We start from the raw sequence: 123,024 nt of genomic DNA, 5'->3' as shown, positions 1-123,024 counted from the left end.
GGGACTGACCCTATGCAGAGACACCCGTCCCCCAGCCAGGGAGAGGGACTGACCCTGTGCACAGAGACTGTCCCCCAGCTAAGGAGAGACTGACCCTGTGCACAGAGACAGAAGAGGGACTGACCCTATGCAGAGACACCCGTCCCCCAGCCAGGGAGAGGGACTGACCCTATGCACAGAGACTGCCCCCCAGTCAGGGAGAGGAGTGTCTGTTTTACCTTCAGACTCAGGTAGCTTTATTGACAGGACAATGTGTTAATAACAAGAACAATTCCCAGGTTCTGGTTCTTTTTGTACTGTCTGTGCTCAGGTCACATTTCTTGGCTAGTGGCAGGACACAATGTATGTTGCTGTTATAGCTGCTTTTTCTTTTCTTTCCACCCAAGGATTATACAAAGTGTTTCCTGCTCATTCTTTGATTTTCTGTCTTAGCTTTGGGAAATCTACCTCTTCTGTCTCTTTAAATGTTGCACATGACATGAGGAAATGGATTTCTGTTTCTATTTCCCCTGGGTTATAAAGAGTTTGTCCTCTTAATTCTTTGATTTTCTCTGGGTTGATATTTTCTCATGAGTTAAGTTGCAGGGGGAAAATTTAGGAGTAACATCAGGAAATACTTTTGCAATGAAACTGGGCGGTGGATGCCTGCAATGCCCACCCAAGGAAGTTGTGAAGACAGAATTCAAGAATGTGTGGGATAAACACAGAGGATGGAATCAAATTAAAACAAAACTTAAATGACCTCACAGCTGGAATGAGCTTTGACTGCAGCTCCAGAGGTTGGGAAGTAAGACCCATGCTGGGCAGACTTCTATGGTCTGGGTCTTGTAAATGACAGACAGATCAGGATAAAGGCTGCAGTGGACTTCCCACAGGATCAGTGCCAGGCAGACCACTATGGCCTGTCCAGAATTGTTAGGAATAGATAAAGCATGAGGAAGTGGAACCTAGGCAGAGTGCCAGATACAACTCTGGCTACCTTGTTGGGCTACTAGATAGACCGACCAGGTGTTTATCTGCTAGCATGTACTATGTTGCTTTTCCCAGTTTTACTCATTGGGCTCAGGATTTGCAGCAGTTCTCTTGTAAATCTTCTGAGGTAGGGGACTGAATGACCAGATCATTTGCTTACAACAAACATTGATTTCTGACTCAGTTTTGTTCCTGAGGCTCAGGATCTCTCCAGTATGGTGGGAGATCAATGAGATAGATATTGAAGAGGGTTGGGGCTCAGGCTACATCCCTGCCTCACCCCTATTTCTCTGTCTACGTCTTACAGCTGATGGATGAGGATAGGGTCATTTCTCTCAATGGAGGAGGGTAAACAGTGGAGTGCCACAGGGATCAGTACTGGGACCGGTGCTATTTAACATATTTATAAATGACATGGAAATCGGAATGACAAATGAACTGATTACATTTGCAGATGACACAAAACTATTCAAGGTTGTTAAAACACGTGCGAACTGTGAAATATTGCAAGAAGACCTTAGGAAATTGGAAGACTGGGCATCCAAATGGCAGATGATATTTAATGTGGACAAATGCAAGGTGATGCACATTGGAAAGAATAATCCGAATCATAGTTACCTGATACTAGGGTCCACCTTGGGGATCAGCACTCAAGAAAAAAGATCTAGGTGTCATTGTAGATAATATGCTGAAATCTTCTGCTCGGTGTGTGGCAGTGGCCAAAAAAAAAAAGCAAACAGGATGCTAGGAATTATTAGGAAAGAGATGGTGAATAAGAACGAAAATACTATAATATGCCTTTGTATCACTCCATGGTTCATCTGCACCTTGAGTATTGTGTTCAGTTCTGGTCGCCGTATTAGAAAAGGTTCAAAGTAGAGCGACCAAAATGATAAAGGGGATGCAACTCCTCTCATATGAGGAAAGGCCAGTGGCGTACCAAGGGGAGGGGGTGCCATGGCGCGCGCCTGTTGCCCTGTCTCCGAGTTCGCAATTCGCATGTGTTCACTGCTCCCTCTGAGTCTGCCCCAGAACAGGTTACTTCCTGTTCCGGGGCAGACTCAGAGGGAGCAGTGAACACATGCGAATTGCGAACTCGGAGACAGGGCAACAGGAGCGCTACGGCACCCCCCCACCCAGTGGCGTGCACCCGGGGGGGGGGGAAGAGGTGTCATTTCATCGGGGGGAGGTCACGCTGCACCCGGGAGGGGGGTGCATCGGCAATCCGCCCCGGGTGTCAGCCAGCGTCGGAACGCCACTGGGAAAGGCTAAAGAGGTTAGGGCTCTTCAGCTTGGAAAATAGACTGATGAGGGGAGATACGATTGAGGTCTACAAAATCCTGAGTGGTGTAGAACGAGTAGAAGCGAATCAATTTTGTACTCGTTCCAAAAGTACAAAGACTAGGAAACTCGAGGAAGTTACATGGAAATACTTTAAAAACAAATAGGAAATAGTTTTTCACTCAACAAATAGTTAAGCTCTGGAACTCTTTGCTGGAGGATGTGGTAACTGCGGTTAGCATATCTGGGTTTTTAAAAAGTTTGCACAAGATCCTGGAGGAAAAGTGCATAGTCTGCTCTTGAGACAGACATAGGGAAGCAACTGCTTGCCCTGGGATTTGTAGTATGGAGTGTTGCCACGATTTGGGTTTCTGCCAGGTACTTGTGACCTGGCTGGCCACTGTCGGAAACAGGATACTGGGCTAGATGGACCATTGGTCTGACCCAATATGGCTTCTCTTATGTTCCTATTGATTTAAATATATTATAGGTTTCCTCCTTCCCTCCCATTCCATTTTGCAGTAGTTTAAGGCCAGGGTACCACATAGAATCAAATGCTTTTGTAAATCTTGTCCCTAAGGGCATATATTTTATTTGTTTGCTGATCAGTGTCTGTCAGGTATAGATGTAGTTGGTGGTTTGGTACTTTGTAAGGAACCCAATATGGCTTGCTGTTCAGAAGTAACCTGAGGAAATACTTATTCACGGAAAGGGCGGTGAATTCGTGGAATGGCCTCCCAGTGGAAGTGGTGGAGATGAAAACAGTATCTGAATGGAAAAGAGCTCAGGACTAGGACTTTTAAGGGAGTGACAGGGAGAGCAGATGGCTTGGACGGGCAGTCTGGATAGGCCATATGGTCTTTATCTGCCCTTAAATTAGGAATTGTAAATATTAATTTGCTGAGTAAAGTACAGAAGTTTGCTAATGTTATCAATGACACATATCCTTCTGTAATTATTTGGGTTAGTGGTATCCTCTGTTTATAAACTGGTGTAAATTCAGATAACTTTATTTATATTTAGAGGTTAAAGTTAGAAACAGGAGGGACCCTGAGCCAGGAAGTCCTCCCCAGCCCAAAGATGCAGGATAACTTTACTGCAGGGGTTGCATAATAGAATGTTTTCAACATAGAATTTCCAAACTATTCCTAGTAGTGCTTAAAAGTTGTAACTGCATAAATGAATGTATTTTAGAAAGCAGCATGAATATCACTAGTGTGAACTGTCTCCCCTCCCCCCCCCCCCAAAAAAAATAAACAACAAACTACATCTCTGTGTAAAAAGCAAGGCTAATCTTGTGGTTTTTACACATGTACCTCATGGACAGTGTCATGAGCACTTATATAAGTACATAAGTGTTGCCATACTGAGACAGACCAAAGGTCCATCGAGCCCAGCATCCTGTTTCCATCAGTGGCCAATCCAGGTCACAAATACCTGGCAAGTTCCCAAAAATGTACAAAAACATTTTATACTGCTTATCCCAGAAATAGTGGATTTTCCTCAAGTTCATTTAATAACGGTCTATGGACTTTTCCTTTAGGAAGCCGCCCAAACCTTTTTTAAACTCCGCTAAGCTAACCGCCTTTACCACATTCTCTGGCAACAAATTCCAGAGTTTAATTACACGTTGAATGAAGAAAAATTTTCTCAGATTCGTTTTAAACTTACTACATTGTAGCTTAATGGCATGCCCCCTAGTCCTAGATTTTTGGAAAGTGTGAACAGACGCTTCACATCTACCCGTTCTACTCCTCATTATTTTATAGACCTCTATCATGTCTCCCCTCAGCCGCCTTTTCTCCAAGCTGAAGAGCCCTAGCCGCTTTAGCCTTTCCTCGTCCCATCCCCTTTATCATTTTCGTCGCCCTTCTCTGCACCTTTTCTAATGCCACTATATCTTTTTTGAGATGCAGGGACCAGAATTGAACCCAATATTTGAGATGCGGTTGCACCATGGAGCAATACAAAGGCATTTTAACATCCTCATTTTTGTTTTCCATTCCTTTCCTAATAATACCTAACATTCTATTTGCTTTCTTAGCCGCAGCAGCACACTGAGCAGAAAGTTTCAATGTATCATCAACGACAACACCTAGATCCCTTTCTTGGTCCGTGACTCCTAACATGGAACCTTGCATGACGTAGCTATAATTCGGGTTGCTCTTTCCCACATGCATCACTTTGCACTTGCTCTCATTAAATGTCATCTGTCATTTAGACGCCCAGTCTCCCAGTCTTGTAAGGTCCGCTTGTAATTTTTCACAATCCCCCCGCAATTTAACGACTTACTTTCTTTTTCTTAATTTGTATTTTGGAAATGTTACAAGAAAATATACAAGCTAATCGCTTGATTAGGAAAAGGAATCACAATTCTAAAAATATTAATAACAAAAAGCAAAATATTTAAACAGGAAAAAATATTTGCAGTGATTATCCCTGACATCACAATGTGAAGTGTTCCAAAAAGGAAAAAAAAAAGAAAAACAGGAGATAATAAAAAGGAAATTTCTGATGGAAAAGAGAAAGACTGCGTCACATCTTAAAAAGCAAGAAAGAAAATATGTAAAGGATAAAGCCAAAGGGATTGGAACAGTTCCAACATCTACAAACGTTTGCAGGTGTAATGGAATTAGAAAAGATACAGAGAAGGGGGACAAAAATGATAAAGAGGATGGGACGACTTCCCTATGAGGAAAGGCTGAAGCGTCTAGGGCTCTTCAGCTTGGAGAGAAGACTGCTGAGAGGAGATATGATAGAAGTCTATAAAATAATGATTGGAGTTGAACAGGTAGATGTGAAGCGTCTGTTTATGGTTTCCAAAAATACTAGGACTAGGGGGCATGCGATGAAGCTACAAAGTAGTACATTTAAAACAAATCAGAGGAAATACTTCTTCACTCTATGTGTAATTAAACTCTAGAATTTGTTGCCAGAGAACGTGGTAAAATCAGTTAGCTTAGCAGGGTTTAAAAAAAGGTTTAAGAAACATCCATAAACCATTATTAAGATGGAGTTGGGAAAATCCTGTGCTTATTGCTAGGATAAGCAGCATAAAGTCTGTTGTACTGTTCTGGGATCTTGCCAGGTACTTGTGACCTGGATTGGCCACTGTTGGAAACAGGATACTGGGCTAGATGGACCCTTAGTCTCATCAACTCTTATGTTTGAGCTGGGGGGGGGGGGGGGATAAATCATCGCTGCTCCGCACCATAAGCAAGATGTGAAAACAGAAGACATGGTAAATGGAGGAAAGACCTTTGCAGGGTTTTTTTTTCTTCTTCTTCCGTACACACCTTTCATCAAAGAGGTGAATGTCTGGGGCAGGACAGAGAAAGGTGTCAAAGCACTTTTCCTGTAGTCACAATCCAGGAAAAAATACTTAATGTATGATTTTTTTTTTTTTTTTTGTGAGGAAGAATCTCTCCTTCATCCTCCCTCTCTCCCCCAAGAACCAGAGGCGAGGAGGCTCACTGAGAGTTGGAAGTGTGCACTGGATACATGATCATATTGGTGTTTGGTAACAGATTCTATGTCTTGCATACAAACCAGCACCAGATTTGCATGTGCTGAACGTTTTGTGATTCTAATATGTCTGCTCAGTATTGCATTCTAGCACATGGGCATATCTGTCTGGGTGCCAGTACAGTTTTGTGCTTCGACCTGGGCATGCGCTTGGCTGTTTGTTCCAGCACACTTCCTGTAGTCCCTTTTTATTTTTTAGCCATGCCCTTTCCAGAAGCCAGATAAAAAAAAGGTTGTGAGTTTTATGTGCTTGCAATAAAGAGAAGTAATAAGCATGAAATCACCACTAACTCTGAGGCTGCCCATGAATACCGTGAGGTGTAGGTGCATGAGCCCTGCTAACTAATTAATAAATAGATTGATAGAAAAGGGATTGACCACAGGTTTATCTCATGCAGCACACGTGGCCTCACACTGAATTCAAATGAATGCATATCAGTTCATTAACTATGCTGCGGCAATATACACACACCAAACAATAAAAGAAAATTAAATAGTGGCCTCCGACAGCTGGTTACCACATTAATTTTTTCAGAGCACGTGTAACCCAGTGTGACATACCTGGTCAGTGGTACGCCTCCCCCTGTCCCCACCAGACCTGACTGACGTTCCCTACAGTGTAGGCCAAACCCCTCCACCTGACCCCCTCTCCACAACTTTTATTTTTTAATGGCATCCCTCTCACCCATTACACCTCTTGTGGCAGTCTTCCCTCCTAGGATGGGCCACTAGACACCAGGGAATTGAGAGGGAGAGGTAATGGGTTTGGTGTAGACACCAGGGCGGTTGTAAAGTCAGGAGAGGATGGTCCTGTCGGGGAGGGATGGGAAGGAGAGTGGGATCAGGCTGTTGCTGGTTATTGTTTTAGAATATATCAGCCTTTCTGTCTGTGCCTCAGGCATGGAAGGGGAAAAGTGATAGTTCAGAATAAGCTGCCATTACTGCTACGATTTTGCATGCTCGTTGCTTATATCCATAGTAGATGTTATGAGCTAATTTTGTGGTACAACTATGTCTGTATTGTGAAGGTTTCTGCAGAATAAAAAGCAAACCTTTGAGACCTGTGTTAAATCCCTGCTTGAGCTGAACCTTTTGATATTCTGCACAGGCAATGAATAGTTAAAAGCTTCATTAGCATGCATTTAAACGCTGGTGTCTTCCAAGCCCATGTGCAGAACTCATGGTTGACATTGTGCACCCAAGGGCAGGTGGCTTTCTGCATGTGCCCTTGGTGGGGGTAAAAGAAGAAATGGGGGCAGAAAGAGCCATTTGGGGCTATGATGAGGGTGGTGGAACAGTGGTGCAGAGCTCCGGGATCCCGCCAGCAGGGGGCGCCGCAGAGACAACGCGGCGGAGCAGCGGCAGAAGAAGCAGAGCGTCGCTGACCTTCCCAACATGGCGGCCCGGCTGCTGCCTTACGTCAGTTCCGGCGGCGCTGGCGTGCGCTATATACAGCCATCCGCTTCCGGTCTCTCTCCTTTTCAGCAGCTGCTGTGCGCATGTGAAGATGCCTGTGAGTGCGGGAGCGGGGGTGGGGGGCAGGAGGGGGGAGGGGAACTGGGGCTGTGCCTGGGGGGGGGGGGACGAGGGTCTTGGTTGTGTTTCACACTCTGAGCCACGGTCGGACCGGGGAGGAGAAGGTGCTGGAAGCAAGATGGCGCTGGGGGCCTCGGCCTGTGAGAGAGGGGCGGTGGGGGGTGGGGGAGAGACATTGTGGGGGTGGGGGGATCAGAGGGGGAATGTAATGGGGGGAATCACAGGGGGGGGGTTCAGACAGGGAAGGTAATGGGGGGAATCACAGGGGGGGGGGGGTTCAGACAGGGGAGGCGAGATGGGGGTGGGATGATCAATAAGGGGAGGAGAGATGGGGGGATCACACAGAGGAGGTAATACGGGGCAGGGGAGAGCTGGGAGCGGCTGCCCCACAGTGAGGGGGTAAGTTGGAGAGTCCAGATGGCCCCACCCTGACCCCCACCCCCTCTATATAACCTTTTTTTCCCCCCTCTCGTGCAGCTCGCTAAAGATCTCCTGCACCCCTCTCCTGAGGAGGAGAAGAGGAAGCACAAGAAGAAGCGGTTGGTCCAGAGCCCCAACTCCTACTTCATGGATGTGAAATGCCCAGGTGAGGAGATGATGGAGGGTGCAGAACCCCACACCCCATCTTAAATGACAGTACAGTATTCCCACGACCACCCACTACTCTCTCCCCATCACTTTGTACCTTTTGCCACTGCAGTGTGAATAATCACCGTACTTCCCACCCCCAATCTACGGTGCATAGTGTCTATCCTCAAGCCCCTGGACAGAGCTTTCTTCAACCCTACTCCTGGGCAGACCAGTCATTTCTTGTGCTTAGAGAAGTAGCCTGGCCCATTTACTCTAAGCGGAACAGATGTAGACAAGAAACAGTGAGTGTAGAGCCCAATTCTGTGAAGTGGTAAGAGGAAAGGTGCCAACTGCCCCCCTCCTGTTTAGCTACTTTTTACTGCTCACACATGACCCTGTAGGACATAATACCTTAGCCAAGCTATTTGACTTCCTCCACTGTATTTCACCCTTCTGCTTATCAGTGATCAGGGCTTGTCTCTACCAGCAAACATTTTCAAGTCATGGTTTTTGCTCTGTAATGAAAAATATCCCTGTGAAGGATACCAAAGTAAGAGGCCACTACCTTGACTGTGGCACCAGTTACACGACATCATTTAATTGAATTATGAGCCTCTAATCAAGCTTCCATTTTTAATGTCCACGTACATCCTGCTAATCAAACTTTCATAATACCGAGTGCTTAATGCTAAGCAACAAATTCTACTTTGGGATAAAATCCCACACCAAAGTGAAAACCGCCAATGTCCAGAGATTGCCGACTTTCTGGAAGTAAACTAAAATCTTTCACTGATGTGAATCATAGCAAAATAGTTATTATGCTTATAGTCACTTATCTCTAGCTGTAATCCAAAGGCTCAACACAGCTCCATTTCGGATGCCTCCTTCATCAGGAGAAAAAGCCACAGGCAAATCCTTTTGTTAAGCTATGATGGCAGCTCCAGAGGGGAAACACCGCTACGACCAGATAGACCCCTAGCAACAAACCTTATTGAGCTCTTCAAAAGAATTCCACTCAGTAAGTCCATTTAAACCATTAGGCCACCCATGAAGTTGTTAAACAAGGACTCTGCATTGCTTACACTACACCAAACAACGTAAGGGGACAGAATTGTTGACAGAACATGTGTGGCCATATGTTCCTCTTGGACTAAAATCCTACAATGTTGTTCCCACCTTTGTTGATGTGATAATATGCCCATGTGGAAAACCATATGTGCGTCAGACTTCATGGACCATCAGGACCCAGTTAATTGACCAATCCGCTCCTCCGTTTGCCCACAGCGTGGAAAAGCGTCATCTTTTCTTGGATTTTCATTGGTTCATGGCTGAACAAATTTCAGACAATGTCTTTGATAGCAAAACCCATTTCCAACTTAGAGAACAATTTTGAATCTAACTTTGTTCAACCTAATGGTTTAAATGAGCTTGAGTGAAAATAAAAATCTGTTGGTTAGCATTAAGCACTTGGTGTTATGAAAATTTGATTATCAGGATGCTCAAGGATGTATGTGGACATTAAAACCGAGAGTTTTATTAGAGACTCATAATTCATTTAAATGACCCCACGCAACTGGTACGCTAGGTAGATATAGAGAGAGATTTTGTGGTATCATTCACTCAAGTGTTTTTCTTGTTTTGTATTTTTTCTATTTTTTTTTTAATTAGTGATGGTCTCTTATATGGCAATTGCACCTGGTTCTGAGGTTCTTTTGTAGTGTTTTGCATTAAAATATTTCTAACTCTGGGGGAACTCAAGTTAGACCAATGTTTTTCCTAATTTCTTGGTTTGCTTTTCAGGATGCTATAAAATCACTACGGTATTTAGCCATGCCCAGACTGTGGTTCTTTGCGTGGGCTGCTCTACTGTGCTTTGTCAGCCCACTGGTGGGAAGGCGCGGCTTACAGAAGGTAGGGTCGTCCCCTTTCAACTCAGGAACTTGCATGTCTAAACTTTTCTGAAAGGACACGGTTGTTTGTGGAAGTCATATTATGAAGAGGATGAATTCTGCTTCTGGTGCCACCAGGTTCTAATATTCAAATCAAGTAAATGAAAAGGAGGCAGAATCCCTGATTGCTGTACCCTGCAACTGAGGAGAGGGTGCTTGGATCAAGCCTGAAAGCAGAACACGAGGTGGCGTATTTTCAAAGCACTTAACTTACTATGGAACTCTGTAAGTTTAAGTGCTTTGAAAATGAGCCTGTCCTATCAGAGTAAACCAGATTTTGCTTAACTCAGGGCTACACAGCCCCCAGTATCAGGTTGAAGATGGCTGGAAATGTTGGTTTCCTTAGTTGCAGTGACCAAGGTCTGTTTTTCTTTTGCAGGATGTTCCTTCAGACGGAAGCAGCATTGAGCTCAGCCTGTGTGTGTTGGATGGGTAGGACTACCTGTGCAGTTTGCCCCAGCCCGTGTGATGTGGGGATCAATGAAGTTTAATGTGTTCAGTGGCCCTGTTTGCTTTTTCACATACTGTTCCTGTAGTCTTACCTATCTAATAAATTTTGGATACAAAAGCTCACAAGCCTGTAGCATCATTTTTACCTGTAGCAGTGTTTTGGTAGACATGGTTTAGTATTTGTGTCACATGCTTAAGGTAAGACCACCCTCCTTGAACTCTGTAAGGGAGGGGGGCTGCAGCTTGTACAGCATTTGATGTAATTAAGGGGAAGGTTGTTTCTTGCAGAACTGGGCAGATGCACATATGAGCTTGAGTATTACCTTTCATTGTATAAGAATGAGCAGAGCTTTTATTGAAGCTTTTTCATGTCTCCTTTACCAGCAGTTTACCTGCTGCTCCAGAGCCAGTTCTGCAGCTGTCCACGCGAATTGAAGCTCACCGGAGTTGAATATGAGCTGTAACCTGAAAGCGCAGTGATTAGTGTGCTAAGAGTTCAGTTTCATAATCCAGATCACTTATTAAAATCAGCCTGCACCAGGATAGCTCACTTTCTCAATAAAATCTGTTTACAGATAACTTATTTAGCTTTAATTCATGTCTGTTTCAGTGCTAGTGCAAGGCAAGTTTTGTTTTCCTAGAGAACCAACACTCCTGCAAAGATTGCTTGATTTGACTTTGTGTTATACTAAGGTCGCTGGAGTATTGAACAAAATCAAGTTGAAATTTATTCTTCCTGTTTATTTCCTTTCCTTGATTCCTGCCCGATTAATCCAGATCTGAGTATTGTCTCCTTTCCACTTTTGGGAACACTTTTCCAGTGCTTTTTAGCACAAGTGGTGTATTTGTAAGTAGCTCAGTTTAAATCTATAAGCAGCGTCTGGTGGGATTCACCCCTAGTACACTACTCTTCCCCATCATTTCCAGACTTACAACCAATAGAAGGAATTGGGGGTGGGGGGAAGGCTCCCACCCTCTAATTTTAAATCTCTCCACTGACAGCAACAGTGGCTGTCTATTGTGGGTTCTCTTATCCTCTATGCCAGACCAGTTCAGACGATGGCTTCTACCAGCAGCTAGCAACAAAGCTGAGCCTGACCTAATTTTTCTTCTTGGGGGTTGGTGCTGCCGTCAGCTCCTTGCACCATCTACTACAGCTAGAGAAATAGCATGGCTGTGGTCTGGTGCAGAGTCTGGGAGGTAGGCTGGAGAACAGTCCTTGAGGGCTGTTTCCTCCCTCCCCCATCCCTCCATTATGCAGAAAGTTCATGCGGCTAATTGTCCTGCCAGACCAGTCCATAGATGTGGGGAGAAGTATGTACAAAACACACCGCTGCTACTCCCTAGGAGCACTGACATGGATTCTGCACAGGAAGATGTACTCTATTAATTTCTGCTTTGGTGCATCTCAGTCAAGACCTTGGAAGCTGCCTCTCCTTTATTCCACCCACAGAGGTAGAAGAACAGCAGCAGCATCGTCCACCCCATGAAGAGGGAGAACTAATGTTCAGGATGGTGAGAAAGGAGGAAAAAGAAGGTACTGTACCATACCTGCAACTTGGAAGTCTGTCTAGAGAAACAGTTACAAGGAGAAGTCTTCAGCATCTAGGCCTAGTAACACAAGGCTAAAGGCTTTGAAAAAAGCAGACGTTTGCTTCTGCACTCAAATTTTGTGTAGAACTACCTGTGTTTCATACCTGAAGCCACCAACCTACCCTGGATCTAACCTTTGACACTAGGGGGGAAGATGTCGAACTTCTTAACTTAATGCTTCAAATACTTGTCAGAGACATCTCTCGTCTGCTTTCAAGAGCAGCTACTGCAGCTGGTGAAATCTTCAAACACTGAGGCATAAGAGCAGTGCATCAAGTCTCCCTCAGAACAGGGCCCTGGGGTAAAAGCCTTCCATAAAATAACTAGAGATTGACATCTATACCTGTGCTATAGCCAGATTAATCAGAGAATGTGGAGTAATAAGGGCTCCAATACAGGAAACTCTGTCTACTCATGCTTACTCAAAGAAAGAACCCACAAGTCTGCTGGATCCAAGACAAAAGAGAGGATAATGTTGAGCCTAGATTCTTGGAAAAGCATCCAGAATGACGTTAGACGTTCTTGTGATTTCTTTAATCACTGCTTCAGGGCACAGACCAGTCATTTCAGACACTGCTATCAAAATGATATAAAGGGGGATATGCCATAGGAAGAGAAGAGCATTTTAGAGTTTGACTTCAGAGCAAGCACAGTCTGTGGCCACCACCAGCAGTTCCAGCTCTTGCCAGAGGAAGAGACTGGCATCACCACCACAAGTCCGATAAATCAAACTCTAATCAGTAGCAGGGAATGTGTGTGTATGCCAATAACTGATCAGTATTACATTTAGAATATTCTTTTTCTAATCTTACTCTGTGATTTTCTAAACGGTTGTAAATAAACTTGTGTCCTAATCATTTATTTACTATTCTTTTTGTAAATAAAATTCCTTCTTTTTACTAATAGATGCAAGTTTGTAGTTGAACAGTATAAACAGAACAGTTGAAGAGATGTGGCTTAAAATATGCAGAGTATTGTGTCTACATGTCTCTAGTGTACACTGTCCATCGGTGTGATTACTGTTTACTTCTACAGGTTCCCTTGCAACCATCCATGGCTGTCTGGGTTACCCTCTATCCACCTACTAAACCTTCCTCTTAAGGACCACAGCAGCTGTACCTCAACTGAGGTATCTACCCCGCTCAGTCCTGTCACAGGTTCTAGAGGCTTCTTTGTTTAGCTCCTGTATGCCTGGGTCCAAGCTACTCCTGTTGCAGAAGTCTACCTGAGTTCCACTGTCCGAGTTGCAGATGGGTCAGGATCAGTGTAAAGATATTAAGCTCCCTAGGCCAACTCTCAAGGATTCACTAAATAACCTACGTAGTCAGTATTACCCCAACACACTCTTCCCCAAATAACTGTAAAATACATAATTGACCATCAAAACTGAATACTAAAAGTATGCTTATATGTACATGAGTAACTTTCAAAAGTCATGTACCCTGGTTTCGTGTGTTAATGGAAAATTGCTCATACGCCCTCTGGATAAAAGTAATTGCTGCTGGTTCATTTGAGTTTGTGTGGCTGTCAGGGCTTATCCTTCTGTCTTGACAGCAGCGATTTTGCTGTTCTCTCTCCCCCCCCCTCTGTCATCCTATGTGACTGACCAGTTTGTCTAATGATTATGATGACCTAGGAAAATATGTCGAGTGTCATTTGGTTTGTTTCAACAGTATACGAAATAAAGTGGTTTACAATATAAACAATAAAGGAAAGCAATACAGACGACAATACAAACTACCACACCAGCTCTAAGATGGTAAGATTAAGTAGCCAAAATTTACATATAAGACCTAGATGCTGGGGGGGGGGGGGGGGGGGGAGACGACAAACTACCTCACACAAGAAGATGCTAAATTATGGTTGAGGAAACCCTTCTTTGTTTTGAGTCTTGAGTGCTGTCTTAAATTTCTGGAAAGATAATTCCATATGAATATCCACTGGCATTCCAAAGTGTAGGAATTAAAACACTAAAACAAGATTGCCTAGGCAATAGCTATTGGAAAAGTAATCCTCTGTCTCCATCTGCTGGTAGGAAAACAACTCACACATCTGAACTGGTCAGGCAGGATGATTAATTGTGAAGCGGCTATATGCAGGCTTGTACAGTATATCAAGTAGAATAAATAATATATTGCTTCTGAAAAGGCATGAGCTAAATACAAGAATGATTCTGAAACTGTTAGCAGTATCTAGCTGTCTTAAAGCACATTCAGCATCTCCATGCATGATCCTGTCACTCACCTGCTGGTGCTGTTGGAATATAAACCACAGGGACAGTGTGCAGCCGATTCAGAAAAGCAGTGTAAGCTGTGGAAAGAAGCAACATAAATCTCTTGTGTGTAAAATTCTGCCAAATGTGAGGTTTGTTTGTGCTTGAAAAGTTTGCACTTTAAAAAACGGGGGAGGCTAAGTGGATAATACAAGAGAGACTGGGGGAGAATCCCCAAGCTCCAGTGTTTCCATTATGTACTACGAATCATTTCTATACGTAGGTAGCACTGTACACATTATATGCAGATACCTTCTCTGTCTCTAGAGAGCTCATAAGTTTAAGGTTTTTTTTTTGTACTTGGGGCAATGGAGGATGTAGTGACTTGCCCAAGGAGCTGAAGTGAGAATTGAACCCAGGCCGCCAGGATCCAAGCCCACTGCACTAACCATTAGGCTACTCCTTCATGGAGCTGGGAGCTTGCACTTCTGATGAGTTTGCAAAACAAAACTGAAGCTTTCTTAGAAACCAGTGTCACACTCCATAAATGAGCTGGAAAGTTTCCATTGCAAATTGCTGAAGCTGTTGCCCAGCCCTTACCTAGAAAGATGACAGCGGTGGAAGCCAGCACAGCAAAGAGTGTGAAAAGCAGCACCTGATAGGAGCTCATCAGCTGTTGCATAATGCCTGGGTCCTCGCACTGATCTGAAAGAGAACAAAATTGCAAGCCTGCTCATTTCATATGCACACTTCACACCCAAGGATTCAGAAGCTTGTCATTTCCACTCTAGCAATGAACAATCTGTGTTTAGGACAAGACGATAACAGTACATTTCTAATGACTGGGTCTTGGTGAAAAATTACATTGTTAAATGGGAGATTTTACAGGATGATACCAGAAGCAGAGCTAATGTTTGTAATAGATTTACCAGAGAGAAACAACTAAAGTTCATCACCTACCTTCTTAAACCTCCATTATCCCAACTGCAGAGCCCTTAAATACAAATCTATACATACATCTAGCTTCTCATACATCTGCACACAACTATGGAATGAATTACCGACCATAAAAACTACACACGATTTGACAACCTTCCGGAAATTATTGAAGACCAACCTGTTCAAAAAGACGTATAATAAGGATCCTCCATAACGAACTGATTCCTATACTACACCAGATACAAGTACTTGGAACCCTTCTAATTTGTTCATTTTAATTACACCTTCATTACTGAATATTATATATTGGCCCGATCGCATTATGTTATGCTTTATCTCCATGATATTCTTATGCACCTTATTTGTAACAATATTCTGAAATTCATTCATGTGATTATCGTTATAACATATTGTAAGCCACATTGAGCCTGCAAATAGGTGGGAAAATGTGGGATACAAATGCAGCAAAATAAATAATAACCTACAGGTGAATCCCAAAGCTTAGAATATTATTCCTTGGCACTTGTGTTTTCTCACTTTGATTTTTCAGCATTTTGCAGATTGGCTATATCAAAATCTGAGCCTGGCACATTTCTTCCTATGTGTCTGTTCAAACTCCGTAACACGGATGGAAGATTGTGACTAATATTGCAGGGGGAAAGCTAACATTGTTTTCAAAGTCAACATCAAGGTGATGTAGAAAACGGAAACATTAAGACCATATGAACTATTAACATAAGATGGAGGGGAATGTACTGCACAATAATTTATCAATAAGACTGATCATGCAGAATGAATAAAAATACAGAGAACACCCGAAAAGGTTAGCTAAAAATGCAGAATCATTCTCACTGCTTTATTCTCAACATAAGCAAAAACTCAGCACTATAATTTGGCTCTTTCCGATATATGACATGTCTGCCTAAATAACCAGGTTTTCAAACCCGATAGGAAACTTTCTGTCGAAGTTTCAGAGAGTTCCATGAGGTCAGTGCAAGACAGCCAAACACTGGGTGGTGTGAGAAATATCAGATCATGTTCCTGTGACTGGTAAGGGAGGAGAAGAGATTAAGGATAACGAAGACTTTGCATTTTTTGGCAACTATGTTACATGGTCGTAAGGCTTAGTGTGACAAAGTAGTATTTTGAACCAGCTGCCAACGCTTTTTTGGGGGTATTGTGAGCAACCCACAAACAGGGAATTGCAATAGTCAAGTCTACTAATCAATAGCATATGTGTTAAGATTTTAGTCAGCTTCATATCTAAAAATCGCTTTAGGGAAGGGATTTTCCTAAGGTGAAAATGAACTTTTATCTTTGAAATATAAGGGGACAATGTTAATTGGGAATCCCAGTTCACACCGAGGAAGTTATTACATTCTTAAGAGCTGTAGAGCATTGTTGAATCTTAGGAGTAAAAAGGGGATAATCTGAATTTGTTCCCATACCTGGCAATACTGCTGCTCACCGAGAGTTTTTTCACTTACCAAGCTTGCCGTGGTCCTCTGTTACAGTTGTCACTACCACAGGCACCTTCTGGCCGGTCAGGGGGCAGGAGATGTTAACGAAGATCGGCCCTGCTTGCTGCAGGGAGCTCAAGTTCAGTACCCGCACAGGGTAGGTATACAGGCTTCGGGTGTTAAATGAATAATGAGGGTGGCCCACCAGAAGGGCAGGGCAATCTGAAACCACCTGAAGTACCAGACAAATCACAGCAAAAAATACATTACCTAAGCCTTAGCATGAAATCTGGGGTTATCCCCAACTACGATCCAGCTGAGGGTTACAAGCCCAGCAGGAGCTTTAGTTACATACTGAGCAGTGTGGCCTGGACCACGTGGTAGGTATATATTTGTCTCTAGCAGAAGAGGCAATACCTGTAATTCTGTCTCGGCATGTGGGAGGTAAGTTACTCATGGAAGGACTACATCCTTTACCTCTAATGCTTGTAGCACTTTCTCTCTGCCCTTCACTCGGATGTGGTCTGTCTCTTGTTTGTTGCTGAAGACCAGCTGTGTCTGGTTGACGAAGAATGCAGGAAGAAAGGGTATGATATGTCTTTGAGGCCCCCTTTTGTGTTGATCACCCAGTATGGTGGCACTCAGGATGACTGACGTTTCCGCAGTGCTGAGAGCCTGCAGTACAGCCTGGGACTGAGGTTGGGTTTTAATCACACACACATAGAGACCTGGAGCAAGAAGAAAAGAAGAAGCATTTAGGAAATTACTGCTCTTACCTAACTCCAAAAGCAGGAAAGAGCCAGGACATGATGGCAGCTGCAGTAAGAAGGAGAGGAAATGACTTGAGTTGCTTACCTGTAACAGGGGTTCTCTGTAGACAGCATGGGGTGCATCCACACAAACAGGTGAAGATGGCTGGCTGAACTACATTCTGCATTGCTCAAATTACAAACTAGTGTCTGTGCGTCTGCAATGGAAGACCAACACCATGCCAGGACACAGCTACAGTGGTTAGTGCAGTGGACTTTGATCCTGGAGAACTGAGTTCGGTTCCCACTGCAGCTCCTTCTGACTCTGGGGAAGTCACTTAACCCTCCATTGCCCCTGGTACAAAATAAGTACCTGAATATATGTAAACCGCTTTGAATGTAGTTGCAAAAACCTCAGAAAAGCGGTATATCAAGTCCCATTTCCCTTTATTTAGTTAAGAGGGGTTGGGGAAAAGAAAGTTGAATGCATTCCCCTGCTACGGAGAATTCCTGTTACAGGTAAGCAACTTCCCTTTCTCAGTGACATTGGGTGGGGGACCTGAATCAAAGTGGAACACAGATTTCCTTTGCTCTGTGTTGATGTTATATATATATAAATGTTTGTTAGTAGTAATATACCAATACAGACTGCCAGTCAAATGTGTTGTGCTTTAAAGCAGCTGAAAAGGGTGTTTGACAGGCAAACCAGAATCATTTGGGTTAAAAGATACAGATTATCAGGAAGCTTTTGACAAAGTCCTTCAAGAGAAACTCCTGAGAGAATTAAAGCGTCAATGGGATAGAAGGCAAGGTTCTGGTGTGGATTAGGAATTGGTTATTGGACAGAAGACAGAGGGTAGGGTTAAATGGCCATTTCTCTCAATGGAGTTGGGTGAATAGTGGAGTGCAGCAGGGATCTGTACTGGGACCAGTACTATTTAATATATTTATAAATGATCTGGAAATCAGAATAAGTCAAATTATTAAATTTGCAGATGACACAAATTATTCAGAGTTGTTAAAACAAATGTGGATTGCAAAATTGCAGAGAGACCTTAGGAAATTGGAAGACTGGGCAGCCGAGTGGCAGATGAAATGTAATGTGGCCAAAAGCAAAGTGAAGTAGCACAAAGCAGGCCCAAAAGTGGTCACAAAATTTATTGAAAAATTCACCCGACGTGGTCAACGTTTTGCCCACTCATGGGTTGCCTCAAGTTACTATAAAAATGCAATTATCATAATGTAAGAGTTTATTGACATCATGATAGTTGCCGCAGTCGGGCTTTCAAAAAGAACCTCCCCTACAGTCAATTTATAAGACCTAAAAGAATTTGTTTGGAGAATCATATATATGAGATGCATGCAATCGATCTTAATTAAGATTCAGGGAAAGAGGATGCCTGGAGGTCAGAAAAAAATTACTGAATGTCATGAAGAAACAAGACACAAACCAAATTGTTTTTTACTTTGGAATTTATTTGTTTGTTGCATTTGTATCCCACATTTTCCCACCTATTTGCAGGCTCAATGTGGCTTACATAGAGGGGCATAATCGAACGCGAACACCCATCTCCGAGGACGGGTCCGCGAAGGGGCGGGACAGACCGTATTTTCGAAAAAGATGGGCGTCCATCTTTTGTTTCGATAATACGGTTGGTGCCGGGCAAATGCATTGGATTGGTGCGGACTTGAGCTGGGCAGTAACGGGAATGTAATCATTTGAGGAATATTACAAAAATATAAATATTGGTATTTAATTCAAAATGTAGTAGAAACTTTCTCTAATAAAGAACTGCTGATAGCTCATAAAAGCAGCATGAATTAGAAAGACACATTAATGCACTCTTTTTCTCAAAGGACTGCTGCACAAGATAAAAATACACCACATGGACATTTTCCACGTGGTAGGTGTTTTGAATGTTCTGTCAATCCTGTTACTGGTAAGAAGTTTATTTGACAGAATTATTCAAACTGTACAGCTGAGAAAGTCATGTATATCTTGTGGGATAAACACAAAGGAATCCTGTTTAGAAGGAATGGATCTACGGAATCTTAGCGGAGATTGGGTGGCAAAGCCAGTGCTGGGCAGACCTCTACGGTCTACACCCTGAGAATGGCAAGGACAAATCAAGGGTGTACATATAAAGTAACACATACCATGAGTTTATCTTGTTGGGCAGACTGGATGGACCGTTCAGGTCTTTATCTGCCGTCATTTACCGTATTTTTCGGACTATAAGACGCACCGGACCATAAGACGCACCTAGGTTTTAGAGGAGGGAAATAGGAAAAAAAATATTTTGGACTATAAGACGCACCTTTTTCCTCCTCTACAAGCTAGGTGCTCCGGTGCATCTTGTCCGAATGTCTCCCGTTTCCAGGGTCCGTCCATCCGTCTCCCTCCCTCCTGAGTTCCGGGATCCCCAGCCCGCCCTCCCTCCGAGATAGCCCGCTCTCTCTCCGAGATCCCGTTCCCTCCCGCCCGCCCTCCCGAGTTCCGAGATCCCCTTCCCTCCTGCCCGCCCTCCCCTCTTCCCTGTTCTGTTTTTCTCAGCTCTGGTCCTGCCCTCAGTGAGCGGGACCAGAGCTGAGAAAAATAGAACAGGGAAGAGTGACGTGCCGTGCCAAGGCTGCATGGTTTTCGCTTCTGCTGCTGCCCCGACTAGGTAAAATTACTTAGAAATCAGAGGGAAGGAGGGAGGGGATCTCGGAGCTCGGGACGGTGGGCGGGAGGGAAGGGGATCTCGGAGGGAGGGCGGGCTGGGGATCCCAGAAGTCGAATTTCTCTATGTTCGGACTATAAGATGCACCCCCCATTTTCCTCCCAAATTTTGGGGGGAAAAAGTGCGTCTTATAGTCATAAATACATAAGTACATAAGTAGTGCCATACTGGGAAAGACCAAAGGTCCATCTAGCCCAGCATCCTGTCACCGACAGTGGCCAATCCAGGTCAAGGGCACCTGGCACGCTCCCCAAACGTAAAAACATTCCAGACAAGTTATACCTAAAAATGCGGAATTTTTCCAAGTCCATTTAATAGCGGTCTATGGACTTGTCCTTTAGGAATCTATCTAACCCCTTTTTAAACTCCGTCAAGCTAACCGCCCGTACCACGTTCTCCGGCAACGAATTCCAGAGTCTAATTACACGTTGGGTGAAGAAACATTTTCTCCGATTCGTTTTAAATTTACCACACTGTAGCTTCAACTCATGCCCTCTAGTCCTAGTATTTTTGGATAGCGTGAACAGTCGCTTCACATCCACCCGATCCATTCCACTCATTATTTTATACACTTCTATCATATCTCCCCTCAGCCGTCTCTTCTCCAAGCTGAAAAGCCCTAGCCTTCTCAGCCTCTCTTCATAGGAAAGTCGTCCCATCCCCACTATCATTTTCGTCGCCCTTCGCTGTACCTTTTCCAATTCTACTATATCTTTTTTTAGTCCGAAAAATACAGTACTATGTTACTATGGCTGTTATTACTGTTTTATATAAAGAACATTAAGTTCACCCTGACATCGTAATGCCATAAATAGGAAGGTTTTGGTGGAACATTCAGTGAAAATGAACCACAAATTTGAGGATTTAAGATTCTTTGTTTTGAGGAAGTTGATGGTCCCTTGAGAGGAGGAAATGTGGACAACCTATTCATCAGATTGGAACAACAGATGAACCCTTTGGTTTGAATAACGAATTAGACTTAAATATGATTGTGGTTCCATCAGTGAAGTAGGTGGGCAAATATTACCTATGCTGGAGCCGCCTTAGGCTTTGCTCTTCATATCTGGAATTAATTTCCTATTGTCTTTTCACAAGCAGGCTAAGGTTTATTTAATATCTCAAGCGCTTTGACCTACTAATCATATTTCAAGTATTCTGAGGATGGCATGAGTGCCTGGGACCAAGTATTATATTCTATGTATGTAATTTTACAGTGTCTGTTGGAAGATACCCAGAAGTTTTAGATGTATTGCTCATACATTTTTAAAATAGAGAATAACGGGTGAAGAGAGGCTGAAATGACCAATAAATGGACCCATACGGAGCTGGGTTTCATTCCAGAATTGGAAAACTGTGAACCGGACACTGCACTGGAATTTGGTGTTAGTTCTTGCAACCAATGTGCAAATCAAATCCATTTACACTGATCAAGATGTAACAGTTGATGACATCAAAGAAGCCAAAAGGATGTACCGGGTGTCTAGAGGAAGGAGGGAGCTGCAAAATGTAGTTGCCTGTTAGAAGCACACCCAGTGTGAATGATTTCAGATTGGGATGAAAGAAACTGGGTTGTGTTTCCAAAATGACTGCTTGGTCTGATGCCAGCGAAATCAACCAAGTTTGACATTGCCAACGAGACGATACTAGAATTACATTGTCTTTGTCCCAAATGATTTTCTGTATCACACTGATGTGAGCAGAAATGAAAGAAAAACAAAAACTCTCTGTAGACAAAACCACAGTATAAGGAGCTGGAGAAGGTTTTTTAGAGCAAAAAAAAAAGTCATTTCTTGTTGTCCTGAGATATGAACAGGTCTATTTTGGAGACACCCCATTTTTAACAAATTTGTTTGGCTGATTGAGTGGTCTAGGACCACTAGGGCTGATCCTGTCTGTGACTCTGGCTGGGTGGATAGCTAAACCCTGCCATGGAAGCAACAATGGTGAGAACGATATAGTCTGCTATTGAGACAGAGATGGGAAGCAACTGCTTGCCCTGGGATTGGTAGCATGGAATGTTGCTACTCTGAGATTCTGCATGGAATCTTATGACACTTTAGGATTCCAGAATCTTGGTATTCTTTGGGGTTCTACATGAAATGTTGCCACTCTTTCAGATTCTGCTTGGAATCTTGTCACTCCTTAGGATTTCAGAATCTTGCTATTCTTTGGGGTTCTACATGGAATGTTGCTACTCTTTCAGATTCTGCTTGGAATCTTGTCACTCTTTAGGATTCCAGAATCTTGCTGTTCTTTGGGGTTCTACATGGAATATTGCTACTCTTTGAGATTTTTTTTGTTTTGTTACATTTGTACCCCGCGCTTTCCCACTCATGGCAGGCTCAATGCGGCTTACATGGGGCAATGGAGGGTTAAGTGACTTGCCCAGAGTCACAAGGAGCTGCCTGTGCCTGAAGTGGGAATCGAACTCAGTTCCTCAGTTCCCCAGGACCAAAGTCCACCACCCTAACCACTAGGCCACTGCTTGGAATCTTGTCAGGATTCCAGAATCTTGCTATTCTTTGGGGTTCTACATAGAATGTTGCTACTCTTTCAGATTCTGCTTGGAATCTTGTCACTCTTTAGGATTCCAGAATCTTGCTGTTCTTTGGGGTTCTACATGGAATATTGCCACGATTTGAGATTCTGCCAGGTACTTGTGACCTGGCTTGGCCACTGTTTGGAAAACAGGCTACTGGGCTAGATGGACCATTGGTCTGACCCACTACGGCTACTCTTACGTTCTAAATGCAGCCCCAAATGTGTTCAACACTTCTAGATCCTCCATTTTTTCGTTGGCGAATGGAAGAACATGATAGTTGTGATCATAATTCAATGTATGACCCAATCTATGTTGACTTGTCTACTGCCACTCGAGGTAGATGAGGCTTACCCTTCTCAATACTGAACTGAGTCCGGAGGTGAAAGATTTTGCTGGCAGGGATTTCCAGAGCACTGTTAGTGAAGCGCACAGCACAGCTGACATGCACAGCTGGGGTCAGCACAGTCAAGATGGCGCTCACCTGGGCAGCACTGCAGGCTCCTGTGACGGGGAAAGAACAGGATTGCAGTTATTCAGTCACAGGCTTCCTGTCTCATGAGGGAGACCTAAGTGCCGGCAGATCCTGAAGTACAATGGCTTACCTTTCAGGCTTTGTTTTCTGTTTGTTGAAATGAGGAGATGTGATTCAGTGAAATTCGGGGTGTTGGTTAAATAACTTTTGGGGCCAAATTTGAGATGTAATGCAGAAGTGCCATGAACCACTACCTGAAAAATGGAAAGCACAGCGATTGGCTCTACTAGGAGTGTCCATGGCCAGAGACATCAGCTCAGAGCACAAAGTGGTGTTACCTCTCTGAACGTCTTCACTATTCCAGGGATGTCATGGAAGACTGTCACCGTCCCTTTATTCCTTACTACTGCCACCCCCGTCACCACATCTGTGTGAAGGACTTCAACAGAGGAGACCTGCCAGGTCCCCAGTTCACCTGCAGCAGAGTAAAGGCACAGGTGTGTTATTGCTGGTGTGTCTAAACCCTGATGCCCACATCTACCCTATGCTCAGCACACAGACCTTCTTGGTTGACCAGGTGAGTGCTGAAACAGATGACGTCCCCAACGGTCACTGGATCGGAGAGGTTTGGGGCAATGGCGTGCTCCACCACCACAGGGATATAATCTGCCATGCCTGGGTGCTTCTGATCTGAAATGCCCAGCAGTGTCACACCCCGATTCACAGCCTGGGCAACGTAGGTGTAGTTCTGGTGGCCCGGTCCAATTAACAGCAGGTCATCTCTGAAATAAAAAAAAAAGATTTTAAAATCAAAAGCCCTGTCCATCCTTCAACTGCCTTCTTCCACACACCAGAATAAAGGAAGTGGCCTCAGCAAACCTTAACCCCTGAAACACCAGCAACTAGAAAAGGGATCATTCAGAGACAGTGTTGGGGGGACTAAGAGAGCAGCTTGAAGAGAATGGATTCATAGAGGCTGTATGAGGGGGGGGGGGGGGGGGGGGGGGGGAGGGAATTGCTGGAGGTTCTATAAGGAGAGAAGGGCTTCTTGCAGGCTATGGGGAGGGGGGTAGGAAGAAAGGGGGAGCTGTAAGAGAAGGGGGAGGAGAGAGGGGATCCCAGAAGCAGTGTGAGGGGAGGAGGGTGAGAGGGGATCCCAGAAGCAGTGTAAGGGGAGGAGGGCGAGAGGGGATCCCAGAAGCAGTGTGAGGGGAGGAGGGCGAGAGGGGATCCCAGAAGCAGTGTGAGGGGGGGAAGGAGAGAGGGGATCCCAGAAGCAGTGTGAGGGGAGGAGGGCGAAAGGGGATTCCAGAAGCAGTGTGAGGGGAGGAGGGCGAAAGGGGATCCCAGAAGCAGTGTGAGGGGAGGAGGGCGAGAGGGGATCCCAGAAGCAGTGTGAGGGGAGGAGGGCGAGAGGGGATCCCAGAAGCAGTGTGAGGGGAGGAGGGCGAGAGGGGATCCCAGAAGCAGTGTGAGGGGGGGAAGGAGAGAGGGGATCCCAGAAGCAGTGTGAGGGGAGGAGGGCGAGAGGGGATCCCAGAAGCAGTGTGAGGGGGGGAAGGAGAGAGGGGATTCCAGAAGCAGTGTGAGGGGAGGAGGGCGAAAGGGGATTCCAGAAGCAGTGTGAGGGGAGGAGGGCGAAAGGGGATTCCAGAAGCAGTGTGAGGGGAGGAGGGCGAGAGGGGATCCCAGAAGCAGTGTGAGGGGAGGAGGGCGAGAGGGGATCCCAGAAGCAGTGTAAGGGGAGGAGGGCGAGAGGGGATCCCAGAAGCATTGTGAGGGGGGGAAGGAGAGAGGGGATCCCAGAAGCAGTGTGGGAGGAGGGCGAGAGGGGATCCCAGAAGCAGTGTGAGGGGAGGAGGGCGAGAGGGGATCCCAGAACATCCTGCTGACCTGTTCAGAGCAAGCAGAAGCTGTGTGTTTTGCGCATGGAATCTCTCTCCGATGCTGTCGTAGAAGTGAACAGTGAAGGTTAACGTGATTCCTAGCGGAAAGGACGATAGGATGGTCCCACGTGAAGCGTAGAGCCGAGGTGTGGTGCTAATTCTCAGGTACAGCACTGGGGCCACCTACCAGAGGCAAAACTTACAGAGAGTTAGGAAACGCAGTGAGAGCCCTGTAACTGTAGAACTGGTACAGAGCAGGGCTAAGCGAGAACCAGCAGATCATGGAAACATTTAGGACATACTTTAGATACACTGAATACAATGAACTTATTCTTCCATCATATGGTAATGAGACATTGATAGAGGGTGAATAGATGAGATGAGCTGGTTTGAAAAGTTGATGCTGCCAAGCTCAGTGCTGGCAGTGAACTAGCCAGGGCCTGGCCTTTTACTCCAGAACATCCATCCTAAATAACTTGCTCATGTCCCAGACTTCCTCTTGCACTTCCAATATGACCCTAACTGCATTTGTAGTGCAAAAGTTCCATGATTCCTTCTGGGTTGACCCACTCTGCGGTTAGAGCCCAGACTTACCCGGACTCCAGTTATGATGCTCTGATTGACTCCAATCGGTTCCAGGGAGGTCACTTCCAGCACAGCGGAACCGGTTATAGCTCCAGCAGTTAAGAGACCTTGGCCATCCTCTTCCACCACAGAGGAGTTGGGGGTACACTGGAGAATCTGATAGGTTACAGATGCAGCCCCTTCCCTGGAGACCCAAAACACAAGTCAGAACAAATCAAGCTTGGGTATACATATAAAGTATCGCATACCATGTAAAATGAGTTTATCTTGTTGGGCAGACTGGATGGACCGTTCAGGTCTTCATCTGCTGTCATGTACTATGTTACTATGAATCTGCAAACCAATAATCTCTACAGACAGTGACATTACAGCAATTAATGCTCTTTGTGAAGGAGCTGCTGGTTATGGTCTCTGTGGCATAAGTACATAAGTACATAAGTAGTGCCATACTGGGAAAGACCAAAGGTCCATCTAGCCCAGCATCCTGTCACCGACAGTGGCCAATCCAAGTCAAGGGCACCTGGCACGCTCCCCAAACGTAAAAACATTCCAGACAAGTTATACCTAAAAATGCGGAATTTTTCCAAGTCCATTTAATAGCGGTCTATGGACTTGTCCTTTAGGAATCTATCTAACCCCTTTTTAAACTCCGTCAAGCTAACCGCCCGTACCACGTTCTCCGGCAACGAATTCCAGAGTCTAATTACACGTTGGGTGAAGAAAAATTTTCTCCGATTCGTTTTAAATTTACCACACTGTAGCTTCAACTCATGCCCTCTAGTCCTAGTATTTTTGGATAGCGTGAACAGTCGCTTCACATCCACCCGATCCATTCCACTCATTATTTTATACACTTCTATCAAAAGCCCTAGCCTTCTCAGCCTCTCTTCATAGGAAAGTCGTCCCATCCCCACTATCATTTTCGTCGCCCTTCGCTGTACCTTTTCCAATTCTACTATATCTTTTTTGAGATACGGAGACCAGTACTGAACACAATACTCCAGGTGCGGTCGCACCATGGAGCGATACAACGGCATTATAACATCCGCACACCTGGACTCCATACCCTTCCTAATAACACCCAACATTCTATTCGCTTTCCTAGCCGCAGCAGCACACTGAGCAGAAGGTTTCAGCGTATCATCGACGACGACACCCAGATCCCTTTCTTGATCCGTAACTCCTAACGCGGAACCTTGCAAGACGTAGCTATAATTCGGGTTCCTCTTACCCACATGCATCACTTTGCACTTGTCAACATTGAACTTCATCTGCCACTTGCACGCCCAATCTCCCAGTCTCGCAAGGTCCTCCTGTAATCGTTCACATTCCTCCTGCGACTTGACGACCCTGAATAATTTTGTGTCATCGGCGAATTTAATTACCTCACTAGTTATTCCCATCTCTAGGTCATTTATAAATACATTAAAAAGCAACGGACCCAGCACAGACCCCTGCGGGACCCCACTAACTACCCTCCTCCACTGAGAATACTGGCCACGCAATCCTACTCTCTGCTTCCTATCTTTCAACCAGTTCTTAATCCATAATAATACCCTACCTCCGATTCCATGACTCTGCAATTTCTTCAGGAGTCTTTCGTGCGGCACTTTGTCAAACGCCTTCTGAAAATCCAGATATACAATATCAACCGGCTCCCCATTGTCCACATGTTTGCTTACCCCCTCAAAAAAATGCATTAGATTGGTGAGGCAAGACTTCCCTTCACTAAATCCGTGCTGACTTTGTCTCATCAGTCCATGTTTTTGTATATGCTCTGCAATTTTATTCTTAATAATAGCCTCCACCATCTTGCCTGGCACCGACGTCAGACTCACCGGTCTATAATTTCCCGGATCTCCTCTGGAACCCTTCTTAAAAATCGGAGTAACATTGGCTACCCTTGTAGTGATCTGTTCACGTGTAAGTAGAAGGTGAATCATGAGCCTTTCTTAGGCTCTTGTACATTCTTACATAATGGTTCAGACAGCATCAAGCTTTTTAAGTTATTAATTAGCACTGAGTTCCCTGAGTAGCATGTGGTGCAAAGATTGACCGGGAAGGATGCAGGGACACATTCCTCCCACAGCCCAGTCTGTGCACCAGCAGAAGCTACGGTCTGAAGGAATGAGAGAAACTTAGCATTGGTAATGGAGGTTGGAGAGACAGGACCTCTCTCTACCAGCCAGTGGCGTAGCCAAGGGTGGGCCTGGGTGGGCAGATTTTGGGCAGGCCTAGGCAAGAATTGGGTGGGCACCAAGTGTTCTCCCCCACCCCAAAAAACAATTATCTCAGCTGGTGGGGAAAATCTTTCTTTCCACCTTGGCAGCAGGAATGCACTGAAAACTGAGCATGCGCAGGTGCCGTTGTCATGGAGAGTAGCGTTTTCGTTACCATCAGGGGAAAATCTTCAGCTGGCGGAGCTTGGGATTCCCACCAGTTACCACTAAACATGTGCTACTATTGGGTGGGCCTGAGCCATAAATGGGTGGGCCCTGGCCCACCCAAGCCCACCTGTGGCTACGCCACTGCTGCAGGATGGGAAGGAGCTCACTCAGCCTGTACCTGTTTGTGTTCAGCTTCAGTTGTGAGTTGGTGGACATCAGAATTTGCTCAGCAGGACACTCGAGAGAGAAAAGCTGGAGCTTATCAAATACCTAGAAGGAATACAAGAGAAGTGAGTAACAGGACAGGTACATGGAAAACAGGCTCTGGTCAGCATTTGGGTAGGGAAGGGACATTATTTCAAGGTATTTTTATTGTATTTGGTGGTTATTAGAGCTGTACTGAAGGGCATATTTTACCGTTTGGCTAAATACGAATAACGGGCTTCAACATAAATATTAAAAGAAAGAAGCAACGTTAAATCAGAGATTGTGCTTATTTCAGCCGGATTCAGAACAGTAGAGCCCTGGATTATTTATATTCTAATTACATCACTATTTGGCAGAGTACAAATAATGTATTTGGGGTCAAATGGAATATGACTATTCGATATAGCCTTAGTTGATATGATTATCGAACGTGTACAGTATGATTCTAAATGATTCGAGGAGAGCAGAGGGGCGGGTGTGGTTCCTCTTCACAAGCGGAGGAGGAGGCTGGGAACTAGAGCCTGGTTAGTACAATCTCTGGAGTGTAAATTAATCAAACGCTGCTAACAAGAAACAAAGTCAGATCTTCAAGAGCTTACCTAAACCTACACTACCCAAATTGCAAAGGACTGAAATACAAAACAACTTACGCAGCCGGCTTCTCCTACATAAGCGCACAATTATGGAATGGGCCCCCGAAAGCTGTGAAAACAATCCACGACCACTTGAACTTAAGGAAATCACTAAAAACCTACCTCTTCAAAAAGGCCTACCTCAACGACCCCACGTAACCCTCTTCACCTACCAACACAGCATGACTATGATCGAACATGACAACACGCAATCTCCATCCATTCCGACCCTCCACTTATACCTCGTACGATCACTATAGAACTTTGTATTTGTTATCCACTGACTGGGCAAACGCCTTTGACGGTACTATGTAAGCCACATTGAGCCTGCAAATAGGTGGGAAAATGTGGGGTACAAATGCAGTAAATAAAATAATAATGAGACGGGATAGTCTGGGTTCTGGGATCCTGTGGGTTACAGGATCTGGGCAGGTACAGCTTTCACAGCAGGCTTTTGTTAGACTGATCTGATTCGTGTCTTTAACTAGGTGACCAGAGAACACTCGACATGGGAGTGTTTAGATTTAAGATAACCTTTGACAGGATTTCACATTGCCAATATCTACATAAATTGGTAAATGGAGTTTACTTCCAGGACAGAAGTGCTACTGTGCTCTTTGCACTGATCCTTTTCAACATTTTTGTAGTGATATTGTGGAAGGGATAACAGATAAAAGTTCCCTCTTTGCAGATAATATCAAAACCTGCAGTAGGGTAGACACTGCCAGAGAATGTGGTAAAGCAGTTAGCTTAGCAGGATTTTAAAAAGGGTTGGATAGCTTTTTAAAAGACTTTGGGAAAATCCACTGCTCATTTCGAGGATAAGCAGCATAAAATGTATTGTACTGTTTTGGGATCTCGCCAGGTACTTGCATCTTGGATTGGCCACTGTTGGAAACAGGATGCTGGGCTTGATGGACCTTCGGTCTGTCCCAGTATGGCAATGCTTATGTTCTTATGTTCTAAGGGGTTGTACAGATTAGTAGTTGGTGGATGGACACACTGAATAGGGTGTATGGTGTTTGTCATTTTTGTATATTTCTATGTGCCATATACCCCCAGATAACCTGTTTTTTTTTCTTTGCATCTAAGGAACCTCTGTACTTATTTCAGGCTCTCTCTCATCATTTCCCCTCTAGCCCATTCCATATAGCCACTGCTCTTTCTATGAAGAAATATTTTCTGATTTATTTCTGAATCTCTCTCTGAGTCTGACCATTCTCTAGAAAAGCTTTGGGGTGGACTTTCAGGCTAGGGTCAGAAGTTTGAGCTACAGTTTCAGGTCATCATTTATGGTTTAAGTTAGAGGTTAAAGTTTGGATCAGAGGTCTGAAATGGAGGGTTCAAGTTGACCTTTTGAGAATGGGTTGAAGATTCAGGTTTGGCTCTGAGGCTCAGGGAGTGTTCTCAGTTTACCTCTCCTGTTAATGTTTTGAATCAGAGTCTGGCTAGGCAGTCCAGTCTCCTGTGTTCCCTGCTATCTATCCACGGATTTCATCATTTTTCTGCACTTCTGGAGAGGCTAAGGCCATCAAGAGTCACTTACCAGTATCTGCACTTCATCAGACAGTTCTGTGATGTTGCCTTCAAACTGCCCTGTGGACACGTTTAGGGTCTGTACTGTCACCTTAAGGCCAGTTCTACCTGCAGCCACTGTATGTACAATCATGGCAAAGTTATTCTCTGCGAGAAGCTGTAAAGACACCTGTGGAGAAAGCATCAACACTTTATACTCCAGGACCTAGAAAGAGCCTATTTTAGAGATAAGCATAAGGTTTGGGGGAATATCCTACCTCTTTCTGCCTTGTCACCAGGTTTATGACATCTCGTTTGCTCATTGACCAATGAAACATCAACCTTGGTCTTGAATTACTGAAGGAAAATGGAGTCTGGGTGCTGGTTACCCCTACAACATAGACGGGCATCTACAAGGGAAGGTAATGGGGAGACGGGTGAGGGAACGACTGATCCCTGTCTACAGTATTTTGTGGTATCCTGTTGCTCCAGGGAGGCATGCATTATTTGCAAGATTACCTGTGTGTACTAGAGCCATTACTAACCTCGGTTCCTGTTATCAGACTTGTTGCTGGTGCATGAATCCTTACTGCCCTCAGCTGAACAACTTCAACTTCTACAAAATCCTAAAAAGGACAGTATGAATCACACAGATGAAATATGGCGATGGTGGGTGTCATAGACTCTCACAATTGAATGCATGTTGTCTTCAGAATTTACCAATACAAATATTAAGAGGGGAGTATGTCATATAACGTAACACCCCAAGCAAAAGAGGAACCTCAAAAGTAATTAAAACACAATGAGAAGAAGGGTGAGGAACAGACCATGACATGGTGGCAGTAACATTGCTGGGTACCTGTGAGAAGACAATAACTTTGCCCTTATCCTCATTTACGGCCTGGATGGTCCCATTCACCATGGCTGTGCCAATCTTCAGAGCTGTGACCTGCCCGAGACGATTCACCACAGCAACTGTCTTGTTACTGATGGAAAAGTGAATGATGGACTGAGGCTGAGGTCCACCTTCTGACATCACCTGCAAAACACAGAACCTTTATCCCACAACTCAGACCTCCTGTACACACAGCATTTACTGGTCAGCCTATCTCAGAACCTAGAGTTCATAAGAGCTGCAGCACTGCAAAACCCATCCCATAACCTAGAGCTTATAAGAACATAAGTGTTGCCATACTGGGACAGATCGAAGGTCAATCAAGCCCAATATCCTTTTTCCAACAGTGGCCAATCCAGGTTACAACTACCTGACAAGATCCCAGAACAGAAAAACAGATTGTATGCTGCATATCCTAGAAATAAGCTCTGGAGATTCCCAAGTCCATCTTAATAATGGCTTATGGACTTTTCTTAAACCATTTTTAAACCCTGCTAACCTAACTGTTTTTACCACATTCTCTGGCAACGAATTCCACAGTTTAATTACACATTTTCTCCAATTTGTTTTAAATTTACTACTTTGTAGCTTCATTGCGTGCCCCCAAGTCCCTAGTAATTTCGGAAAGAGTAAAACAAGCAATTCACATCTACCTGTTCCACTCCGCTCAGTATTTTATATACCTCTATCATATCTCTCCTCAGCCTTCTTTTTTCCGATATACTATATATTTCCAATACTGTTCTTGTTTGGTTTTTCCTTTGTTATATCTTTGAAACTTCAATAAAATCTCATGGGGGCGGGGGGGGGGGGGGGGGGGGGGGGGGGGGGGGAAAGCTACCAAAACAGCTAAAACCACCATAATGTTGCTTATCCCTGCATCAAACCCTGCTCCACCAAAGTATCCACCAATAGAATGGATACCACGGAGGGAGTAGAAACCATGAGAAGAGATCTTCAAGAATTAGAAGAATGGTCAAAGGTCTGGCAAATCTATCCACCATAAAACATTCACGTGCTAGAGATACAGGGACCAGGGACCATATGACAACAATTTGGAGAAAAGACCACAGCAAAAACCCTGAACACAGAGCTCCACAGCAGAAGGCCTTTATCCAGAGCTTCACTTCATGGGTCAGAAAAACTCCATATTGGGTGCAAAATACAGTATAACTCCTCCAACAAACTTTTAGAATAATAAATATTGAAAAGGAATATTTAACTTTCCAAAGAGAATCGCCCAAGGTTCATCCAAACTGAAAGATCCTCTGAACCAGGTTCAGCAGAACACTTTAGATACAGTCCAAGCTCAAAATCCACCCTCCGGTTCTTTTCTAGATAAATCTCATCCGCTAAAGATTTATTAATAATCCGAGTCACAAATGGAGAAAGTTCTTTTCTTAGTGACTTCAATAACTTTAGAGAACGTACATCTAAAGAATTAGAGGAAAGAATTTTTTCCACCGGAGATACCGTAACTAAAGAAAACTCATATCATCTATCTCGTGTATCCTTATTTCCTTTTATTCTAGGAAAAGCTTGTGAAAAACAAAAAGAAACTCTAACATCCTCCACTTTCTTAGAAAATGGTTCAGCAAATTCCTGACTAGTAATCGTAACATCCACCAATGCCCTTTTCTGATAAAACCCTGACAACCGTTTCACTATCAAAGAAAGATTTTTTTTTCACCGAAAAAGCCCTCTTTTGATACTCTTCCAGACAACTCTGGTACTCTGAGAAAAGTAATAAAGAAATTCCCTTTGCAGTACTATAAAACTCAATCGTTAATCCAGAGCTCCCTACTGCCTTCTGTCCTCCATGGTACATGTCAGGATAGATGGAGAAAGGTCCCTGAATTAATGACAAAAGGAAATAAATACCAGGGGAATGGAGTCTCAGGCTTGCGATGCAGTTTTTCCAGCCTCACCTGCATCATATTGTGGGGAATGAGAGTCATTTTCTGAGGAATCAGCCTGAATGGTGGAAATACCTGCAAGGGAAATTGCATAAAGTGAATTGGTCGAAGGAATTGTGCTGGATATCTTACCACCAGGAGCAACACCCAATATAAGGACATAAGAGCGTAAGTGTTGTTATACTGGGACAGACCGAAGGTCCATCAAGCCCAGCATTCTGTTTCCAACACTGGCTAATCCAGGTCACAAGTACCTGGCAAGATTCCAAAACAGTAAAATAGATCTTATGTTGCTTATCCTAGAAATAAGCAGTGGATTTTCCCCAAGTCATTTTAATAATGGCTTATGGACTTTTCTTTTAAGAAGCTATCCAAACCTTTATTAAATCCTGCTAAGCTAACTGCTTTTATCACATTCTCTGGCAACAAATTCCAGAGTTTACTTACACATTGAGTGAAGCAATATTTTCTCCAGTTTCTTTTACATTTTCCACTTAATAGCTTCATTGCATGCCCCCTAGTCCTAGTATTTTTGGAAAGAGTAAACAAGCAATTCACGTCTACCCGTTCCACACTACTCAGTATTTTATAGACCTCTCATATATCTCCCCTCAGCCGCCTTTTCTCCAAGCTGAAGAGCCCTAGCCGCTTTAGCCTTTCCTCATAGGGAAGTCATTCCATCCACTTTATTATTTTCGTCACCCTTCTCTGTACCTGTTCTAATTCCACTATATCTGTTTTGAGATGCGGTGACCAGAATTGCATAAAGTATTAGAGGTGTAATCACACCATGGAGCAATAGAAAGGCATGATAACATTCTAATTTTTATTTTCCATTCCTTTCCTAATAATTCCTAACATTATATTTGCTTTCTTAGCTATTGCTGCACATTGAGCAGAGAGTTTCAATGTATTATCAGCAATGACACCCAGATCCCTTTCTTGGTCCGTGACTCCTAACGTGGAACCTTGCATGACGTAGCTATAATTCGGGTTCTTTTTTCCCACATGCATCACTTTGCACTTGCTCACATTAAACATCATCTGCCATTTAGACGCCCAGTCTCCCAGTCTCGTAAGTTCCGCTTGTAATTTTTCACAATCCTCCCGCGATTTAACGACTTTGAATAACTTTGTGTCACTAGTTACTCCCATCTCTAGGTCATTTATAAATATGTTAAAAAGCAGCGGTCCCAGCACAGACCCCTGGGGAACCCCACTAACTACCCTTCTCCATTGGGAATACTGACCATTTAACCCCACTCTCTGTTTCCTATCCTTCAACCAGTTTTTAATCCACAGTAGGACCTCCTATCCCATGACTTTCTAATTTCCTCAGGAGTCTTTCATGAGTTACTTTGTCAAATGCCTTTTGAAAAATCCAGATACACAATATCTATTGGTTTACCTTTATGTGTGGCTGGGAAGTGGCTGGGAGTGGAGGAGTGGCCTAGTGGTTAGGGTGGTGGTGGACTTTGGTCCTGAGGAACTGAGTTCGATTCCCACTTCAGGCAGAGGCAGCGCCTTGTGACTCTGGGCAAGTCACTTAACCCTCCATTGCCCCAGGTACAAATAAGTACCTGTATATGTAAGCCACATTGAGCCTGCCATGAGTGGGAAAGCGCGGGGTACAATGTAACAAAAAAAAAAAAAAAGTTGCACTGCGCTGTACCAGGTTATCAGGGAAATGTGATTGTAACTGCAGCCAGGGAAGGAAGAGTGGCCACAGTGACTGTACAGGATGAGGGAGATCGGAGAGTGGCCACAGTGACTGTATGGGGTGGGGGTGAAGGAAATTGGGGAGTGGTCACAGTGGAGTCTATGGGATGGGAGTGGGGGTAGGGAGATCGGTGATTGTGATGGGACCAGGTGATTAACGACTAGTGCTGCTGTTACCTCCACTCGTCGCGGAACTGAATGGAGTTTTCTTCCTGTCTTATCTCGGGCTGTTACCACCAGAGTTGTCTGTCCCACAGACACTGCTCGAAGGAGGAACGCAGATGATTGTCTGTCCTGATCATCCACCGCCCTGGAAAAGAGATACTGAGAGCATGCAGGAAACACCACAAATTTGAATGGGGAAGGGGGGACGGGAAGAGACCCCAATCCAAACAGAGAGCTGGAGGACAGGAATCAGGACGATACATCAGTCCACAGCCAGAGCTGGAGAACAGATGGGGGGGGGGGGGGGGAATCTAAATCCAGGGACGGAGCAGAGGTGGTTCAAAATGGAAGAGGCAGGGGGTCACCACACAGTGTCATACCCAGGGCCGAGCAAGGAAGTAGAAGCCAGAGGAGAAGTTTGGAGGGTATCTAAGGGTCGGGGGGTCATTTCAAATGACTCACATATCTGCAGTGTTATGACTGTCAGTTTTCAAACAGAAAACATTTTTGTTGAGTCACACTTTGAAAATTACATTAGTGGTTGCACAATGTGCACAGCCCTGAAAACACCTCTTCAATCTGGCTACCTGTCCACACACTATGGAGCCTGGCACAGGAGGGAATTTCAGGTAAGCCACGTTACCTGGGTAAACAGGTTGAAAATGATCTCGCCACACCCGGCCACATTTGTGGAAGATCAGCTCTGGGTGAATATCTGATCAGAAAACGTGGCATTTATGGATCTTTCACTGTTCCAACAAATCAGACTCACACCAGTGTAACAATGGAGGAAGCAGCCTGAAGCTTCAAGTGCATGTTTCTGAAATATTTATTCAGGAAAGGACGTTTGTACACATCAAGAACTCTCAGGGTGACTAGCGCACTCTTGCCAATTTCAATCTGCAAAAGAAATGCAATTATTTGCTGGATTTCTGTAAAACAGCATGATGATACAGGCAGAAGATCTGTTCAGGCATCACTTGCTACAGAGGAGAAATCACACCAGTGGCGTAGCTATGGGTGGGTCTAGGTGGGCACAGGCCCACCCATTCTAGTGGCCCCAAAGCACCTCATTGGCAGTGTCTCACATCTCTCTCTCTGGCCCTCGTGGCAGCTGCCCGTCTCTCTCTATATTCCCCACCCGCCCCATCTACCTTTTGAGCTATCGCCGACACCAATCAACCTGTCCCAGCCCCGCAGGCTTTCCTCTACCATGTCCCGCCCTTAATTACAATTTCCTTTTTCTTCACTGGCAGGGACATGGTAGAGGGAAGCCTGCAGGGCTGACACAGGCTGCATACTGAAATCGCTACCGGCAATGGCTTGGAGGTAGACTGGGGAGGGAAAGAGGAGCAGATACCTGTGGGAGGGGGTGTACTGCTATGGATTTACAGCCTGTCTCACTGACACAGACTACTCAGTAATTACTGTGGAATCCTGTGCCGAAGGAATGGATCCTCAGGAGCTTAGTCAAGATCGAGAGGCGGGGCTGGTGGTTGGGAGGCGAGGATAGTGCTGGACAGACTTGTACGGTCTGTGCCAGGGCTGGTGGTTGGGAGGTGAGGATAGTGCTGGGCAGACTTATACGGTCTGTGCCAGAGCTGGTGGTTGGGAGGAGGGGCTGGTGGTTGGGAGGCAGGGATAGTGCTGGCCAGATTTATACGGTCTGTGCCCTGAAGAGCACAGGTACAAATCAAAGTAGGGTATACACAAAAAGCAGCAAATATGAGTTATCTTGTTGGGCAGACTGGATGGACCGTGCAGGTCTTTTTCTGCCATCATCTACTATGTTACTATGATTCTTTTGGATTCTTATTAGATAAATGAAACCTTTATTAGAGGTGCTAAATTCTACAATGATTAAGATATATATATATATATATATATATATATATACAGTGGGGGAAATAAGTATTTGATCCCTTGCTGATTTTGTAAGTTTGCCCACTGACAAAGACATGAGCAGCCCATAATTGAAGGGTAGGTTATTGGTAACAGTGAGAGATAGCACATCACAAATTAAATCCGGAAAATCACATTGTGGAAAGTATATGAATTTATTTGCATTCTGCAGAGGGAAATAAGTATTTAATCCCTCTGGCAAACAAGACCTAATACTTGGTGGCAAAACCCTTGTTGGCAAGCACAGCGGTCAGACGTCTTCTGTAGTTGATGATGAGGTTTGCACACATGTCAGGAGGAATTTTGGTCCACTCCTCTTTGCAGATCATCTCTAAATCATTAAGAGTTCTGGGCTGTCGCTTGGCAACTCGCAGCTTCAGCTCCCTCCATAAGTTTTCAATGGGATTAAGGTCTGGTGACTGGCTAGGCCACTCCATGACCCTAATGTGCTTCTTCCTGAGCCACTCCTTTGTTGCCTTGGCTGTATGTTTTGGGTCATTGTCGTGCTAGAAGACCCAGCCACGACCCATTTTTAAGGCCCTGGCGGAGGGAAGGAGGTTGTCACTCAGAATTGTACGGTACATGGCCCCATCCATTCTCCCATTGATGCGGTGAAGTAGTCCTGTGCCCTTAGCAGAGAAACACCCCCAAAACATAACATTTCCACCTCCATGCTTGACAGTGGGGATGGTGTTCTTTGGGTCATAGGCAGCATTTCTCTTCCTCCAAACACGGCGAGTTGAGTTCATGCCAAAGAGCTCAATTTTTGTCTCATCTGACCACAGCACCTTCTCCCAATCACTCTCGGCATCATCCAGGTGTTCACTGGCAAACTTCAGACGGGCCGTCACATGTGCCTTCCGGAGCAGGGGGACCTTGCGGGCACTGCAGGATTGTAATCCGTTATGTCGTAATGTGTTACCAATGGTTTTCGTGGTGACAGTGGTCCCAGCTGCCTTGAGATCATTGACAAGTTCCCCCCTTGTAGTTGTAGGCTGATTTCTAACCTTCCTCATGATCAAGGATACCCCACGAGGTGAGATTTTGCGTGGAGCCCCAGATCTTTGTCGATTGACAGTCATTTTGTACTTCTTCCATTTTCTTACTATGGCACCAACAGTTGTCTCCTTCTCGCCCAGCGTCTTACTGATGGTTTTGTAGCCCATTCCAGCCTTGTGCAGGTGTATGATCTTGTCCCTGACATCCTTAGACAGCTCCTTGCTCTTGGCCATTTTGTAGAGGTTAGAGTCTGACTGATTCACTGAGTCTGTGGACAGGTGTCTTTCATACAGGTGACCATTGCCGACAGCTGTCTGTCATGCAGGTAACGAGTTGATTTGGAGCATCTACCTGGTCTGTAGGGGCCAGATCTCTTACTGGTTGGTGGGGGATCAAATACTTATTTCCCTCTGCAGAATGCAAATAAATTCATATACTTTCCACAATGTGATTTTCCGGATTTAATTTGTGATGTGCTATCTCTCACTGTTACCAATAACCTACCCTTCAATTATGGGCTGCTCATGTCTTTGTCAGTGGGCAAACTTACAAAATCAGCAAGGGATCAAATACTTATTTCCCCCACTGTATATATATATATATATATATATATATATATATATATATATATATATATATAATGATATTAAGCTATATGCACACAATGATTAGCTATATAACTAAAAAGAAACAATACCTATCTATAAACAATCATTACATCACTGGTCTCTACATCTAAGCAATGCTAAGAGTTCTTAGACCAGGAAAAGAAGCAATAATACACTATACATACAATCATCACTGGTCCTTACATCATCCAGGCTCTTATCATCAGCTGGGGGGGCCCGTTACAGCGAAAGCCAGGAGCTTTTTAGACCAGGAACAGATCCTCTGTGCAGTACGTACGTTACTCACAGATGAGCTCCCGATTTCACTGAAAGAAACTCCCTTTTTTATTAGGCTCAGAACTCATGTTCAGAGCTAAAGAAAATTACAGAATGCTTTAGGTAAACAAGCTATACTGTGGGAACGTGGTCACATGTGTCCTAGTCTAGGTGGCCAAGCTGAACTTCCGAAAACAAGAACCATCCTCCACTTTGCATACCATACCAAATTAATTCTAAATAAGTACCTGTATATAAGTAAACCATTTTGAATGTAGTTGCAAAATACCATATCAAGTCCCATTTCCCTTTCCCTAATTCTTATCTTCCATCTTGTTTTTGTATTTACAAGGAAAGTTACTTTCGGTCAAAGACAGAAGATTTCAGAGTTCATTATCGATCAAAGCAGGGTTGAAAAGCAATCCTTTAAATCTTCCATTACAGGGGGAAGGGGAAAGAAAGAGAGGAACGGATGCCAGTCGGGGGTGGGGAGAGAGGAGCGGATGCTGAGCGGGGGGGGGGGGAGGAGAAGCATGACGATAGCAGGGGCAGAGGGAAAGTTTAACAAAAAAAACTGTATTTGTGGAAAGGGCCCACCCGAGTTAACTCGGGGCCCACCCGAAATAACAGGTCTGGCTACGCTCCTGAATCACACACTGTTAATTGTTCATAAATCATAGAAAGGATGAATATATACATCTAATCTAAGACTTCTATACCACCAAATTCCCAAAAGGGTCCAAGGAGGTTAACAATAAGAAACATTCAAAGTATGAACATCAAAAGCAATTACAGTCTAGAATCGAGTGTTATCTAACCAATTTCTATCATCAATCATCACTCAGTTTAGCAGATACATATTTCGCAAATAGATTACACCTCTCCAAAAAGACATATAGGAATAATCCAATCTTAACTCAATAGGGAAAGATCTCAAAAGATTAGCTGCCTGACACTAATAAGATCTTTCATGATTTTTCTTAGAGATAAGACGATGAACTGGAGGAAATAAGAGAGTATTGCTATTTTTAATATCCGAGTAAGCTGAGCAGAAGAGCAGTAAAGGAGATCATTTAAAAGTACAGATGATAGGGGGTCACATGATGCTGTGAGCTGCTCTGGGAACCCTTCCCTTCATCAATTTACTTCACTCTAAAAACGGCAATTTAGGAAAATGTTGATTCTCCTACATGATTGGAGTATATGGACAAATTTTTGATTAGAACGGAACAACAAATGTCTGCTAAACCACCAAGACGTGGCCAGGATCGAACGTGCCTGGGAGAAGACAAACTGGCAGCTTCCCCTCCGCCTGTACAGCCTCCCTCAGATTTCATTCCCGAGCTTACAGAAGCAGTGGTGAGGGCACTGGATTCCAGATTTGCACAACTTTCAGAGCAAATAGTAGGGATGGTCCAGGCTACATCGGAGCTGACCCGCAGGATGGGAGAACTTGAATGTCGAGTCTCCAACATGGAGGACACGTTACAGGCCCATAACTAAAGCACAGAGCGCTTGGAGGCCTTGACCCACACCCAACAATTGAAGATTGAACACCTGGAAAATAGACCGAGGCGGGAGAACCTGCGTTTCATAGGGTTTCCAGAGTCAATCCAAGAATCTGCATTATTATCATGGTTAGAAACCTGACTGCTAGAGAAATTTCCATCTGCGGGGGAACAGGGAATAATCCACTTGGACAGAGTGCACCGCTTGGGACCGGTTCACACGGCTGAGGAGAGACCAAGAGTAGTGATAGCAAAATTCCATCGCTATTCCCAAAAGGCCCAGATCCTGCGCCAATATAAAAGCAAATCGGAGGAGATACAATTTGAGGGCCACCCAATCCGGATATTTGAAGACTATTTGGCAGCTCTTTCAATTAAAAGATGAGCTTTTTCTACAGTTTGCTCTCAATTGGTAACTAAACATATGCAGTTTGCCCTACAAAATCGACACAACAATCATTGGCATTCTTTTAATACTCCCGATGAGGCCCGGTCCTGGATGAAATCTTTGGAGGGACCAGGAGAGCCAACATGATCACTGCTGACTTATGAAGTATTTGAGGCCGCTACTACCTTATTTGGAAGACAGTTAAGCTCATGATTCTGGTTATTATATGATTTAAGAGTGAAATGTTTAACCTTGTTCTTTAAAGTGAAGGGAGGGGGTTCCCCCATTATGACCTGCGGTCCATTTCCTTGTTGGGATTGTGACACTGTTTTTGTTCAAAGGGGTGGAGTTGGGGGTGAGAGGGGAGGTTGGGAGGGAAGGGGAGGGAACGTGAGGGGTGGGTTTTGGGAGGATTAGGTTGGTATGGAGTGAGTGAGAGTATGATTGTGCAAATTCAAGTCTGTAGTAAGTTGGGGAGCATGGTCTGGTGGTTCCTCGCTTTGACAGGTATGGGCATATCCCTGGAGGGAGGCTGGGCTTCCGGGGATTCTTTTGATTTGGTTGGGACAGCTTTGTGGTTTTCTTACCCAGAGAAATGATTGGCAATTCCAAACTTCATATAAAATATCTTGGAATGTCTCTGGAATTACATCTCCTGTAAAGCGTTACAAGATATTATCTCAACTTAAACACCATGGTGCTGCCATTGCTTGTCTTCAGGAATCGACGGAGTGCAGTGGCCATTTTACTGAAGAAGGGCTTACCATGTCAGTCAAGATTAGTGCATAAAGATTCAGAGGGACGAGTAGTGTTGATTCAACAATCATCAAGGGCAAACGTTTTATCTGTGTGTGGCCTATGGGCTTGTACTTACTGTCCTAGTTTTTTTTCAGTCGCTCTCAGCATTGGGACTAGAGTATGCAAATGCCCCTTGGGTGTGGGCGGGTGATTTTAATCAGGTGTTGGACCCTACCCTAGCTAGATTGTCTCCCCAGGCTTTCCCGGCTGTGGGAGGGGGGAAGGGGCTTCCAGCACTGTGCAAAACCCTACAATTGGTGGACCCTTGGCATCTGCTACACCCCACTGCATGAGATTACACTCATCAATCAAAAGCCCACCAATCTTGGTCGCGTATAGACTACATTCTTCTTTCTCAGGCATGCTTCTTCAGAATTAGCAGAGCTTTCATAGAGCCAGTGGAGATATCCGATCATTCTTTGATTTGGGTAGATTTGGAACTAGACCCCGGGAGGCCAACTTCTCGATTTTGGCGATTGCCTTCTTATCTATACCAGGATAGGGTTTTTTTTGGAACATATCACAGAGCGGTGGAAATTTCATGAAGATACAAATGCAGAGTCTTGTGAGTCCCCAATAATATTTTGGGAAGCCTCTAAAGCAGTAATTTGGGGAAAAATAATAGCTTTTGTTTGTGCCCCAGCTAAACGTCTGGCGGCGGGCATACTACGCATGGAAATGGCCTATCGGGCAGCTAAGAACGCCTATATCTCTAATCCTACTCAGGGCAATAAAGAGAGCATGTCATCAGCATTAGTGGCTTTAAACTCTCTTATACACGAGCAGACCAAAAAACATTTTATTGTCCGGCGTCTTCAATTTCAACACTTTGGCAACAAATCAGGGAAGTTATTTATTTATTTATTTATTTTTATTTTATTGTTTTTTATACCCCGCACTTTCCCACTCATGGCAGGCTCAATGCGGCTTAGGTACTTATTTGTACCTGGGGCAATGGAGGGTTAAGTGACTTGCCCAGAGTCACAAGGAGCTGCCTGTGCCTGAAGTGGGAATCAAACTCAGTTCCTCAGGACCAGAGTCCACCAGGTGGCCAGGGAGACCACCAGGTAGGCTTTGTTCGGGGTTGCCATGCCATTCTAAATGTTCGGAAAGTTCTTCTTTCCATCGCCCATAGTCAATCTTCTAATGAATCTTTATTATTAGTCAGCCTAGACGCGGAAAAGGCGTTCGACAAAGTTCATTGGGATTATTTATTCCAAGTTCTTAAATATGTCGGATTGGGGAGATGGTTTATTGAGGTGGTAGAAGCGCTGTACTGAGACCCCTCTGCCCGTCTGCTGGTAAATGGGAGTGGAGTGGAGGAGTAGCCTAGTGGTTAGTGCAGTGGACTTTGATCCTGGGGAACTGAGTTCGATTCCCACTGCAGCTCCTTGTGACTCTGGACAAGTCACGTAACCCTCCATTGCCCCAGATACAAAATAAGTACCTGAATATATGTAAACTGCTTTGAATGTAGTTGCAAAATACCACAGAAAGGCAGTATATCAAGTCCCATTTCCCTTTCCCCATTAAATCTCCTCCTTTTGAAGTTAGATGGGCACTCGACAGGGATGCCCCCCTTTCGCCACCTTATTTTTACTATATTTAGAACCGTTATTGAGAACAATTTTGGCAGACCCAGATATTGTTGGTGTAACACTGCCAGCCCAACCAGTAAAAGTCTTGGCCTTTGCTGATGAGATGTTCCTCACTCTCACCCAGTGAGCGTGAAGCAAGACCCACTGTGATATTCGCTGCTGCATTACAAAGCTTGGACATTGTAAGAGCTTATCTAGAGGGTAATGGTTGCCAGAGTTATGAACCATTTCTACAATACAAATAGACAAAACACTGTACAGAAAACAATTACAGATTTTTTATACCTTTTAAATAACACTTAAATAACATTTTTCACAACCCAATAACTACGTTTACTAAGAAATTCCTGAAACCAGGAAAAATCCGCTCTAGAGATTCCAGCCTCTTGGAGAATCTCAAGTAAAATGGAGTGGTCAACAGTTTCAAAAGCACCCGAGATATCAAACTGAAGTAATAAAGATTGAATACCATGGCTTAAGGAATTTCTGATCTTAGTCAGTAGTATGTGCAATAAAGATTCAGTACTGTGATTACTTCAAAACCCAAATTGCGATTAGTGGAGTAATGAAAATTGCATAGGTGACTCGTCAATCTCCTCCCTACAATGGCCTCTAACAGTTTAGAAAACAAAGGAAAACCAGCTATTGGCCGAAAACTAGCTGGATTAGATAAATCTAACATTCTTGGCTTTAGGAATCAGAGGTAGCATTATCTGACCTAGCTCAGCTGGAAAAGACCCATTTGCAGAGTAAGACTGACTAATGTGCTAATCCATAGTATAATTTGATGAGGAACAAATGTGAAGGACGACAGTCTAACAAACAATGACATTAAGAAACAAACTCAACAACTGACCAGAATCTATCTATAGGAACATCTGTATTCACAGTTAATGAAATTATACATCTGAGTGCTACAAATTCTTCATTCACTCAATGGCACATGAAGTAGAAAATTCTTTATTTATAATTCACTTGTATAAAAATATTCATTTCTAGAAAATATCAGGGCCCACGTCATGTGTAGTTTCTGTCAGCGAAACCCTCACTGGTGAGATACGAGACCATTTGATTTGTATTCACGGTTAATGACAGAAAACATTGCATCTGAAATAGATCTGGCTGATGCATATTCTCCAGTTCTGATCTTATCTTACTAACCTTAGAAAACAAGAAATCAGCCAAAGATTGTGCATTTGGTCACGACTGCAGTACATGATAGCTTGATCTCAGCATTGAAGTCAAGCTATTTATTATTCTAAAAAGCGTTTTAGGAACTAAATGAGAAGTATCTATAATATTGGCATGATAAGTTCATTTTGCAGTATTCACACTTCTTTTATAGTGAGTCCTCTGTACTTTCCAATTCAATATAACATTTTCCTGATTTGATTTCCACCATTTCCTCTCTAAAAGACAGCACTCCCGTTTTTGCATTATTAACTTCTGATCATACCAAGGGGCTACACTTCTGGGAACTATGGCTTTCTTTGAAGGGGTACTTGGGGGTACTGAGTACCGGCACCTTTTCCAGTGTCTGTTAAAATTGATCCATGGACCCCAAGTTTTAATGAAAGAGCTCAGGCTCTACACACCAATTCTGCCTTGTCATAGATTCTGTGACTGGTTGCAGGGGGCCTGGCTATTGTGGGGTGGGTCCCTCAGTGATCACCCCACCCCTGAAGGGTGGTCTGGCATTTGAGTACCAGCACCTTTTCCATTGTCTGCTAAAATTGACCCATGGACCTCTAATGAAAGAGCTCAGGCTCTACACACCAATTCTGCCTTGTCATAGATTCTGTGACTGGTTGCAGGGGACCTGGGTCCCTCAGTGATCACCCCACCCCTGAAGGGTGATCTGGCATTTGAGTACCAGCACCTTTTCCATTGTCTGCTAAAATTGACCCATGGACCTCTAATGAAAGAGCTCAGGCTCTACACACCAATTCTGCCTTGTCATAGATTCTGTGGCTGGTTGCAGGGGGCCTGGCTACTGTGGGGTGGGTCCCTCAGTGATCACCCCACCCCTGAAGGGTGGTCTGGCATTTGAGTACCAGCACCTTTTCAATTGTCTGCTAAAATTGACCCATGGACCTCTAATGAAAGAGCTCAGGCTCTACACACCAATTCTGCCTTGTCATAGATTCTGTGACTGGTTGCAGGGGCCCTGGTTTTTGTGGGGTGGGTCTCTCAGTGATCAACACACTCCTAGCATTTGAGTACTAGCACCTTTTTTGCTAGAAAAAACACACTGAGTAATACAATCCAGAGCTTCATAAATGAATCATTCCATATAGATAGCAATTGAGAGGGATTTTCAATATCATTCTTGACAGAATCAATACCTAGTTGCCAAAATCTGTCTCGATCTTACCTCTTGTTAACAGAACCTCACACTTAGAATTATAGATTTCTTTAGACATTGATATGCTTAAAGTAAACATTGACAAGACATAATCTGACCATAAAACTGCCAATTAACATCAGAAATTAGAATAGATGGATAAGAGGGAATCAAATCCAACGAGTGGACCATAATTCATGTTTGATCTGGCTCAAAATTAGCTAAGTGTAAAGTAGATTAAAAAAAGATCTAAATTACTGCACATTAGTGTGCAAATCACTCAAGATGTAACTTTAAGTCACCTATTAAAACAAGTCTAGCATATAAGAAGCACAGTGTGAAATCAAGTCACAAAAGATCTGATGAATTCTCGACCATGAGCATGGATGACGATAGATAACAAGAAGCCCTATCAAATTAGATGCCTTCACAGTATCTTCAGTTAACTGAAACAAAGCTAGCTCTAAACCTTCTACAAACTTAAATTCAACAAGTTTTAGGTTAAAAAAAAAAAGATTTAAGGATAACAGCTATTTCTTTAGCTTTCCTATTAGCTTGACAAGAGTGAAGAAAACTCTATCCTGGAGGACAAATCTGTGATATAATAGGACTTTCCAATTCATTCAAACAAAACCTGGATTATCATCTATGATTAAATAATGAAATAACAAAAACTTGTTACTTAAAGAACGAGCATTAAAACATAACTTTAACATCATTCTCATCCTGTTGCAAGAATTGTTCTAGCCTCACCTTGTCAACTACATCCAAGTCCAGGTCAGATATATCGGAGACACGCAATGATGCCAACGCTGGCCCTTGAAAGGCCAAACACAAGTCATAGACAGCCATAGTGAGAGTGCCAGGATGAATGGGCGTGACCTGTAGAGAAGAAGACAATCCGACATCTCCGATTAGATTCCTAGACCAACAGCATCTTCACTGACCCTCAACGGGACAACAGCAACCTAGAGCTCTCAGTTGCCCCCACCACTCCAAATCATCTTCTGCCCCAGCTCACCTGAACCCAGCTGTCAGTTTCCTTGTAAGAAATGTTCACAATTTCACTGTCACTAACATTCACCAGGAAGTAGCCAGAACCCTCCACCAGCAAAAGATCTCCTAGGATTTAAAAAAAAAAAAAAAAAGGAGAGTTTTATAATTTAGACACTGGCTCTCCGTCCTCTCTGGTTGCAGACTCCAGGTGTGCTCCCCCTTCACCTTCCCCCACCAGTTATGGGATTTGGGCATGGCCCTATCCCATGTCATGTGACCCAGAAATACCTTCTACTCCTATCACAGCATCAGTCATATGATCCAGGCACACCGTCAGACAGTGTCATGCTCACTTTTCCTCACCAGTTCCAAGATCTAAGGTCTGCTCTCCACATACCAGTAATGGGATCCGGCACAGCCTTCCACTGATTGTATGAACCAGATACAGCCTGTCTCTCACCTGCCCTCACTAGGCCCATTCAAAACATTTCAGAATTTTTATAGCAGTTTTTAGTTTCCTTCTGGTCTTAAATTAGTCCTAAAAAGTAAAAGTTATGGTCAGAGAGGCTGGTTTTCTATGCCCTCTGGGAAGGTCCATCTCCCTTTCCTTCCCCTAAACCTGGAAGATCTGCCTTCCTCTGTCCTCCAGGCTGAATGAATCCATCTCCCTCTGCATTTCTGAGGATCCATCTTTCTTTGCCGCCCAGGATTCCAAATATTCTGTCGTCCTCTGGAATTTGGAAGTCTCCATCACTCTTACCTTGGTATCAGGATGGTTGTACATCGTAGCATTGTTGGGTACCACTGTGACGTCATCCACCAGCACAAGTTCCACAGCTGCAGAGGCCAGTGGGGGGAAAGGAGCCTGAACAGTGAAAGTACAAAGAGAAGAAACAGTCGTACACAGAGATGCCAACAGAATTAATTCATTTATAGTACCAAAAACTATTTTCTTTTTTCCCCCAAATCCTTTTATTGATTTTTCAAGGTAATAAAAGTGGTATTACATAAAGTAAACTATAATTTGTTAACAATGACAGTACCAAATGTATTACACAAGAGGCAAATGTGATGGTAAAGATGTGGTTTATACCAGAAAGCTGAGTCAATGAGACATTGCTGCAACATAATCCTCGAATAGCACCCAAGTCCTTTTGAAGCAGGAGAGGTGGTGGGATTTGAAGGCAGCATTTTCTTCATATTTTTCAATGCCAGAAAGTTGGCTCCACCATTCGTGAACACTAAGTTGGGAGTCATTTTTCCCAACATAGGACTATGAGTGGCAAGAGCCATCGTGATATTAAAGAGCTTAGGGTGTTGGTTCTCAATAAGAAGATTAGGAGTTGAGGAAAAGAGGATTATCACATCATATGAAGGATCCTCAAGGGAGGTAACAGAGAGAATTGAAGCTATCCTCTTCCACATTTGAGTCCAATAATTATGAACATGAGTGCATTCCAATAATAGATGCAACAAGTTTCCATCCATGCAGAACATGACCTACATGGAGAGGGAAGTGCAGATCTAGTTACTTTTTGCTAATTTGGATGGTGTTCAATAAGCCTTGTGGAGAACAAAAAAAGGAGGATTGAGTTATACCAGCAGATAGAGTAGGTTGCTTGGTCTTAGACCAAAAGGTCAACCGGTTTATGTCTCCAGATTGGTAATTCAAGTCAGTTTCCCAACTCTGTTGTAGTTTAGTAGAGGGGTTTGTAGAGTCTCGAGGCTTTCTTGTTGCCAAGTAAAATAGTGCAGCATGTTGATGAAAAATTAGATGATGTAGTCTGGTTGTGGATTTGAGATAGAAAGTCATGGATGTTTGATGACAATGTTAACCAAGATTTAGCCTCAGATACAGGTAAATTATTCATGAGACACAAAGACAGAAAAACTTAAAGTGTCACACTAAGTGGAGGAGTGGAAGAGTGGTTAGGGTGGTGGACTTTGGTCCTGGGGAACTGAGGAACTGAGTTCGATTCCCGGCACAGGCAGCTTCTTGTGACTCTGGGCAAGTCACTTAACCTTCCATTGCCCATTGAGCCTGCCATGAGTGGGAAAGCGCGGGGTACAAATGAAATAAAAATAAATAAGTAATCTGAGACACTGACCAAATAACTTTTCCCATAATCCTTGCCAGAGTGGCAAGTTTAAGACAGTTGCCCATTTTAACTGTGGAGTTAAACCAAAGACTAGTTTCTGAAGGGGAGATGCTATTAATTTTAATTTTTAAAAAAGCATCTCCCCTTTTAAAGAGTTAATTGTAGCTGCAGCAGTTTTAATAAAGTATAAACAAGGAGACTAACAGAAATGATCTATTGAAGGAAATAAGTGGAGAGGGATTGGAGAGACTAGGCTAGTTTTGAAAGTGAGCCATCTGGGGAGCTTAAGAGGGCTGCCATTATGAAACCAATAGATGGCCTGGGACATTCTTAAAGGCAAGAAGATGTGCTTTAAAGTCTGGGAAGTTGGTGCCATCATTAGTTTTGGGAATTTTAAGCTTCTGAAGGGCAATTCTAGGGGGGTTATTTTGCCACAAGCATTTAGAAATTGTGCTTTCTATCTTCATGTATAGTGAGGAGGGAAAAGGGACCATATGGAGGATGAAATACATTTTGGGTGTGAGGATCATTTTAATTGCCACAGCTCTTTCTTACCCACCAGGAGAGGTAAAGTGGAAACCATTTATCAAGGGTTGGGTTGACTATAGAGAGAAGGGAATTGGAATTTAGTTGCAAGGAATGATCCACATTTTTTCTCCGTACCAGATTCCTAAGTATTTAATGCTATTGGGCTCCCATTTAAAAGGAAATGGAGACAGACGGTGTTTCTGGACCAGAGGGGATAATAGTGACACAGCTTATTTGTTCTAGTACATAAGTACATAAGTAGTGCCATACTGGGAAAGACCAAAGGTCCATCTAGCCCAGCATCCCGTCACCGACAGTGGCCAATCCAGGTCAAGGGCACCTGGCACGCTCCCCAAACGTAAAAACATTCCAGACAAGTTATACCTAAAAATGCGGAATTTTTCCAAGTCCATTTAATAGCGGTCTATGGACTTGTCCTTTAGGAATCTATCTAACCCCTTTTTAAACTCCGTCAAGCTAACCGCCCGTACCACGTTCTCCGGCAACGAATTCCAGAGTCTAATTACACGTTGGGTGAAGAAAAATTTTCTCCGATTCGTTTTAAATTTACCTCACTGTAGCTTCAACTCATGCCCTCTAGTCCTAGTATTTTTGGATAGCGTGAACAGTCGCTTCACATCCACCCGATCCATTCCACTCATTATTTTATACACTTCTATCATATCTCCCCTCAGCCGTCTCTTCTCCAAGCTGAAAAGCCCTAGCCTTCTCAGCCTCTCTTCATAGGAAAGTCGTCCCATCCCCACTATCATTTTCGTCGCCCTTCGCTGTACCTTTTCCAATTCTACTATATCTTTTTTGAGATACGGAGACCAGTACTGAACACAATACTCCAGGTGCGGTCGCACCATGGAGCGATACAACGGCATTATAACATCCGCACACCTGGACTCCATACCCTTCCTAATAACACCCAACATTCTATTCGCTTTCCTAGCCGCAGCAGCACACTGAGCAGAAGGTTTCAGCGTATCATCGACGACGACACCCAGATCCCTTTCTTGATCCGTAACTCCTAACGCGGAACCTTGCAAGACGTAGCTATAATTCGGGTTCCTCTTACCCACATGCATCACTTTGCACTTGTCAACATTGAACTTCATCTGCCACTTGCACGCCCATTCTCCCAGTCTCGCAAGGTCCTCCTGTAATCGTTCACATTCCTCCTGCGACTTGACGACCCTGAATAATTTTGTGTCATCGGCGAATTTAATTACCTCACTAGTTATTCCCATCTCTAGGTCATTTATAAATACATTAAAAAGCAACGGACCCAGCACAGACCCCTGCGGGACCCCACTAACTACCCTCCTCCACTGAGAATACTGGCCACGCAATCCTACTCTCTGCTTCCTATCTTTCAACCAGTTCTTAATCCATAATAATACCCTACCTCCGATTCCATGGCTCTGCAATTTCTTCAGGAGTCTTTCGTGCGGCACTTTGTCAAACGCCTTCTGAAAATCCAGATATACAATATCAACCGGCTCCCCATTGTCCACATGTTTGCTTACCCCCTCAAAAAAATGCATTAGATTGGTGAGGCAAGACTTCCCTTCACTAAATCCGTGCTGACTTTGTCTCATCAGTCCATGTTTTTGTATATGCTCTGCAATTTTATTCTTAATAATAGCCTCCACCATCTTGCCCGGCACCGACGTCAGACTCACCGGTCTATAATTTCCCGGATCTCCTCTGGAACCCTTCTTAAAAATCAGAGTAACATTGGCTACCCTCCAGTCTTCCGGTACTACACTCGATTTTAGGGGCAGATTGCATATTTCTAACAGTAGCTCCGCAAGTTCATTTTTTAGTTCTATTAATACTCTGGGATGAATACCATCAGGTCCCGGTGATTTACTACTCTTCAGCTTGCTGAACTGACCCATTACATCCTCCAAGGTTACAGAGAATTTGTTTAGTTTCTCCGACTCCCCCGCTTCAAATATTCTTTCCGGCACCGGTGTCCCCCCCAAATCCTCCTCGGTGAAGACCGAAGCAAAGAATTCATTTAATTTCTCCGCTACGGCTTTGTCCTCCTTGATCGCCCCTTTAACACCATTTTCGTCCAGCGGCCCAACCGACTCTTTGGCCGGTTTCCTGCTTTTAATGTATCTAAAAAAATTTTTACTATGTATTTTTGCTTCCAATGCTAATTTCTTCTCAAAGTCCTTTTTTGCCCTCCTTATCTCCGCTTTGCATTTGGCTTGGCATTCCTTATGATCTATCCTGTTACTTTCAGTTGGTTCTCTTCTCCACTTTCTGAAGGATTGTTTTTTGGCTCTAATGATTTCCTTTATCTTACTGTTTAGCCACGCTGGCTGACGTTTAGTCTTTTTTCCCTTTTTTCTAATACGTGGAATATATTGTCCTGAACCTCCAGGATGGTGTTTTTAAACAGCATCCACGCCTGATGCAAGTTTTTTACTCTGCGAGCTGCTCCTTTCAGTCTTTTTTTCACCATTTTTCTCATTTTGTCGTAATCACCTTTTCTATAGTTAAACGCTAGCGTACTTGATTTCCTAGTTTCACTTCCTTCAATGCCAATATCAAAACCGATCATATTATGATCACTGTTATCAAGCGGCCCTCGTATCGTTACCCCCTGCACTAGATCATGAGCACCACTAAGGACTAAGTCTAGTATTTTTCCTTCTCTTGTCGGCTCCTGAACTAGCTGTTCCATGAAGCTGTCCTTGATTTCATCAAGAAATCTTATGTCCCTTGCGTGTACAGATGTTACATTAACCCAGTCTATATGCGGGTAATTGAAATCCCCCGTTCTAGTTGATTTCGTAACCTGATAATGCTGAGAATGAGTCTACGTTTGTGAAAAGGGAGAGGAAGCATTCCTTAGTGGTATAAAGGAGGATGTTATCGACATATATAGATAATTTAAATTCTGGCCCAATATGGGCTCCTATGACTTTAGGATTATTCCTTATAGCCCTTGCCGGAGGTTCCAAAGCGAGGCTGAATAGGAGTGGAAGGAGTGGACAACCTTACTTAGTGCCTCTTTTCAGGGGAAAGGGATGGGATAAGGTGTCATTGACGAGATGAAGGTCAAAGGGTTATCGAATAGGAGACGGACCGTGTTTATGAAATTATCACCTAAGCCAAACCATCTCAGAGAGTAGAATTAGATATTTCCATTCTATCCTGTCAAATGCCTTTTCCATGTCTAGGGAGACTGTAACTAAAGAGTCATTAAGGTGTTGGGCATTTGATGGCATATTCCAGAAGAGTCTGGAGTTTTCATTTGGGAGACAGTGGGGAGTGAAACCATTTTGATCTCTGTGGATGAGGAAATGGAGAATAGTTTGGAGTCTTGAGAGAGAGAAAGAGAGATAGAGATAGATTATAAAGTTGGAAGAATTTGGGAACAAGAAATTTGGAGAAAGCTAAATAGAATTCTGTATTGAAGCCATCGGTACCTGGTGATTTGTTCTTGGGAAAAGCTTTCATTGCAGTAAGGATTTTCTCTTCAGTAAGATTCTTATCTGGAGAATGTAAGAGGTTGTGGGGAATTGTGGGTGGAGTCAGAGATTTAGTAAAATCCTGAAAGGAAGAGGGAGAGAAATCGATGTCTAAACTATTGAATTTTTTTATAGAAGTTTTGAAATTGTTGAGCTATAGCTGAGTCAGTAATGGTCAAGGTGTCTGATGCATCTATTATCTGGGAAATTCAGGATCTATTATGTTTGGTTTTCAGATATTGACCACGTAGCTGGATTTGTTTTCAGGGTAGTATAATGATTTTTGAGAATGAATACAAGATAAAGCCTCCTGCAAGAGTAAACTGTTGTATTTAGCTTTTTTGTAGCTGTGAATAAGTTAAGGAGATCTTATCTGAAATATATTGATTTTCCAGAACTTCAATAAAGTGATTTTTTTTTTTCCTTTCCTTATTTTTACCAGCAGAAAAGTTTATTATGGCTCCTCTGGCTGTAGCCTTAAATGGATCCCTCCAACTATTTAATTTAAAATCAGGACATGAGTTGTTGTCAAAGTAATCGGTTATAAAGAAAGATCTTGCAGAAGAGAAATTTGGAATCTCCATGGAGGGCTGGTGCCATGAGTACGAGGGAAGTCGAAGCATGTCACACTAAGCAATTTATTAGCGTGATCAACTCAGTTTACAGACACACATGTACACAAACGCATTCTCTCCCCAACACTCACACAACCTTTCTCATACAGTTTCTCAAGTGTCTTGCACACACACACACTCTCTCACCTACACATGCACAGTCATCCTTACTAAAGACTTAAAGAAAAATTGCACGTGGAGTCCAAAAAGGTGCAGGAAAATGATCTCAGCTAGGTTAGGAGTGGATAAGTAAGTCCTGCCAGTGTACATGCAGTCCATGTATGTGACTATCTGGTTAGTTACTTCTTCCATTAAAGGCCTGGTTAAAGCAAGGCTGGCTCATCTCGCCTAGGGTGCCAAAATCCTGGTCTAACATCTCTCCCACCCTCTTCCGTCCCTCTGCCTGCTGTTCAGTATCCACAGGATAGGAGAGGAGAGGTGCTGAACTGGGAATTTGATGCTCTTTATCATCAGTGAAGGGTGGGGGGGGGTGAAGGTGGACTTCAGAGGAGAAGGGAAGAGAGAGGAAGGAAAGACACTGGAAAGTGGGGTGGGACACCGATACAAAAGTTGGCTCAGGGTGCTACAGTCCTTTGAGCTGGTCCTGTGTTGAGGAGCCAAGCTTTCACCTGCTTCCTGAAGTAGAAATAGTCTTGCATTGAGCAAAGCCTTTCTGGGAGTGTGTCCCAGAGTGTGGGGGTGTGATTTTCTTTTGGAGAGTGTGTGGTTAGGGACACTCCTTGAGAGGATCTTAGTAACCTTGGAAGTGTGTACTCTGGCCTATTACATTTAAGGGCCTTCAGATTCAGAAAATTTTAAATTTAGCCCCTTATTTAGCAGCCTGGAATATTTAAAAAACAAATATTTACCCAGGTAATTGCCAAATTATACAGTGGTGAAAACCAGGCAATATACATATAACACCATACGGATAATTTATCTGTATAAAGTTATACATAGTCTTGCATTAAAATTTGAACACATGATTTATACACAGAGCAGATGAATTTCACCGCTCTGTATATACATTTTCCTTTGGCTCCTTTGCCTATATATGTTCCCTGAGATGGCTTAAATTGCCAACAAACAACATGTGTGGTTGGTATCCACTTTCAATCATACGAGTGGTTCCAAATCTCAGTCTGATAGTTTTTGAATACTAACACAATCTCTTCTTGCTCAGAGCTCCCTGTAGTTAAGCACAAGGACTGTCACTATTACCCACAATCACCTCACAAACACCAACACAGTGACACTACAGGTGAACAAACTGCTGAAGGCATCACTGACCGTGGGGATGATTCCTGCCTCATATCCCGTGCAGCTGACTGTGATTAGAAGGGACCCTTTCATGCCTTTCACCTCCAAGGTATGCTGTCCTGCAAGGTCAGGACAGAAAATTATGAGCATTGCATCTTCTCCTCCTTCTGGAAGTGACATCAGGAAGCAGAAAGGTCCACGGTGTTTGCCATTCTCTTAACTCTGCATAAGGGGGTGGGGGAGGGGCAGTGGCGCACCTGTTTGAATGGAGGGGCCAATCTCCAGCCCTGCCCCCAAGCTCGTTATTAATACTGTATTGGGTAAAATATTGGCGGGGCCATGACCCACTGCCCCACCCCATTCCGCTGAATATGATACAGGATCTGTTTCTCCTAAACTCTGCTGCACACAAGGGCGGGGGAGGGGGTAGAAGAGTCCCCATAGGCAGTTCAGTCTGTGTTATCTTGTGTCCCACTCCTTCTGGAAATTTCTGCAGCTTTCACTGCTTAGCAACATTGTGCTTCCACAGGGCTTCACAATTTGCAAAATAAAAATCCCTGAACTCTAAGCCATACACTTGCCATGCAGACGCGTCTGTCCTGTGCCGTCATCCTTTGCCACCATCCGCATGGACGTGCCTGTAGGGAACTGTGCCAGGGTCTCATTGGAAAGTTTCCATATCAATGACAACGAAGTGAAGTTATCAAACTTGCGCCGATGCTTATCAAACACGGATAACTCCAGGATGGTATTGTGAGAACTGGAGACAGGAACCTGTGGTCACAAGAGAGACTTTGTTAACACAAGTCTGGCCCTGAAGAGCAAATAGTAAGCAGAGTTACCGATAAGAAAACGTTCCTCAAATCTAAACATTTTCTGCTTATCCCAGGTTTTACCCCTCACTCTACCCCCCCAGTTAAAAAATCCTCTGTGTTCATCCCAGGCTTTATACCACACACTCCCCCCACAACTAAGAATCCTCTGTGCTTATCCCAGACTTTACCCCTCACTCCCCCCCCAGCTAAGGATCCTCTGTGCTTATCCCAGGCTTTACCCCTCACTCCTCCGCCAAGCTAAGAATCCTCTGTGCTTATATCCCAGGCTTTACCCCTCAATCCCCCAACAAGCTAAGAATCCTCTGTGCTTATCCCTCTCTCTACATCATAATACAGGGTCTGGTTGCTGTTTTTCCCCTAGAAAGAATAACATGGGACAGTTTCCCTCAAGATATAGGATCTGAAGGAGGAAGTTCTCTTCAGGATACACAGTCTTGATTGGTCAGTAGTGCCCCTGAAAGAGTAATGTGGGGCAGTTTTCTTTAGGACGTGGATAGGGCAGTTTTCCTTAGGATACAGGGTGTGGATGGGGCAGGTTTTAACCTGATAAGTGTTATGCTTACCAGTTGTTTGTTGTGCTCTGGTAGAGGGCAGGGTTGTGCCCCCACATGCACTTCATAGACTGGTACCACCTGCATGCTGGAGGGAAAGGTGCAGATGAATCTCACTTGCACTACCTCTGTAGCAGGTCTGGGGTTCAGCACCCCAGGATGATTTCCAGTTCGGAAGGTGAGAACCTGCAATAAAGAAAATGTGCATGTATGACATGGCCCAATAGGAAAAGGAGCCATACACTGTGATGACAGCAGCCGTCCGGATACTCAAAGAAGTTGCTTATTTTGGAACAGGCAGCCCCACGCCAGTCTATCAGAGTTATAATACCTATAGGTGAGAGGGAGAGTTGCCATGATTTCATTTCTGTCACCAGGTAAAGTGAAATGGCTTACCTACAACAGAGCTTACAAAGGCACACACAGTCCGGCCCCTTCCCCCCCCCCCCCCCCCCCCCTTCCCAGCCTCCCAGGTCAGGGTCTCTCACCTGGTCCCAGAGCTCCAGGCACAGGATCCGGTACACATAGTGATCCTGCTTTCTGGAGCTGGACAGTCGCACCTGGGTAATGTGAATTTTCTCCATGTTCTCTGCCCTCAGTTCCAGGAAGAATCGAAACGGTTCCAAGATCCAAGGCCTTGGGCCCCCCTCAAATACCATCTCTTTCACAGACTGGAATGTCACAAGTGCAACTTCCACTGGGTTCACCGCCTGAAAACGAGAAGCAGAACCAGGAGTAACATCTGTGTGGGCTGGACCAACTTCCATCCTCCCATGTACAGGACACCTATTGCTCATGGGTCTGGGTCCTCTCTCCCACTTTATCACTTATTCAAAGCCCAATGTATGTCACTCTCTGCCCCCTCCCCCAAAGGCCTTTACCTTGTCTCTGCCTTGGGCACACAAGTAAAACACCTAACAAGCACCATAAATCCCCAGAATATAACAGTGGACTCCTCACCCGCAGGGGCTGGTAAGCTGCAAACGTAGCGCTGGTGTGGAAATACTCCTGGTACACGACAGTACTCACAGTCACCAGAGCATGTCCCGGTGAGTCTGCCATCAACTGAATGCTAGAGCAGAAGGCAGGGCCTGGTCTCCGACGACCTGCACACAAAGGGCGATACAGAATGCACAGCTTCACGTCACCCCTTTTGTAAAACAAAAGGTCACTTGCCCCTAACCAAGCCCCAAACCCTCAAAATTAACCCCCTCCCCCAGAGGACCCTCCTTTCTTCTGCCCTACAGATCTATTCGTACTGGAGTAGGGGGGCAGGTCTAAGGCTGATCCTGGAAGCAGTGGCATATGGGAACATCTCCACCACCACCTCTGGGGACAAAACAGTGAAGAATTAAAAAAACACAGAGGATCCCTGTATAGAAAGAGGACGGAATCAAAGCTTAAACCAAATGACCTCAGCATGTGAAACACAGCACGGAGGAGAGTCAGCTGCAAGACATGGCAGCACTGGCCGAACCACACATTCCTCTAATTGCATCTTTTACTATGTTACCATGTTTCTATATTTCCAACACCTCAGACAGAGACCCACTGATCCAACACATTACTATTCTCCAAACGACCATGTGCAACCCCATATAACAGGGGTGATATGATACAGACGTTCAAATATCTGAAAGGTATTAATCCGCAAACAAACCTTTTCCGGAGATGGGAAGGCGGTAGAACTAGAGGGCATGAAATGAGATTGAAGGGGGGCAGACTCAAGAAAAATGTCAGGAAGTATTTCTTCACGGAGAGAGCGGTGGATGCTTGGAATGCCCTCCCACGGGAGGTGGTGGAGAGGAAAACGGTAACGGAATTCAAGCATGTGTGGGATAAACATAAAGGAATCCTGTTCCAAGGGAATGGATCCTCAGAAGCTTAGCTGAGATTGGGTGGCAGAGCTGGTGGTGGGAGGAGGGGCTGGTGGTTGGGAGGCGGGGATAGTGCTGGGCAGACTTATATGGTCAGTGCCAGAGCCGGTGGTGGGAGGCGGGGCTGGTGGTTGGGAGGCGGGGATAGTGCTGGGCAGACTTATATGGTCAGTGCCAGAGCCGGTGGTGGGAGGCGGGGCTGGTGGTTGGGCGGTGGGGATAGTGCTGGGCAGACTTATACGGTCTGTGCCCTGAAAATGACAGATACAAATCAAGGTAAGGTATACACAAAAAGTAGCACATATGAGTTTATCTTGTTGGGCAGACTGGATGGAATGGCTTAGTGGTTAGGGTGGTGGACTTTGGTCCTGGAGAACTGAGAAACTGAGTTCGATTCCCACTTCAGGCACAGGCAGCTCCTTGTGACTCTGGGCAAGTCACTTAACCCTCCATTGCCCCATGTAATCCGCATTGAGCCTGCCATGAGTGGGAAAGCGCAGGGTACAAATGTAACAAAAATAAATAAATAATAAATAAATAAATAAAATGGACCATGCAGGTCTTTTTCTGCCGTCATCCACTATGTTACTATGTATATACAGGAAAGGAAATCCCCCACTAAACAGAGAGTCCAATGTCTCTGCCGAGATACGCCAGGCTCAATCTTCAAAACACCTGGGAAACAAACCAAAACACACATACTCCTCTAAAAAAAAAAAAATGAAGCAACCTAAAACCAATTAACAGAAACCCCTTCGACCACACCACTGTCTTTTAACTACATCAGCGCCAGATCAGAGGGCAACAAAATGCTCTAATCACATCCCAAGACCTTCCTCGCAGAAACCTGGTTAAGAGGGAAGGGAAGGGAAATGGGACTTGATATACTGCCTTTCTCAGGTTTTTGCAACTACATTCCAAGCGGTTTACATATATTCAGGTACTTATTTTGTACCAGGGGCAATGGAGGGTTAAGTGACTTGTCCAGACTCACAAGGAGCTGCAGTGGGAATCGAACTCAGTTCTCCAGGATCAAAATCCGCTGCACTAACCACTAGGCTACTCCTCCACTCATTCCACCAATAAGAGCCAACCTCATCAGTGATGTCACAATGGCTTGGCTCACTTCTGATATTGTGATGTCATAAGGGAAATGGGACTTGATATACCACCTTTCTCAGGTTTTTGCAACTCCATTCAAAGCAGTTTACATATATTCAGGTACTTATTTTGTACCAGGGGCAATGGAGGGTTAAGTGACTTGCCCAGAGTCACAAGGAGCTGCAGTGGGAATTGAACCCAGTTCCCCAGGATCAAAGTCCACTGCACTAACCACTAGGCTACTCCTCCACTCATTCCACCAATAAGAGCCAACCTCATCAGTGATGTCACAATGGCTTGATTGCCCGGTACAGTTCCCCAGGATCAAAGTCCACTGCACTAACCAATAGGCTACTCCTCTACTAGCAACTTTCCATGTAGAATCTCAAATAGGGAAAGGGAAATGGGACTTGATATACCGCCTTTCTGAGGTTTTTGCAACTACATTCATAGCGGTTTACATATATTCAGGTACTTATTTGTACCTGGGGCAATGGAGGGTTAAGTGACTTGCCCAGAGTCAAAAAGAGCTGCAGTGGGAATCGAACTCAGTTCCCCAGGATCAAAATCCGCTGCACTAACCACTAGGCTACTCCTCTTATTCCACATCTTTGCCCACTGGGATACAAGATTCTAAACTCACCTCGCCTAGCAAGACCAGGCGGAGGGCTGGCCATAATATACAGAAGTCCCATTCACTTGACTTTAAAGCACATCATCTTGTCTAAGCCCTCTCTGGATGCGGCAGATACTTCCCTCCTCCAAGAGGTACCAACGAATCTGGCAAACAGAGTACCTTTGTGTGTGGCTGCAGTGCAGGATCCCTCTGTTCCGGGCTCAGAGAATGGTCTACCCCTCAAGATCCAGCTGTTCCTCACGCAGACCAAGGTACTGAACAAAACGATCATTGTAACTCCAAGTGGCAAGGTTTGGGGGGCTCTGAGGGGACCCCCCTCCCCACATACACACCCTCGCCTTGCCCCTCCTTTTTACCATTGTGGAAAAAATGTTTCGGAAAATTGACAAGTGTGTCTAGGCAACGTCACACAGTGGATCCCCCCCCAGCCCTCCATGCTATTTTACTATGCTTCTCTGCCATGTCCCACCTCCTACAGGGCCTATGACGACTTTAGTAAGAATAGGTCTGTGAAGGGGGGCAATGAGGGGATGATTTTTGCCGATTTGGAGGCTGATAATAGGCAGAAAAAAACAAAAAGAAACATTGACTGTTTCTTTGAAGAAAAGTGGCCGAGCGCTAAAGGACTTTCCCCATTCTCCATCACGCTTCACCCACCACATCCGGACACTTGGAAGGAAACAGCACTTCCTACAGAGTGTTTCTGAATTAGAATAAGATTTCTTATTCCACAGACAGCAGAATAAAATAAAACACAGAAAAGAAAATAAGATGATACCTTTTTTATTGGACTAACTTCATACATTTTTTTGATTAAGTTTAGTCCAATAAAAAAGGTATCATCTTATTTTCTTTTCTGTGTTTTATTTTATTCTATTTACTGTTTTTAGAAGTGGACTAACACGGCTGCCACATCTCTTTATTCCAGAGAAACTGACAATTTGAAGTCAGACCCATGGAGGTGACAGCTTTACAAACAGTAGAAACTGATCTGCTATGCCTAGTCTTAGATTTCATATTTCTTTCCAAGTGCAGGACTTCATTGCTACAGATGGCATTTGAAAAGGTTTAACGAAAGACTGTATGATGTCTGAGGGGAAATTTACTGCTTTTAATACTTCTGCTAAGTGAACTAATAGGTCAGAGACTGAAAAGAAAGAGGCCTGAATGTTTTTGCAACCCTCCATGGGACTCACACTTTTGCTGATACCCAAGCATTGCATTCTTACCCTCAATGAGACTGAAAACACCTTGCTTATCCATCCTGACCTGCAGCGTCAGCAGGGAGCAGTCAGTGAAAGCCACGGTTTGCTTTGTCTCTTTGTCTGTGTTATACATTATCAAGGGCACTTCGATAGGACGCCCTACTTCAACATCAGCATGGATAGGATTCAGCTGCATTTTGGTCAACTTAAGGATGTAAACCTGACAGAAGAAGGGATGCAGGAAACATTTAGAGAAGTGGCAAAGACTGTCATCTGGCTGAGAACACAGCATACAGAGAATAGCAAAAGAAAAACGGACCCCCGACATCCATCATTATAGTTTAGATCAAGCATCTTAAACTAAATTCAACATCCAGCTGTGCGCACATCAGGACACATCATACAGCAAACACTCAGAGAAAGGGGGAGTGAGTCCCAGCATCCAGCTGTGCACACATCAGGACACATTATACAGAAGGGGGAGTCCCAGTATCCAGCTGTGCGCACATCAGGATACTATACAGAAAACACTCAAAGGAGGAGCGAGTGCCAGCATCCAGCTGTGCGCACATCAGGACACATCATACAGAAAATACTCAGAGAAAGGGGGAGTCCCAATATCCAGCTGTGAGCACTACTTTGGAAAGAGAATATACTCACAGATTCCCTTAATTTACAGAGTTGGTGCATTTATGATTAATACAGACACAGCCTCTTGCCTTCTTCCTCCGGTGACAGCGCCACTGCTCCACACAAGCTAGACCCCCCCCCCCCCCCCCCCGTACAAGAAAAGGCAGAGTGACGCACCTTGATCTCTCCGTAGTGAAAGGGATTGAGCACATCTCGGGCCTGGATGACAGCCTGGCCTATGATCACACCTGTGGTTACCACACCTCGCACGGTAACCATGGCAACACTCTGATTGGAAGAGATCCATGTGAAATTGCCACTCCCTCCTTCCACCTATGGAGGAAATAAAACAAAATGGTAAATGTCACAAAAGCTGAACTGAGGCAGCCCACCCCGGCCCACGAGCTTTACCGAGTTATAGCTCTCCCTACCCCGTAAGCGTGGACAGAGCCATATTGTGGTTCCGCTGCCCCCCTCCAGCCCACGAGCAAGGCCACTATCAGACTGAGTCACCGTGGCTCAAACTGAGGTGAAGCTCATTGCAAAAGACAGGCACAACCATTGGTATATGGTACAGAAGATTAGCCCACCGTGGTGAACAGGGGCAAATCTGCTACAACACCCAAAATACAGCCCACAGACAGCCACAACGATCATGCAGAGCTAAGTCTTCTGTGGTAGAAAGGACACAGCCAGAGGTGTGGCAGAAGTAGATAGAAGGAGGACCCACTGTAGACATCCTTCCCTGAATCCAGATCTCATCCTCCAACCATTCCCAGAAGATAAAACGCTAAAGACGGCTTGCCTGGATCTGATAACGATAAGCGACTTCATGGTAATGGTGTGGGAATGCAAGGAAACTTGGCAGAAGGATGATAGGAAGAAAAATCCTCACTTCCTGCTCATGAGAAATGGGGCTGGCCAAAGTATGAAAGACGCCAATCTGTAAAGAGAAAGAACGGCATCTCGTCATTCTGGAAAGATTCTGGGCCATGCAGAGCCTTATTTTGTTAATTTCCCTCAGGCAGTGCCCCGAGGATAGAGGGGCGAAAGCTTCCCTCACGCACACACACACACACACACTGTCCCAGCAGTGCTGAAATGCATCACAGGTGTAAGCACAGAAGACATACCCATTGTATCACCCATTCATTGCCTTTTGGACAGTAACGTTATGTCTTTTTCAAGTAAAACTGATGTATGTGTAATAGGTGTAGTTGTGAGATTCATGGTATAATTAGGAACAAAGACAGACGAACTTGGCTGTCTATGAAGATGTTTCATTGCAGTGTCCAGACATTATCAGTAAGTAACACAGAAATGTTATTTGAATATTCTAATGAGAGTCTACTAAGGTATTCATTCTAATTAGGGCTGTTCATCGATCAAAAGGTTTAATCGCACGATTAATCGTGATCATGCATTTTCTTCTTCACTCCCTGCCCTCTATCCATCTTTCATGTCCAACTTTCTTCCATTTTTCTGCATCCTTCTCATGTCTATCTAGTTTCCAAGGCTGCAAATCCTTCCTTCTCTTCCTTTCCCTGCCATCTATGTGCATTCCCCTCTCTTCCCTTCCCCTACCTTCTGTTCATGTCCACATTCTCCCTTCTTCCTTTTTTTCTCTTTCATCCCCCATTTCCACATCTATCCCTCTCTTCCTCTGTCTTCCAGCATCACCCCTTTCTCTCCCTCTTTTCCCTCTTACCCAACCATCCAGCATTGCTCCTCTCTTGCCATCCTCCACCATCGACCCATCTCTTTCTCATTCCTCTCACCATCCAGCATCACCTCTTCCCCTCCCCCCAACTGTTCAGTATCACCCATCTCTTCCCTCTCATACTCCATCACATCCAACATTACTCTGTCTCTCTATTCCGCCCCTCCCAAACATCTACCAAAAAACAAAACCATCATCCCTCGGTGCCCCACCTCTCTCTCCCCACCCCTAACCATCTATTATTGCCTTGTCTCCTCTATTTCATGCATTGCCCATCCTTTCCCCTCCCCATAGTGTTCACTGCTCTGTGTCTCTTCTCGCCTCCATAGTGTGCATGGCCCCATCTCACCTCATCCCCATATCCTATGTTGCCCTGTCTTTCCTCATCCTCCATATCCTGAGTTGCCCTGTCTCTTCCCCAGCTCCAGCTTTGCCCCATCTTGTCTCCCTGTCCTCTCCCCCTCCCGCTGGCCTACTCATTTTAGATGGTCTGGAGCTCATGTGTCAATCCTTTGTTTCTCCCTTCACTGTGGTTGTAGCAGCAGCAAGCAAAAGACAGGTGCAGGGACGTTCTCCTCTGCGTGCTGCCGCTGGCTCTGCTGGACCCAGAAACAGGAAGTTACATATGTTTCTGGTCCAGCAGAGCCAGCGGCAACATGCAGAGGAGAACATCCTTCTCCATGTGTTTTGCTTGCTGCCGCTACAGCCACAGTGAAGAGCGAAACAAAGGATTGCCACGTGAGCTCCAGACCCATCTAAAATGAGTAAGCCAGTGGGAGGGGGAGAGGGCAGGGAGACAAGACGGGGCAAAATGTGTTAAATGCATTAAAATTTTTAACACTAAGCATTTAGAGTGTTAATTGCGTTATTAACAAGTTAAATGTACAGCCCTAATTCTAATGAGTCTATTAAGATATTCATTGTCCATCTGTGAACGATTGTAAGTGAATGCCTGTTTATTGAATGTTTGGCCTGAATAACTGAGCTTTACCATCTATATTGGACTTCCTTGTATTATATATTTTTGTTCATTTATAAATGTTTTTGATTTTATTGTAAACTGTTTTGATTTGCCTACAAGAGAAATGGAATTTCAAATATAATAAATGATTGTATTGTACAGTGTTAGCATCATATCTGTGTTATTTGAATATTGTAATGAGAGCCTTCTAAGGTATTTCATTCTAATGAGAGTGTATTAAGATATTTCATTATATTGCAGAAACAGAGTTAGCATAATATCTGCTACGTGATTTTTCTTCCATGCTGTGTATTTCTCAACCTGCACTACCCCAGCTGTAAAGGACTTAAATACAAGCTGATGCACACCACTACCTTCTCCTACAAGAGCACGCAGATATGGAATGCATTACCTACAGACCTGAAAGCAATCAAAGAAACAACTATGTTTCGAAAATCTCTGAAACATTCTCTTCAACAAGGCCTACAATGAAAACCTATAACCTCACTAAGCCCACTCAACTATGAACGCACACCTTCTATAATTACCCTAACAACTCCCTTCCTTCCTTCCTCCCTCACCCCTTCCTTAATCGCTACACACTACTAACTGTATCAAATATCCAGTTATGACTACGTTACCAAATCTATGTAAGCCACATTGAGCCTGCAAATAGGTGGGGGAATGTGGGATACAAATGCAATAAAATAAATAATAAATAAAATTATGGTGTCTGTGTATCATGGTGTCATTCTTATTCTGCTGACATCTCTGTTAAATGATTGTTCTGCAGTGCTGGTTATTTATTAGGATTTATTTACCGCCTTTTTGAAGGAATTCACTCAAGGCGGTGTACAGTAGGAATAGATCAAACATGAGCAATAGCCAATTACAGCAGTAAAAAGATTCAAAAACAATACCCTTCTCCACCACCGCCAACTCCAGGCTCCGCCCTTTCTGCCTCGCCTCACCCTATGCTTGGAATAAACTCCCTGAGCCCATACGCCAGGCCCCCTCCCTGCCCATCTTTAAATCCTTGCTCAAAGCCCACCTCTTCAATGTCGCCTTCGGCACCTAACCATTATACTTCTATTCAGCAAATCTAGACTGCCCCAACTTGACATTTCATCCTTTAGATTGTAAGCTCCTTTGAGCAGGGACTGTCCTTCTTTGTTAAACTGTACAGTGCTGTGTAACCCTTGTAGTGCTTTAGAAGTGTTAAGTAGTAGTAGTAGTATACTAGCAATGTCAACACAATACGTAATAGAACATTATAATTGATAGTGAAGGGTAAAGCAAAGATGGAACATATAGGTAGGTAAGAAAGTAGGAAGAGTGAATGTTAAATGTTTCATGTTAGTCCTGTTATTAGGTTTCCATTGCCAGTTCCACGTTTACCTCATTAATTAATTGGTATCTTTTTAGCATTGTTATGCAGTTAACTAAACTTTGTTTAGGACCCTGTTTACAAAGGCATGCTAGTGTTTTTAGCACACGCTAACCATGTAGACACCCACAGAAATATTATGGATACTGTGTCCTAAAAATGGTAGCAGACCTTCGTAAACATTTTCAACGGTACCTGCTGTGCTCAATAAATCCCAATCAATAGAGAAACCACCTGTTTCAAATGTCTGTGCGAGATCTAGCACCAAGTATGTGAGGCATCTGCACAGTGACAGGGAATGTTCTCTGCTACAATGCCTAAAATTCATTTGCTGTACTGGGAAGATTTTATCAGCTACTGGAATTCACCAGCAGAGCTCACACTAAGAACCCCAATCAGCTGAACGAACAAGTTAGATCACTGTTTTGGAAATTGCTGGTTTCATTCCAGGCCTGCTAGTTTTATTATTATTTTTAATGTTTGATGTTTTATTTCTATTTATTATTTTAAGTACTGTTTTATCAAACCCACCTAGAATGGAAGGATAGAGCGGGCTAGAAATATTTGAAATGAATAAACACATCTATATAATAAAACTCACCCTCAACGTTCTGAAGACACTGACGTCACTGAAGCCAAGCCACTCACGTCACTTCCTTTATGAAGGGTTCATGGTGGTGAAGCCACCGAAATCACAAAGTCTCTGGGCCCCGCCCTCGCGTCAAATGTGATGATGTCGAGGGCGAGCAATGGCGTCAGTAGCTTCAGAACGAAGAAGGTGATGAAGGTGTGTTGACGAGGTGCGGAAGCAATGGCGTCAGTGGGTTCACAATGACAAAGGGGTAGGGAGGGGGAGGTTGGGGAGGAAAACCTTGCTAGCGCCCGTTTCATTTGCTCCAGAAATGGGCCTTTTTTACTAGTTCTATCATAAACATGCATTCCTGCACACTTTGGAAACTTCAGGTGAACATATTTGCAAAAATCGACGAACCTTTAACACATGTTCCAAGAAGAAGTTACCAGCTTTGGTCAGCATTTCCATTACAAACGGGGTGCTGGGTTAGTATACTGAGGGAAAAACAGTATGCCGACCTGAACATTCAGGGAGAACTCTCAAAGGCATTTGGTTTATATGCAATTACAAAATAATCTGACCTCTGCATCAACATAGAGTCACAGAGGGATAACAACACACAGTTAGACAAAGTTTAGCCCTGGCATTTCACGACTTTTGCCGAGTCGTGTCAGCCCCCACCTGAGTCAGGACTCCCATCAGTGTAGCTCTAATGAAGGTCACGCCGTCCTTGTGAACATGGACCAAGTGATAGGAACCGTTCACAGAGGATGCCAGCACATCAAAGTGCAGAGCAGGGAAGAAAGACTTTATCCTTATATTCTACAGAAAGAGACACAAAAAAAGAATTTATAGTGCTGCTATGGTAAGGAGTTACCTCAAATCCCCAGGATCTTGCTGTGCATAGGGACAGATTTAAATCGAGCCAATTTGATTCTGGCTGGCTTAATTTAGGACTATGTCAGCAGGAAACCAGCTGATTTGATTTAATCCTGCTACCCTGCCGTGGTACCTCTCCCCAAACCATCCCCAGTTCCCAAAATGCTATGGGACAATGAACAACACTCCCACATTGGTGCTGTGGATGTGGAAAACTCATAGGAGCCAGTTCTGTGGGTGTTTGAGTGCCCCCCGATATCGAGCAACTCCTTCAGTGTGTCCAATGAGGGTCAATTTGTGTCGAGTTAGCAACTCTCAATCATTTTTGAAAGTTGGCTCCTGTGGTTTTCAGAATCAACTTTTGTCAGTGCAGGTACAAATGGACTATATTTAATCTACTCAGGCTAGTAGAAGTGAAAAGAATATACATTTGACTTCTCACACAACTTTTCCAGTTAGCTCAAGGTGAGTTACATTCAGGTACGTTCTCAAGTTGTTGTTTGAGCATCGTCTGGAGCTCGTGTCAGGGGCATGAGGTCACCAATGATACCCTGCTCTTCTCTCATACTTACATCTGCAACGTACACTTTCATGCTGTTCTCTCGCTCGTAGATTTCCACGCTGATTTCATACTGCCTTCTCACTTCAAGAATCCATCTGTCTCCGGGTACAACTACAAACCCTAAGGGGGAAAGGGTTACACGTTTCAAGTCAGTACACACCGCTTATGAACCGTATATTTCCAGATGACTACAGACCTCGTTCCTTAGATACTACAGGTCTGTCTACTTATGTCAAAGGGTTAAAGAAACAGATTGAGAAGTGACCCCAAGCATCGAAGCACTGTCCAGAAAACTCAACGGAACAAACATTGTGCCATGCTGGTAACACCACAGGCCCATTCAGCCCAGCAATGACCAGTCTTTCTCCACACAGAAAAGATACCGATAACAGCAATTACAAAGAGGCTGAAAGTTGCTCATTCAACTGTCATAGCAATGGTCAGAGGAAATGCAGAGCTCAACGATTTTCAGTCTCAGGCACGCTCAGGTTGACCAAGAGCTACAGATGCACAAATGGACAATGTGATGATTAAGGCAACTAAACATTCTCCATGAGCATCAAGTCTTATCTGATCCAGAATTGTAGGTAATCCATTGAAGAAACCAAGCAAGAGAACACACGCAGAAGATTATTCAAGGCTGGACTTCGATCTTATAGGCCTGCTCAAAAACCGATGTTGTCTGCCCAAAATATCAAAGATCAGTTCTCTTTCTGTCACAAGTACAAGAACTGGACAGCTGATCAATGGGAGTGAATTATGTTTTCAGATGACAGCACTTTCACTCGGTTCTACAACCTCCATAGACACGTAAGACGACCATTACATCAGACATAACCTGAGGTATGTTATATCTACAGTGAAACAAACATCAAGGGTTATGATCTGGGGAGCAGTATCAGGATCTGGTCAAGCAGGGCTGTGGATTATGCTGAAAAATACCACAATCAACGGAACTGCTGATTTATACGTACATAAGTGTTGCCATACTGGGACAGACTGAAGGTCCATCAAGCCCGGCATCCTGTTTCCAACAGTGGCCAATCCAGGTTATAAGTACCTGGCAAGATCCTAAAACAGTACAATATATTTTAAGCTGCTTATCCTAGAAATAAGCAGTGCATTTTCTACAAGTCCATTTTAATAATGGCTTATGGACTTTTCTTTTAGGAAGCTATCCAAGCATTTTTTTAAACCCCGCTAAGCTAACTGCTTTTACTACATTCTCTGGCAACAAATTCTAGAGTTTAATGACATGTTGAGTGAAGAAATATTTTCTCCAATTTGTATTAAATTTACTAATTTGTAACATGTAACTTTTCCATTCCTTTCCTAATAATATCTAAAATTCTATTTGCTTTCTTAGCTGTTGCCGCACACTGAGCAGAGGGTTTCAACATAATGATGTCAAAGACATTCCTGTGGTTTCAACAGTCAATCACCTTATGAATTATCATCCAAATAACAGACATTACTGGTACCATAAAAGATGGACATCTCTAGCTGGAAAGGACCATATCTTTTCTGCTCTTAGCCTCTCTAGACTCCTCAGACTTTCATCTGATCTTCCGGGAACACATCGGGTGCAGAGCACTGCCTTCAAAAAGACCAACCCTGCTTCTTTAGATGTCCCCAACTGCAAATTTCAATCACCTCATATATCACTCTCTTTTCCAGATAATTTATGTAAATACTATATGGGCTGGCACCCGACTACATGCAAGATATAACAGACCCTCCCAACTGGCGATGCTATACCAGGTGCCAGGGACTATCTCATCCTCCATTTTCCACCCTACAAAAACATAAACACAAGTCAACACCGAGCAAAGGCTTTTCTCATCTTGGTTCTAAATGGTGGAACTCCATCCCAAACGAAATAAGACTCATCAACAATTATCTGACCTCCAGCAAATTACTGAAAAACTATCCATTTTAAAAAGTGTCTATTACAAGATGTCTAATCCTATTTACATATAATGACTGCTCCTATGTTAGCCATATTGAACTGATAATCGTATTTCAGGTAATGTGGGATATAAATAAATGTTAATCCACTGTAGCTTACTTAGACTTAGATTCACCTGCACACCTGGACATACTGGATACAGGGCCACTGAGAGGGAGGGCAGGAGGGGCAAGATTCCCCTGGCCTCCAAGGGAGGCACCAGAATTAGAAAAGCCCCTTTCTTCAGGAATATTGTAGCAGGCACAGGCAGAAGGCTGGACTGGTCTCCTGCTCCTGTGTGCCAAGGTTATCGCTTATCGAGTAAACTCTGCTCAGCTGGCCACGTCCACCCTCCTATGTCAAGTACTTCCTATTTCCGCATAGGCAGGAGGGAACATGGTAGGAAGGACCCCTGACCAGCACAGCAGACTTAACGTGATAACCCAGCACACAGGAGCAGAAAGCCTGAGCAAGCAGTATGCTACTGCCAGGTGGGGGGCCTGCAAGGGGGCCCGGGGGGGGGGGGGGAAACCGCACTCAAGATTGTTTGCCCTGGGCCCCACTTGGTCAGCAAGAATTTTCTAGTGTTCAACTGCCCAGGTCCAGCCCTGCCACTAGGTGGACTAGGCTTCTGCCTAGGGCAGCAGCATTTGTGGGAGGGGGCAGTGACATCCTCTCTACTGTTCCTTCCCCTGGTCTTTTTATCCTCCCTTCCCATTATGCCACAGTCACACTACTTCTGTAGACCCTCCAAAAGTACTCTGCACGGGTTTTCTAGTAGAGGCATAAAGTGCTGCTGAGTTTTGCCCTCCCCCTGACAGAAAATGCATCAGGGAGAGTGGAATACACCTCTACTGGAAGGCCCTAAGCTGGCACAAAGCACTTTTGGAGCGAACAATGGCTGTACAGGGAAGAAAATGGGGAGAAAATGCTGAACCTAGGACCAGAGGAAGGAATGGGAGAAGAAGTTTGACTCCAGGGATAGCAAGGAGAAGAGGAGATGCTGGACCAGGGTGGATAGGGAAAGGATGGGGGGGGGGGGGATGCTGGCCACAAGCAGTAAGAAGGTAGGGGAAAGGAGAATGCTGACCACCTTAGGGTGGTGAAGGGGATAGAGAGGGGAAGGGGATATGGCCTTGAGCTGCCCATGGAAGCAGAGGGGGAGAGCGTATAGCTGAAGTACATAAGTGTTGCCATACTGGGACAGACGAAAGGTCCATCGAGCCCAGCATCCTGTTTCCAACAGTGGTCAATCCAGGTCACAAATACCTGGCAAAATCCCAAAAAAGTACAACACATTTTATACTGCTTATCCCAGAAATAGTGGATTTTCCCCAAGTCCAATTTAATAATGGTCTATGGACTTTTCCTTTAGGAAGCTGTCAAACCTTTTTAAAACTCTGCTAAGCTAACCGCCTTACCACATTCTCCGGCAATGAATTCCAGAGTTTATTTACACGTTGAGTGAAGAAAACTTTTCTCCGATTCGTTTTAAATTTACTACTTTGTAGCTTCATCGCATCTAAGACATTAAATTACCCTTGGGCTGGCCACAGTTGAGCTTGGAAGTTTCCCTCTCTCCTGGTTGATACTGGAGGTACTGAAAGTCTTCTGTGGTGTTCCACCCCCCCTCTCTTCCTACCTTTTGCTTCCAAGATACTGAAGGGTCTTCTTTGGTCCCCCTCTCTTTCCCTTCCATCTGTTGGTGCCAAGGTACTGAGACCTGTTAATGTGTTGGCCCAGGTCTTCTGTGATGTCCGTCTCTTTCTCTTGCATCGTGATTTGGAATGTCGGTAATTTTGCAGCCTTAGAATGTGTTCAGTCGAGCAGACCCTTCAACTCGGCTACAATATCTTGAAATTTCCCTCACGATCTCCTCAGTAGTAATATGGTCATGATTAGTGACACTAAGAAATTTTTGCAGGCACCGCTGATGGAATACATTCAATTTTTGTGTTTTCTTTGTAACAATTTTCCATGTTTCACAGGCATAGCCCTGCCACCAGATTTGTGGGTCAGTCCTCCATTCATTTTCTTCCAGTGGAAAATTGAACATTGGCGGTTTATGGGTTATTGATTTGATAAAAGGAAGATAACACACAAAACCATAACAAAAAATCCAGACAGAATAGGTTATACCTGCTGTTTTGAGAAAGGATGTCCACAACATTGTAGCCTGAAACTCAAAGCTCTTATGAGTGGCTTTTCCTAACTCTGTAGAGAATCACCAACAAACCTTAAAGTGGAATCAGTATTTCATTGAGAACCAGTGATGTTCTCTACGTCAAGTTTGAACAATCCTGTAAACTAGACCCAAACTGAGCTTCAATGAAACGTCCTATAATGAAGATTCCTCACTAAAGAGCCCAAATCTGTAACTCAAACTTTAGTTACCTACAGTGCATATTTTCTAGCAAAAAAGGTGCCGGTACTCAAATGCCAGATCACCCTTCAGGGGTGGGGTGATCACTGAGAGACCCACCCCATAGTAGTCAGGCATAGAATGTATGACAAGGCAGAATTGGGGTGTAGAGCCTGAGCTCTTTCATTAGAGGTCCATGGGTCAATTTTAGCAGACAATGGAAAAGGTGCTGGTACTCTAATGCCAGACCACCCTTCAGGGTGGGGTGATCACTGAGAGACCCACCCCACAATAGCCAGGCCCCCTGCAACCAGTCAGAGAATCTATGACAAGGCAGAATTGGTGTGTAGAGCCTGAGCTCTTTCATTAGAGGTCCATGGGTCAATTTTAGCAGACAATGGAAAAGGTGCTGGTACTCAAATGCCAGATCACCCTTCAGGGGTGGGGTGATCACTGAGAGACCCACCCCACAATAGCCAGGCCCCCTGCAACCAGTCACAGAATCTATGACAAGGCAGAATTGGTGTGAGCTCTTTCATTAGAGGTCCATGGGTCAATTTTAGCAGACAATGGAAAAGGTGCCGGTACTCAAATGCCAGGCCACCCTTCAGGGGTGGGGTGATCACTGGAGGGACCCACCCCACAATAGCCAGGACCCCTGCAACAGTCACAGAATCTATGACAAGGCAGAATTGGTGTGTAGAGCCTGAGCTCTTTCATTAGAGGTCCATGGGTCAATTTTAGCAGACAATGGAAAAGGTGCCAATACTCAGTACCCCCAAGTACCCCCTCAAAAAAAAAGCCCTGGTTACCTAAGAATCCAGGCTCCACCCGTAAATTGTGCAGTTGGGCAACAGAGCAGCCCCTCGCATGTGCACATCTGAAACACGTTCAGGAATTCAGACACAGACTTTGGAAGGTGCTGGATGGGGGCAGAATGAGGCCAGCTCCAGTTTACCATACGGCATAAAGAGAGACGAGTCCCAATATCCAGGACCTGGGATCTCACTTCCCTGTGCATTCTGCAGGGGACATCTTCTTCCCATACCCATCTACCCTATCCTCCCTCATACACCCTTATCCACTTACACTTCCCCTTTCCCACATTAAACCCTCATTCCCTAATCTCTCTCATCCCCAATTAACCACATTCCTTATTCTCTCCCCCCACACTCATACACCCTTTCCCTATCCCTTATTAACTCATGTCCTATCCTTGTTACTCACACTTCCCCCTCCATTAAATCATACAACCTTATTCTCTCCTCTTCAACTCACACCTCACATATCCTCTCCCCCCATTACCCACATTCCCTATTCTCTTTACTCATTCAACTCTCCTCTTCCCCACTCCATTAACTCACACACTCATCCTCTGCCTTCACTTAGGTGATATTTAAGGAGGCCTCTTGCCTCCTCATTCACGCCTTCAAATCCTTAGGGTCTCACCCTTTCTTTCCCAGTTTCCCCCGTTTAGCACTGAAGGATACTCTTATAAATAAACACCAGGTTAGCGTGTCCCAGCTGCAGCGCTGTCACCGTCAGGGTCGTTAGATCGAGCTGGTGCTACAGACCTGTTAAGATTACCACCTGCTGCTACAATCTGATCCTGGAGCTGAAGATCATAATGAGCCAGAGGCAGCTCCATCTCTGCAGGAGAACCAGAAAAAGGAGACGTTAACCCCCATAATATCCCCCAGACCCAGGCATAGGTCCTCACAGGCGTCCCCCCCCCCATAACTAAGCAGCAGTTATAAACCTCCCACACATCATGCTAGTGATACATCACAAAACACATACCCTCCCCCCCCATACACACACCCTGACACTCCCCCAAATGTAGTACCAGTAACACACCTCAACACTCATTACCCCTCTCCCCCACATACACAAACTGACACACTCCCTCAGACATGGTACCAATGACGTGCTGGGCAAAAATGGTAGTAGACTATTATAAAGAACAAAATTACAGAGCATATGAATAAGGATGAATGAGACAAGGTCAACATGGATCAATCTACTACATTTCTTTGAAAGGGTGAATAGACGTGGATAAAGGTGAACTGGTCATAAGTACATAAGTATTGCCATACTGGGACCAATAGGAGAGACGCAAGGGAAGCCAGGCAGAGGAAGAGCAGACCCAGGTGGGTGGAAGCAAAGCAATCAAGGAGCCTGCAGCCAGAGAAGAACTACACACACTTGGTTCAGGGCTGTGCCAGTCAAGTGTGTGTGTTGACGGGACCCTGCGCAGCCTAAGGACACTGCTTGCATTGAGGTAGGGGACATGGAAGGAGTGTCGGAGGGCATCACCCAACACCTAGAGTAGCCCTGTGAAGACCTGGGAAAGGAGGAGAATAGAGTCTGACCCCGTGACACCCCCCTCAAGACGGCTCCTCAGTTCCACACAGGGCCAGTGTAAGAAGCCATGCATTAGACCTGTGCACTGAAGCTCCATGCACAGTTACACAATGCAGTAACCAAATTGAAAGCAAATCATATACACAGAAAAGGGAGAGCCCAGCAGTTGCCAAAGAAGAGTTATGTGCTTTCTAATGTACTGGTCGAGCATTAGCTACAGAATCAGTCATTTGTACAGAATTTGGACTTATGTGCATCAGATGTGCATTTCTGCAGGCAAGTGCATTGGCCGTCTTTTCCTCCAGAACCCTACTTCCAGCCATATGATTACCTCTGCTCATCATTCCCTTGCTGCCCCCCCCCCCCCCCCACACACCCACAATTGTATTCACTTGATTGTTCACCCAGGTCATCCAACAACAAAAACGTTGTGGGCTCAAACCCTCACCAACAATAACCCTGAAAAAGTGAATTCAATTTTTATTCCTCCTTCGAGCACATGCCGTGTCCCCAGCATTAGAAAACTGGATTTAGAAGCAAAGGCCTTCGCTACCATTGGACCTAAATGGGTTCTTTGATTATTCTTATGCAGTTCTCTTGTGCTAAACTCCTCTGTACATAGGGAGACAGACTATCTCAGGACAGAAAACTGGGTGGAAAAGAAACCTGTGCTAAACCTCCTGTGCTTTGTTCCATCAGCCTCATAATCTCCTATAGATTAAGGCCTTTGATATTTACTTAACTTCTTGATCCAGTGGGAAAAGGCGATCTCTAAGGTACATGTACAATACAATCAGACTACAATTTCAAAAACCCTCACTGCCCCTCCCACCAAAACTTCTAGATCAGGTACCTGTGATCTTCCCTCGCACTAGTTTTGTGACTCTGAATTGAATGTATGTCCCAACCAGCAGGTACGTATCAGAAGATGGGATAAGGAAAATGTTCTCCAGGACCAGCAGACGCACCACAGCAGCCTTAACACTCTACAGGAAAAGAGAAGGAAAGAAAACCTCTGCTATCTTCCTTTCCAGCATTTTCCACGTACTCCTTTGCACATCCAGCTCACTTAGAACCAGTGATAGCTCTGGCCCCCTCAGCAATCTGTGTCCCGTCCCAACCGTCCCAACTCACTTTATCCAGGCACTGAGGCAAAAGTCCTCAGTAAGGGACAAGCACTGAGGTAGCTTTCATCATATCTAGCCACTAGGTGTCACTGTTGTACAATAATTACAGTTTCCTCACTCCGTGAGCCAACCCAGGGAATGAGGGCCATGACCTAGGAATGGAGCCCAGGTTTCTATGCATGAAAGAGCCATAGGGCACCAGATTGGCCTTTGTTCCCTAAAACAAATGTAGAGAATGGCATAGGGGAAAAGCAGCAACACAGCTAAAGAGCTATCATACCACTCGCAAAAAGAAGAGCTGCTAAAACACTCAGGGCTTACCTATGCTGCTGGGTTCAGGTCAGTAATGGACTACGGGTAAAAGTCTAGGTAATGAGTAATAGAAGGTGTTGGGAACTGGAAAAGTAGGAAAAATTGGGCCCGAGTATAAAACAGAACATAATTAAAGCTTTACCTTGTAAATCATTTCACGAATTTGAACCTTCATGACTCCAGCACCAGTCCGAGTTCCTGATACCAAGATTCGGTCCCCTTGTCTATCTTGTGATTCCATGAGGGAAATGTAATCTGGAGGGATGTACTCCGCTTCTGAGTACTTTAAAACCCTAAAACCACACCACAAGTGTTAAATCTGGGCATAGCCAATCCAACTGCATAGCAGCAGGCCCTGATTTCAGTGCTCCATAGGAGGTGGGGTAACAGAATATCAAGCATACCAATTCCTCCATTCAAAGAAGTCAAGTTTGAAAGTTGTCCAGTGACAACGTTATGTATGTTTATATACTAAAGAAAACTGATTTTATTACCTAGTGGTACAAGATTGTTCTAGATCGTCCGCCCAGTGACAATGTTTATATACTAAATAAAACACATTTAACTAATGGTACTGGATTGTTCTAGATCGTCTACCCAGTGACAATATTTATATACTAAAGAAAACACATTTAACTAATGGTACAGGATTGTTCTAGATCATCTGCCCAGGGACAATATTTATATACTAAAGAAAACACATTTAACTAATGGTACAGGATTGTTCTAGATCATCTGCCCAGGGACAACTTTATATATATTTATATACTTAAATAAACTAATTTTATTACCTAATGGTACAAGATTGTTCTAGATCGTCTGCCCAGTGACAATGTTTATATACTAATGAAAACACATTTAACTAATGGTACAGGATTGTTCTAGATCGTCTGCCCAGTGACAATGTTTATATACTAATGAAAACACATTTAACTAATGGTACAGGATTGTTCTAGATCATCTGCCCAGTGACAATGTTTATATACTAAATAAAACACATTTAACTAATGGTACTGGATTGTTCTAGATCGTCTGCCCAGGGACAATATTTATATACTAAAGAAAACACATTTAACTAATGGTAGAGGATTGTTTTAGATCGTCTGCCCAGTGACAATATTTAAATACTAAATAAAACACATTTAACTAATGGTAGAGGATTGTTCTAGATCGTCTGCCCAGGGACAATATTTAAATACTAAAGAAAACACATTTAACTAATGGTAGAGGATTGTTCTAGATCGTCTGCCCAGGGACAATATCTATATACTAAAGAAAACACATTTAACTAATGGTAGAGGATTGTTCTAGATCGTCTGCCCAGGGACAATATTTATATACTAAAGAAAACACATTTAACTAATGGTAGAGGACTGTTCTAGATTGTCTGCCCAGGACAATATTTATATACTAAAGAAAACACATTTTAACTAATGGTAGAGGACTGTTCTAGATCGTCTGCCCAGGGACAACATTATATATGTTCATATACTTAAATAAACTGAATTTATTACCTAATGGTACAAGATTGTTCTAGATCGTCTGCACAGTGGACAATGTTATATATGGTTATATACTAAAGAAAGCACATTTAACTATTGGTAGAGGATTGTTCTAGATCATCTGCCAAGTGACAAATAAAACTGATCTAACAATTGTTCTAGAACGTCTGCCCAGTGACAATGTTATATATGTTTATATACTAAAGAAAGCACATTTAACTAATGGTACAGGTTGTCTAGATCGCCTGCCAAGTGACAATGTTTATATACTAAAAAAAACACATTTAATTAATGGTACAGGATTGTTCTAGATCATCTGCCTAGGGACAACTTTATATATGTTTATATACTTAAATAAACTAATTTTATTACCTAATGGTACAAGATTGTTCTAGATCGTCTGCACAGTGACAATGTTATATATTGGTTATATAATAAGAAACTGATTTAACTAATGGTACAGGAATGTTCTAGATCATATGCCCAGTGGCGTTTATATACTAAATAAAACTGATCTAACAATTGTTCTAGAACGTCTGCCCAGTGACAATGTTATATATGTTTATATACTAAAGAAAGCACATTTAACTAATGGTAGAGGATTGTTCTAGATCATCTGCCAAGTGACGTTATATATGTTTATATACTAAAGAAAACTGATTTAACCAATGGTACAGGATTGCTCTAGATTGTATGCCGTTATGTATGTTTATATACTAAGAAAACTGAATTTATTACCTAATGATACAGGATTGTTCTAGATCATATGCCCAGTGACAACTTTATGTATGTTTATATTCTAAAGAAAATAATTTATTACTTAATGGTAGAGAATTGTTGTAGATCGTATGCCCAGTGACTACGTTATATATGTTTATATACTAAAGACAACTGAATTTATTACCTAATGGTACAGGATTGTTCTAGATCGTCTGCCCAGTGACAATATTTATATACTAAAGAAAACACATTTAACTAATGGTAGAGGATTGTTCTAGATCGTCTGCCCAGTGACAATGTTTATATACTAAAGAAAACACATTTAATTAATGGTACAGGATTGTTCTAGATCGTCTGCCCAGGGACAACTTTATATATGTTTATATACTTAAACTAATTTTATTACCTAATGGTACAAGATTGTTCTAGATCGTCTGCACAGTGACAATGTTATATATGGTTATATAATAAAGAAAACTGATTTAACTAATGGCAAAGGAATGTTCTAGATCATATGCCCAGTGATGTTTATATACTAAAGAAAACTGATCTAATTTAGCATTATAAAAAAAAGAAAACTGATCTAATTGTTCTAGATCATCTGCCCAGTGACAATGTTATATATGTTTATATACTAAAGAAAGCACATTTAACTAATGGTACAGGATTGTTCTAGATCGCCTGCCCAGTGACAATGTTATATATGTTTATATACGAAAGAAAACACATTTAACTAATGGTACAGGATTGTTCTAGATCGCCTGCCAAGTGACAATGTTTATATACTAAAGAAAACACATTTAACTAATGGTACAGGATTGATCTAGATCGTCTGCCCAGTGACAATATTTATATACTAAAGAAAACACATTTAACTAATGGTAGAGGATTGTTCTAGATCGTCTGCCCAGGGACAATATTTATATACTAAAGAAAACACATTTAACTAATGGTAGAGGATTGCTCTAGATCGTCTGCCCAGGGACAATATTTATATACTAAAGAAAACACATTTAACTAATGGTACAGGATTGTTCTAGATCGCCTGCCAAGTGACAATGTTTATATACTAAAGAAAACACATTTAACTAATGGTACAGGATTGATCTAGATCGTCTGCCCAGTGACAATGTTATATATGTTTATATACTAAAGAAAACACATTTAACTAATGGTACAGGATTGATCTAGATCATCTGCCCAGGGACAGCTTTATATATATTTATATACTTAAATAAACTAATTTTATTACCTAATGGTACAAGATTGTTCTAGATCGTCTGCACAGTGACAATGTTATATATGGTTATATACTAAAGAAAACACATTTAACTAATGGTACAGGATTGTTCTAGATCGCCTGCCAAGTGCCAATGTTTATATACTAAAGAAAACACATTTAACTAATGGTACAGGATTGTTCTAGATCATCTGCCCAGGGACAGCTTTATATATATTTATATACTTAAATAAACTAATTTTATTACCTAATGGTACAAGATTGTTCTAGATCGTCTGCACAGTGGACAATGTTATATATGGTTATATACTAAAGAAAACACATTTAACTAATGGTACAGGATGTTCTAGATCGTCTGCCCAGTGACAATGTTTATATACTAATGAAAACACATTTAACTAATGGTACAGATTGTTCTAGATCATCTGCCCAGTGACAATGTTTATATACTAAATAAAACACATTTAACTAATGGTACAGGATTGTTCTAGATCGTCTACCCAGTGACAATGTTTATATACTAAAGAAAACACATTAACTAATGGTACAAGATTGATCTAGATCGTCTGCCCAGTGACAATGTTATATATGTTTATATACTAAAGAAAACACATTTAACTAATGTTGAGGATTGTTCTAGATCGCCTGCCAAGTGACAATATTTATATACTAAAGAAAACACATTTAACTAATGGTAGAGGATTGTCCTAGATCGTCTGCCCAGTGACAATATTTATATACTAAAGAAAACACATTTAACTAATGGTAGAGGATTGTCCTAGATCGTCTGCCCAGTGACAATATTTATATACTAAAGAAAACACATTTAACTAATGGTAGAGGATTGTCCTAGATCGTCTGCCCAGTGACAATATTTATATACTAAAGAAAACACATTTAACTAATGGTAGAGGATTGTTCTAGATCGTCTGCCCAGTGACAATGTTTATATACTAAAGAAAACACATTTAACTAATGGTACAGGATTGTTCTAGATCGCCTGCCCAGCGACAATGTTTATATACTAAAGAAAACACATTTAACTAATGGTACAGGATTGTTCTAGATCGCCTGCCAAGTGCCAATGTTTATATACTAAAGAAAACACATTAACTAATGGTACAGGATTGTTCTAGATCGCCTGCCAAGTGCCAATGTTTATATACTAAAGAAAAACACATTTAACTAATGGTACAGGATTGATCTAGATCGTCTGCCCAGGGACAGCTTTATATATATTTATATACTTAAATAAACTAATTTATTACCTAATGGTACAGGATTGTTCTAGATCGCCTGCCCAGTGACAATGTTTATATACTAAAGAAAACACATTTAACTAATGGTACAGGATTGTTCTAGATCATCTGCCCAGTGACAATGTTTATATACTAAATAAAACACATTTAACTAATGGTACAGGATTGTTCTAGATCGCCTGCCCAGCGACAATGTTTATATACTAAAGAAAACACATTAACTAATGGTACAGGATTGTTCTAGATCGCCTGCCCAGTGCCAATGTTTATATACTAAGAAAACACATTTAACTAATGGTACAGGATTGTCCTAGATCGTCTGCCCAGTGACAATATTTATATACTAAAGAAAACACATTTAACTAATGGTACAGGATTGTCCTAGATCGTCTGCCCAGTGACAATATTTATATACTAAAGAAAACACATTTAACTAATGGTAGAGGATTGTTCTAGATCGTCTGCCCAGGGACAATATTATATACTAAAGAAAACACATTTAACTAATGGTACAGGATTGTTCTAGATCGCCTGCCAAGTGCCAATGTTTATATACTAAAGAAAACACATTTAACTAATGGTACAGGATTGATCTAGATCGTCTGCCCAGTGACAATGTTATATATGTTTATATACTAAAGAAAACACATTTAACTAATGGTACAGGATTGTTCTAGATCATCTGCCCAGGGACAGCTTTATATATATTTATATACTTAAATAAACTAATTTTATTACCTAATGGTACAAGATTGTTCTAGATCGTCTGCACAGTGACAATGTTATATATGGTTATATACTAAAGAAAACACATTTAACTAATGGTACAGGATTGTTCTAGATCGTCTGCCCAGTGACAATGTTTATATACTAATGAAAACACATTTAACTAATGGTACAGGATTGTTCTAGATCGTCTGCCCAGTGACAATGTTTATATACTAAAGAAAACACATTTAACTAATGGTACAGGATTGATCTAGATCGTCTGCCCAGTGACAATATTTATATACTAAAGAAAACACATTTAACTAATGGTAGAGGATTGTTCTAGATCGTCTGCCCAGGGACAATATTTATATACTAAAGAAAACACATTTAACTAATGGTAGAGGATTGCTCTAGATCGTCTGCCCAGGGACAATATTTATATACTAAAGAAACACATTTAACTAATGGTACAGGATTGTTCTAGATCGCCTGCCAAGTGACAATGTTTATATACTAAAGAAAACACATTTAACTAATGGTACAGGATTGATCTAGATCGTCTGCCCAGTGACAATGTTATATATGTTTATATACTAAAGAAAACACATTTAACTAATGGTACAGGATTGTTCTAGATCATCTGCCCAGGGACAGCTTTATATATATTTATATACTTAAATAAACTAATTTTATTACCTAATGGTACAAGATTGTTCTAGATCGTCTGCACAGTGACAATGTTATATATGGTTATATACTAAAGAAAACACATTTAACTAATGGTACAGGATTGTTCTAGATCGCCTGCCAAGTGCCAATGTTTATATACTAAAGAAAACACATTTAACTAATGGTACAGGATTGATCTAGATCGTCTGCCCAGTGACAATGTTATATATGTTTATATACTAAAGAAAACACATTTAACTAATGGTACAGGATTGTTCTAGATCATCTGCCCAGGGACAGCTTTATATATATTTATATACTTAAATAAACTAATTTTATTACCTAATGGTACAAGATTGTTCTAGATCGTCTGCACAGTGACAATGTTATATATGGTTATATACTAAAGAAAACACATTTAACTAATGGTACAGGATTGTTCTAGATCGTCTGCCCAGTGACAATGTTTATATACTAATGAAAACACATTTAACTAATGGTACAGGATTGTTCTAGATCATCTGCCCAGTGACAATGTTTATATACTAAATAAAACACATTTAACTAATGGTACAGGATTGTTCTAGATCGTCTACCCAGTGACAATGTTTATATACTAAAGAAAACACATTTAACTAATGGTACAGGATTGATCTAGATCGTCTGCCCAGTGACAATGTTATATATGTTTATATACTAAAGAAAACACATTTAACTAATGTTGAGGATTGTTCTAGATCGCCTGCCAAGTGACAATATTTATATACTAAAGAAAACACATTTAACTAATGGTAGAGGATTGTCCTAGATCGTCTGCCCAGTGACAATATTTATATACTAAAGAAAACACATTTAACTAATGGTAGAGGATTGTCCTAGATCGTCTGCCCAGTGACAATATTTATATACTAAAGAAAACACATTTAACTAATGGTAGAGGATTGTCCTAGATCGTCTGCCCAGTGACAATATTTATATACTAAAGAAAACACATTTAACTAATGGTAGAGGATTGTCCTAGATCGTCTGCCCAGTGACAATATTTATATACTAAAGAAAACACATTTAACTAATGGTAGAGGATTGTCCTAGATCGTCTGCCCAGTGACAATATTTATATACTAAAGAAAACACATTTAACTAATGGTAGAGGATTGTTCTAGATCGTCTGCCCAGTGACAATGTTTATATACTAAAGAAAACACATTTAACTAATGGTACAGGATTGTTCTAGATCGCCTGCCCAGCGACAATGTTTATATACTAAAGAAAACACATTTAACTAATGGTACAGGATTGTTCTAGATCGCCTGCCAAGTGCCAATGTTTATATACTAAAGAAAACACATTTAACTAATGGTACAGGATTGTTCTAGATCGCCTGCCAAGTGCCAATGTTTATATACTAAAGAAAACACATTTAACTAATGGTACAGGATTGATCTAGATCGTCTGCCCAGGGACAGCTTTATATATATTTATATACTTAAATAAACTAATTTTATTACCTAATGGTACAAGATTGTTCTAGATCGTCTGCCCAGTGACAATGTTTATATACTAATGAAAACACATTTAACTAATGGTACAGGATTGTTCTAGATCATCTGCCCAGTGACAATGTTTATATACTAAATAAAACACATTTAACTAATGGTACAGGATTGTTCTAGATCGCCTGCCCAGCGACAATGTTTATATACTAAAGAAAACACATTTAACTAATGGTACAGGATTGTTCTAGATCGCCTGCCAAGTGCCAATGTTTATATACTAAAGAAAACACATTTAACTAATGGTACAGGATTGTCCTAGATCGTCTGCCCAGTGACAATATTTATATACTAAAGAAAACACATTTAACTAATGGTACAGGATTGTCCTAGATCGTCTGCCCAGTGACAATATTTATATACTAAAGAAAACACATTTAACTAATGGTAGAGGATTGTTCTAGATCGTCTGCCCAGGGACAATATTTATATACTAAAGAAAACACATTTAACTAATGGTACAGGATTGTTCTAGATCGCCTGCCAAGTGCCAATGTTTATATACTAAAGAAAACACATTTAACTAATGGTACAGGATTGATCTAGATCGTCTGCCCAGTGACAATGTTATATATGTTTATATACTAAAGAAAACACATTTAACTAATGGTACAGGATTGTTCTAGATCATCTGCCCAGGGACAGCTTTATATATATTTATATACTTAAATAAACTAATTTTATTACCTAATGGTACAAGATTGTTCTAGATCGTCTGCACAGTGACAATGTTATATATGGTTATATACTAAAGAAAACACATTTAACTAATGGTACAGGATTGTTCTAGATCGTCTGCCCAGTGACAATGTTTATATACTAATGAAAACACATTTAACTAATGGTACAGGATTGTTCTAGATCGTCTGCCCAGTGACAATGTTTATATACTAATGAAAACACATTTAACTAATGGTACAGGATTGTTCTAGATCATCTGCCCAGTTACAATGTTTATATACTAAATAAAACACATTTAACTAATGGTACAGGATTGTTCTAGATCGTCTACCCAGTGACAATGTTTATATACTAAAGAAAACACATTTAACTAATGGTACAGGATTGATCTAGATCGTCTGCCCAGTGACAATATTTATATACTAAAGAAAACACATTTAACTAATGGTAGAGGATTGTCCTAGATCGTCTGCCCAGTGACAATATTTATATACTAAAGAAAACACATTTAACTAATGGTAGAGGATTGTTCTAGATCGTCTGCCCAGGGACAATATTTATATACTAAAGAAAACACATTTAACTAATGGTACAGGATTGTTCTAGATCGCCTGCCAAGTGACAATGTTTATATACTAAAGAAAACACATTTAACTAATGGTACAGGATTGATCTAGATCGTCTGCCCAGTGACAATGTTATATATGTTTATATACTAAAGAAAACACATTTAACTAATGGTACAGGATTGTTCTAGATCATCTGCCCAGGGACAGCTTTATATATATTTATATACTTAAATAAACTAAGTTTATTACCTAATGGTACAAGATTGTTCTAGATCGTCTGCACAGTGACAATGTTATATATGGTTATATACTAAAGAAAACATATTTATCTAATGGTACAGGATTGTTCTAGATCGTCTGCCCAGTGACAATGTTTATATACTAATGAAAACACATTTAACTAATGGTACAGGATTGTTCTAGATCATCTGCCCAGTGACAATGTTTATATACTAAATAAAACACATTTAACTAATGGTACAGGATTGTTCTAGATCGTCTACCCAGTGACAATGTTTATATACTAAAGAAAACACATTTAACTAATGGTACAGGATTGATCTAGATCGTCTGCCCAGTGACAATGTTATATATGTTTATATACTAAAGAAAACACATTTAACTAATGTTGAGGATTGTTCTAGATCGCCTGCCAAGTGACAATATTTATATACTAAAGAAAACACATTTAACTAATGGTACAGGATTGTTCTAGATCGTCTGCCCAGTGACAATGTTATATATGGTTATATACTAAAGAAAACACATTTAACTAATGGTACAGGATTGTTCTAGATCGTCTACCCAGTGACAATGTTTATATACTAAAGAAAACACATTTAACTAATGGTACAGGATTGATCTAGATCGTCTGCCCAGTGACAATGTTATATATGTTTATATACTAAAGAAAACACATTTAACTAATGGTACAGGATTGATCTAGATCGTCTGCCCAGTGACAATGTTATATATGTTTATATACTAAAGAAAACACATTTAACTAATGGTAGAGGATTGTCCTAGATCGTCTGCCCAGTGACAATATTTATATACTAAAGAAAACACATTTAACTAATGGTAGAGGATTGTTCTAGATCGTCTGCCCAGTGACAATGTTTATATACTAAAGAAAACACATTTAACTAATGGTACAGGATTGTTCTAGATCGCCTGCCCAGTGACAATGTTTATATACTAAAGAAAACACATTTAACTAATGGTAGAGGATTGTTCTAGATCGTCTGCCCAGGGATAATATTTAAATACTAAAGAAAACACATTTAACTAATGGTAGAGGATTGTTCTAGATCGTCTGCCCAGGGACAATATCTATATACTAAAGAAAACACATTTAACTAATGGTAGAGGACTGTTCTAGATCGTCTGCCCAGGGACAATGTTTATATACTAAAGAAAACACATTTAATTAATGGTACAGGATTGTTCTAGATCGTCTGCCTAGGGACAACTTTATATATGTTTATATACTTAAATAAGCTAATTTTATTACCTAATGGTACAAGATTGTTCTAGATCGTCTGCACAGTGACAATGTTATATATGGTTATATAATAAAGAAAACTGATTTAACTAATGGTACAGGAATGTTCTAGATCATATGCCCAGTGACGTTTATATACTAAATAAAACTGATCTAACTAATGGTACAGGAATGTTCTAGATCATATGCCCAGTGACGTTTATATACTAAATAAAACTGATCTAACAATTGTTCTAGAACGTCTGCCCAGTGACAATGTTATATATGTTTATATACTAAAGAAAGCACATTTAACTATTGGTAGAGGATTGTTCTAGATCATCTGCCAAGTGACGTTATATATGTTTATATACTAAAGAAAACTGATTTAACCTATGGTACAGGATTGCTCTAGATTGTATGCCGTTATGTATGTTTATATACTAAAGAAAACTGAATTTATTACCTAATGATACAGGATTGTTCTAGATCATAAGCCCAGTGACAACTTTATGTATGTTTATATTCTAAAGACAAATAATTTTATTACTTAATGGTAGAGAATTGTTGTAGATCGTATGCCCAGTGACTACGTTATATATGTTTATATACTAAAGACAACTGAATTTATTACCTAATGGTACAGGATTGTTCTAGATCGTCTGCCCAGTGACAATATTTATATACTAAAGAAAACACATTTAACTAATGGTAGAGGATTGTTCTAGATCGTCTGCCCAGTGAAAATATTTATATACTAAAGAAAACACATTTAATTAATGGTACAGGATTGTTCTAGATCGTCTGCCCAGGGACAACTTTATATATGTTTATATACTTAAATAAACTAATTTTATTACCTAATGGTACAAGATTGTTCTAGATTGTCTGCACAGTGACAATGTTATATATGGTTATATAATAAAGAAAACTGATTTAACTAATGGCACAGGAATGTTCTAGATCATATGCCCAGGGACAACTTTATATATGTTTATATACTTAAATAAACTAATTTTATTACCTAATGGTACAAGATTGTTCTAGATTGTCTGCACAGTGACAATGTTATATATGGTTATATAATAAAGAAAACTGATTTAACTAATGGCACAGGAATGTTCTAGATCATATGCCCAGTGATGTTTATATACTAAAGAAAACTGATCTAATTGTTCTAGATCGTCTGCCCAGTGACAAAGTTATATATGTTTATATACTAAAGAAAGCACATTTAACTTATGGTAGAGGATTGTTCTAGATCGTCTGCCCAGTGACAATGTTTATATACTAAAGAAAACACATTTAACTTATGGTAGAGGATTGTTCTAGATCGTCTGCCCAGTGACAATGTTTATATACTAAAGAAAACACATTTAACTAATGGTACAGGATTGTTCTAGATCGTCTACCCAGTGACAATGTTTATATACTAATGAAAACACATTTAACTAATGGTACAGGATTGTTCTAGATCATCTGCCCAGGGACAGCTTTATATATATTTATATACTTAAATAAACTAATTTTATTACCTAATGGTACAAGATTGTTCTAGATCGTCTGCACAGTGACAATGTTATATATGGTTATATACTAAAGAAAACACATTTAACTAATGGTACAGGATTGTTCTAGATCGTCTGCCCAGTGACAACTTTATATATATTTATATACTTAAATAAACTAATTTTATTACCTAATGGTACAACATTGTTCTAGATCGTCTGCACAGTGACAATGTTATATATGTTTATATACTAAAGAAAACACATTTAACTAATGGTACAGGATTGTTCTAGATCGTCTACCCAGTGACAATGTTTATATACTAATGAAAACACATTTAACTAATGGTACAGGATTGTTCTAGATCATCTGCCCAGGGACAATATTTATATACTAAAGAAAACACATTTAACTAATGGTAGAGGACTGTTCTAGATCGTCTACCCAGTGACAATGTTTATATACTAATGAAAACACATTTAACTAATGGTACAGGATTGTTCTAGATCATCTGCCCAGGGACAACTTTATATATATTTATATACTTAAATAAACTAATTTTATTACCTAATGGTACAAGATTGTTCTAGATCGTCTGCACAGTGACAATGTTATATATGGTTATATACTAAAGAAAACACATTTAACTAATGGTACAGGATTGTTCTAGATCGTCTGCCCAGGGACAACTTTATATATATTTATATACTTAAATAAACTAATTTTATTACCTAATGGTACAACATTGTTCTAGATCGTCTTCACAGTGACAATGTTATATATGTTTATATACTAAAGAAAACACATTTAACTAATGGTACAGGATTGTTCTAGATCACCTGCCAAGTGACAATGTTTATATACTAAAGAAAACACATTTAACTAATGGTAGAGGATTGTTCTAGATCGTCTGCCCAGTGACAATGTTTATATACTAAAGAAAACACATTTAACTAATGGTACAGGATTGTTCTAGATCGCCTGCCAAGTGACGTTTATATACTAATGAAAACACATTTAACTAATGGTACAGGATTGTTCTAGATCGCCTGCCAAGTGACAATGTTTATATACTAAAGAAAACACATTTAACTAATGGTACAGGATTGATCTAGATCGTCTGCTCAGTGACAATGTTATATATGTTTATATACTAAAGAAAACACATTTAACTAATGGTACAGGATTGATCTAGATCGTCTGCTCAGTGACAATGTTATATATGTTTATATACTAAAGAAAACACATTTAACTAATGGTAGAGGATTGTCCTAGATCGTCTGCCCAGTGACAATATTTATATACTAAAGAAAACACATTTAACTAATGGTAGAGGATTGTTCTAGATCGTCTGCCCAGTGACAATGTTTATATACTAAAGAAAACACATTTAACTAATGGTACAGGATTGTTCTAGATCGTCTGCCCAGTGACAATGTTTATATACTAAAGAAAACACATTTAACTAATGGTACAGGATTGTTCTAGATCGTCTACCCAGTGACAATGTTTATATACTAATGAAAACACATTTAACTAATGGTACAGGATTGTTCTAGATCATCTGCCCAGGGACAATATTTATATACTAAAGAAAACACATTTAACTAATGGTAGAGGACTGTTCTAGATCGTCTACCCAGTGACAATGTTTATATACTAATGAAAACACATTTAACTAATGGTACAGGATTGTTCTAGATCATCTGCCCAGGGACAACTTTATATATATTTATATACTTAAATAAACTAATTTTATTACCTAATGGTACAAGATTGTTCTAGATCGTCTGCACAGTGACAATGTTATATATGGTTATATACTAAAGAAAACACATTTAACTAATGGTACAGGATTGTTCTAGATCGTCTGCCCAGTGACAACTTTATATATATTTATATACTTAAATAAACTAATTTTATTACCTAATGGTACAACATTGTTCTAGATCGTCTGCACAGTGACAATGTTATATATGTTTATATACTAAAGAAAACACATTTAACTAATGGTACAGGATTGTTCTAGATCACCTGCCAAGTGACAATGTTTATATACTAAAGAAAACACATTTAACTAATGGTAGAGGATTGTTCTAGATCGTCTGCCCAGTGACAATGTTTATATACTAAAGAAAACACATTTAACTAATGGTACAGGATTGTTCTAGATCGCCTGCCAAGTGACGTTTATATACTAATGAAAACACATTTAACTAATGGTACAGGATTGTTCTAGATCGCCTGCCAAGTGACAATGTTTATATACTAAAGAAAACACATTTAACTAATGGTACAGGATTGATCTAGATCGTCTGCTCAGTGACAATGTTATATATGTTTATATACTAAAGAAAACACATTTAACTAATGGTAGAGGATTGTCCTAGATCGTCTGCCCAGTGACAATATTTATATACTAAAGAAAACACATTTAACTAATGGTAGAGGATTGTCCTAGATCGTCTGCCCAGTGACAATGTTTATATACTAAAGAAAACACATTTAACTAATGGTACAGGATTGTTCTAGATTGTCTACCCAGTGACAATGTTTATATACTAATGAAAACACATTTAACTAATGGTACAGGATTGTTCTAGATCATCTGCCCAGGGACAACTTTATATATATTTATATACTTAAATAAACTAATTTTATTACCTAATGGTACAAGATTGTTCTAGATCGTCTGCCCAGTGACAACGTTATATATGGTTATATACTAAACAAAACACATTTAACTAATGGTACAGGATTGTTCTAGATCGTCTGCCCAGTGACAATGTTTATATACTAAATAAAACACATTTAACTAATGGTACAGGATTGTTCTAGATCGTCTGCCCAGTGACAATGTTTATATACTAAATAAAACACATTTAACTAATGGTACAGGATTGTTCTAGATCGTCTGCCCAGGGACTACTTTATATATATTTATATACTTAAATAAACTAATTTTATTACCTAATGGTATAGGATTGTTCTAGATAATCTGCTAAGTGAAATTATACATGTTTATATACTAAATAAAACTGATTTAACAGATGGTACAGGATTGCTTTAGATTGTATGCCATTATGTATGTTTAAATACTAAAAAAACCTAAATTTATTACCTAATGGTACAGGATTGTTCTAGATCGTATGCCCAGTGACAACTTTATGTAAGTTTATATTCTAAAGAAAAATAATTTTATTACTTAATGGTAGAGAATTGTTGTAGATCGTATGCCCAGTGACTACATGTTTATATACTAAAGACACCTGAATTTATTACCTAATGGTACAGGATTGTTCTAGATCGTATGCGTAGTGATCTAATTTATCTACCCAGTGACAACTTTATGTATGTTTATATACTGAAGAAAACTGATTTTATTACCTAATGGTACAGGATTGTTCTAGATCGTATGCCCAGGGACAACTTTATGTTTATATACTAAAGAAAACTGATTTTATTACCTAATGCTACAGGATTTTTCTAGGTCATTTGCCCAGTGAGAAGAGTTCTTTAAGTTTATACCCTGAAGAAAACAGACTTTATTACCTAATAGTAGTGGATTGTTCTAGATTGTCTGCCTCTTTATCCTTGACAACATTCCACTCAAACGTTAGCCCAGCCAGGCTGCTGAAGGTGTTTCCTGCACAAAAAAATTAAACTGCCACAGTTAATCTATCATAGTGTTTTCCAACTTATTTGATGTCTACTATACAACATTATCCAGTCTTTGCAGATGATTTCAGTGAGATTCAAGGAGATGGTGAACTGTTCCTACCTTCCTGATCTAAAGCTCTCACAGATAGCTCTACTGGAGAATTGTCCACATAGAGTTCTCGTGTCCTGGAGATGATTTCAATGCGGTACACAACATCAACAATCACCTCACAGCGCAGTAGGTAGCCAGTTACTAGGTAAAGAGAAAAAAAGAGATTAATGGCTAGCCAAGCTTTACAGATCACATGCATGTTTTTACATCTTGGCTCTTTTCTGACTTCTAGACTGTAATGTGTAAAGATACAGGCCCCAGCTGATTCCCAGACTCCCCATCTTCTGACCACCATAAATCCTCTGTACTTATCGTACGTTTTCTTCACCTCTCTTCATATCTTTGCCACCACCACTCCTCCTGGGAGGCCGTTTCAGGCATCTATCATCCTGTCTGTGATTAAATCATTTCTAATGCTGCTCCTGCCAAGTTGCCCAGTTCCAAGAGGGAAGAGCTTGAGGTCAGTCTTGGATTTGTGACAATGCCATTCTGATGCATTCTGGGACCTGCAGTATCGATTTCACTGGACAGTTTCAGGAACCACAAATACCACACAATATTTGGACAAAGTAGCACTGATCCTCCCTTGGAACCTCTTGCTCTAGACTGTCTTCATCGGTGAAAAAGGTTTGCTCCTGGGGCTTACATGAGACTTTCCGAAAGCGCCTACCATATCAGCTCTGTCTATCTTCTTCACTATTTACTGCCATTACTAAAAGCAGAGACAACACTTTGCTCCTAATTGTGATATTAATCAGTCCATATATATGAAAAAAAAGAAAATTATTCTTCAGCTTAAAGACATTTTATTATTTGTAGTTTTATCAGGAAGGAAGAGAGAAGTTTTGTTTGTATTTTGAGTGAGAGCACAAAATTAATGCTTTAAAAATTTGCAGAAAACAAGAAAAGAAAATTTGGGGGAAATTTTTGACCAATGAAAGAGATACAAGAGCCTAAGAGGAAGCTACATTTCAACAAGAGAGCTTCTGAGGTCTTTCCCTTCCTGATAAAATGTAATTTAAAAATATATACAATACGCATCCTCTTGGCTATACACAATTAGGAGTTAAATTCCATCTTACAGGGCTTTTGGTGAAGGCCACACACCCAAGGTTCTGTTTATTTGATGAACCGCATAGGGTAAAGCCATCGAAAGAGAGGGAAATAGAAATTGAGATAGAAAAGCAATTTTTCTCTGGACCACCTCTGCTCTGTCCCCTTTTGTATGTTCAACGGGATGCAGTGGTCCACATGAGCCCTCACCAGTGAGCTTCGTAAATTAGACTGCAGGTTTTAAACACTCCGGAAAATGCAGAACGTTTAATGCTGCTGGAATCAGGAGCATTAGCACCTACCTATTTCCTCTGCTATAATAACACTGCTGAGTCGTATGGGTTGTGTGGACTGGGCAGACAGAAGAGCCCTCTGGGAACAAAGGCTACTGTTTTCAGGCATGGGTGAAACAGACACTATGTCAGGACGAGTGGAGAACCTACAAACACAGAAATATAGATCCAATCTCATATTGCAGATACTATGTAACACAGAGAGTTGTTATACAGGGCAGGTATCATATCACTGGCATTATAGATATGCAGCAGCACCATTATCATATAACACAGCAGTGGCGTAGCCACAGGTGGGCTGGGGTGGGCCAGGGCCCACCCACATAGGGCTCAGGCCTACCCAACAGTAATACACATTTGCAGTAGCTGGTGGGGATCCCAGTCTCTGCTAGCTGAAGACTTCCCCCTGATGGTAATGAAAACGCTACTTTCCACGATACCGGCACCTGCACATTCTCAGTTTTCAGCGCCTGCCTGCTGCAGACTGCCAAGGTGGAGAGAAGCATTTTTCCACCAGCTGAGATATTTTTTTGGTGGGGTGGAGAACACTTGGTGCCCACCCACTTCTTGCCTAGGCCCACCCAAAATCTGCTGTCTGGCTACGCCCCTGTAACACAGAGAGCTGTTATAATAATGATAGATCTAACTGTAGGGCTGGTACAGGATACCTGCTCTATATGAGACACTGCAATATAATAATTGTCCATATTAAATAGTATGTGATATGTGGAATCTCACATACACACACTGTTTAATACAGAGAGCTGTTATACCCATGAAACGGAGACTAATCTTATGTTGATTCACACAGACAGGACACATGAAAGAGCGAGTAATTTCACTGTGATTCACATGATGGACATGCACACAAAATGGCAGGTAATCTCATGCTGAATTACATGGCAGACATACACAAACTAATATGTAGTCTCAAGGTGATTCACACGATGAACAGTGCACATGATACTGTGTATAATCTCTGATGATTCATGTGGTCAAAAGTACACATGAACCAGTGTGTAAGCTCATGTTCAGTCATGTGGTGGACAGTACATAGGATAAGAACATAAGAATAGCATTACATGGTCAGACCAATGGTCCATGTAGCCCAGTATCCTGCTTCCAACAGTGGCCAAACCAGGTCATAAGTACCTGGCAGAAACACAATTAATAGCACCATTCCATGCTACCAATCCCAGGAAAACAGTGGCTTCCCCCATGCCTAGTGATTAGGGTGGTGGACTTTGGTCCTGAGGAACTGAGTTTGATTCCCACTTCAGGCACAGGCAGCTCCTTGTGACTCTGGGCAAGTCACTTAACCCTCCATTGCCCCATGTAAGCCGCATTGAGCCTGCCATGAGTGGGAAAGCGCAGGGTACAAATGTAACAAAATTAAAAAAATAATAAGAGGCTATGGAATTTCCCTCCAGGAACTTGTCCAAACCTTTTTTTCAACCCAGATATACTAACCGCTGTAACCACATCTTCTGGCAATGCGTTCCAGAGCTTAACTATTCATTGAGTGAAAAAAATGTCCTCCTGTTTTAAACGTATTTCCAAGTAATTTAATTAAGTGACCCCTAGTCTTCTTACTTTTTCAGAGTAAAAAAAAAAATCAATTCACTTCTACCCATTCTACACCACTCAGGATTTTGTAGATCTCTATCATACCCCCTCAGCTGTCTGTTTTCCAAGCTGAAGAGCCCTAATCTCTTTAGCCTTTCCTCATACGAGAGGAGTTCCATCCCCTTTATCATTTTGTTCACTCTTCTTTGAACCCTAATTCTGTTATATCTTTTCTGAGATACGGTAACCAGAATTTCACGTAACACTCATAGTGAGGTTGCACCATGGAGTGATATGGAGACATTATAATATTTTTTTTATCTTTTTCTATTGTTTGAAAGATGTTCTTTTGGATCTAACAGCCTCTTTCACTTCACCTGGCTGTTTGCTCTTATTTCCACCTTTATTGATACATAGAATACATCTGATCTGGGCTTCCAAAATGGTATTTTTAAACATGTTCATGTCGGATTTAAACTCCTTTCAAAAAAGAAATGCTGCTACCGTAGATTTCCTTAGTGACTTCACTCAAGGTATTAGCTTCAATTTGATCATGTTATGATCACTATTTCCCAGCGGACCCAACACCGTTACCTCTAATACTATGCCCTTCATTCAAATAGCTCCCCCTCATCAGTTCCTGGACTAGTTGCTCCAAGAAGCAGTCATTTATTACATCTAGGAATGCTACCTACGACTTCCCTATGAAGAAAGACTAAGGAGGCTAGGGCTTTTCAGCTTGGAGAAGAGACGGCTGAGGGGAGACATGATAGAGGTATATAAAATAATGAGTGGAGTGGAACAGGTGGATGTGAAGCGTCTGTTCACGCTTTCCAAAAATACTAGGACTAGGGGGCATGCGATGAAACTACAGTGTAGTAAATGTAAAACTAATCGGAGAAATGTTTCTTCACCCGACGCATAATTAAACTCTGGAATTCGTTGTCGGAGAATGTGGTGAAGGCGGTTAGCTTAGCAGAGTTTAAAAAGGGGTTAGACGGTTTCCTAAAGAACAAGTCCATAAACCACTACTAAATGGACTTGGGAAAAATCCACAATTCCAGGAATAACATGTATAGAATGTACGTTTGGGAAGCTCGCCAGGTGCCCTTGGCCTGGATTGGCCGCTTTCGCGGACAGGATGCTGGGCTCGATGGACCCTTGGTCTTTTCCCAGTGTGGCATTACTTATGTACTTATGCAATAGGGTAGACACCCCTGATTGTGGGGGTTCTGGTATTGTGGCATGGACCCAAGAAAGCCGTTAATTCCCCTTCACTGGCTCCCTATCCGTTTTCGCATCCTGTTCAAACTTCTTCTACTAACCTATAAATGTATTCACTCTGCTGCTCCCCAGTATCTCTCCACACTCGTCCTTCCCTACACCCCTTCCCGTGCACTCCGCTCCATGGATAAATCCTTCTTATCTGTTCCCTTCTCCACTACTGCCAACTCCAGACTTTGCGCCTTCTGTCTCGCTGCACCCTACGCCTGGAATAAACTTCCTGAGCCCCTACGTCTTGCCCCTTCCTTGGCCACCTTTAAATCTAGATTGAAAGCCCACCTCTTTAACATTGCTTTTGACTCGTAACCACTCGCCTCCACCTACCCTCCTCTCTTCCTTCCCGTTCACATTAATTGATTTGATTTGCTTACTTTATTTATTTTTTGTCTATTAGATTGTAAGCTCTTTGAGCAGGGACTGTCTTTCTTCTATGTTTGTGCAGCGCTGCGTATGCCTTGTAGCGCTATAGAAATGCTAAATAGTAGTAGTAGTAGTAGTTTTTCAACTATTTGTTTCTCACCTTTGATCTTACTTTGAATTGTAACTATTGCTTAATATAACATTATCTGGAAGGCAAATTTTTTTTTTTTTTTACTGTAAACTGCTCTGATGCCCTGATGAGTGCTATAGAAAGTTCTTCATAGAGACATAAAGATAACCTCCCCCTCATTCCTGAATTTGTGGGACTGTTCTGACCTAGAGACATGTATACAGTACTCACCAAGTGTAACAGCCTTCCTCAGCCTCTAGCAAGAAGCCCACCCACACATCCCTGGAGAAGGGCAGCAGCACCTTGGGCACATTTAGTTTGGAGGACAGGGTGGGGGACAGCAGCCAGAGGAGCAGGAGGAGGAACCCAGGCTGCCCCATGCCCATATTTACATATGCAAATCTAGGGAAAGAGTCATGACTAAGGGGTATCGCACCATTCACACTCCACCCACTCTCCTTCTGTCACTAAAGCTATTTGTGACATCAGAGATTCACACGTAAGCAAGCAAGGCTGCCCGGCCAGTGGTTGGTTGGAGAATGCTTTACCAATATCACTAAACTGGCCTTTCAACTTCACCTGAGCTGATGTGTAATCTCACCCGATTCACACAAGCTAGTGCCTGAATCACAGAACCCAAATCTTACAGTATGGGTGGAGAGGCTGTCTCACTTCTTACGCTCTGGAAATAAAAGGAGTTAACATAGTAACATAGTAGATGACGGCAGAAAAAGACCTGCACGGTCCATCCAGTCTGCCCAACAAGATAACTCATATTTGCTGCTTTTTGTGTATACCCTACTTTGATTTGTACCTGTGCTCTTCAGGGCACAGACCGTATAAGTCTGCCCAGCACTATCCCCGCCTCCCAACCACCTGCTCCTCCTCCCAACCACCGGCTCTGGCACAGACCGTATAAGTCTGCCCAGCACTATCCTCACCTCCCAACCATCAGCCCTGCCTCCCAACCACCGGCTCTGGTACAGACCGTACAAGTCTGTCCAGCACTATCCCTGCCTCCCAACCACCAGCCCCGCCTCCTGATCCTGACTAAGCTCCTGAGGAGTTGGGTTCCCCTAGGTCCTGCATACAGACTTGAACAGCACAACTGGCAGGGTTGACCCAGGCCCTGCTGACTGACTGCAGAGGTACCACAACACAGTCCTCTAATGTCAATAATATAGAAAAATCTTTGACAAAGACTAGCTATAGGAGGAAAAGACCTGTTATCAAGTCCTGTGTACTGATAAATTCTCCAGCTTTTAAGATCATCAGTGCACCACAAAAGCCTCCTTAAAGTAATCAAAATGTGAAACGTTGAAAAAAAGGTTTATCCTTTGTTGTGGAAAACAATGGTTCACTGCCAGTAAATAAGCCAACGATGGCCACTGTTTCACCTCTATGGCTTCTTCAGGGCATTATAACCTTCCAACAGAGCTGAATTAATTGATTTTCATCACTAAGAGTTGTTTTGACTTTAGAAAAACCACTCACCTGTGCAACCATTTCTTCTAGGCTTCACTTCACTGGTTATGGATGGTTTCAAATAGCTTCAGCTTTCATCAAAAATGCCCAAGTGATGTCATATAACATCCCACCAACCACTTTATCTAAACCAAACTGTGCTGAATATCCTGCAATCGGTAAACCACTGCAAAGAAAACGGTTAGTACAGGGAATTCTGTAGGATGTTTTAACAATTCTCATACTTACATAATTTGCCAAGGCCATCCATTCACCGTCCTCACCTTCCTTCTGCTCGTTTAGACGGTTATTCAGTGTTGGAAAGTTATAATACCCCAAGGAAGCTACAGCTGTGAAAGTGGCAATCGTCAGCGTAACTACTAGGAAACGTGCAGAGAGCTTCTTAGAAATACAAAGACAATTAGCACCATTTTGTTTTGACCAATAAATGATAAATTTTGAAAATAGTTAACTTAAATCAAAAGTAGGGTTTTTTTTTTTTTTGACTTATTGATGTTCTTAAGGGCCGGGGAATTTATCTACAGGATTGATAACTGATCTTTTCCTTCCTCTGTTAGAATCTGTAGATTTTTCTACATTGGTGACATGAAAGGAAGCCTGTTTTTTTTGGTTGTGTTGCACATATTAGAGGTTCCCTACAGCTCTTTGATATTTTGTTATTTGGGACTTTAGCAGCACATGGAAGGACTCCCCAGACCCTCTGATGGACTTGAGCCATACAGTTTGCAGAGTTCTCCACACTCTTTGGCCAGTATTGAACAGTACAGCAAATTCAGAAATTTTATCTAACCAGAAGTTTCCCCTTTCTAGCAAGAGTGATTGAACAAGATGTGTGTGACCAGCTTCAGCATTTCGTTACTGTTACAATTTGAATCAATAGTTTGGTTTATGTTTTAACTATAGAACTGAAACTCTTTACCAGCTGTTGCTCCATGACGTAGAAGGGGATGCTGTAGTACCTGCCTCTCTCCAATGTTTTTGCTGAATTTCAATGTTACATACACATTCAGACACTTTTTTGTGTTATCATTGAAAGAGGTGTAGAAATGAAGACGGCTGCTCCTGCCAGAGGAAGTAAGCTCAGAGGAGGAGGAGGAGGTGGTGGACCACCGAGTGATACAATGGTAGAACTCCTTTTGCAGTATTTTAGAACTGGCTGGTGAACTAGAGTATCAATTTCTCTTCGTTACAGGCGAGTCAGAGTACCTGTAGCAGTTCAGAAACACAATGCAGACAGCACTCATTTGCTTAGTGTCCCACAGATCAGTCTAGAACTTGTGGGTTACGACCATCAACCAGAAGATTGAGCAACAAGAGTGTTCTTGGTGATTCAGCTCTTATGGGCAAATGTGCAGCCTTAACTCAAATAAATAGTAATTCAGTGACTTTTCTGCTTTGCTCATTTTTAAAGGAAAAAAAAAAAGGTACAGTATCAGTGTCTTTGGCAAGCAAAAGAGCAAAAGCAAGACAACTACATCCAATTGACTAATTCTCTCAGCTCTAACCCTCGACTTCTCTTCACCACACTGAATTCTCTCCTCAAGGTGCCTCCTTCTCCAACTCCCCCTTATCTCCTCAGACCCTAGCTAAGTTCTTCCACGACAAGGTTCAGAAGATAAACCTTGAATTCTCATGCAAGCCACCCCCACCTCACTCTCCCCTTGTCCGTTGCCTGGATGTCTCAACGTCATCTGAAACTTAACATGGCCAAAACCCTTATCCACAATTTTATTACCTCTCACCTAGATTACTGCAACCTGCTTCTCACCGGCCTCCCACTTAGCCATCTCTTCAATAACTCTGCTGCGGGACTCATTTTCCGCCAAAGTCGCTATGCTCACATTAGCCCTCTCCTCAAGTTACTTCACTGGCTCCCTATCCGTTTTTGCACTAAATTCAAGCTTCTCTTACTGACCTATAAGTGCATTCACTCTGCTGCTTCCCAGTACCTCTCCACTCATCTCTCCCTACACCACCTTTACTCACTTGCCCTGTACCCCACCTCTTTAATTCCCTTGCCTCTTAATTGTTCTGTCTGTTTGCCTGTCCTATTTAAATTGTGAGCTCTTTGAGCAGGGACTGTCTTTTCGTGTATGGTGTACAGCACTGCGTATGCCTTGTAGCACTATAGAAGTGATAAATAGTAGTAGTAGTGTCTCTGAAGTATGGACACACTCCGAAGGAAAGCGTGCCTCATTTAGCACTGGATCTGTACTGGGACCAGTGCTATTTAACATACCTAGAAATCAGAACAATTGAGATGATTAACCCCGTTTTCTAAGCCGCACTGGAGGCTGCCATGTGCTAATGCCGACTACAGTCCATTCACTATCAATGAGCTGTGTCAGCGTTGCCACGCGACTTAGTAAAGAGGGGGGTAAACTTGCAGATGACACAAAACTATTCAGAATTGTCAAAACACATGCGGATTGTGAAAAATTGCAGGAAGACCTTAGGCAACTGGAAGGTAGAGCATCCAAATGGCAGTTGAAATTTTTAATGTGGACAAGTGCAAAGTGGTGCACATTGGGAAGAAAAATCCGAATCATAGTTACCTGATGATAGGGTCCACCATAGGAGTTGGTACTCAAGATCTAGGTGTCATTGTAGACAATACGCTGAATTCTTCTGCCCGTGTGTGGCAGCGGCCAAAAAAGCAAACAGGATGCTAGGAATATTAGGGAAGGGATGCAAAATAAGACCAAGATTACAATGCCTCTGTATCGCTCCATGCTGTGACCTCACCTTGACTACTGCATTCAATTGTGGTTGCCATATCTCAAAAAAGAGATAGCAGAATTAGAAAAGGTTCAAAGAAGAGCGACCAAAATGATAAAGGGAATGGAACTCCTCCCATATGAGGAAAGGCTAAAGAGATTAGGACTCTTCAGCTTGGAAAATAGACAGCTGAGGGGGATATGATTGAGGTCTACAAAAATCCAGAGTGGTAAAAGTGAATCAATTTTTCACTCTTCCAAAAAGTACAAAGACCTGGGAACACAAAGAAATTGCATGGAAATACTTTTAAAACAAACAGGAGGAAATATTTTTTCACTCAAAGAATAGTTAAGCTCTGGAACTCACTGCCAGAGGATGTGGTAACACAGGTTAGACTATCTGGTTTTAAAAAAGGTTTGGACAAGTTCCTGGAGGAAATGTCCACAGTCTTATTGAGATGGACAGGGGGAAGCCACTGCTTGCCCCAGGATTGGTAGCATGGAATATTGCTAACTGGGTTTCTGCCAGGTACTTGTGACCTAGATTGGCCACTGTTGGAAGCAGGAGACTGGGATAGAAGGACCATTGGTCTGGCCCAGTGTGGCTATGCTTATGTTCTTTTAGTCTTGATGCTCTTTCTTTGGATGGCCGATAGTAGGGAATGTGCTTGCAGTCTTTCCCCTTTGCAATTTCTCTAAATGAGTTAGTTTTGCACATACCATGAAAGGAATAAACCTTACTCCCAGACCAAAGCTTGTGAAGAATTATCTCAGTCTCTCAAATTTACTGAAAATGCAAGTTTTATGACATGCATTGTGCTAAAGAGAGTTTCCCCTTGGAATTTATAACAAATTTTTGATCAAGCCAAAATCATGGAACTATTTCCATATCTTTCTGCCACATTGATACTTGAGAATGTGGAATTAGAAAAGGTGCAGAGAAGGGCGACGAAAATGATAAAGGGGATGGGACGACTTCCCTATGAGGAAAGGCTAAAGTGGCTAGGGCTCTTCAGCTTGGAGAAAAGGCAGCTGAGGGGAGGTATGATAGAGGTCTATAAAATAATGAGTGGAGTTGAACGGGTAGATGTGAAGCGTCTGTTTATAAAGGTTCAGCTCTATGATCAATGCCGCCCCGGTGTTTTTGTCTTTTACCACTATGTCTTGCATCCAGCTTTCTGTCAGGATAAAAAGGTGTGAAAGTGTCAGAACTCATGTGTCACCTAGATTACATTTTACCTAGCGCTGGGGAGCACCCAGATGTCTTGGTACATGTAGGTACTAATGACATAGAAAAATGTGGGAGGAAGGTCCGGAAGCCAGATTAGGCTCAAAGGTAGAAAGTTGCAGGTTCTCCAGCGTAACATTTTCAGAATGTTCCCCAATCCATGCGCAGGACCCAAGAGGCAGCCAGAGCAGAGTCTCCATGCATGGTCGAGAAGACAGTGCAGGGATAAGGGATTTATATTTAGGCAATGGGGCGCCTATTGCAAAAGGAAGGAGTCCCTCTTAATGGGATGGAATGAGGATGCTGGCACTTACAAAAGGAGACAGTGCAGCTTTTAAACTAGAATGGGGGGAGGGGGAAGCCAACAGTCGCTTAGGAGTGAAGTATCATTGAAAGATACTATCAAAACAGGACATTTAGGGAATCCTGATAGACAGGTTTCAACAAAGGTAAAAGAAAGGAGCCCTTAAACAGAGAGCAAAGGATGCAAATCATCCCTGTCAACTTCTAAGCAGCTTGTAGGTACAAGAAAAAAAAAAAAATACAATTTAGCGTGTCTGTTTACAAATACTAGAAGCCTAAAAATAAGAGGCGAGACAAGATTATATAGCAGTAAATGAAGAGGCAGATATAAAAGGCATCTCAGAGACCTGGTGTAAAGAGAACAAACAGGACTTGCGTTACCAGGTATAAAAATATCATGATAGAGTGGATTAAATTGGAGGTGGGGGGGGGGGGGGGGGGGGGAGGGAGGGATGCACCGTATATTAAAGAGGGAATGGAGTTCAAAAATAAAAAATCAGTAGGAAAGAGATGGAATCTTTGTGAATAGAAATTCAACGTGAAGAGGAGTATACTGGTAGGGCTCTACTACCGTCCGCCAGGACAGAACCAACAGACAGATGAAGAATGTTTACAGAAATTAGGAAAACTGGCCAATTGTATAATGATAATAATTAGGAAAGTTGGCAAACTGGGCAACAGTATAATAATGAGAAATTTCAATTACCCCAATGCTGACTGGACAAATGTCACTGGAAAAAGTTTTCCCAGTGAAAAGTGGAGGTGCATTTGTAGACTAATGTTCCCAAAAGCAGCCAATGGCAAAATGTGGTCCCTGTTGGGACCCTCCAGTAGTTTAAAAGATCAGCGTTGATATGAGTTTGTGTATTATCATTGCCTTCTTTATAAGCTATTTTAGGCGTCTACTGTTCTCCAACAGCTCCACTGCTTTGTAATTCGACACATTGAGTGTTCTAGGGCTACACAATACCCTTAAGAGGCGAGTCACCAAGAACAACTTTCTTTCTCTGTCTCCATCTGCATCCTGATGGACATAACCCACAAGGTCTGGACTGATCTGTTGGGATTAAAAGGAAAGAAAATGATCAGATAAAACATTTTTTCTCTGTTTTACAATGGAGCTGATTTTTTTCATTTGCTTGGTGACTTGCGTATTCTTCACATCAATAGAACAGATGGGGGTGCAGTCATCAGTGTCATCATATATAAACACCTAGGGCAGGGGTAGGCAACTCCGGTCCTCGAGAGCCGCAGGCAGGTCAGGTTTTCAGGATATCCACAATGAATATGATGAGATAGATTTGCATACCATGGAGGCAGTGCTTGCAAATCTATTGCCTGCATATTCATTGTGGATATCCTGAAAACCTGACCTGCCTGCGGCTCTCGAGGACCGGAGTTGCCTACCCCTGACCTAAGGGCATGGCTGATCTCCAGCACCATGGGAGAGATGTAGCACAGAACGAGCGAGGGCTGTTCCCATCTACTGATTGAAGCCATGCAAAACCAGACATTACGCACAGTTGCAGCAGCTCAGTCCTGTGGCATAGTTCATAGTTCAACCTTGATATATCACAAATCATAAAACATCTAATCAATTTACCAAAAGAAAGGGGGGGGGGGGGGAAGATCAATGACACAAAAGATCAAAGAAGAGGGTATTAATTACACTATGCTAATATATCAAACCAATAAATACTTTCCTATAATATAATTACATTTCTTTAGAACAGACAAGGGAAGGCAGTGATATTGCATGACACAGTGAAGACATCAGAATGCACTCCAAGATCATAGCCGAAGGCTCCTTCCCTAATGGAAATGCAATAGCAGGCTTTATCTTGTTGGGCAGACTGGATGGACCGTGCAGGTCTTTTTGTGCCATCATCTACTACTATGTTAATGGCAGATCCCTCCTTTGGAGAGCGAGAAAGCACTGTGGTAAGTCACCAATGCAGCTTTCTTTTTTCGTTGTCCACTCGAGAGGAATTCCAAGAGCACCAACCTTCCTGCTCTCACACACAGAGCAACGTTTTTCTGAGTCTGGGCCCACAGCTACATCATGAGAGGGGCCCAGACAGTGGATACCAGGATCATATGGAACCCCTTCCTACCTTGCCGCCCTAGGCTTCCTGCTCTTTTCATTTGTCTCTGATTTCAATTCAGTTTATGCATTTATGAATATGGTTGTTGATGTCTTATATGATTGGATGTGGTTGACAAATATTGTTTGGGCTGGACATCTCCCACATTGTAGACCATAATCATTTCCAAACCTGGGTGGGGAGGAGATTTCTACAGATTCTGGGTTGACAATATCAGCACAGTATTGGGATTCATAAGTCATTATTTTTACAATCAATTTAACATTTTTTTACATCCTTCACTTTTTTTAAGGTGGTTATCCAGTTTATGGTACTATGAGTTATCCAATATTGTACATTTAGGATTGCCAGATACACAACTGAAAAGTCTGCATAGCCCAAAATGCAGCAGCAAAATTGGTATTTGGTGGTGGCCACTTTTGAGCATATTAATGCCTTGATGAAATTACACTGGCTTCCCTGTAAGGCCAGGGTTTAATTCAAGTTGTCTTTATTTTAAGACTTTTTTTATGGGCCCTGGTTATATTCAAAACTTTGTTAATTTATAATTTGCCATGAACCAATTCATATTACACTGACAATTCCTATCAATTCTTTGTCATAAAACATCAATTATATTAAATTATGTGGAGTTTTAGACATGCTGAGAAGATCTAATTATTCTGCAAGTTCTTTAGAACCTAATATTGTGATTGACCTAGAACTATTTTTGTCACGTGAAATATAAAGTGTCAAAATTAAATTAAATTTCACTCTCTAAACGCCCATCACCTAAATATCCCCTTCCCCGAAAAAGGCCATATAAGAATCACCTAGAGACTGTGCATTTTACTGCACTGCTCCTCGTTCTAGAACGCCCTCCCTCCCTAAGTTCATTTAGAACGTTCTTATCCTAAAATTTCACACAGACCTCGACCCATACGTATTTCAGAAGGCTGTTGGAGATGTAGCAGCTAACAGCACTCTGGATCCACTGACCCACTTAATCTTGTAATTTTCCAGTTGATTTTTTAAAATCTCATTCTCTGGTCTCTTTATGTTAAGTGAATGGTTACTTTCCTGTTTTAATTGGTTTTCCTTTTCTATTTAAACTTATATTTGTTATTTTAATGTGATATAAACCACCCTGGGATGTTCACAGAAGGGTGGTATATTACATTTTAAATAAAATCTTTTTAAACCCCTGCTGTAGGGCACTGCTACTGTCGCTGCTGGATGGATTTTTTTTTTTTGGGGGTGGGGGGGAGCACGAGAGAAGTTGTCCTGTTTGGAACCTGTTTTTCTTTATTGAAACAACTGGGCACATGAGAAAGAACAAGGGAACAGAGGGAAAGGCAGAAGACCTGACATGTTTAGAGCAGTCTTGAAGGTGGTTCTGGGCTCTGGTACCTAGATGTAACCGACCTCTGCACATGCACATTTCCTCCCTCCCACCCACCCACCCAGAACAGCCCACTCTCCCATTACCTCACGTCACACTTAACAGAAAGACACAGCTGGGCTCAGGATAGCAGCTTTATTTTGTAATTTATTCTTGGAAAATCAAAGTTTGTTAGAAGATTTAAAAACAGCCTGGTGGAAACAGTCCTTTATTTTAAGAAGCAAAAATAAAAAATTAAACCATATTCAATTTCAGTGTGAAGATTCCAGATCGCTACAAACTTTACTCCACTGCTTAGGCTCTGACCCCACACTCAAATCTCAGTGCCCAAGTGCTAGCTTCCACATCTAGGGGGTTGTTAAAGCCCCCAGCAGCTCTGCTTCTCTCAAATGGCAGCAAAGGAGGAGTAGAGACCCCAAAACATGGCAGCTTTCAGGCACCGCAGGAAAAAAACCCATCAGAGCAGAAAGCAAAGGGACAGAGGGACGGACAGTTTGAGTGGTAAGAAAGTCTGGCCCCAGTCAGGATACCGCTCACCACCATGCTTGATTTGGTCCTATAGAAGAGGCCTTTAAATACAGAGAGCCCCCGTTTGCATCTACTCAGGCCCTCCCCCCCTTTACCCAGCTTTTCTAGTGTACAAAGCTAGAAAGGTGCAGTAAAGCTGTTTCTGTTTTGGCAAACTGTTAAAAAGGTAATTCCAGTTTTTGATAAAATGTGTTAGTACAGGGCAAAGAGAGGGCACCAGCCCAGATATAAACAAAAGCTTTACTACACTCAGCTTGAAAAGTTAGAGACAAGCCTGGTACTGCAAGTAAAGAAATTATTTCTGCTAAGCACAAAGGCTGACATTAATCTTTCTATTTGTGCAGCTTCCTGCTAGGAAAGGCTAGTAGAAAAGCAAGTTCTAATCCTGGAATATGTACACCTCACCCATGCTTTTAAAACATTATTGCAGAACGGTTCATGGATGCCTTTCCTCACAGTTGTTCTGAAGGCTTGGTCCACCTTCAGGTGGTGGATTGGCAAGGGGAAGGGAGGAAGGGATTGGCGGTGGGCTGGCCAGGGTAGCCCAGCCCAGGAATGGCTGTGTTCCGATGTCTTTACAAGTTGTGCAGCTCATGCAGGGTGTCATCCAGCATCCGCTGCATGTTGCAATTTTCCTCTTTGGTGCACCTCAGTTTATCTAAATTCAAGGGGAAAAGAGAAAAAAAAAAAAGAAGCATTACAAATGGAACCACAGAAAAGGAGCAGAATCTCTCTATACCAAAGTACACAGCTTCCCATGGACTGAGTCCTCAAGTTTTACAAAAGACAGACAGGATCGCACCTTGGAAAAAACCTCATTAAAGTGCAGTCTACAAGTATCAGAAAGATCCTCAAGAACCCAATGAAGAAAACCAACAGTTGCCCATTTCTAGCCCAAGAGGGAGCTGAGTATCTGCTCTGACCAGTTGGTACTGGGGTGTGGGTGGCCATTATCTGAGCACCAATGATACCCAGGTAGCTAATCAAGACACGGTAGCACCAGTTTTGATGTGGCCCAACGGCAGGTGTAACACTGGATACTGGCCCAACCTGCACAGCTTCCACATACCATCAAAAACTTTCAAATATTCAGTGGTGGTCAGTGTTTATTTTACTCTGACCTTCACCAGCTGAATATCATTAATACTGATACAACCAACATCTGAAAGCAAGAGATTTTTCCCGGCTGCTTCTTGTAGAGCTAAACTGAATAGCAGCTACTGAGGAGAGCACCCAGGGTGTAAAGTTTCAAAGCAAGGCTGTATCTACCACCGTGAAGGACCTGATTTTCTGCAGCTAAAATTCTCTGTGCATACAACCAACTCCTCCTTCTAGTCCCTGGGAAATCCCACCTTTTGTACCCACATCTCAGCCAATTTTCAGAGTACCAGCTGGTTCTGTGAAACTTGACCCCAAAGTCTATCATCAAGGAACCCTAGCTACCCAACCCCCCTATTTCTAACATCATTCTTTCAGTGCTTATTAATGCTGTCTGCCTTTTAAAGCACTTGTTCCTTACACGCTGCAATACTGCAGACCCCCCTTTGATTTCTGGATCCAGCCTCGCTCCTCCAAGCTCTCAAACTCTACCACCTCCAAATGCACCATCCTCTCAGAGACATTTCCCAGGACTCCTTGTATGTTACCCCATATCTACCTCCTCCAGCCTTGTACAAGAACATAAAAATAGCCAAAGTGGGTCAGACCAATGGGCTATTTCCAACAGTGGCTAATCCAGGTCACAAGTACCTGGCAGAAACCCAAATAGTAGCAACATTCCCTGCTAGTCAGCTGTAGATGAGGTGGGAATTGAACCCGGTTCACCTGACTCTAGTCCCAAGCCACTACCACTAAGCCATTAGTCTACACACGACCCGAAGCCTGACGCCTCTGAATTCAGAGTAAGCTATCACAGCTCACTGCTACTACATCTAGAGAAGCAGCCAAAATGACTACAACTAGGGTTACCATATGTTCAGATTTACCCAGACATGTTTTCTTTTGGAGGACATTGTCGAGCATCTGGGCGGGTTTTACCAGCCTGCCTGTTTGTCCGGATTTGCGGAAGAATGGGCAGGCTGGCGGGGCTGGTGGGCCTCAGGGGTACCCTTGGTGGTCTAGCTCCCTTTCCTGCCCGGCGTGGCTGTAGACTTCTTTTGCTCCCAGCGCTGATTCAAAATGGCTGCCTAGAGTTCAAGTGGCAGCCTTGCGAGACTTCCACAGCCATTTTGAATCGGTGCCCGGAGCAAGAGAAGTCTACAGGCGCGTCAGACAGGAAAGAGAGGACTCTTTCCTGCCCCGAGGCCACTAGACCACCAGTGCACTACAGTAAGGTACAGGAGGGGAAGCTCGGGGTGGGGAGGGGAATCTGGCTTTCTTTGCAGGTGTGTGTGAAAGTGACGTGGGCGAGGCAGGGGTGTAACAGGGGGGCAGGCATGTGTCCTCTTTTTTTCTTGGGGAAAATACAGTAACCCTTAGTACAACACCCTCTTCCTGGTGGGGCTCCAAATCTTCTCTAAGCGTTTGCAGCCTACAAAGACTCCTGATTTCCTGAAGACCAGAACCATTTTATTATACTACTACTACTACAAATCATTTGTACAGTGCTACCAGTTGTACGCAGTGCTTCACAATTCAACATGAAGAAAGACAGTCCCTGCCCAAAAGAGCTTACAATCTAAATCAGGACAGACAAGACAAATAATGGAAAGGGTAGGACAGACAGAAAGGACACATAGGGAAAGGAGATTATTGAAGCGAGAAAGACAAGATAAGGTTACGAGCAAGTAACAAGATACGAATCAAAAGCAGCATCAAACAGGAAGGCCTTTAGCCCGGATTTGAAGGCGGCCGGGGATGGAGCTTATAGCAGTATTTTTACAGGAAACCTCTCTGGGCAGTGTATAAATGGCAAAAATAAATCACACACATGTAATATATGCAATATATAATAGGTGGGGACGCAGAGCAAGAGATCTCAGGATGCTCATTATCCAAGGAGCTGAAAGGTTGAGACAGCCTGAGCACAGTGGCTGAAGTAATATTACAGACACTATTAAAATAGTCACTTTGCAATATCTGTAATCCAAAGAATGAGTCCATTAGCGAATACAACATTTTCAGGAAGTGCTGAACAGTGAGGGTGGAGAACTAACCCAGCACACACACATTCCCAGGTCCCCCTGCTCCCACCTGAGCACTTCACGCTTCCCTCAACCATGTCCACTGCACTGAGCCTCACCCTAGCATGGCCTGGCAAAATCTTATTTGGAATACTGATCCTGCAGGCTGTTCCCTCTGAAAGAGACAAGTTACTAAACTAATGTATACACGACAGCCACTTAAATATCTTCAGAACATAGGTTCTACAGTAAGGGGTAATAACGCAACGCTCAGAGACAGACCGACCGACCTAAAATACAATTCACAGCGTTCCCTCCCCTAAAAATGTTACATTTAATTGGATCAAAAGGGAAACAAGTGTTTAGGGATAAATAAGGGAGTGGGGGTAGATTACTCAGCCTTCTATCACAAGATACTGAAGGATTTGGAGCAGTGAGACAGTTTAGCAATATTAAACACATTAAAATGAATGTTATTTTTGTGCATATCATGGTATGCGACAGCTTTCCACAAAAAGCTCATACATGTTTTCCTGCCTTCATTAACTGCCAGGAATACCTTACAGAACAAATGGACTGTGTGTGCTTAGTTTTTTGACAGATGGAACTGATTGAACAATCTCTATCAGGAAGCAGGTGAAAGCTTGGCTCTTCAACCAGGCCTTTAATCGTGAATTTTAGGTTTATCTATTCCTTACTAAAGTGTATGGACCAGACACCTCTTAATAGGTGGAATAAATAAACCAAGGTTACGTTTAGAATGAGAAATGTGATCGTTTACTTGTACTCACCAAGTACAATACCTAGGAATAAATAAATCACCCAAGACTGCAGCAGTTTGCTCTTTATTAGCAGATCAGTGATATCTCACTGGGAATACAGAACACTGCTACACAAAATTACTTTTATATCTGAGACTCCAAAGGATGTACTAGCAACCAAATACTTTTATTTCTTATTCTCCAAATATATGTACAATCAAAAGTACAGTACCACAGCTACACATAAGTGTTCTTCTGGGTCTGAGTCTCCAATGTTTTATTTTAGGGTCTTTTTCAACCTCACCCCAAATTACCAGCTAAAGTCAATTTACAGATATAAAAGACTCAAGGGTACTTATGACTACTACTACTACTTGACATTTCTAAAGCGCTACTAGAGTTACGCAGTTATGAGTTATGCCAGGCCATGCTAGGGTTATGAGAAAACAATAGGATTACTTGGCAATTGATTGGTTTCTCATGGGAGTGCAGCCCGGCTTGCACAGAGGTGCTGGCTGTGACTGTCTCACCCCCAAGAAATAAGAAGTACAATCACTTATATATGCTCATTAACATAACAGGTCATTCTGACAATAATCCCATTTATTGGATATATGCTAATGTAAAGGTTAACACTGATTGGCTATGGTAATTAGTTGATTAGTATTTATTGGAAAAGCTTAATAATAGACCAGCTCTTACTGGAACACTAACCAGCTCATTTTCGAAGGAGATCGCTGGCCATCTTCCAACACAAATCAGGAGATGGCCGGCGATCTCCTAAAGCCGGCCAAATCGGTAAAATCGAAAGCCGATTTTGGCCGGCGCCAACTACTTTCCGTCGCCGGGATGACCAAAGCTCCCGGGGCCGTGTGGGAAGGGTAGCGAAGGCGGGACAGGGGCGTGCCGGGGCATGCTTAAGAGATGGGCGCCCTCGGCTGATAATGGAAAAAAGAAGGGCGGCCCTGGCGAGAATTTGGTCCACTTTATTTGGTCCCTTTTTTTTCAGGTCCAAGTCCAGAGTGCCCGAACTGACCAGATGACCACTGGAGGGAATCAGGGATCAGCTCCCCTGACTCCCCCAGTGGTCACTAACCCCCTCCCACCCTCAAAAAAACAACTTTAGAAACTTTTTTTTGCTAGCCTCTATGCCAGCCTCAAATGTCATACTCAGGTCCATCGCAGCAGTATACAGGTCCCTGGAGCAGTTTTAGTGGGTGCAGTGGACTTCAGGAAGGCGGACCCAGGCCCATCCCCCCCTACCCGTTACACTTGTGGTGGAAAATGGGAGCCCTTCAAAACCCACTGTACCCACATGTAGGTGCCCCCCTTCACCCCTTAGGGCTATGGTAGTGGTATATAGTTGTGGGGAGCGGGTTTTGGGGGGCTCAGCACCCAAGGTAAGGGAGCTATGCACCTGGGACCAATTTGCGAAGTCCACTGTATTGCCCCCTAGGGTGCCCGGTTAGTGCCCTGGCATATGAGGGGGACCAGTGCACTATGAATCCTGGCCCCTCCCATGACCAAATGCCTTGGATTTGTTCATTTTTGAGATGGGCGCCATTGGTTTCCATTATCGGCGAAAACCCAGGGCGCCCATCTGTAAATCCGGCGATCTCAGCATTTAGGTCGACCATCTTTAATGTTGACCTAAATGTTGAGATTTGGGCGCCCCCAACCGTATTATCGAAATGAAAGATGGATGCCCATCTCGTTCGATAATACGGTCGACCCCGCCCCTTCGCAGCACCGTCCTCGGAGATGGGCGCCCTTAGAGATGGGCGTCCCTGGTCGAAAATGCCCCTCCACGTCATCTTCCTGAGGAGGTTATCTTGTTCTGTTTTTCACCAAAACATCTGTTAACATTGAAAATAGGAGACAATACTACACCCATAATTGCAGTCAAGCTACAAGCTCCCACTTCCTGACTTCCTGCTTTCCTCAGCGAAGTACCTGCCCCAAAATTAGGAGACGTCTCTGACACTCGTTAAAGATGAGGCTCCAGATTCCTCTTCTTCCCTACAGCCCAGGCTTATTCCCTTTACTGAAACCTACAGTTGGATTTCTGTTGTGTTTATTCTGTCTTAGACTGTTATCCATGACAAACTGTTGCATAGTATATTGTTTCGCTTGGATTGGATACAGTTTGCTACCAAAGAACGTATCTGATTTTGAATGTCTCTGATTATGTTTGTTCCTCCTCACATCCAGAACCCCAAGTTGTTCCCTTTCCTTTAAACTTTGTAAAAGATTATAATGGAACCATATGTACGCTAAGAAATGCTTCAAGGTATCAAAAAGAATAATGATAAAATTTGCCAATCCCTTAGCTTACTAGTCCCCAATTTACCTAAAGGTGCAACGGTACCTCCAGTATTTAGGACACATACTCTGTATTTAACACGTTTGGTAAGAAAAAGAGTTACAAATCCCTCCCAATGTAATTCACCTTTACTTTTGAGACTTTTCTCTTCTGCGAGCAGGTGTATGGTGGTACTCTATACCCGACCTTACCCTTTCATTGGCAATGTGCTCTGGTTCAGTTAGTAGTTCCAATCACTATACCATCTCAACACAGTAATAAACTAGTTCCCTCTACAGGTACACGGGAACTCCCCGGTTAACTTAATGATAGAATTTATATTCTATAGGTGTAGAAAGGGGGAGATGAATTCAAAGCCCAGAATCAGATTACTGCAGGTTTTGAATATTCAAGGTTTTGGTGGTCTAGTAGTAATAAGAATGATGATTGAATTAATTATCTCTCTATATAAAAGGCAACCCAAAGTTCTATGAAGCCTCCAGCCGGAAGTGTGAAGGGGGCGAGATATCCGGTTTCCCTATGAGTGTCTGCCCCGCCCTCTCTAACACAGTCAGTGAAGGAAAACAGCAGAGCACGAAATCAAATCGCTGGCTCTGTAACAGTGAAGGACTCAGAGGGGGGAGGGGAGAGAGGCCAGAGGGCAGGGACACACACACTCCCACATGCACACAGAAGAAAACATTGCTAGCCCCCGTTTCATTTGCATCAGAAACGGGGCTTTTTTACTATCTCTCTATATAAAAGGCAACACCAACGTTCTATGAAGCCTCCAGCCGGAAGTGTGAAGGGGGCGAGATATCCGGTTTCCCTATGAGTGTCTGCCCCGCCCTCTCTGTAACACAGTCAGTGAAGGAAAACAGCAGAGCACGAAATCAAATCGCTGGCTCTGTAACAGTGAAGGACTCAGAGGGGGGAGGGGAGAGAGGCCAGAGGGCAGGGACACACACACTCCCACATGCACACAGAAGAAAACATTGCTAGCCCCCGTTTCATTTGCATCAGAAACGGGGCTTTTTTACTATCTCTCTATATAAAAGGCAACACCAACGTTCTATGAAGCCTCCAGCCGGAAGTGTGAAGGGGGCGAGATATCCGGTTTCCCTATGAGTGTCTGCCCCGCCCTCTCTGTAACACAGTCAGTGAAGGAAAACAGCAGAGCACGAAATCAAATCGCTGGCTCTGTAACAGTGAAGGACTCAGAGGGGGGAGGGGAGAGAGGCCAGAGGGCAGGGACACACACACTCCCACATGCACACAGAAGAAAACATTGCTAGCCCCCGTTTCATTTGCATCAGAAACGGGGCTTTTTTACTATCTCTCTATATAAAAGGCAACACCAACGTTCTATGAAGCCTCCAGCCGGAAGTGTGAAGGGGGCGAGATATCCGGTTTCCCTATGAGTGTCTGCCCCGCCCTCTCTGTAACACAGTCAGTGAAGGAAAACAGCAGAGCACGAAATCAAATCGCTGGCTCTGTAACAGTGAAGGACTCAGAGGGGGAAGGGGAGAGAGGCCAGAGGGCAGGGACACACACACTCCCACATGCACACAGAAGAAAACATTGCTAGCCCCCGTTTCATTTGCATCAGAAACGGGGCTTTTTTACTATCTCTCTATATAAAAGGCAACACCAACGTTCTATGAAGCCTCCAGCCGGAAGTGTGAAGGGGGCGAGATATCCGGTTTCCCTATGAGTGTCTGCCCCGCCCTCTCTGTAACACAGTCAGTGAAGGAAAACAGCAGAGCACGAAATCAAATCGCTGGCTCTGTAACAGTGAAGGACTCAGAGGGGGGAGGGGAGAGAGGCCAGAGAGCAGGGACACACACACTCCCACAAGAAAACATTGCTAGCCCCCGTTTCATTTGCATCAGAAACGGGGCTTTTTTACTAGTATTTAATATAACCAAAGCCTTACAAGGACTTATTACCCTAGCTGAACGGTCAGAAATTCAGGTGTTGATACAACCTGGACTGGGTGAATGGACAATGTCTTTGGGAAATGGAAGACTTTCATACTTTCTGGTTTAACCAAATTTATAATTGTCACTGCTGTATTTGTAGTTCCTGACTGTTATGTGATACCCTGTATTACAACAACCATTAATTGAAAATGCTTTGAGCAAGAGACAACCTACAGAATAGGCTTACACTCTGTATGAAGAATTACTAGCTAATGCCAACAATGATGATGCAGAAACCCAGTATGGGCAATTACAGATTGATCCAGCTGCCGAGGAAAATGATGCAAAAGGAGCAGGCTTATGTCCTGTATGAAAGATTCCGTATTCCTTCAGAAGCCGAAAATACTGAAGATACTACTTATGCAACCATGCGAGTTGCTACAGAAAATGAAAATGTTGAAACTAAGGTTTAGATTACCTGTAACCCATTTGTCTGAAATATGTTTACTTATAACCCTCCTATAAGTTTTTGTTCTCTTGGGTTTTCTGCCATTGTTATCTTCCTCCGGGACTATCTAGATGGGAAGGGAGTTGTAGATGACATAAGGCCCAGGGAAAGTTGTAAAGGAATACAGCTCACCATAACCACATTGTTTTGTCACTCTATAACCTGGTTCCTGTAAAGGATTGTTGACACTGTGACTCACAACTGCAGTCTCCCTAACCATACACCTGAATGTAGAACTTATGACCCCTTCTGGAATGGACAGGATTATTACAGGTGTTCACAGCAGGTGAAGCCCTTACTCTCGAAGGCCTTCAAGGGGGGAGATGTATAATAAAGAGCACAGGTCTGAACCATAAAGTAAGGCCCAAACAGGCCAAGAATGACAAGACTGACATCCGTGTGACCCAGAATCTCATGATCTGATAGGAACAGCCTAGCGTGCAAAAACAGCCTTGCAAAAAGGGAAAAAAGAGGCAAGTCAGCTTGAACAGGATAATGTGGTTTAGCCAGTTTGACATAAGGGAAAACAGATGGTCAAAAGGAGGAGCTAGATAATTCTTTTTGAGGAAGATGAAAAAAGGCAGGCCTAATGATATATATCCCATAGACTCAATGTTAAGTTTACCATATATACAGTGGGGGAAATAAGTATTTGATCCCTTGCTGATTTTGTAAGTGTGCCCACTGACAAAGACATGAGCAGCCCATAATTGAAGGGTAGGTTATTGGTAACAGTGAGAGATAGCACATCACAAATTAAATCCGGAAAATCACATTGTGGAAAGTATATGAATTTATTTGCATTCTGCAGAGGGAAATAAGTATTTGATCCCTCTGGCAAACAAGACCTAATACTTGGTGGCAAAACCCTTGTTGGCAAGCACAGCGGTCAGACGTCTTCTGTAGTTGATGATGAGGTTTGCACACATGTCAGGAGGAATTTTGGTCCACTCCTCTTTGCAGATCATCTCTAAATCATTAAGAGTTCTGGGCTGTCGCTTGGCAACTCGCAGCTTCAGCTCCCTCCATAAGTTTTCAATGGGATTAAGGTCTGGTGACTGGCTAGGCCACTCCATGACCCTAATGTGCTTCTTCCTGAGCCACTCCTTTGTTGCCTTGGCTGTATGTTTTGGGTCATTGTCGTGCTGGAAGACCCAGCCACGACCCATTTTTAAGACCCTGGCGGAGGGAAGGAGGTTGTCACTCAGAATTGTACGGTACATGGCCCCATCCATTCTCCCATTGATGCGGTGAAGTAGTCCTGTGCCCTTAGCAGAGAAACACCCCCAAAACATAACATTTCCACCTCCATGCTTGACAGTGGGGACGGTGTTCTTTGGGTCATAGGCAGCATTTCTCTTCCTCCAAACACGGCGAGTTGAGTTCATGCCAAAGAGCTCAATTTTTGTCTCATCTGACCACAGCACCTTCTCCCAATCACTCTCGGCATCATCCAGGTGTTCATTGGCAAACTTCAGACGGGCCGTCACATGTGCCTTCCGGAGCAGGGGGACCTTGCGGGCACTGCAGGATTGCAATCCGTTATGTCGTAATGTGTTACCAATGGTTTTCGTGGTGACAGTGGTCCCAGCTGCCTTGAGATCATTGACAAGTTCCCCCCTTGTAGTTGTAGGCTGATTTCTAACCTTCCTCATGATCAAGGATACCCCACGAGGTGAGATTTTGCGTGGAGCCCCAGATCTTTGTCGATTGACAGTCATTTTGTACTTCTTCCATTTTCTTACTATGGCACCAACAGTTGTCTCCTTCTCGCCCAGCGTCTTACTGATGGTTTTGTAGCCCATTCCAGCCTTGTGCAGGTGTATGATCTTGTCCCTGACATCCTTAGACAGCTCCTTGCTCTTGGCCATTTTGTAGAGGTTAGAGTCTGACTGATTCACTGAGTCTGTGGACAGGTGTCTTTCATACAGGTGACCATTGCCGACAGCTGTCTGTCATGCAGGTAACGAGTTGATTTGGAGCATCTACCTGGTCTGTAGGGGCCAGATCTCTTACTGGTTGGTGGGGGATCAAATACTTATTTCCCTCTGCAGAATGCAAATAAATTCATATACTTTCCATAATGTGATTTTCCGGATTTAATTTGTGATGTGCTATCTCTCACTGTTACCAATAACCTACCCTTCAATTATGGGCTGCTCATGTCTTTGTCAGTGGGCACACTTACAAAATCAGCAAGGGATCAAATACTTATTTCCCCCACTGTAAGTGATTGTATTTCCTAATTCTGTGGAGATGTCGGACGCAGACAGCATTTCTATGCAGCAGTGTCTCTCTCCCGGAAGCAATTACTGATTGCATTTGGTAAGTAGGGGAAATAAAGAAACTGATTGCTTTCAAAAGACGCAGCCTTGGTGTCTATTGTCCCTCCAAATTGTGGGTTGGTGGTACATAAAGATTTGGGTTGGAGTCTCAGATATAAAAGTAATTTTGTGTAGCAGTGTTCTGTATTCCCAGTGAGATATCACTGATCTGCTAATAAAGAGCAAACTGCTGCAGCCTTGGGTGATTTATTTATTCCTAGGTATTGTGCTTGGTGAGTACAAGTAAACGATCACATTTCTCATTCTAACTCTGGAGCCACCAGCACCACCAGCCCTCCGTGATGACTGATGCGTTGTAGAACACGGACTTATCAACGTCCAAAGCAGAAAGAGGTAGAGCAGCGCCTCTTGAGACCACAGCTGCAGCAGGGCATCCAACCCCACGGACCTGAGCTGTCATCTTCTGCTGAATAACTTGCCCACCTTGGCATTCTCCTGTGTCACCATCAGGTTCATCTCTGGCTTGCCCCATTGCTGGCAAATCAGAAGCAACGCTTATGTGAGATATACCCATTCCGCCAGATCCAGAAGATACCAGCTGAGAAAATCCCCCTGTCCTGACCTGCAATGTGTGCCGCCGCCAGGCACTGCAGGAGATGACTCGCCTGGAAAGTCAGAGAAACTGTGTGCTGCCCTGCTGATTGATGTAAGCCATTGCAATCGTATTGTCAGACAGTACTCAGACTGCCATGCCCTCTAGCAACTCTCGAAATGTAAGGTGTTACTGCTCTGAGGTCCAATTGATTGATGGACCAAGTTGCTTCTGACTGTGACCAACGCCCCTGAGCATACCCGATGAAGGCAATGAACTCTCCAACTGGAGAGGCTGGCATTCATTACCACCACAACCCTCTGCAGGGAGGCCAACAGCCTCCCCTATTGCATGTTGGAGTCACGGAGCCACCAGGCCATGCTGCACCTCACTGGGGCAACCAAAGAAGCCTTCGCTGATACTCCTGTCACACTGGGGACCATCTGGACAGAAGAGAGAGTGCAGAGGGAACATGTGAGCCCTCGCCCATGGTACCATCTGAACAGGATAGAGGGCTGGACAAACGCATCAGGCCACACACCTGCGAGTACAGCTTGGCTCTCCTGCCATCTGGTAAGAACACTTGATCCTGTAACATGTTGAAGCAAACTCACAGATACTCCAGAGACTGAGAGGGAACAAGGTGACTTTTCGCAAAGTTAATCACCCAGCCCAGGGAATGTAAAAGCGTGATGACTTGGTTGGTGATCAGTCAACTCTCCTATACGGACACCGCCAAGACAGGGAATCCCTCCTTCTACAGAGACACTGCCACTACTATCATGACCTTGGAAAAGGTCCAAGGTGCAATAGCCAGACCAAAGGGCACAGCTTGAAACTGAAAGTGACGCCCTAGCACTGCAAACCACAGAAAACGCTGGTATGGCAGCCAAATCGGAATATGCAAATACGCCTCCGAGATCCAGCACAATAGGAAACTCCTCTGGCTGGACTGCAGCAATCACCAACTTCTGGGTTTCCATGCAAAAACACTGCACTTTCAAGAACTGATTGAGCTTCCAGAGATCAAGTACAGGACGGAAGGAGCCCCCTTTTCTGGGCACCACAAAATAAATGGAGTACCGACCCATACAAACCTCTAGGAGAGGCACAGGAATGACTGCTCCCATGTCCAGCAGAGAAGGCAATGCGACGGGCGAGCAGAGTTCCAGCATGTAACCGTCTCTGATATCTAACAATATCTAGAACCCACTGGTCTGAAGTTATTTTGGTCCACTCGTGGTAAGAGAATCAACTGACTTCCTATACGATATCCCACAGACCAGTGCCCCATCACTGCGAGGCAACTGCCCCTTGACGTGCTGAGGCACCCGAGGTCCTTTCATCAGTCCAAAAGAGTGAGCATTGCTAGAATCTAGGGTGCTGAAAGTTTGTCATAGCTCAACCCAGTCTATATCGAAGTGCTTCCCAAAACCGAGGTCGCGATGACCCCAAATTAGGTTTACCCTCTGGTAGTTGCAGAGATTTCGAATCTCCAAAATCCTTCACGATCTTCTCCAAGTCTTCGCCAAAAGGGTAACCTAGTGAGACGCTGAGGCAAAATGGTGAATTTTCCAGCATGCGAATCAAAATATTTCATGAAGGTTTTTCTCTAGTTTGACCAGCAGATGGTGCATGATTATGTTTAAAGCTGTTACAGAAAAAGTGACCTTTCTTTAGTTAGCACAGAGAGGAAGTAGCCTTCAGTATATTTTTAAAATGTGCTGTTCAGGGCTCTGATTAGCCCAGGAGTTCAAATCCAGTCTGGAAATACTGGAATTTTCTCCAGTCTGAGCCAGGGAGAGGAGAGGGAAAGATTTTTTCACAGAGACCCTATGAGCAGTTATATTCTGTAACCTGTGAGCAGCAATCTTTCCTTTACTCCTCAGGCACTATCTAGGTAATGACTAAATATTTAGATAGTTTTAATATTGATCCATATTCAGTTACCAGTTGTTGTGTGCTGTTTTTGTTCCATCCGTTTTTATGGTTTACTGTTCAATATTTTTATGACAATAAACCTTTTTTAGTTTATTGACTCTGCTTGTCTGGACCGACTAAGAATCCTGGTTTTTGTGTGTTGTGTCTGCAAGTGCTTTCCAGGAACTGTGGGACTCCTGAGAGTGTGGCCCCAGTGTCCTAGAAAGCACCAGGGGATAACTTGTGGGAGGGAAACTTGCCCAAAGGCAAGTGGAACCTAATGCGTGGGGGTGGAGGGTTGACTAGTATAGACCACATGCCCAGGTGCAGGCGGGCCTGAGCAGTGCTGGGACAGACCCTCCAGGTGGCAGCAGGGTTAGCCCCAGGAGGGTGATAGGCATTCCATGACAGATGCCATAGCTGCCGCCAAATGGCAGAGCCACAACAAACACTGAGAGGTCATGGCTAAAGCCATTTGCTTGGCTGAGGCTGTACTAGATCATACAGGGCATCTGCTAGATAGGCGAGTCTTGTTTTCATAGATGTCAAAAAAGTAGTACCTGAAGAAGCTTCATCCGATTTGTGACCCAGAGACTGCTGCAGTCAGCTAAGACATGCTCTGGCAGCATATTAACTACAAATAAATGCCTGGAAAGCCAGAGCGGACACTTGAAAGAATGCTTCACTTTAGGGAGAGAGAACTTTTCCAAGAGGTCCGTGCCCACCGGGTATAGTTTAGCCATGGCTTTAGCGACTTTGAGGCCACTATCCAAATCGGTACACTGAGCAGTAATCAGCTCTTGGATAGCCTTATGGACCAGAAATGCTTTAGCCAGTCTCCAGGCGCTTGCCATCTTCAAATTTACTGTAAAGACCACTGTAGCTTCGGGATCTGAAATGCTTAACGCCTCCAAGGGACCTGTAGTAAGAGATGACTCATCTCTGTGGAAGATGCAGATGGCGGTAGGGTCATCTGGTTCTTCTGGAAAGATCTCTCCGTCCTCCACTTCCTCTAGCCTAGAAGGTCTTACCGATCCCTCACACAAAACAGCAGGAGACATGGGCGGGGAACTAGCCCTAACGAGGTCACTTCAGTCAGGAAGTCCATCCTCTTCTGCACAGGGCTGAACAGACTGTCCCAAACCCCCAAATTATCCCTCTGGGTTCATTATCACGTGAGCTGGGGGATGCTAGGGAAATGAGCGTTTCATCAGATATGCCTGATGTAAGAGGATAATGAACGGGAGAGAGAGAAACTCGCAACAATACAGTAAGATGCAGCAAATACTAATGCAAAATAAGGTAATCAAATCCTAAAAATATTCAAGCATTAGCATGTAACATTCAAAAATGCTGAACAAATCTTTTTCTATGGAGAAAAGCCCTCAGAAACTAACTAGCCTTTATGGTGAGACCTGGTTAGACATTCAAAACCAATACTTAATTTCTATCATTGGGCTGAAAACTCCATTTTTTAAAATATATATACGTGCAATCATTTAAAGTTCATCCGTGAAAACTTATGTGACCTCTTATTAATAAAAAAAAAAGCCAGCACTTAACTCTCAAACGTTCTACGGGGCCACCGTTTCACCCCTTTGACGCTTCTTCAGACACCATAGTAACATAGTAGACGACGGCAGAAAAAGACCTGCACGGTCCATCCAGTCTGCCCAACAAGATAACTCATATCTGCTGCTTTTTGTGTATACCCTACTTTGATTTGTACTTGTGCTCCTCAGGGCACAGACCGTATAAGTCTGCCCAGCACTATCCTCACCTCCCAACCATCAGCCCTGCCTCCCAACCACCGGCTCTGGTACAGACCGTACAAGTCTGTCCATCACTATCCCTGCCTCCCAACCACCAGTCCCGCTGCCCACCACCGGCTCTGGCACAGACCGTATAAGTCTGTCCAGCACTATCCCCGCCTCCCAACCACCAGCCCCGCCTCCCGATCCTGACTAAACTCCTGAGGATCCATTCCTTCGGCACAGGATTCCTTTATGCTTATCCCACGCATGTTTGAATTCCGTTACCGTTTTCATTTCCACCACCTCCCGCGGGAGGGCATTCCAAGCATCCACTACTCTCTCCGTGAAAAAATACTTCCTGACATTTTTCTTGAGTCTGCCCCCCTTCAATCTAATTTCATGTCCTCTCGTTCTACCACCTTCCCATCTCCGGAAAAGATTCGTTTGCGGATTAATACCTTTCAAATATTTGAACGTCTGTATCATATCACCCCTGTTTCTTCTTTCCTCCAGAGTATACATGTTTAGTTCAGCAAGTTTTTCCTCATACGTCTTGTAACGCAAATCCCATACCATTCTCGTAGCTTTTCTTTGCACCGCTTCAATTCTTTTTACATCCTTAAAAAAAATAGAATTGAAGCGGTGCAAAGAAAAGCTACGAGAATGGTATGGGATTTGCGTTACAAGACGTATGAGGAGAGACTTGCTGAACTAAACATGTATACTCTGGAGGAAAGAAGAAACAGGGGTGATATGATACAGACGTTCAAATATTTGAAAGGTATTAATCCGCAAACGAACCTTTTCCAGAGATGGGAAGGTGGTAGAACGAGAGGACATGAAACATACGTTCTCTTCTGTCTCTCTTTTTTTCAAGGAACAGAAGAAGCGGAAGGAGCAGACGGAATAATGAGGGATGAGAGCATCAGGGCAACCCAAGTGGAGGGCTTTGAAGGTGAGGAGAAGATTTCTCCCACAGACTGTGCAGTACTGTACGGGGTATCACAGCATCCTAAAGTAGAAAAATCTAAAGGAACCCCAAGTATCTTGGTGCCGTCTGTTCTGGTCTCTGCCACCACAGCTTCTCCATCCCTTGCAGATGTTGTCCGATAATCTTTATGTGAGCTCCACATTCACCCACGGCCCAACTGGGCTGTAGGCCCTCATGGCGGGGGGGGGGGGGGGTGATGTTGAATCTTGGTTGGAGGAAAAGTTGCTTGATCAAGCTGATGACAGGGGTCAGGAGTGGAAGAGATGTCTGGAGGAGACAGGAAATGCTGCAACGTGATTAAATTATTTAACCGCAATAAATGTTTTCTAATCATGCTTAATTATTTTTTAAATCACGGTCAATAATTAATGCACTAATCACACAGTTAACTGTGATTAACTTGCAGCCTTAGTTAAAACATGAAGTAACAGTATTGCGATAGTTAAGTGAGTAACAGCTCTGAGCTGCAAGGTGACATGAGTAAAGGGAAACCAAGACCTGACAGTATCTGATGCTCTAGCACTGAAGAACAGCGTAAGAGAAAGCAAGATGGCGTCAAATTTCAGAGAGTAACAAATGATATGTAGGTTAAAATTTGAATGATGAACTTGAATGGATGTCTTTATTGTAAAATAGTCCCAAGGGGAGGAGTTGGGTGACATATGTTGTAAAGGATTATATAAGTAGAGTTTAGACACGCCGGCGCTATCTTAGCAGAGATTTGAAAGTGAGCTAAGCTGGAAGTATAGCGAGTTTAAGGTAAGATTTTGAAATAACAGGATGCATGAAGTCTGTTGGTTTAATGCTTCTGACTCATACATGACATTTTGTATTTGGTCGTAGGGGGAGAGTCTTTGAAAACAGCCCTATGGACAAAACATGATCGTGTTGGACGCTGGGTCCCCCGTCTGACATGTCATACTATTGAGATGACTATAAAAGCTTTTAAGGAGAATTATGAATGTTACAGTCGCAGGAGGAATGTGAACAATTACAGGAGGACCTTGCGAGACTGGGAGAATGGGCGTGCAAGTGGCAGATGAAGTTCAATGTTGACAAGTGCAAAGTGATGCATGTGGGTAAGAGGAACCCGAATTATAGCTACGTCTTGCAAGGTTCCACGTTAGGAGTTACGGATCAAGAAAGGGATCTGGGTGTCGTCGTCGATGATACGCTGAAACCTTCTGCTCAGTGTGCTGCTGCGGCTAGGAAAGCGAATAGAATGTTGGGTGTTATTAGGAAGGGTATGGAGTCCAGGTGTGCGGATGTTATAATGCCGTTGTATCGCTCCATGGTGCGACCGCACCTGGAGTATTGTGTTCAGTACTGGTCTCCGTATCTCAAAAAAGATATAGTAGAATTGGAAAAGGTACAGCGAAGGGCGACGAAAATGATAGTGGGGATGGGACGACTTTCCTATGAAGAGAGGCTGAGAAGG

General features: G+C 42.8%; 2 protein-coding genes across 2 annotated transcripts; one reads left to right on the top strand and one right to left on the bottom strand.

Annotated features, from left to right (window-relative positions):
* The first annotated feature begins 6,958 nt into the window (after positions 1–6,958).
* Positions 6,959–10,406, top strand: RPS27 (ribosomal protein S27). The gene is made up of 4 exons (XM_030186868.1): positions 6,959–7,291; positions 7,792–7,900; positions 9,685–9,795; positions 10,213–10,406. Exons 1-4 carry the CDS (start codon positions 6,959–6,961, stop codon positions 10,239–10,241), a joined length of 582 nt encoding a protein of 193 aa, XP_030042728.1. The 3' UTR covers positions 10,242–10,406.
* A 91-nt stretch (positions 10,407–10,497) lies between these two features.
* Positions 10,498–96,068, bottom strand: NUP210L (nucleoporin 210 like). The gene is given in 43 exon segments (XM_030187743.1): positions 10,498–10,748; positions 14,121–14,186; positions 14,689–14,793; positions 16,515–16,719; positions 16,965–17,215; positions 22,853–23,002; positions 23,104–23,227; positions 23,312–23,448; positions 23,535–23,755; positions 24,867–25,042; positions 25,454–25,628; positions 28,010–28,101; positions 30,217–30,375; positions 30,464–30,595; positions 30,731–30,811; positions 31,045–31,224; positions 33,009–33,071; positions 34,893–35,025; positions 35,653–35,780; positions 46,055–46,183; positions 46,323–46,420; positions 46,930–46,933; positions 47,058–47,162; positions 54,326–54,414; positions 54,877–55,069; positions 55,695–55,868; positions 56,171–56,392; positions 56,643–56,788; positions 60,527–60,722; positions 61,310–61,465; positions 61,938–62,075; positions 66,456–66,596; positions 67,226–67,335; positions 72,338–72,358; positions 72,361–72,405; positions 73,016–73,088; positions 73,090–73,175; positions 74,743–74,875; positions 75,471–75,621; positions 90,777–90,870; positions 91,006–91,137; positions 92,352–92,488; positions 95,914–96,068. Coding segments are annotated over 43 exon segments (5,583 nt in total). The 3' UTR covers positions 10,498–10,671.
* Positions 96,069–123,024: the final 26,956 nt, after the last annotated feature.

This window comes from Microcaecilia unicolor, chromosome 14, assembly GCF_901765095.1.
Source record: "Microcaecilia unicolor chromosome 14, aMicUni1.1, whole genome shotgun sequence".
In the NCBI taxonomy this organism is placed as follows: Eukaryota; Metazoa; Chordata; class Amphibia; order Gymnophiona; family Siphonopidae; genus Microcaecilia; species Microcaecilia unicolor.
The sequence above is the reverse complement of the archived record's forward strand: the minus strand, read 5'-3'. Positions and strand labels throughout refer to the sequence as shown.

Excerpts from the sequence above, each read along its gene's own strand:
- RPS27 (XM_030186868.1), top strand. The coding sequence starts at position 6,959 with ATGGTTGACATTGTGCACCCAAGGGCAGGTGGCTTTCTGCATGTGCCC. Across the intron at positions 7,292-7,791 it reads GTGCGCATGTGAAGATGCCT|CTCGCTAAAGATCTCCTGCA; the intron begins GTGAGTGCGGGA and ends CCTCTCGTGCAG. Across the intron at positions 9,796-10,212 it reads GAAGGCGCGGCTTACAGAAG|GATGTTCCTTCAGACGGAAG; the intron begins GTAGGGTCGTCC and ends TTTCTTTTGCAG.